We start from the raw sequence: 127769 nt of genomic DNA on the forward strand, positions 1-127769 counted from the left end.
CGACCCATATCTCCGGCCGCGGGCTCACCCGTGCCCCTTTTTGTTCACAAGCCCGGCGCCTGCGCCTCTTACCGGTCCCCGTTCCTGTTCCCGTGCTTCCCTGTATCCTAGGACATCCGCAAGTCGGCTTTAGATTTCAAGGGCCAGCACATCTTTAATTGTCGCTAGCCATTTCCCAGAATTCCCTGTAAACCTGATTCTCCCTGCACACCCTGCCGGATCTTCATGCCTTGTGCTTTAGAGGAAGCTTTGCCTCATGCCCAGTGCTGTTATTGTGATTTCCCGTTGTGACCCCGGTTCCGTTCCTGCCTACGCTCCTCTGCTGCTTGCCTTGACCTAATACTACGTACCCGACTCTGATCAAATGCTGCCCGTCCTGACCTCCTGCTTGTCCCTGACTACGTTTCTGCTCAAAGCCTCTGTACCTCGCCTTGGCAGCCACCGTGGACAAAGTTGCACGCCGCAGCAAGTCCAACCTGCTTTGCTGCAGGCTCTGGTGAAAACTAGGAACCACTTAGATTCCGGTCCCAGGTGTCGGCTTACGTCATCGTCCACAGTAGTCCAGTGGTTCCACTACCCCTGGAACCTGACAGTAAGATCAAGCCATGGATCCCGCCAAGGTTCCGCTACCTGAACTGGCTGACCACCGTCATGGTCCAGCAGTCCTGGAAGACTGCCTTGCAAGGTGAACAGCTTGGAACAGTCAATGCCATGTTGCAGCAATTGATGGCTCCTCCTGCTATTCCAGTTAGCCTGCCTGTCGCTGAACCAAGGCTAAGACTGTCCATGCCATCCAAGTGTGATGGGGACCCCAAGTTGTGCAGGGGCTTTATCACCCAGTGCCCCCTGCACATTGAACTTATGCTGACACAGTTTGTCACGGAACAGTCTAAGGTGGCCTTCATCATCAGTCTTCTCTCGGGAAAGCTACTCACCTCTGGGACAGAAAAAAACAGGTCACAACTACGATCATCTCCTTCTTTACCGAGTTCCGGTCTGTCTTTGAGGAACCAGCACGGGCATCTTCTGCTGAAAGTCAAGAGGACTTGTTTGTCAGTGATTTTGCTGTGCAGTTCCATACTCTGGCCTCTGAACTGTCCTGAAATGAAGCATCGTTGATCGCAACTTTCAAAAAAGGGCTCAAATTGACGTACGGTTTGCTGAACGTACTGTAGAGCAGCATCTGGAACAACTGCAAGTCAGGACTCGGCGTTTGCTCCGCCTGGCTCCTGTCTTCCAAAGACCGTGCCTGCCACCTTCCGTGTCTACTCCAGATGAAGCGATGCAGGTGGATAGAGGCCGTCTGACCACCCAGAAGCATTCCAGACGAAGACAGGAGAACCTCTGTCTTTATTGTGCCAGTCCGGAGCACTTTCTTGGGACTTGCCCTATCCGTCCTCTGCGTCCAGGAAAAGCCCGCTCCTAGGTTTCTTGGGAGAAGCGCCCTTAGGTGAGAGCAAAGCTTCTCCACGTCTGAACATTCCTGTTCTACTCAGCTCTGGCCCAGGTAGCCAGTTCCAGATTTCTGCCTTCTTGGACTCAGGTTCTGCTGGAAGTTTTGTGGATGCTGCTCTGGTCTCCCAGCATCATTTCCCTATGGTCCGTTTCGAGAAGCAATTGGTCATCTCCTCTGTCAGTGGCCAAATCCTCTCCGATCCTGCACCGCACTGAGCCTTTGTACCTGCAAGTCGGAGCACTACACAAAGAGAGACTGTCTTTCTATGTGCTACCTCAGTCCACATCTTCTCTCCTGTTGGGTCTTCCATGGCTGCAGCTCAACGCACCGGTGCTTAACTGGAAGATGGGTGAGATTTTTCGTTGGGGACCAGATTGCCAGTCTGGCTGTATGGTGGTTCCTCATCCAGTTCATGTCATGGTCTCTTCTGTGGTCTCAAAGCCTCTAGAGGGTCTTCCTACTTCCTATCAAGACTTTGTGGATGTCTTATCCAAGAGGCAAGCAGAGACTTTGCCTCCGCACCATCCCTACAACTGCCCTCTTGACCTGCTGCTGGGCAATTCTACTCCATGGGGTCAGGTCTGGGCCCGAAACCGCAGCAATGTCAGCCTACATCCAAGAGAACCTGCAGAGGGGGTTCATACGTAAATCTTCTTCTTTGTGACCAAAAAGGATGGGTCACTTTGTTCATGTATAGACTATCGCGGTCTTAACAAGGTTACCATTAAGAACCACTATCCACTGCCGCTGATCACTGAACTGTTCAACTGCCTATGTGGAGCAAAGGTCTTCTCCAAATTGGACCTTCGTGGGGTCTACAACCTCATCCGATTCTGCGAAGGTGACGAGTGGAAGACTGCCTTTAATACTCCCAATGGACACTTCGAGTACCTGGTTATGCCGTTCGGACTCTGTAATGAACCAGCCATCTTTCAGGAATTCATTAATGACATCTTACGAGACCTGCTACGTATATACCTGTATCGTGGTCTTGACAATTTCTTGACAATATCCTGGTTTCTCTACGGACCTAGAATACTATCGGTCCCATCTACACCAAGTACTCAGTCATCTAAGAGCCTTTACACCAAACTTGAGAAGTGCCACTTCCATCAGAAGAGTCTTCCCTTCCTCCGCAACATTATCTCTGACAGGGGTCTACAGATGGATCCTGCCAAGTTGTCTGCAGTTCTTCAATGGCCACGCCCAGTAGGACTCACCCAGTGCAATACAGAGGTTCCTGGGCTTTGCAAATTACTACCGGCAGTTTATCCCGCACTTGCTTGTGTCTCCCATGGTGGCGCTCACCAAGAAGTGCACCAATCCCCGACTCTGGCCTCTGGCGGCTTGTTACAGAGAAGCCTTTACACCTGGAAGTTGATCCAGAAAGGGCCTACAGGCCAAACTCTTACTTGCGGCTTTTTCTCAAAGATTATCTCCTCTGCAGAGACAAATTTCTCCATAGGGGGCCAAGAACTGTTGGCAATTAAACTTGCCTTAGAAGAGTGGCATTTTCTCCTGGGTGGAGCTCATTTTCCGGTCTACATATACACAGATCATAAGAATCTCCTCTATCTCCAGAAAGCTCAGCGACTCAATCTACGACAAGCTCACTGGTCACTCTTCTTTTTCCATTTCAATTTCCTTATCCACTTCCATCCGGCTGAAAAGAACATCAAGGCTGGCGCTCTCTCTTGTGCCTCGGATGTCACTGGGGATGAACCGGCTCCTAGGCATGTCATCCCTCCTGGTTTTGGCCGCTCCAGTGGACCTTCGGCAGATACCTCCAGACAAGACAAGATCTACGTCCGACCTGCTCTATGGAAGAGGATTCTGACTTGGGGACATTGCTCACCTGTTGCTGGGCACCTTGGGGTGCAGCGCTCTGTCGTCCTCATTTTCCATTTCTATTGGTTGCCAGATCTGATCAAGGATCATAGTATCATAGTATGTAAGGCCGGAAAAAGACACAAGTCCATCAAGTCCAATCTCTAAGAATTAAATAAATGTTTTATCCCCGTAACCCGTGATATTTTTTCTCTCCAGAAAGGCATCCAGGCCCCTCTTGAACATGTACATAGAGTCCGCCATAACAACCTCCTGCGGCAGAGAGTTCCATAGTCTCACTGCTCTTACAGTAAAGAACCTTTGTCTATGTTGGTGGTAGAATCGCCTCTCCTCTAGGCGTAGAGGATGCCCCCTTGTCCTGGTCACAGGCCTAGGTATAAAAAGATCTTTGGAGAGATCCTTGCACTGTCCGTTCAGGTATTTGTACATTGTAATGAGGTCTCCTCTTAGTCGTCTGAATAATCCAAAATTTTGTAATCTGTCATTGTATACTAGTCCCCCCATTTCCCTAATAATCTTGGTTGCTCTCCTCTACACCCGTTCCAGTTCTACTATGTCCTTTTTATACACTGGTGCCCAAAACTGTACACAAGATTCCATGTGTGGTCTCACCAGGGATTTGTATAAGGGCAAAACAATGTCTTTATCACGAGAATCAAATCCTCTCTTGATACATCCTATGATTTTATTTGCTTTAGCAGCTCTAGTTTTACCAAGTAATTGACTGTTTAGAACACAATTATACTTTTTGTTTCCATGGCCCAAGTGCATAACTTTACATTTATCTACATAAAACCTCATCAACCATTTCTATGCCCACTCCTCAAGCTTCCACAAATCTCCCTGTAATGCTAAACTATCAACCTCAGTATTTATTACTTTACACAGCTTAGTATCATCTGCAAATATTGAAACTTGACTGTGTAAACCCACTACAATGTAATTCATAAAAATATTAAAAAGTGGCCCCAATATTGACCCCTGTGGCACTCCACTGCTAACGTCAACCCAATCTGAGAATGGGCCATTAATGACGACCCGCTGTTTTCTATCACTAAGCCAATTACTTACCCAAATACATAGATTTTCCCCCAGTCCCAGCAGTCTCATTTTATGTACCAAACTTTTATGCGGCACTGTGTCAAATGCCTTTGAAAAGTACAGATATACAACATCCACTGCGTCCCCTAGATTCAGTCTGGAACTTAGGCTACATTCACATTGACGTTTGGGGGACGTATATACGGCCGATATACGTCCCCCATAGACGGCAATGGGCACACGGCACCCTACGGGAGCGGTACGGTGCAGCACACATGCGGCACCGTACCGCTCCGTACCCCGGAAAAAGATAGGACATGTCCTATCTTTGTCCGTAGTACAGCGCTGTGCACCATTACTTCCTATGGAGAGGGGCGGGGGTGAGCTGCGCTCATCTCTTCCTCCTCTCCCCGTGCACTGCCGCTGCCCGCTACGGTACGGTACGGGCGGGCAACGGCAGTGTGAATGTAGCCTTACTTCTTTTTCGCATAAGCCAATCAAATTAGTCTGGACCAATCTCTCATAAACCCTTGCTGATACTGGGTTATAAGGTTATGTACAGTGAGATACTCCAGGATAGCATCTCTAACAAACCCCTCAAATATTTTCCCCACCACAGGAGTCAGACTCACAGGTCTGTAGTTTCCAGGATCGCTTTTTGATCCTTTTTTGTACATTGGTACCACATTTGCTATGCGCCAGGCCTGTGGAACATGAAGGATGCATGGGACTTTGTGGGCTCCTGTGCTTCTTGTGCCCGAAGCCTGAAACATGCTGGTCTTCTTCAGCCATTGCCAATACCCAGCTGCCCATGGACTTACGTGGCTATGGATTTCATAATAGACCTTCCGCTTTCCTCTGGCAATACTGTCATCTGGGTGGTAACTGACCGGTTTTCCAAAATGTCCCATTTTGTTCCTTTGCCAGGCCTGCCATCTGCTCCACGTCTTGCCAGCCTATTCTTCCACTACCCCTGGAGCCAGGGCCGGCTCCAGGAATCAGTGGGCCCTTGGGCGACAGAGCCTAAGTGGGCCCCTTAGCAGTAAACTCATGTGGCGGCATTAAAAACACACAATTTAATAAATAAATAGTCCGCTGGTCCAAGAATTAACCTTTTAGCGCTCTACACCGTACATGTACACATTGTAACGAATCCTATGTAAAATGCCATATACTGCAATACAGTAGTATTGCAGTATGTGGTGGGAGTGATCAGGCCATCTAGGGTTAATTTATCTACAGCTGATATATAACCGTAAGTAAACAGTAAAAATCCTAGAAACAGGCATCACTGCGTCTCAAAATGTCTGATCAAAATATAAAAACAGTTATTCCTGACAGTGAACCCCATAATGGAAGATAGCGCCTAATTATCCAAAATGGCACCTTTACACCATTTTACATCACATAAAAATTTTTACAAAAAGTGGCACAGTCCTCAAAATGGTAGCAATGAAAATGACGGCGTGAGGTCATCAAGTCGCCGGACGGCGTCCTGCACAGTGAGCAGAGCCGCTCTGCCTGTCAGTGCCGCTGTGATCACCTTGCAGCGCCGCTCCCCGTCACCTGTGCCAGCACGTCGGCTCTCAATTACATCGGCAACACAAGGATGCCGATGTAATTGAGTTTTGTGATCGGGCCAGCGTGTGCCGTGGGCCCCACTCGGAGCTCCGGGGCCCAGGCACCTGCCCGGGTACGCCGGATGCTGACGCCGGCCATGCCTGGAACCCAACAAGCCAGACTGTGAAATATACATCTATTTATATTACGGGATTGCACCAGAGGACTTTCCTCATGCTTCTGTGCTCTTAGCCAAAAGAAGGGGCTGAGGAACAGCTAAAGTTGGAGATCTCACAGCACATCAGTGTGAGGAGTCATACTCAGTCCAAGAATTCTGGCTTGATTTTCTCCAGTCCTGCTGCTACTAACAACATATACAAAGTAATGGCTATAAAGATTTCCACGTAACAATAAAATAACATGTAATAACATCAAGCCAAAAATTACCTTTAATCTAAGTAAGTCTAAACTTCTTAACTTTCTAAAAATAATATTTTGTCTGTTGCTGACACTAGGAGGAAATCACAGTTGATCATAATAATGGTTTATTGCATGTTTATATTCCCCATTAAATCATGATTCTGGAGCCTGTTTTTTTATTCTTGTATATCTGTTTATATTCCTTTTAATAATATATGAATACATTGACAACTACAGGTTGCTTTGTCAAGTAGGTGTGTTCTTACACTGTCAGCCCTGGGTATTGTCAGAGAAATGCACCAAAATGGTAACCTAAAAGTGGGAGGAACTGGTAAGGTTGGGGCACAGATAGAATTAAAGAGATTGTACCAAGTTTAATTGTTATTCCCTATCCATGATACAATGGAAGCGTCTCTAATTCCCGGGCATAGCACATTCACTGTCTATGAGAAATATGCAAATTAGTTTTGTGTAGTGCTGAATATAGGCACTACCATAGTATACAATGGAGTGGCAGGTTGGCATGCTCGACCTGCCACCCCATCAACTAGTGAAAATAAGATCCCGTTCTCCTGGTTGTGGGGGTTACAGCAGGCAGACCCCCACTGATTGTAATCCACTCTCCTGTGACTAGAGGATAATAATCACACCCTAAATAATCCCAATAACTTTCGGACCAAGTACAGCTCTGCCGCAGACATTTATGCCCACAGTGGATTATTTCCCCGTGTATCTGGGGCTCTTAGAAATGTCCACAATTACAGTCAAAAATTTGTAAAGAAAAATGTCCCTCAGGGTCTATTATGACCTCAAAATGACCTTCATTAAAATATCCCTTTATTAACACCTTCCCGCACCCTGACGTAACTCTACATCATAGGACATGGATAGTTACCGCACCTTGACGTTTAGTTACGTCATGATGATCGCCGGGCTCAGAACATGAACACTTGCCCTCATCACAGGATCCCGGCAGTACGCGGTAACATCTGGGAACGCAATCTGTTATAGACGACCTATAGACGCCGTGGTCATAGAGCCCGATGCCAATCATTGCCATGGCAACCCTGAGGCCCGATAAGAACCCCAGGGCTACCTTCAGTAGCAGCCTGTTAGGCCTGAATGCAAGCTGGCTATGTAATACAATGCATTACATTAGTATCACAGTATATTACAATGAACAAGTGATCAAATGATCACTTGTTCATGTCCCACCCTGGGACAAAATAAAACAGCAAAAAAAAGTTTTAAAAAAATCATTATTAAAATAGAATAAAAGTCTCTTGAAGTCCCATCTCATATAAAAATCAAATACACAACATGACATACTGGGTATTACCACGTCTGTAACTACCCGTACAATAAAATAAAATTGTCACTGAACCCGTATGGTGAACGCTGTTAAAAAAAACGCAAAAAAACACACAGAAATTATGAATTTTTCACATCTGACCTCATAAAAACAGCATAAAAAGTGATCAAAAAGTAACATTTCCCCTGACATGATACAAAGAAAAGGTACAGCTTGTCTCGCAAAAATAAGCTCTAAAACAGCTCTGTAAACCAAAAAATATAAATGGTGATTTTCTCACAAAATGGAGTATCACCGTAATCACCGTCTACTCACCGTGATGACCCATAGAATAAAGATAACACATTATTTTTTATAGTACAGTGAACAACCAGGAAAAGAAATGCTAAAAACCATAAACAAGAATTAATGATTTTTTTAACTACCACCAAGAAAGAGTTAATAAAATCTGATTATTAGCTATTGAACCCTGTAAAAGCCTATAAAATGTGACAGTGCAGATCTGCTCTGAATGGCGCTCCTTCTGTTCTATGCCCGGCCATGTGCCCATACAGCAGTTTACCACCACATATGGGGCATCCTTATACTCGTCAGAAATTAGGGAAACTTTGTGAAATTTTTTTATCATTTAATACTTTGTGACGGTTTAATTTTTGGCCAAAATTAATGTATTGTCTAAAAAAAAATTGCTTGTAAATTACACCTCTATTTTGTTTTAACCGCTGTGAAACATCTAAAGGGTTAACACTCTTCTTAAAGTTAATGTTTCACACATTGAAGGGTGTAGTTTCAAAAATGGCATAATTAATGGGGTTTTGCTGCTATTAAGGCCTCTCAAAGTCACTTAAAACTAAGCAGGTGCCTCTAAATAAGGGTTTTGGCGATTTTCATAAAAATGAGAAAAAAAGCCCCCACAATTCTGAACCTCCTAACAACCTAGAAAAGAGAGAAGATGCATAAACCCTATGCCGATTTAAAGCAGACATTCAGGAAATGTTATTTATAAAGTTACTTGGGTGCTATGACTATCTGAATTTTCATTTTTTTCATAACACAAAAGATATCATCAACATTTTTCTATTACAGGCAGTCCCCGGGTTACATACAAGATAGGTTCTACAGGTTTGTTCTTAAGTTGAATTTGTATGTAAGTCGGAACTGTATATTTTATAATTGTAACCACAGCCAAAATGTCTTTGGTCTCTGTGACAATTGGATTTTAAAAATGTTGGATTGTTATAAGAATCAGGATTAACAATAAAGCTTCATTACAGACACATTTAGTAACTGTTAGAGCTGATCATTGTAGCCTGGGGCTAATGTACAGGAAATTACCAACATCCAGAGGTCCGTTTGTAACTAGGGGTCGTCTGTAAGTTGAGTGTTCTTAAGTAGGGAACTGCCTGTACTTTGAAGTACAATGTGTGACGATAAAACAATCTCAAAATCACCTGGATATGTTACAGCGTTACAAAGGTATAACCTCCTATAATGACACAGGGCAAATAAAGCCCTAAAGTGGCTTAGACCTGAAGGGGTTAAAGTGTTTTCAGAGATTGTGCTTAAGTTGTTGTAAATGTTGTAAATGTCTTATTTTTAAATAACTACAACAACACAAAGAAGGTTTCTAATAAATGTCTCTCATTAGTGGTTTTATAAGGTCCCCAATAATTTACCAGTTATTTTAGGGGGGCTATACATGGACTTGATATGTCTGGTCAGCAGTCTTGAAGATCACACCAGTAACCAGTGAGAGGTGATGGCAGTGAAATGCTTTACTGCAATCACTCACTGACTGCACCACCTGTTGCTAGGCGACACATAAAGAGGCAGTTTCACCTCAAATGATGAAACAATTCATTTAAAAGCAGTTTATTTTATTTTTGTGCTGAAGTCTCCCTTTCACTACCATCATCCCCTAGGAGGTGGTCCATAAAGTCAGCCAAAAAAGTAATTTACCTAGCTGAAAATCCAATCAGGTGGCAAAGTGGGCACATCCTGTCATTTTACTGTTTACACATGTAGATTTTCCATATATTTCCTGCAAATAAAAAAACTTTGCAATTTTGCATCTCTGGGATTGGGATTTGTTTTCAGTCAGACTTGGGTCCCTGCCACAGCAAGCACTTGCCCCGCTGGACCCTAATGAATTTGTACAGGCAGCAGCGTCCATTCCCCAGCGTCCGCGGCCTATTCCATGGGGCGGCCAGCGAAATACTGAGAACATGTTCTCACTTCTAGTAACCCCTTCCAGGGTAAACAGCGGAGCCTCAGAGGGCTGCTCTGTACATACACAGAGTCTGTTCCATGGACTTGGGATATTTCTTGAAATCTAATTTGGTGCACAGCTGAACACTGTGGTTTCTATGAAATAAAAATATATTTAAATATAAAATAAACATGCGTGATATTGGCAAGCGTCCCCCCCCTGAGAAGGCGTCAGAACCTCTCTGTCCCACTGGATCACCTTACAGAATGGGGGGGACAGAGAGGATCTCTACAATGGAGCCACTGAAGCCGAGGAGGAGTTTGATGGCGACGGATACTGGGATTGCTGTGGTTGTGGTGGAGATGGCTCCCTATACAAACACAAGCTCAGGCCAATGTATGGTCACAGTAATGAAGGCTTGCAGCCCAGACACATACATTCACGAATGACGCTTGTCCGCCCCACTGACGTATAACCTATTATCCTCCCCGTACCAATGTTATGTGAAGGGAATTGATAGCCAGTTTATATAACGCTTACATTCATTTTTTAATAAACCTTCAGTAAATCATAAAATCAAGTCATAACTTATCCCGCTCCGCCAACTATTACACTGCATTTCCAAACAGAGGCACCTCTATCATTTTACAAACCAAAACTTGCTGCCTCGTATACATGGGGTGTACAGGGCAAAGGATCCAAACCCCATTAACCCCTTAAAGCCAAGATGAAATTCCCGTTAAAGAGAATCTGTCCTCTCTCCTGAAATGAGCTGGCATTTCCTAAGGAGTAATAATTCTATAAAGAAAATTCTTAGACATTTTCCCCAGTTACTCCTCCTGGAAGTGTCTCAGGACAGTGAACATAACCTACTGACAAGGGGTATTGTTTTACCTGGTTAGAAATTCACTAATACATTCCAGGAGGAAAAACTGAGAAATGTCACAATAACCATATATTTAATGGAGGTGTCAAGAATATGGGGGAAAAAATGTAGCTTTTGATATAATGTGTTGTTTATTAGTTGCATAATATTTGGTTGCTAGGCAGTAGTGGATTGAAATATAGGCGATTTGGGCATTAGCCCGGGGCCCAATCCTTTTATGGGGGCCCATGGCCACCCAAACCACTCACCCAATTATATACTTTACCAATGAAATCCTGGTACATCTGTTCCTGTTCTCAATACACATGTACACAAGAGTCATTTCAGGACCTTTGAAGGTCCTCCAAAAGTCCTGAAACCACAGATTGAAAGCAGGCGGAAGGGACACATCCTACATCCTCCAGGAAGCTTGGTTCTAGTATCATATGCAGAAAGTGAATTCCAGCATTGTAGGGGCTATAATACTCATACAGCCCGGGGCCCATGGGAATCTTAATCTGCCACTGCTACTAGGTCTCCTGGACCCGAAGACCCAGTACTATGACCAGCAGTCATTGACCATTAACCCTTTCAAATGTGGTGATCTAATGAAATGACCACAGTAGAAGGTCTACTTCTACTTTTGGGTAAAGGGAAAAGTAAAGGAACACCTTCCCTAAGTAGAAATGAGAGGAATTGTTCCTGTCCACTAGGAAGTGGGCACATTGCGCCAAGAATCATAATCCATGTAGTATGCTACACACATGAAAAGCACGACCATATTAAGAATACAAAAAACATGTGTCAAGTAGCAAAAGAAAATAATCTTTATTAAACAATAAATGAATACAAAGAGAAAACACTGATCGGACAAAAACATGTATAAAATCATTTAAAATGTAGGGAAATACAAACCAAATTGTACCCCCAACAGAAAAGCATTTACCATTTACATTTACTAAGGGCGCAAATCGCGTATTCCGACGGGTTACACGAATATTACCGATTTGCGCTGATTTTCCCTGAATTGCCCCGGGATTTTGGCACACGCGATTGGATTGTAGCGCATCAGCGCCAGCATGCACGCAACGGAAATCGGGGGCGTGGCCGTAAGAAAACCTGACGGATTTGGAAAAACCTCCGTATTTTTTTTAAAAAGTGTCGCTTGACACCCGCTTACCTGCACCCAGGGTAGGACGGTGAACTTCAGTGTACTGATTTTATACATGTTTTTGTCCAATCAGTGTTTTCTCTTTGTATTCAAGCTTGGTGTCTAACACCGAAACGTCGCCTCTTGTTCCAATAAAGATCACCAACGCTTTATTTGAATTTTGCAGTGCTGCCTACTTTTTCCATTTTGTATATTCATGGGATAAGATATAATAAATTCCTATGAATATTATATTTTGAGTGGCCATAGTGTGGTCAGTTATGATGTTAAGAGTATGCATTATTAAAGAGCACAGTGCTGTTATCCAGGTGACATTACATTGTAAGTGACTATGGTAATTTTAGTTGCAGAGTAATGATTAAAATTCACTTAAAACATTTTGGGGAACATTCTGTGGGTTGGGAGAAGTCATCATGAAGTTCTGAGCCCAATGGAGCAGATCATCACCTGTCTGATTTAATCAGGAAGTTCCAGCACAGTATGAGAAGGGATGTGTTCCTGAACACTGTAACACCCTGTAAATCTGCCGCACTGAGGGGCTCTGGTGACACACCTAGGAGCCCTTTCATGATGCGTGGATCTATAAGTAAGGTAGGGTTTATAACGTTTGATTTTGATTGTAGATTTCCTTTAAAGAACAGAGCAGCCTGAGGTTTTTGTGAACACCAGATCCTGGTGGATTTCTGGATCTATTTATTAATAGTCAAGAGTCGATGATAAATCATCACCAATTCGGGAGCTTGGTGGATATGTCATCACACTATATACTTGGGGCTCGTACAGCTGTGGCTGGTAAGTGGTGACACTAATCCCATTAGTGTGTGTGCACCGCAGAACTGACTGTATACAAAGTGCTGAAAAAAAGACAACTCAACAGAATTACAGCTGGATGTCACAAACAAACAAAGGATTGGGAATACAACTGCTCTTCTGTGGAAATCTCAGCTAAACTACATGTCATAGAGTGAAAGTTTTCAGGGTTTGGCAGCAAATCCTATGCAGTTCTTCCACCTAGTGACCAAATGCTGAACTACATGATTGTCCCTTAGTGGAGTAGCTGAAACTGCAACCATTTTAACTGTTCTATAGAATATATAAAAACATCTAAGAGATAAAAAGGTTGAGGATGATATTTATTTTATAGGTTTGGCTCCAATATATAATGATTCCAGTCTGTGCCATGAGATTCTAGAGGTAGAGGTAAGCATTCTGTGTCAGATAAGTTACCAGGAATAGAAAAAGAAAAAGTGGGGCTTCTCAAAGCTTCTCAACCAATTGGGAATGTATATATTGTGCTCATGGGTAGTTTAGAGCAGTGATGGCAAACCTTTTAGAGACTGAGTGCCCAAACTACAACCAAAACCCATTTATTTACCCTGATGTGTCAATGTGCCATTTTAAGCAGTAACTTATTGCTACCTGTTCTTCCACTTCTTTAATTGTATCGGCTCCCTGATGCCACCAATACAGTAGAAAGAAGGTGGGCAAATTCAGACTATCATTGTAGCTTCTCTACAGGGTCTCTCTGTTTAGGAAGAATGGTGGGTCCAGCAGGAGGACCTCCAAAGATAATGCACTTCTTTTTAACACCTCACTTTTCAAGCAGTTCCAAACAGTCAATGAAGTGTCGCTGTAAAATCGTGCAGCATGTCATACGTTGCCTAGGACTGCAGGAAGATTTAATGGATTTGGTCCTGTTTGGTGAACTCTGTCCTAGGCTGATGGCCTGAGTGCCCACAGAAAGGGCTCTGAGTGCCACCTATGGCACCAGTGCCATAGGTTCGTCATCATTGGTTTAGAGTATCAAAAACTGTGTATAATAGGAAGGGTCCAGAGCACCAATATTCAAACCCTATTACTGTTGCATGAACGGATTACCAGGGTTATAGTAGGCAGTATAGTATTTATCATCTCCCCTATATTTATGTAAGTACAATATAAAACACAATGCTTAATTATAAATTGCTAAATTAAAAACTACATGGATTTGATGTATTTTTTAACTTAGCATTCTGTTTTATATTGTACTTTCATAAATATAGGGGAGATAATAAAGACTATACTGTCTACTATAACCCAGTTCATGCAACAGTAATAGGGTTTGAATATTGGTGCTCTGGACACTTCCTATTATTCTGTGTCAGATAATGCTCCTGCAGCTCTATTTCATCTCCAGACACCAGTTGCCTATTCAGTAGGAGATTAGAATAGGAGATGTTGAATATCTGAATATCTGAGTCCAAATTATTTAAGTAATCCCCTATCCTCAGGGTAGGGGATGGCAAGTTGATCGGTGAGGGTCTGACTTCTGGGAACACCATCTCTCCAGAGAATGGACATCTGCTTCTCCATTCACTGTCCATGGGAGCGAGCATAGATAGCAAACGCGGTGCCACCTATCTCTGCCAAGTACCATACAATTAAAAAAAGAAGCTCCGAGGGGCAGTAGCACGGGACACTTGGAAGAACCAGAGCAGGTGAGTACAGCTTTATTTTTTAAAAAGCCCTCTCCCGCCCCCAGACATTTATAACAGTTATAACAGTTTATTACATGTACATCTGATGGTAGGTTTCTAGTAAGCTTCTAAGCTTTAAACATATCTTTCCCCTAGTCCTATAATACTTCCTAACTTTATCTACACTTTATCTAACTAATATGCAAATTTTTGGCAGAGACTACAGGGGAGTGAAGTAGAGTCTCCGGGTTGTGGGAGCAAAGACTGTTTTCCAGCCTAGTAGTCCATGATGTCCTACCTTCTGCTGCGTCCTTTGTGCACTCTTTCACGCTTCCACGATAAGTGCATAGTAAAGGAGTGCGCTGAAGACGCAGGAGGAGTTGGGACATACAGTTGGTTGGCTGTACATATCACTAGATCAATGGCGTCCTCTATACTGGAACATTGGAGATTTATCATCAAGTTTCTGAGGTAAAACTGTTCTAGTTTCCCAAGGAAACCAATCAGAGTTCAGCCTTAATTTTATAGACAGCTGCGGGAAAATCAAAGTTGAGCGCTGATTGGTTGCCATGAGCTACTAGAAAAGTTCTGCTCTAAGACACTTATGATAATTCTCCATTGGGTACATCCAATCGGATCAGGAACGGCATCTTGTATTGTAGTCAGTAGTCTTGTAGTCATTGGTTTCAGAACATATTGTTTTTATCCCGAAAGAAAATAAAAGCCCCCTCTCTCATTCAATAATAACCTTGTTTAATAAAAGTGAACAAAAGAAGACGACTCTTGGATCATGGCGGTCGCTGCGTCCACATCAGGCGGGATGTATGTTTTGCTCAGGAATAAACACTTCACGCTGTTTACTTAAGATCCAATCTGTGCACTAAACACACAAACACAGCCCGGCCGAGCGGAGCGGGCACATCACAATGAACTAATTGCTTTTTATGGAGTAGCGGTTACTCACACCAGATGTTGTGTCTGTATTAAGATATTACAGGGATGACATCCAGTTCTGATGAGATGAGTCGTCCGGTTCCAGAATCTGAATGGTCGAAAGTTTATTCAAACATGATATGTTATTAGCTAAACACTGCTGGTCTAAACTATGGAAGACGTCATAGATAAAGAAGAATGGTAATACCTGAGCAGATGTCCTTGTAGGTGAAGTGTCCTGCATAAGTTTTCTTTTGTTGAGTAAACCTGTAGCAAGAATGATAATTTATATGCAAATTACAATTTTTGGTGCACCATAGGCATGGCCACAAATTCTGGTACACTGCAACAGGCATGGGCATGGTTAATCAGCTGTAAGTAGTAGGTGTTGGTTAGGTGAGGTTATTCTCAAGTGGTTACTGATTATAGATTATACATTTTGGGGGTTGTTTATCTTTAGGCAGGCTCCTTACAATAGTTCTATGGTGGGTTATTTATCACTGATTTTGCTGGGATTTTTGGCGGAAAAAAAGTCTCAAAAAAAGTCACATTGAGGTTTTTTGGGAGTTTTCACTGCTAAAAAGTCTCACGTGGATATTTACACCTCTTCATTAATCTGGAGTAAACATAGAACTACCGTGAGTGCATCAACATGCAAAGCCAGATTCATAACTTACAGCTTTTGCAAAAAGTCACATAAACATTTTATGCATTTTTTGAACTTTCTGGGGGAGCTCCAAAAACAGAACTGTCCCAAGGAGCTGGTCTAATGATAAATAACCCCCTTTGTGTCCATCTTTTTCCCTCCTCCTATACTATTGCTTGTAGAATATACAATATGAGAATAAAGATGGGATGCAAAATAGGTTCAGGCCTCAAGCTGTCTGTATTAAAACATGGATGTGACATGAAGCTTTATTGTGTTGTCCCAGTTTTTGGGTGATGAGTAAGGTCCTATTCAGGGTCGGTCTGGCCCGCCGGGGGGGGCGGTGAATCCCCCGGTGGGCCCCCGACTCCTGTTACTATGGCAGGGGCCTCCGTTCGGATCTATGGGAGGCCCCTGCCAGTGGCTACAATACCGTAGTACTCGATGTGGCCAGAAACGAGTACTATCACTGAATGCAGTGCAGCCGATGCTTTCCGGCACACACTGCACTCAGACCCTAGGTACGCCGCGCATCTCTCCTAGCGACAGCAGCATTAGAAGTTGGACACAGCAGGTGAGTAAAAAGATTTTTTTTTGGTCTAAAATATGGAGGAGAGGGGGGGCCTTAATAAAATCTGGAGATTGGGGGGGCCTTAATAAAATCTGGAGGAGAGGGGGGGCCTTAATAAAATCTGGAGATTGGGGGGGCCTTAATAAAATATGGAGGAGAGGGGGGCCTTAATAAAATATGGAGGAGAGGGGTGGCCTTAATAAAAAATGGACGAGAGGGGGCCTTAATAAAATATGGAGTTTGGGGGGCCTTAATAAAATATGGAGGAGAGGGGGGGCCTTAATAAAATATGGAGGACAGGGGGGGCCTTAATAAAATATGGAGGAGGGACGGGGGCCTTAATAAAATATGGACGAGTGGGGGCCTTAATAAAATATGGGGGGGGGATGGAAGTGTGCATGGGGGGCCTTAATAAAATATGGATGAGGGGGGGCCTTAAAAAAATATGGATGAGGGGGGCCTTAAAAAAATATGGAGAGGGGAGCCTTAATGAAATATGGACAAGGGGGTGGCCTTAAAAAAATATGGAGAGGGGGGCCTTAATGAAATATGGACGAGGGGTGGCATAAATAAAATATAGAGGGGGGGCTTAATAAAATATGGAGGTGGAAGGCAGTGTGAATGGGGGGGTCTTAATAAAATATGGAGGGGGGATGACAGTGTGCATAGGGGGGCCTTAATATAATATAAAGAGGGGATGGCAGTGTGCATGGGGGGCCTTAATATAATATAAGAGGAGGATGGCAGTGTGCATGGGGGGGGGCCTTAATATAAGGGGGGATGGCAGTGTGCATGGGGGGGGGGGGCAGTGTGCATGGGGGGCCTTAATATAATATAAGGGGGGATGGCAGTGTGCATGGGGGGCCTTAATATAATATAAGGGGGGGGTGGCAGTGTGCATGGGGGGCCTAAATAAAATATGGAGGGTGGATGGCAGTTTGCATGGGGGGCCTTAATAAAATATAAGAGAGGGATGGCAGTGTGGATGGGGGGGCCTTAATATAATATGGAAGGGGTGGCAGTGTTCATGGGGGGCCTTAATATAATATAAGGGGGGGAGGGCAGTGTGCATGGGGGGCCTTAATATAATATTAGGGGGGAGGGCAGTGTGCATGGGGGGCCTTAATAAAATAGGGAGGGGGGAATGACAGTGTGTATGACTTTGTTTTATCCAGGTGACATTATACTGTAAGTAACTGTGGTATTTTTAGGGGCGCAGTGAGGGGGATCTGCTTCCCAGAGCTGAACACATCTGCCAGAAAATTCTGCAACCAGATTTTACGACGATTCTGGATGTGAAGGAGAAGACATGACACCAGTAAGGTACTAGATCCTACTTCTTCCTGTGTCAGATCAGTATTGTAGTCACTGACTAACCTTCTAGTGTGAGACAGCTCTCAGAGTATGCATTGTTATATCTATAGGGTCAGAGAGCCAGGTATAACTTGTCTATGTGGTGCGGGGACACCAGAGTGGGGTTATTGTCATCAGTTCTTATAAAGGTTTTCAGCATTAACTTATTGGAAGGTTGATGACAGTGCAAACACTTACATCCCTAACCACAGCCCAGCCACCAGCAGAAGCCCGGGACACCAGGGGTAACTCTTATACTATCCCTAACCACAGCCCAGCCACCAGCAGAAAGCCCGGGACACCAGGGGTAACTCTTATACTATCCCTAACCACAGCCCAGCCACCAGCAGAAATCCCGGGAAACCAGGGGTAACTCTTATTCTATCCTAAACATTAATGCCCTGTGATAACGTCACCCCTGCAGTTTCTGTACACAAACCAAGAGCCGAGCACTAGCAGAGAGGGAGGGAGAAAGGGCTTAGTATATCCTTTGTTTCACTGCCCCCGCTAGTACTTAGAAATTCCCTTATCCCAGAATATTTCTATGTAGTAGTAGGTGGGCCCCCAAAATAAATTTCACTGGTGGGCCCCAGGTACCCCAGTCTGACCCTGGTCCTATTGCTGGGAGAACAGGGCAGTTTGTTCTCATTAATGGGTGGAGTGGCAGGTTGAGCATGTGTCCTGTCCCTCTATTGAATACAATGTGATTGCAGAGAAAAGCGCTTTGCTATCACCAGCACTTGCATGCATCACCCATCCATTCTCCAGATCGCTGGGGGTCCCATTCCCTCAGGGGTTCTAGCCAATGCTGGAGTAGGCATGTGACTGTCACCATATTGTGTGGCGTCCTTATTAATCACTCTGCCCCGTATGTTCTAATAATTTTTGTATATATCTTTAATAAATAAGAATAAAAGACAACTTTTCTGCATCATTCCATGTGTTCTATTTTGCATAGGGGCTAAGTTTTGGATGGACACATACCTAGAGTAACTAACAGGGTTTACCAAAAGTCGGTCAGTCCCCGGTCACGGCCACCATGATTGTGGTCAATGATTCGGGACAGACAGACCCTATTCGTCACATCTTCAGCTATTTTAATTGAGGACAGTTGGGCGTATTTTAGCGTTACATCCTGTGACTCTCAGATTGCTGTTGAGAGCTGATATGGAGTGATTCATGTCGACGAGACTCGCCGAGCACCGTATTCTGGGCACTGGGAAGTCTTAAAGGGATTGATTTATGTGGTGAAAATAGTTTTACTTGCTTGATGGTCGTTCTGGCCCCTGATGGATGGAATGGGATTTAAATGATCACATATTCTCATCAAATGCACTTATTCGCTTCATCCGCAATGTCTCCAGGGAACGTTCCGAGCACTGAATGAGTATTTTTCTGGGTTAACCTGGATTCCATTACAATAGGATTAGGAAATGATTCACCAATAGATAGAACATTTTTCCTGCCTGTAATTTATGTATGTTTGGATGAGAACAGGATCATATGTTAAATTGAGTCATTCATTGGTACATCACAAACTACCTAGATGTCACGCAAGCAATTTGTTACCAGGAGGCTGAAGTCCTTCACAAATTTGTGAAGTTTAAAAATGATCTGTGACCGCAAAGACTCTACCCTCCCCTCCTGCAACCCAAAAATGCTCATCAGTTTTGAAACAATTTTTTATTTGAGTAAAACTGCCATATTGAAATTTACACAAATCAGTTCCCCTTTAGATCATAGACATAACTTTAAAGCGTACCTCATCTTTCAACAAACTTTCAATAAATCAGAAGACAATATAAGTGACACAGCTCTTATCCGGCAATTTGAATCCTGGGGGTGCACAGAAATAATACTCTTTACCCAGAAGCTCAATGTATCCAAAAATTGCACAGAGTAGACCACGCTCAATTCAAAAACCATTGTTTCAAAAACCAAGTTTTATTGCAGAAAGAAACTTTGCCTGACTAAGTTCACATCTGAGCTACGCAGGTTCCATTTGACCTGAAATTATTAATTGCAAAAAATTCTGCTATATGTAACAGAAGGCCCATTGAAATCTATAGGGGACCTTCAGGTAACCTTATTTCCATCATGCACTCCTAAAACAGAGATAGTGGCACATTTACTAAGGGCTTTGCACCGCACTTTTGTCGGACACTGCACATTCTTCTAGACTAAAACAGCTTGCACAGGTATTTAAGAAGTGTCGGTGCTGCTATTCTGTCTGACATGATCCTTTTGAGCTGGCCTCCATGCAACATAAATTAGGGGGCGTGCTGCTGTTTGTTCCGACTGAGTCGGACTGAGCGCTGTATTTAACTTGCAAATTGTGTCGCACGTCGTAAAAAAGATGGTGAACTCTGTCGGACCTGAACAAGGAAGCGACATATTCATGATTTCTGGAGCACGCACCCAGCATTATACACGGAAATAGTGCATTTTCTGACTTTCTATGTAAATGTGCCCCAATGTGTAATGGAAAACTGTGGTGCGTGTTTGAACTGGGACTAATACAGCCAAAATATTTTAATATGGAATATAACTCTGAAAATGGAATAAGAGCATAATAGCTCCCTCCTGTCTACTTTTTTTTTTAGGGAAAAACACTATTTCTAGACATTATACATCTATAAATTTACAGGTGTCCCACAGCTGAAGGACAGAGACCTAGCTGCTGTAGCTCATTCTCCCCTCGCTCTTGCATAAAACTTCTATGTAATCTGGTACCCCAGTGCTTCTGTCTTGTTACTATCAAGATGGAATTCTGCAGAAATTTCAGAGTGGAAAGCAGCTTAGGAAGAAAGGATGGTGGATGATAAGTGCCAAAGTAAGTGGAGAAAGAAGCATTTTCCTCCAATAAGATATATCATAAAGTTTATGGTTTTTTACTTGTTCTCTATACAGAGAACAATTAAGCAGTCCGAAGCTGAATTCACAGTTGTGCTTGTCATGATGGAAGACAGTGAATATTAGGTGGACAGGAACCTCCAGCAATGTAGAGATACAGAACATAATTTCTCTTATGTATGGTAACCTCCAATAAGGCAATTCTAAACCCTTCCAGATGTGACCAGCCGTAATCTCCATAGAGTTTGGATGTTCTCCACCCCCTTGTCTCATTTTCCTCCCATAAAACCAAGAACATACAGCCCTGTTTGCTATACTGTGGGTATGACTGACACATGGATATTAGACTATAATCAACACTATGGGATCAGTGCACATCTCCTTACTATAACTATACCCATAAACATAATGTTGGATACTGAGAGATTAAACAGCTCCTTAACTTTATACGTGATCAGGTTTTATAGCATACAGCTCATATACCTGCAGACATCCAGCAAGCTGCCCCCAATACAGAACACACACGGCATCCAGATGCTTCATGACAATTGTTTGAGCCGTGTGAGCCTCAGGGTAAACTTGAGTCTGCCAAAAGAACTTGAAAAAACGGGGAAAAAAAACTTTATCACAAGATTACAAGACCATGTTTTCATTCATTCAACAAACCCAGATGTCTGAAAGCTCTTAAAGTTATTTAGATCATGAACTTGTTCTTCTTGAACGATGTTACCGTTTATGAAACCGAGAGAATAGTATTGTGTGTTCTAAATATTCCTACTATATCCATTGAAAAAAACTCAACTGGAGACCAACAATCTTGTGGTATAGTATATAGAGGATCAGTCAGCTCTCCGGTGTGGCATAGTATATAGAGCTAGCGTCGAGAACCTATGGATCACGTGCCAGATGTGGCTCTTTTGATGACTGCTTCTAGCTAGGAGACAAATCTTTAATAAAAAAAAAGACGAGTGACTGCTCATCTAGCTCATTGACTGGAGCCAAGCAAAAGTGGCAGTGACTGTCCCTCACAAAAGGGAGCAGAATCATTATGCGTCTACCAGAGACAAAGTCACCAGCAGGTATAGGGAGTTGCCGCGCTGTCAGTCGGCGTTCTCCTCACCCTTGCCTAGCAGCAACTGAGCTCCACTCTAGCTGTCAGGAGAGCCGGTGGTGCCTTGTATCCCGAGTGACAACTTCCTGTTGTGTGGATCAAAAGCGGTGGCGCCATTTTAAACCCCACTGGCAGGAATCAGCAGCCGCATGAATCAGAGAGCGCCTGAATACAGGTAACGCTCTCACTTCACACCACCTAAATTTCCAGTACAATTAGGGAGACAATTAGTTATTTTAGCACACAGCTAAAATAACACAGCAGTGGCTTCAGAACAACTCTGTGACCATTCCTGACTGGCCCAGTCAGAGCCCCGACCTACACCCAGTTGGGTATCTCTGGAGAGACTTGAAAATGGCTTCCACCAACGTTCACCATCCAACCTGAGGGAACTGGAGAGAATCTGCAAGGAAGAGGCAGAGGATCCCCAAATCCAGGGGTGAAAAACTTGTTGCATCATCCCTTAAGATGGTGCTGGGCAATAATGGTGGCCACAAAAAATATTGACATTCTGGACACAATTTGGTCATGTTCGCTTAGGGGTGTACTCAGTTTTTTATCAGTGGTTTAGGCATTATTTTGAAGAGAACGAAATTTACATTGTTAAGCAAGGTATATACATTGACTATGTGTGGGGCTTATGCTTCGTCACACAGGTCACCAAAACAGTAATGTCCAATAAGGGAAGGTTTATTTAAAACAAAGTCACTAATGAAAATAAACAGCTTTCTTCAGTAGGGTGCAAAATGAAGGCATAACATAAAGTTGACTTTTTCTTCAGGCAAAAGGCTTTATCATAAGACAGGTTATCCTCAACATACAGTCTGTAAAGTTACAGCAGAGTCCTCCAGCATCTCTGACCCAGTCCAGCAGGAGAAAGACACCAGACCAACACTTCAGGCTTGGAGTCAGACACTCTCAGCTCTGCTAAACCTCCTTGCTAATAAATGCAAGGCAACACCTGGCATGGATACATGGGAGTAGTCATCCCACCCAGCTCTCAGACTACTCCAGTAAAAGCCGGCCCGGATCAGCTGCAGCAAGCAGCTATACTACTTTTAAATAAGGATCAGAAACCTAAGGTTCCTGACAAAGATTAGCGACTTATTTCACTGAGGCCAAACACCTCGGTGACACATATTGGCCCTCAACCACGATACCCTGTGCCTTCTCACACTATGTTACATGGTATCAAAGTGTTGTATCTTCATTCTCCCATGAAAATATATAATAAAACATTAACATTGGGGGGGGCACTCAATTTAGTGAGATACTGTTTATTTGTTCAAATTCTCCTTAGACTGACAATAGGGTCAAATAGGGGCACCTGCAGGACACTGCACAGATCTCTGGAGAGGTTCTCCAAGCTTTCTGAATTATTCTTAAAGCCTCCGAATCCTTAGAAAATGAAAAATTTCAATTGAACAATTTTGGAGAAAGCCTTGTATAAATGGTACGCCTGCAGCGCTGCTCCGTCTGCTGCATAAAAGATGAGTCTTCATTTCATGTGCATACAGAGAAATCCTTACAAACTTAACTTAGGAAGTCTTCATACAGGGTCTATCTAGGAGGAACCCGGATAACGGTTAAATAGTTACATTTGCAAGTATTTGAGAATACAATCTTTTTCAGTCATTACTATAATATTTGCAATATCCTGTATAAAACTGGGACATGTGTACATCTTTGGCTGTACCCTTGTTAACTGGCAGTTGTACAAGCCATCCCCTGACTCAGAGGACTCTGAAAAGGTAAAAGACGACATGAAGGGTTCTAGAAACATGACGGTAACATGCTGGTGGATATGGTTTCCTAGAGAGCAACAGACTAGAAACTACTATGGTGCTACCATACAGGCCTAGGCTGGCAAACGGGAGCAGGTGAATCCTCAAAATCAAAGCAAGAACCAGATCAGCAGGCTACCTAAAAGGTAAGGTTGTGATTAATATAGTGACTAGTCTGCCATCTTTCATCATGTAAAAAGGCATGGAGCCTTTTATAATATGGGCATTGGAATAATTAGTACAAACCAGCTCCTTCTCATAAAGGAGCTTAGCAGCAAAACCAATGAGTTTCCAACAAGAAAATACAATGATTTCACCAAAGCTTTCATCGCGTAGAGGAGCATGGAATGAGTAGCAAAAACCAACAGTGAAATGAAGTGTATAGTCTGTGCATTGACAAGGGTTAACAGCTTCCCTGCTGTGAAGATAGTGCCCATAAAGTAGAAGCTGGGGGAATGAATGAAGAGTTTATAATAATGCCTGAAGTGAAGAGAGAAGAATAAGGAGCTAGAACAATGGTCTGGCTGGAGGGCCTGATGGGGAACACGGGAGTCCTTATACCTCACTGTTCTTTGCAGAAGACTTCTACACTCACATAGCTACATACACAAGGATATCCTTACTAGCTACACAGAAAGCAATACATGACCACCCCCTACCACCAGAGTGATTAGAGAGCATCAGCCCCTCCTCTCCAGCAGTTAGAATATTTGTCACAGAAATAATTAGCACAGACAAAGGAAACAACAAGAGGGACTGGCTAAACTGAGGAGGATAGTAGAGAAACAGAAACAGCTTGATATAGGTAATAAAAGTAACAGGCAAAACTGTCCTACATGAGGAGAGCTATCAATTAGTGAAACAAATTATCAGTGAGATGTTTTTAACAGTATTCTGTAAGATCCCACATAACAATAATGGTGTGGGGGAGGCAGAGAGAAGGGCTAGGCAGCAGACTACAAGTGAGGCCCAATTTACATGACTGTTTCATGGCCCTCATGGAATCTATGGCATCCGGTCAAAATGTGGTGAGCACACTGTGTCTCACCGCTGAGTGACTAAGCGGGCGGCTTTCTATGGAGATGAGAGGATACTCCTGTACCCTGCTGCGCATGCTCACTCAAGCTATCGCACAGGCGAGCGCACTTTAGTGTGGTAGGGACCTGAGGGGAATGTGTGTCTTTGCAGTTTCAGGAATTTACAAATGGGAGTTGGGTAATATTTGTAAGTGTCCAGTGGGCCCCTAGATGCTTCAGCCCTTCGCTGCTATCATCGTACAGTCAATATAGACACAATAACGAATGCTACAGTTGGATCTTGTTCTGGACACCAAACATATTGCAGAACCTTTATGTAACCTGTTTCTCAAGCATTTGAAACTATCAACATGATCTGAAGTGTCTTCTACCTACTTAGGAATACTGATGCGACCCACAACATGACAGCCCCAACATGCAGTTCTTTGTTGTTTACCGTTGCAGCGTGACTGTATGGGTCCTTTATGCTATGAATGGGTTAAACAGTGGGGATCATCCATGGTGTTTTTCTTTGTATCCTTAAATCCCCTTTGTCTCCCTAAATAGATCTCGCTGTCCTTTGAACTTATTTATGGTATTTCCTTCATTAAACAGCTAACGTTTTCAATCTGCTTTCCCCTCAGAGTCGTCTTTGCAGTTTATGTCAGCGGACAGAACATCTTTTTCTGTTATCTTTAGATTACAAAGACCTTTCATGCTTTTGAATGTGTGTATCAAAGAGAGTCGGCTGCTTCATCTTTAAGACGGGAATTATCTGGGGCTGGAAGGAATCTCAAGAGCAAGTGACTTCACATGTCACAACCTTCATGTGACTCATTAACATGTGCAACGATTACATGTGAATACGCCCCAATTAATGAGCGCGTGAGCATGTAGCAAGAGCTGGATTCGTTACAGAGGGTCGTTCATAGACTAAACCAAATTTCATGAGTCCTTGTAGATCACTTATCACTCATTAAAGGGAATGTTTCAGAACAAATTGACCTGATTAGCCATGACCAGTATGTTGTCAGGTTATTCATGGCCCAGCAGGATGGCATCATCAAGAAATTCAACTTTGAAGTGAGATGTAAAATATTTTGAGAATTCTGGGAGATGGAAAATTTAGCTCTGAAGTCAAGCTCTCTGTGATTGACAGGCTTCAGGAGAGCAGGTTAAGATGTCCCTGGATGTAAGTCTGTCAATTACAGCGAAGAGGGTGTTCTGAAAAGAGGAAAGCTAGATTTCAGAGATAAACTCTCCATCTCCAATTTACATCTTACTTCATAGTTAATTTTCTTCATAATTGGAGAATGCAGGTCCGTAAAAGAAACAGGATTTAGAAAGTGTCACGCTGATTCACAACAAACTGAAAGTGGTTTATTAGGTTAATCTCTGCTGACAGGTTCCCTTTAAAGGAGTTTTCCCTAACTTATGCCATCAGTTCCTCATCAGGAAGGGTTCTACAACACGGACCCCTAAACCAGGGCCCTCTTCACTAAATAAATAGAAATAAATCATTATATAGCGCAGGATTTTCTGCTGCGTTTTACAGATCATGGGGTACATATACAAATAAAATAAGACATCACAAAGCCACAGCATGGTCAGATGGAATAGGCCCTGCTCTTAGAACTACCCAATAGCACCAGAGTTTAAGGACCTGCACAGAAACAGTCACATGACCTAATATGTGCAGGACCTGAAGCCAAAGAAAAAGGAGAATGGGAGGTGATGTATCACAAGTGTACAAGGTCCTGTAACCTTTAAATTAGTCCGGCGTGGGAAATCTACCACTGGTTTATTGCAGGAATTCTGATAGTAGACTACTTGTACTCATGTCTGATCTGTTATCTTGATGGTGGATTTGTTAGAGCATCCTGAAATGGTGTGATTATCAATAAAAAAGAGGCTTGAAAAATATGCAATTTAGCTGGAGTGGTTCTGGCTACGTCACGTCATCTATGTAAACCCGCCAGGGTGATGTCACCAGAGGGGATGCATAAATTAGAAGATGAGAAGACCAAGATAGTCACATGTCCTTTAATGGTGCCGAGTATCTCTCAGCAGGGTCAATACAGCTATCAGTTTATTAGGAGCTACAGGGTTGGTTAAAAATTTACTTTAATCTTTATGTAAATACAGTGGGAGAAGGGATTATCCACAGTATTAGAATTATTCCTAGAGCAATATTAAATAGGAATTATCTGTGCAGCCACAGCAGAGAATAACATCAGGGGTCCAGCATCCTATAAAACTCTGGTGTTGCTGCATAACTTACAGCTACAGCCATCATGTCTTAGGAGGGAGCGCACATTATATATTCTCTTCTTCTAGGGTAGATGTTTGCGTGGGTTTCCTCTGGGTCCTCCAGTTTCCTCCTACACTCCAAATCAGGGACTGATTTGGTATGCTCTGTGCAGCGCGCAGAATCTGTGTGCGCTATAGAAATAAAGGAATTATTATTAGATACTTCCTCCTGTGCTGAGGAGGGAGCACAGAGAAATTAGCATCATCTTCATTCTCTGATATGGAGGTAGATGAACCACAGGGATAGGGCAGTGAACCGATTTTTGGACCCATGTAATGGAAAGCCCACATTCAGCTATGGTCAGCATAGATCATTTACAATAATGTTATCATAGTTACACTGTTAATGATAAATCTTGAAGAATTTCCATAAATGCTATAAGGCTATGCCCTTACTCACTGGTCAGTGGTCAGTCAGGAACCTTTACTATATAGAAATAAGGGGCTATATTGTCAATGTAGCACTCTAGTCCCTTCCAAAGAGCCCGCAGGAGAGCTCTAGAGATGTCATTGGGGCTGCATTGCTGTTTCCAGTATAGATTTGCATATATAAAAGTTCTAGTAGTTCAATATTCATTGCCAGATATAAACTACTATATACTGGAGTGCTGCAGGTATATGATGGAGTAGAGGATAAAGCTGTGTCCCTTTAGCTTCTGGCGCCCTCTGCTGGTATATATGATGTGATACATCACATTCACTGAACCATTTCCTCTCCATTCAGCTACTTACATAGTTATTGCACTTTGCTGATTTTATAGGGTCATCCTGTATGATTGCTGTACAAAGTACCTCCAGCCAATTACATAACACAGACCCACTTACGGAGAAACAAATAAATCGCCCATTGTTTAAATAGACGCTGGTCCTTCAGAGCTGATTTGTGACCCAAATAGGGGACAGTCCTAGCTCTGAATGCAGGTTTAATAAAATATTGGGGAGCGGCCTTGGTATCTATAAAGCTGCAAAGGCCATCAGCATAGCTCAGACTATAACCTGTCCATGAAGGCTACATAATAGGAAACCAGTACAATGCTGCCACCAGGTGGTGGAAGTAGGATATTACTAGTGACCACAGAAGTGATACAAAAATATTCTTACAAATTCTGCCTCTGTAAGAGGATGCCTATATAATTACTATAACCCACTGATTTTTTTTTTTTTCTTTTTTAGGGAAGATTTATTGATGTGGTGTAAGAGTCGTCAAGTGAAACAACCAAGAGAGTGAGCTACCTTGACCGGCAGAGGCAAGAAAGAGTATGGGTTCAATTTTATTAAATTTTACTTTACAAGACTTCCAATTGTCTTCTGGGTTACCATTTGGAGGGGTTTCTCACATTTCTACCCCCTAGTGATGTTAACAAATTTTAACCTCTTACTTTATAATGTTACTTAGTTTTATTGCTGTTTTAGCTCCTATCAGCCTCTATGGTGCTCAGTGAAAAATACCAGGCTGTGGGTGGGACCTCTCTAAGCAGACACATGATCCATCTAGTTCTGTGGGGCGACACCGTAGTTACATTCTCAGGGTACAGGCATATATACACTATCATCTAGCGGCCCCTCCTCCCTCCATAGAGAATAGCGGCACACGGCCGCACACACGCCGAAAGATAGAGCATGCTCTATCTTTTTGCGGTGTGCGGGCCAGATCGGTGCCACACGTGTGGCACCATATCTGCGCCGTGCCGCTATTGCTGTCTATGGGGACGTACATGCGGCCGTATGTACGTCCCCCGCAGACGGCCATGTGAATGTGCCCTTACACCTGTAGCTTTGCTACATCTCACAGATAAGTGATTTGGGGGAAGGGGGAGGCAGGCACATATCTGTTCGTAGTTTGCAGCCTCTCTGCTCACAATGTCCTGGGAGGATGTGTCTGTGTCTCAGTGAGCAGCAGTGTGAGCTCTGTGCTGACTGCAGGGGATGTGGCTACAGGCTTGGAGCAGAGAGACACAGAAATCTCAGCTCCATGCTGTCACATACAAATCCAAGATGGCAGCCACCTAACCCCATGTCAGAAGTTATAGAGTCATGTCTAGGGGCAACTGAAATTGTGTACACCAGGACTGATAGAGACAGGTTGGAATTATATCTGTGAAATGCTGTAATTTTGTTAATAACAGTGAATTAGAGAATGTGTTATTTTGTTATCCTGAGTACTTACAAGCTTATTCCCACAAACTTGTCTTTGTGGGAATGAGTTTAGCGCAGTTCATGTTATTTTTAAGCGATACATCCTTGGCTGCCTGGGACTACAGGAGGACTAAAGAGGTGCAGGCAGGACTGTTATCATTGGAGCTCCTGCACTGGGCCACACAATTATTCCTGTTCAGGGGACCCTGCAAGGAAGCAGAATTTCTCCTCTTTTCTATTGTATTGCTCTCCACAGGACGCCAATATGATTTAAAGTCGTGACAAAACAGGTAGCGACAAGTTACTGCTTTTTTTTTCTAAACTAAATAAAATTTGGGTGCTCCAGGCTACCCCTCATTTAATGTTACGAACTCTGGGTGTATGGTCTCAGCTGCCAAAACTGTACACATTACTCCACGGGAGGTAGAGATCTATAAAAAATGGAAGAACTAGGCTCAGACCTTGTGCACACAGGCTCTTTCTGAAGCACCAAGATCTCATCTACCTTGGAGGCAGCCACCTGACTCTGGCTGTTACAGGTTAAATATCAACTAACATTTTCAAAAGTCTTATTGCATGGCCAGATACCCCATATACTCCAGTATAACAATTGGATATAAAAGCTCTGATTGTCATAAGAAATATTAATTGCAGACACCTTTGATTACTCTTACAGCTGATAATTGTAGCCTAAGGCGAAAGTACAGTAAATTACCAACATCCAAAGGTCCGTTTGTAACTAGGGGTCGTCTGTAAGTCAGATGTTCTTAAGTAGGGGACCACCGGTATACAGTACTTTGTAATTATGGCATGTATCTTCCCATACTATGTGCATCACCTCATTGACCAAGTCTTTAACTTATGGAGAGTGATGTGTTACCGTATATGGAGTTATTACAGTTCCGATCAGATTACTCCAACCTAATCACAACAGATACATAACCCACTACTTACTCATACTGTGCGGTACTAGTAACCCAAGACCCAAAACACAGATCCTGCAGGTGGATGTGCAATCTGCCATCACTGTGTTCCTGAACCAGAGGGGCTTGTAAGGTTTTACATTATATTTCAGTGTTAGGAAGAATATTTGATTAACCAGTGTTCATTCAAATAAGATCAGATCTCTCACTCATCACATCCAATAAGCAAGTAATCACTTACCTCAGGACAGTACTTGGCTCTTCTGCAGTGATCAGTCTATCCCATGGAGGATTATGGTCATTCGGGTCCCCGTCCCTTTAAATCATACTCCAAATGACTTGATGTTCTAACCAGTAGACGTGATTTTATTACACCATCACATTGCGAAGAAAACTGGGAATATGGTGTGTGACATGCCTAGTAGATGGGCCTACAATCGGGTAGACAATACATCCATGTGGGACAGAACCTTTTGCTGTAAAGATAATGGTCAGCATGCTCCACATCGGTCCATATAGTCTTGGGGCTCCGTAGTATGGATGTTTGCAGGTTGGTTCACACTGTAAAAATCAATTACTTAAATGGGAGGGCCTAAATTACATATTTTTCTGGTATATGAGACAGGAGATAACTATTCAGTTATTGCCATGTATGTAGCCATTGCTGTTACACGTGACATGTCGGGGGAGTAATCCATCAGTTCTTGTGCAGACCCAGATTGCAAGCTTATAATTCGTATAACATAAACGTGGTCCTTTACAGGTGGGGTCACCCTGATGGTGGTCATAGGGTGGTCCGTCATGTTTCCATCTGTTAAGGGCTGATCGACATAGATCACTCTTCTAGCATAATGACATAATGCTAAATGCTAAGCAGCTTCATCCACGTCTTCACTATACACATATATAAGGTCTTGCATTAGCATCCCCACCTGCCATCACTACAGTGTTACCCATTGTTACGGATGTGTAAGGACCACACATCCAGGGTGAATGGTGTAGATAAAAACACGAATAACCAGGTTTAGAGGAGCTAGCATTGGATTTCGTCTCCAAGTTTACAACATATCCCATCTATGTTGTAGATGGGTTTCAAACTTGGCCCCTAAGTATTTGCTGGATACTGTAGGTATCAGTAATGTGTTAGCCACTAGTGTGACAGGTGCCAGGGGTCAAACCTGAGGACAGATCTGAAATGGGCTCCACTCATCTTCGAGGACAGGTTAAGAACCAATTGGTCCGACTCTTACACAAAGCTAAGTTATTATACAGCTGTGATAGTGCCTCCATATACCATGTCCCCTCTATATTGGTGGCTAGATTGCTATGGTATGGCGGCACACACTGTAGCGTTGTACAGCCTCTATGATGCATTACTAGAACTAGGTGTATCATACACTATTACATGGAGTCTTGTAGTGAATAAGAGCCGCAGAGCAGATATGTGAAGGTATTTTATGTTTAATACATCTGAAAAGTATGCATATACAAAGAAATGAAACATGGAACAAAGCATTGGTTCAATACTAATGAGTCTACAAGTTATTAAGTTTGGGAAGATGGAATATATTCCCTACATATTAAAAAAAAACTGGACCAAAAAAAAAATAATAATAATAAACGGGTGTCTGGTAAAATTCATATTAACACTGGTGTCTACTGGTTTATATTATTTAGATGGGAATCCTACCCTGAGGACTTGTGGGTAATATTATGCATGCAAAAATGTACATTAAATCGGCAGAATCCTGACTGGTCCCATGAGTAGAAGGAAAAATAATAAGTAATAGGACGCCATCTTCCCTGAAAAGAGTAGGGATGATGGGGTTTAGTCAAGGCAAAAAATGGGAAGGGGGGTGGAGTTCTACCTGCTTTTGGGAATAAAGTGGTCATCTGTAAATTTCAATTTAAAAGTAGTAATATACAAGACCCCCTTGGCCTTAAAGTGAAACTCCGGGCAAACATATTACATTGCACTATACCGGATGCAGCCTGTAGGGGCACTATAAGACTGTCATGCTCCGCCCCTCAGGTCAGCTCTTCCTAGACTATTCCTTTAACTGGTCGTCATGTCAATAGGAGGAAGGGTCTAGCATGGCGCACATGGGCAATGTCCCCTACACATCACACACAATTTATTACCACAATTTTTTTTTAGAATTAGTCTGTTACGTATGAAGCATGCCTTGCTCTTAATATAAGACATTAGAAACCGTAATTACATAATAAAATAAAAAAACCACAAAAAAGAAAAATAACCACAAAAAGCAATGATCAGCGGTTGCTTTTGTTTTTTGCTCTCCTGTATACACACACAACTCTGGAAATAATCTTCTAGGAAATTCTTGTTGCTGGGGGTGATGAACGTGGGGCCTTTGTCATCATCGCAAAAGAAGTGGGGGGGGGGGACTATTAAAAAGTTTATATTCAATATTTAGTTTGATTTACATTTTTTTTTTCTTTTTTTAAGTTTTTATTTTATTTTTAGTTTGACTCCGACACCAGCTTTGGAGAAGGATGAGGGGGGAGGAGGAGACCGCTGAAGGGTGTTCATAGCAGCACACACTTGCGTTTCTTCTTAGGCTCCGGGGGCTCCAGTGCGGCCAATATCGCTTCATCAAATACATTCTTTAGGCCTTTCTGGAAAGGGTTAAAGAGAGAAATGGGCGGTCTCATTTAAGGATTTTTTTTTTGCAACAGAAAATATTAAACAAAAAAAAAACAAGGCAAAACTTAATCCACCTACGATATGGCACATCATACATGGTCTTGGTAGCACCAACCTACAAGCAGAACAGAAGGCATCTCTCTCATGGGATTTCAGCTCAATACATGGAATTTTCGGACAAGCAGTCAATAACAAAAGTTCAGAAAGGAAGTGGCAAGCAGAATGGGCAACCTGTGAGGACGGGGGGCAGTCACATGGCACACGGCTCTTCCCGTTCTTTGTTCATCTTTCAGAGTTTCTCTTCGACCAAGTCCTTGATACATTTCCATAGCAGGTAATCATTTACAGAGATGTACACATGGCAGCCAGGGAGGGGAATACGTAGAGAGCAACCAACACAGAGTGCCATTTATACAAAGGGTTAAAAAAAAAAATCATAATACAGAAGAATTGTAGAAACCTTCACCCAAAAGAGTCCTTACAGATTTCTGCACCAAACTAGTTGGATGAATTTTACCTACTGAAGGGGTCCTCCAGGCTATTTTACAATCTTTAGAATCTGATAGGAACAGGAAGCAGAACAGGAAGCTCCATTCTCTGTGCAGTGGCCAGATTTGGTTACTGCAGATCACATGCCCTTTGCTTTAAATGACGATGAGCTGCAATGAATAGTCTTGGCCGCTACACAGAAGATTGAGCTTTCTATTCCAAGATAAAGCTTGCTCCATCTTTGCCGGTACATTGGACCGTGCTGCATTTCTCCCTATGAAGAGGGGAGGGGTAAGCAGCGCTCCCACCTCCCCCTCTCCAGTCAAACATATGCTATGCCCAGGCCCCAACATAGCATGCAGTGTGCATGGAGCCTAATATTGATTACCTGCTGTAAAAATTGGTTATTTTTGCTGGGAAAACCCCTTCCTAGGCAGGGGGCCAGAAGAGCAGAGTGACGGGTGTCACAAGATTTCAGCCTTATAAACAAAAAAATAACATGGTGCCCATTATAACTTCACCCTCACACACGTCACCGTCCTGCCCCAATAGCATCTTCTGGCCTCCTGAACACCCCATGAAATGGATACTTTGTGGATAAAATTGCTCCAACTGCTTGGCCATGTACAAAATATACAATACAGGCGGTCCCCTACTTAAGGACACCCGACTTACAGACAACCCATAGTTACAGACGGACCCCTCTGCCCACTGTGACCTCTGGTGAAGCTCTCTGGATGCTTTAAAATAGTCCCAGATTGCAATAATCAGCTTAAAATTGTCTGCAATGAAGCTTTATTGATAATTCTTGGTCCTATTACAGCAAAAAAATTTGAAACTCCAATTGTCACTGGGGCAAAAAAAAAAAAATTGTCGGGAACTACAATGATAAAATATACAGTTTCGACTTACATACAAATTCAACTTAAGAACAAACCTACAGTCCCTATCTTGTATGTAACCCGGGGACTGCCTGTATATAAAAAAACCCTTGCACCTCAAAATACCCCAATGTGTTCCAGAAACGTGCAGTACACAAAGTTTTGTCCATCATCATCTTTAATAGTGCAGTATCAAAAAAAGGAACTAGTTCCATGTTTTCATCATATCACAAAGCGACAATTCATTACAATGCTCCGGCTGATGAGATGAACACTGGCTTCCACCCAGATCATGAATGAATAGGTTATAACATTCACATAGTAAAGCGCAGATTCCCATCTAGATATACACTAGCACACAAGCTGCAGTATTTGTTACAGACTAGAAACTCAGAGCTGCATTCACAGTTCTGCTGATTGCTACTGATCATAAAGGGAACCTGTCATCACATATACAGCTAGTAACAGATTCTTATAGAGCCCTATTAACTAACCGACAGCCTTCACATCCCATAAAATCAACTTCATCTTTTATTACATGGAACTAGAGGGGGTGTATCCTTCTCAGCCGGCCCCCATGTCTTATGCCCCCTTACTTTTCAGCAGTTCATGTCATGTGACCAGGGGGATGTCATAAAAGGTTCTGTGCCCTTTAAATTTGCTAAATGTGCCCCATGGACACGGAGATTGCTGTGATTTCCAGTTGGATACATACAGTAGGGGTACGGTTTGCTAATGTTTAGAGGCTAAAGGACCAGAGATGATGTCACCCTGGTCATATGACATGAATGTAACACAAAGCAGAGCTGTCAGAGTAAAGGGGTGTGGTTCACTGGCAGCCCAGGAGAGAGAAGAGTCAATGTCAGAAGATATTAGTCAGAAAAGCTAATTTGCATATCAGAAAAAGGGCTGTAATTAAGATATAGTGCCTAACAGGAAGCAAGCCTTGCTAGTCAGGGTGGTAAAATCTTGACAGGTTAACAGGCATCATATACCATGCATGGCATAAGAAAATACCCCTGGAATACAGACACTGAACCAGCAGGGCCTCAGCAAGTGAGTGCACACAGAAACCTGCAGAATTATGAATTCAGCTCTGAAAAGCAGGAGGTGGCTCTTAGGTTACATCTAGATGACCAACAGTTTACATATGTGATGACCTCCACACCCCCTCTGACTCTTGCAAGTCATTTAGATGCTCATCTCACAATATATAGTTCATTACACCAGCGGAGTTTAATTATACATAGCACCCACACAATAGTACGGCAGCAAACTTATGAATGTCCAAATTAACACCCAAACTGAACATCCACTATTGAAGGGGCACTGCAACCAAGTGATCACAAGAACAGAGCAATAATGAATGTGCACTAAGGCTCCGTTTACATAGGGGACCACTATGGGTCACACAGTGATCAGACACATACCCTTTACCCCCTTAAATAACATGTCTACATACAAGCACCTGAGCTCCCCCTAGTGGTGTCTGCTGTCAGCATGTTGCCTTATCAAGTGCAGGTACCAATTTAAGCCACCCTTAAAGATGGCCCTCAGGGCAATTTGGGACACTAAATCGCCCAAAGGTCCTTAAGGACCTTGTAGTCCCTCTGTGGCTGCTATATAATAAAAAAAACCTATATACTATCTAGACTTATACATTATACCAGTGCTGTACCCATGGTGCATGCGCAGTGAAGCCAGGGTGTAATCCGCCAGCTTCACTGTGCAGGGAGTTCCACAACTAGGTAAGTATATAGGTGTCCTATTTCAATAAGGGGGACAGAGGGAGTAGTTAAAGGGCTAAATAGAACACTAAACCACCAGTTTATAAGGACCTGTGGGCAATTTAGAGTCCCAAATCACCCTGACAGGTGTCCTTTGAGTCACACACCCACTACTGCTTCACTGGACAAAAAGCAGATTTATATGCTTAAATACGAGATTCATAATAAATCACTGTAGAATACTTTCATTTAAGATATAATAATATACTTTTTTCTTTGTTAATACTTAGGCAACCCAAGAAACAGTTAAGAGAGTCCAATTTTTGCCTTGTGAGCAAAAAAGCAGGAAACTAATGCAGGTAACATAGGGGGGGTTCGGTAAGGAGAGACGCACAGGTTTTGCCAACATCTTGGTTTTATTAGAGTTTTTGCTTGTCATTTTTGTCGTTCTTATTAAATTCGATTGGCTACAGCAGATGAACATAGTAAGCAGCATTGAGAGAGAGAGGAGGGGGGAGGAAACTGTTATAAGAGTTTAGAATATACAGCACTTCCTTTTTGGCTGAGTTTCCGGAGGCTCGAGGGCAGCTAGGATAGCCTCATCAAACACATTCTTCAGACCTCTCTACAAGACAGAGGGAAGGAAAGAAAAGAGCAGCCAGGTTAGAGGATTAGGAAGAAATTAGCAGAAGATATTAAAGAAAAATAAAAAGGAAAAAAAAAATAGCTGATTTCACAGCAGTAAAATCCTAATTTTTTCAGAAAATAAAAGATCAAACGTCATGCTATTGTTAGTATGATTAGAGTAGAAGGCATCCGCCCCTGACTGATGGAAACTATGGAAGAAAGATCTAGTACACTTACAAGCTACAAATAACATCACACCACAAACTCATCTGTCTATGGGGCTTTAAAAGACAAGGAAATTTATAAGAAGTCTTAGAGTCTAGAACTGTTCTAGTTGCTGGTGGCAACCAATCAGAGCTCAGCTTTCATTTATAAAATGAAAGCTAAGCTCTGGTTGGTTTCCTCAGTGTTACCTCAGAAATGTATGACATATCTCCCCAAATCTACCATTTGTTTTATGCATTGTGAACCAAATATACCTTGAGAATTCTGTAGCTACACTGATGCAGGATAATATCTTGTTTGATCCCTGAACCAAGGTTCAAAACGCAATTATAAAATTGAGGACTTTGGGAAAGTTGGGTGCAGACTGGACACTTCAGGCAGCTCTTTTATGTTTATGTAGAGCCGCCAAGACAGCACTAATCAACCTGAGCTGGAAGACTCATACACAGCAGCTGGGGATGGTCCAGCAATTGATTACTTCTACCAGTCAGTGACAACACATCATTCTCTGAAGCATAATTAGGGTGAGGAGAGCACTGGGGCAGCCACAGGAGTGCCACAGCCTAACTATAATATATAATAGTAAACAACAAACCAGTGAGTTCAGGGATTAAACAAGATACGTTTCTGCATCAGTGCAGCTACAGCATTCTTAAGGTATGTTTGGTTCATAATACATTAAAATAGGTAGATTTCCTTTAAGGTTTATAAAATAGTAATTTCAGGGAAAGGGAATGGGTCAAAGGTATCATCAGTCATCAGGGCCCAGACCCATTAGGTATGTGTGTCTCTATTATTAAAAAGTTGTCCATTTACCTTCTTTTAGCTGGACCAATGCTCCGCCCCCGTGCACAACTAACTAGGCCAAGTTTCCATGCGTTTTCAATGGGGAAGAGGCAGTAATGAACGTCATTACATCTCTAGAGAACAAACTCCAGCAAATGAAATTCAATATGCCTAATCCTTCAAATACATAGGACAGCCAGCTGTACCGCGAAATTTGTGGTGTTCAGGCAAATTTTCTCTACTGTGTGAGAGGCATTAAAGAGGATATTTACAGACCTTCCCATACAATAAGCTTCAAGCTCATCTCTACATGTATGAGTGTTATTGGCAGCTCTGTTATGGACACCACATCTAGTGCAGATCAGAGCAAACATCAAAAATGCTAAACTATAAAAAAAAAAAATGACAAAGACACATTGGCAGAAAAGTGTTTATGGGATAAAAAAAAAAGCAAGATTAAATAAACTGGAAGATGAGAAAGTAAATCTCACACGATAATGTGTAAGCAACAGGCGGAAGTGACCTGACAGAAGAAAAAACAAAAAGATGGCCGCAGGGTGCAGGGGTTCTCTCAACACAAAAGCCAGAAAATAAGAAATTAAAGAAATAAGAAAAGGCGTGAAATGTCATTCATAAGGTACTAACTGGACTCTCCTAAATTCATTTTCAAGTGGGTGCCTTTGGCTTACAAGAAATGATGCAGTTGAATGATGCCAATGTCATTTTCCTATTCTCTAACAGATTTCTAAAACAGATCCCATTTCTCAATCAAATATTTGTATTTTACATTAAAAGTCCCACAATAAAATAATAAAACTTAAAATTACTATACATGGCGTATATACAGTGACAAAATATATTGGAGGAGAGCCAAGGGCATCATCTGGTACAAGTCGTCATAATAGCATTACTGTATGATAAACTTATATACACTGTAGTGCCACAAGGTATAAAGAATTAAGGACAGTTTCAGGTGAACGCAGGGTCTGTGAATCCCAGACCATGCAGTGCCACGTGGTTTCATAGTCAACCATAGTGAAGGGGACAAAGCATAGTGATACAGTCCCAAAATATTTTGTTACAGCGTGCAAGCAGGGACTCGTTGCATCATGTCATTATGATGTAAGGAGTCCCATCTTCTGCGTCTTCAGTCCATGAAAAGGGACACTGCATGGTAAGTGATTCAGTCTAGTGCTGGGACATATATATGTAATACAGTGGGGTTTTTGGCAGTACAGAGGGCTGTATTCATGACTAGTTTAATCAACCAAGAAGCTATTTCTTAACTACTTCTCAAAAAGCCGGCTTTCCTGCAAAACCCCGCTATAACCCTGAAGTGACTCAACCACTTCTGTTTTCAATGGTGCTGGAGCGGCAAACATTGATAACGGGAAGTATGAAACAATGCGAGTCTCCACATCATTGACTTATAAAGGGTGTAAGGGTAACCCCCATGTACTTTATACTAGGAATGCTGTGGTCCTCTAGCGGTCAGAATTATCCAACTAAAGCACTCGAATTCCACTATCTGAAAAGGTGAAATCGATATAAAGTGTTAAAGAACTTACCAGGGTGCAAGACACATTCCACCGACCTGCAGTAACTTTAAACGAGCAGCAAAGTGAATGCAACTACTATCCACAGGATTTCCACTGCAAGTTTAGAATCTGCAACACGTCGATTACTGCTGCAGATTCTAACTAGGGTTCAATCTTTGCTATTCAAAGGATGAACAATCCATGAGGAATAAAAGCCAGTATAAGAAGTCAATGAGCTGCATTACCAAATATAAGAGATGTGCTGTTATATTGCTCCGATATATAAAGGAGCTGAAATTCAGAAACTGATGCACCAACAATGTATACTCACAAGAGTTTTTTTTTACGATATAAAGGCTGTCTGCCCAATCTTGGAGCAAGAGAAGAGGTAGGGAGTTGGCAACAGAAGGCAATAAAGCCAAGAAGCCCATGTTACATGTGAGGCCTCCTTACCTGTGTCAGTGCAGAACACTCCACGTATTTCACTGCCTTCAAGTCTCGGGCCAGCTTCTCGGCTGTCTCTGGAGTGATTGGCTTCTGTTTGTTTTTTGCAAGTTTCTCAATTGTGGAGGGGTCATCCCTTAAGTCAATCTGTGTCCCGACAAGCAAGAATGGAGTCTTGGGACAATGATGAGTGATTTCAGGTACCCACTAAAAAAAATATAAGGGTCAGGAAAAAGTGTCATAAGGAAGTGATCAGCAAACATTTATGACACTGTAAAGAAAATAACCCTAATTCAGAATACAGCAGGAATACTCTACTACAGACAACTCCCTTAAATAGTATTTAGAAAGTCTTGACCACATTGAAATTTACATAATAGTTGAATGGTCAATATATTCTATTAAGATTTATCCAATGGGCAAAGTGACATAAAAACTGCACATTACCTTTTCTTTCACATTTTCAAATGAAGATGGAGAAACCACGGAGAAGCAGACGAGGAAGACATCAGTCTGTGGATAGCTAAGTGGTCGTAATCTATCGTAATCTTCCTGTCCTGTAAGCAGAGTTTGGCATTCATTATTCACAGTAATTCCATATACTGTACACTGCCAGGGGTATGGGAATACATGTACAGGGGGTCTGCGGGGGATCACCTCTATTTGTATGTCTCAGAATACCAGTCATATGTCTCTCTAAAAATACATACCTGTCATACATCAAGGGGAGGAACTTTACTAAACTAATCAGTGCATTCTTCTACAGATTTAGAGGAGGAAGGGCAAATGAATGACAAAGTGGTGACCTTTTATGTTAAAGGGGTTGTCCAAGGGTATTAAAAAAAAAAACTCTTGGGTTGCCAGGATGGGGTGGGTTAAAAAGAAAAAAAAACATGTACTTGCCTCCTGTCGTCCAGTGCTGCGTGTAGACAAACAGGGGCACGGAAGCCACGCTGCATTCAGCTACACGCACAAGTCCCTATTCTCGTTGTATCATGCAGGACGCGTTTTTTTTATACCCTCAGACAACCCCTTTGTATGGAATACACTGAGAATGTGTCCACACTGCAGTAAGAACAGAGGCCACAATACACCTGAAGAAGCCAATTGGCCTCTGTGAGGCTAAAGGGCTACTGATATTAAATCAGTAATATATAATCATACTTTGGTCTTATACAGGCATGACAGGGTTACCTGCTGTGTCAAATAGTCCTAGAGTGTAGGGTTCTCCACCGATCATAACTGTGACAGCGTAGTTGTCGAATACCTAGAAAAGGAGGACAGTGTTGTAGTCAGATAATGCTGCGCTACCATCCATTACAGAGGAATGTTCTATAAACAGGCTGCACTGAATAGGACATGCATTTCCATATATTAATAAAGATAGCAATCTAACCATGGAAGAATTCAGGTGCTACAGATCATACAACAGGTGAGAACTAGGGCCAAATCCATAAAAGGAGGGCAGGGCTGAAGAAATAGAAAAATAAAAGCTACTTACCCCGCTCCATGCCCCCTATCCTTACAACACAGCCTCTCATCCATCAATAGACCCTACTACCTGATCCGGAAACTTCCAACGGTTCCATGGCTGCTAATTTAGCCCCCGCCTCGCCCCTAAAGCTTTCACTCAATGAGATATCCAAGACCTTATTTTTTTCTCTTTTAAACTGGACCCTCTCAAATTATAGTTTTAACTATTTCCTGGTCTTTAGTGACAAAACAATCCATCAATCAGCTTAGGCCATGTTCACACCTGCGTTTGGCAGACTACATTCACCTTTAATTAAATAGAAGTCAGCGGGGTTTTTTTGTCAGCCGTTAATAAGAGAAACATAATGGAAGATAATTTTTTTTTTTTGTTTTAGTTTGTGTTACATTCTTCTAAATGTAACGGAAAGCCCCAAAGTGTGAACTAGGCCTTACTGTGACTGAGATATTAACCATTTTGATTACCAAGGCTGCAAACATAACCCGACTTACCGTAGGTACATATTCTGAAGGAAACTTGTTTGTTGTGTATGAAATTAAGAGACATGTTTTACCAACGGCACCATCCCCGACGACCACACATTTAATAGTCTGCATGGCTGCAATCTCGTGATGTCAGTCTCCACACTGCTGGTTTACTGCAGACCTGGAAGAGAGAAAACTTCATAATATAGAGCCCTTCCAGAGCAAAGCTTACATACAGTACAGATACCAGGCCTGCAGGGTCAGAGGTAGTGACCATTTTGACAGTCACAGTCGTGATAAAATGGTCCGACTCGGATTTCACAAATTTATAATAAATTAAACATTTCCTTTTGAATGTCCGTCTTACTCCTGATCTAAGAGTTTAGGCCAGGGGTGAACAACATATATTGGTCTGAGGGCCATATGGTTATACTAAAATTTAAGAGGCCTCATCAGTAACCAGTTCCCTAGATGCACCAACAACTACAGTACAACACAAAATGCCACCCCAGAAATGATAAACACCACAGTATAGCAACATAATACTGCATTCAAAGCAGACAATAGACAGACCGCATAGTACACCATAATACTGGAGTCCCCCCCAGCAGACACAATAAATCCTCCCCTTTCCTGGCTCCCTGCACCACACTGTTCTCCCCTCCATGTGCTCTGCTCCAAGTCTTGTGCCTGCATCTTGTATGTGGTGACATTAGGACATAGAGCAGAGCTGTGACAGGAGCAGGAAAGGTACCGTACAGCTGACAAGTACTTACCACTCCTGGGTCTCCTCTGGGTCCTGATTCCAGCACATACAACCAGGAGTCAGGGCACAGAGTGGAGCGGCAGGACCCGGGAGCTTTGAGGGCTTTTCAGCTGCATTCACTGCTACCCGAACGCCTGCAGCAATGACCCAGCCATTATCTATTGTCAGCAGCATGCGGGGTGCAACTCAAGGCACTTGTGACAGGGCTGTGGAGTTGAAGTTAGGAAAATTGATGTGTGGCTTACCGGCTCACCCAGCTCTGACAGATACAATGAATGGAGACGCATAACATCCCTTAGTTACACTGCACTTATAACACCTTACAACTATCCAGAGACAACTATGAAGCAGACCATGAAAATATGTGCAGCAGCGCCTATCACCTACCTGCACAAATATTTGCACTCTCTATACTGCCAATAAATCTGTGTGTACAATGTATTGTCATAGTCCCAAGCAAAGATCGCATTAACGCCTCACCACGCGTCATAGACGCGTGATGAGGCGCCATTACCCCCCAAAATAATTGCCATGCGTAAAGATACGCTTGGCAATTATTCCGTGTAGCGCGCAGGCAGAACGGCCCGGCGCGCACTGTATAGGAGGGGAATGGCAGTAGAGTGATTGCATCGTGCGCGGGACCGCTCAGCAGGATGCAGCGATCTCTGGGATCTGTGAGCGCCGGACCCAGGGGAGACATGTGAGCCGCTGCTACTCGTCCTGCTCCAATTCTCTCTGCCTGCAGCAGTGGCCAGCAGTTATGTGATCCCGGGTGAGTGTGAGCCGCGGTACACTGCACTCTATGTGTATGTGAGTGAGTGCTGTGTTGTGCCAGTGCAGGGCCCACTTAAGGCGGGGGAGGTGTGTGACAGGGATATAATAATGATACAGAGAGCGGTTACTCTCTGCATCCTCAGTGTGTGTTACAGCCGTGCACTGCACTCCCGTACGGGCCATGGCCGAGCCTCCCACTGTGAGCACTCAGTGCCTCCAGCCACCAGCGCTGCTCAGATCGGCCTCAGCATTATCAGCGTTCAGGTAGAAACAGACAGGAAGCAAAGCCCACTCCTGTTTGATGTATGGTGACCCTGTGACCTCGCTGAGGAGGACAGCATGGTAGGAGTCAAGCCCTGTGTGTGCAATTAACCCTTTCAGTCTTGACTCTGACAGAGTTGGTTGTGTTTTTTTTATGCCCACTTTCTGCCCCCTGCAATGTTACCTGTGTGCCACCTGTTCCACCACTCCCTTCCTCTTGACCTCCTATCTCTTTGCCATGTACAACCACCTAACTATATTTGCCAGGTCACCTTGCCTCCAAATTATGTCCTTGCTGCCATTCTATCAATGCTTCTCACATTAACCCTGACGGTGTATTCACACAAGGCACATTTATTAAAGTGTCTGCGACAGTTTTCTGTCTGACTTTGCACTGAAAAGAAGGTGCAAACTGCTTGTACATGTATTTATGAAGTGTCTGCGACAGTATTGTGTCACGGCTACTGTGTCCGCTGTACCACAAAATCCTGCACAAAACAGGGTGTTCTGGTGCAGAGTCGGACTGTGCTCCATATTTTTTACTGCGTCTTGACCGAATTATGTCAAAGGTGCATAAAAAAAAGTTGTTGACACTCCCCGAGCAGTGCAGGGGGCGTCAGATTCATGAAGAACGCGCCCCAGTTTTGATGAATCTGCCGCACTTGTGATGAAACTGCACATAGTACAGGCTTCTCTACTTTTGATAAATGTGGCCCACAGTGTTTGGACGTATGGGTAAGATTGCATGTGTTTTTCATGTTACCATGTGTTTGGATGCTTTCAAATCGTATTCTTTCATTGTTAGAAATGTATGCAAATGTGAAAGTGTTAACACAGCTGTTTACGTGTCCAGCAATGAAGAAAAAGGCTTTCAAAGCAGCCAAACACATGATAACATGTAAAACACATAGTGGGGTTAGGAGAGGGGGCAAAAGTGGGGACATAGGACACGTTATCTGCCACAAAATTTGGGAGCTATAGCAAAGGGGCCCACTGAGGTTCTGTTGCCCAGGGGCCTACTCAAACCTAGAGCCGGCCCTGTGCCGTTGTGTGTGTGCGCTGTGTTGTGTGTGCGCTGTGTTGTGTGTGCGCTGTGTTGTGTGTGCGCTGTGTTGTGTGTGCGCTGTGTTGTGTGTGCGCTGTGTTGTGTGTGCGCTGTGTTGTGTGTGCGCTGTGTTGTGTGTGCGCTGTGTTGTGTGTGCGCTGTGTTGTGTGTGCGCTGTGTTGTGAGTGTGCGCGCGCGCTGTGTTGTGCCAGTGTGTGTGTGCAGTGAGCAGACAGATGATTCTTTTTGTATAAATAGCATCTATTAACATTATAAACACCTATGAGATGTGTATATGTATTACCAAAATTTTCATACTCCTCATCGGCTAAAAATACTCCTCAAAAATGGTAAGAGGAGTATTATTACCCTTCAGTAAAAATGTTAGTGCGACCTCTGGTCCCAAGTGTATTATCTCAGAACACAATGCAACCATTCCCACAATGAGGAAGTGGTGCAGAAGAATGGGGCCCACGGAATAAGGACATGATAGGCCACATCACAGCGCAGACGTAGCATAGCGCGGACAGTCCATGTGCAGGCCCAAACATACGTCACACTACACTTATAGTACTATGTCAGTTCTGGTGATCATCATGGTGTGAAAAATGTTCCCCTAAGCAGTCAGGATGGCGGACATGACTGTGCGGCGTATGAAGTTATAGATCACCACAAGTTCTGGGAAAGGAACACAGAAATAGGTTTGCCTCTAATGCCACCTTTTAGACGCTAGCTCCCTATATATCACATCTTCCAAGTAGCCTCATGACATGGGATTGAGCCAAACCCATCTGCAGACTGCAGAGCTATGACATGGTTTATGTATCCATTGCAGAGGTGGCCTATAGATAGAAATATTCCCCTCCTGATCGCCCATCATCTAGCTGTATCAGTTCCCCAAGTAGTACTAAACCCACTCATAAGAAATCAACAACTATCACAATTCAACATAAAATACTAAATATTAGATTTTTTTTTTACTACTGACAAACTATTTTATGTGTCCTTCTCCCTATTATTATCAGCGAGTGGAATAGTACAAGGAAGGCCTCCTCCCAGCAGGTGATGGCCGCCTCCGCCCGTGAACTTTGTGCTTATGTGAGATCAAGGCTTCAGGTGTGACTTTCATTTTACAAGATCACTGACAAAAATAAAAGGAGAAGGGGATAAACGTCCCGGGAGGTTGAAAGCCTTCACGGAGATCAATAAGGAAATGGGTTTATACAAAAGATAAAAGACACAACATGATGATAGTGGAAGGTGGATGATAGATGCAGTAGTGAAGAGAAACATTTACCAAACAAAGTAGTAAGAAAAACGACAAAAAGCCAAAGTTTCAAAGTAAGAAGGTGACACATGATGTACGGAGGAAACCTAAAGTGACGTCCTGAGATAACTAATACCCATGGGACATTAAAAGGGTCCAGCAAGTGGGATAGTAAAGCCCTATCCACAGTGAATGTGCCAGAGACCTCTGCAACTTCCAATGCGTCCACAGTATTGAATGGAGCAGTAAGACACATGCTTGACCGCCAAAATCAGACATCAGTCCTTGTCAACAGTGGTGGTCCCAGCCGTCACACCCCACCCACTAAAGACATTGCTGATCTCTCTGGTGGATAGTGGATTATATAGTGCATAATAAGCCTCGGTACAACTCCTTTAATGTGTGTGACTCATGCCACTTTCAATGTGATCTTCAGAGGGGAAGCTGCTCATACCCCCTCATCCATATTTGTACTGATTTCTGGTATAGGTTTGTCCCAACACATAGGACTGGTGTTCCGCTCTTATTATAACGAAGCAGCCCAAGCCAAATATCTGCCACCCCCTCTAGACCCAAATTCCTTGGTGCATTTGAATCACCCTTCATGTCCCAATATTCCCTGAACTATAGACCATGTTATTCAGCACCTATTTGCCTCCCACAACACAACCAGCTCCATTTATATTACACAGGAATCTGCTGCTCTTACTACATGACAACATTTATGATGTACGGCTCTGTTCACAAATGTTCTTCCTCTTCCTTTGGCACTTATCCTCCATCCTTTACTGCTTCTTCCCCCCTGAATGCCACCTTGCTAGCAACAAGGACAGAAAGTCACTGAGGTGACAGATAACACAGGAAGTCTACGGAGAGGGGAGGGGGAGCAGCGAGTCACAGCAGCTACAAGAGATGAGAACGGCAAAGACCACAAGTCACAAAATAAGCAAATGGTCATTGTGTCTATCAATTCATTAGGATGAGCTGCAATAAGAGCTACAAGATCTAGGACAAGAATGGCACTAATGCTTGCAAACAAATGCAATTGTTGTTGCAGTTTAAAAGCCTTTTCCAACATTTAGCACCTATTTCAGCAGCTGAACCTACACTACATTCACCTACATGGGCCTACCACACATCATTGTTCTGGAATACTCCCAAGATGGGGCAGCTGAGCAATTCCAATATTCACCATCCAAAAAAAAATCTTAGATTTAATAACCTTTCATATTATTAAGTAGTTGCACAAGACGCTACCTCCACCCCTTCTACTATTGAATCACCCTGACGCTACACAGCATGATGCACTGACCTAGGTACCTATTACTTTGCACTGACCAGTAATGCAGATCATTTTTTAATGTCCCTTCTCTTGCTATCCTAACTATTTATCTGTGATCTTAGTCTGCTCAGGCATTTATATACATACCTGTTATAGGTTGTGTGTAGCATCTTATCTTGCATTGGATATTTATCTTGCTCATTTTCTACTTTAATGATTCAGATACCTCATATTTTTGTGGAGGTGTGCTGTACAACCAGTGGTGCACTGTATGTACTTAGTACATTTGTAACTGACAAAGTTAAGAACACAGCATCGTCTGAACATTCAGGAAAAGGAGAAAGCAGAGGCCTGACCCTTCATTTTACAACAAGGAATCACAGGGAAGACGAATCAATATCCCTCCACACACTGAACCATAGGACATAGCGACAGCTATAGTAACCTGCGACCCCTTTCTGCTACTCCTCCTCTGCTTTGCTGATCAATGAAGCGGGGGTGCAGTAAGACTGCTTCATTGATCATGGGGGGTCCTGCTCATAACATGAATAGGGACATACAGAATAAATGAATAAGGAATTTGTGGGATTCCACCTTCTTACAGAAAACAGAACCCGTCTCCCTTATAGAGGAAATCCCATAATGTCAGTGGAGTTTCCCATTCTCATATAATAGTGGGATATTTCTACACAAGACTGAATAGGTGATGTTGATCCTCCTTATGATTTAAGAAGCCCACCATGATGCCTCTATAGAAGAAATGGGTTAAATGGCTTGACACATAAGAAAATATAGACTATTTCTTACCTAGGCAGGTACATCACTTGTTGAATGTCACTTCAGTCCTGAACAGAGGAATCTATTAAATGTCCCAGACTGGGACTACCCTGACTGATAATACAGAGGCAAATCCCTCATATTATGGAGGGGAGAAGAGGAAAACAGCAGCAGATTGCACGTCCCCGCAGCCCTGCTCTTACATGTGCACCCCCTGCAGGCTTGTCACATCACAGGTCGTCAGCAGATGAGGCGCTGGGCAATGTGCCTTCACTTGTAGCGATTACCTAAGAGCAGTGACATGGGAGACGCTCATAAGTGACTCACACAGCGCTGAACCCTAAATGTCTCACTGCTATGACCTAGTCTCCAAGAGACATAGATGTCTATGGGGCAGAGTTCAGATCACCCGAGCTGTGGCCGGGGCACATATAACAAATCGTCACCTTCTAAAAATACCCTAAAATGAAGAAAGTGAGGAACACCAGACTGCACTACACCATATAGCGGAGGGAAACAATCTGAGCAATCAGATCCATCAGAAGGAAAGATTAAAGGGGTTACACACCAAAGTTACCATAATGTACCTCTAGGATTCTCCACCTGACAAACACTGGACTGTCCCTTTACTGATGGACCCTCTCCACTAGACCTGAGGTATGAAATTCTGGCACTCTGATAAAGGGGAAGATGAGAGTAGCCATTAAGGTTTCCGGTGTCAACTTCCTCCTTGAACTGCATCAGCATTTCCTCTTTCACAGCTAGGAGTCCTAGGTCATAGGGAAAATCCCATGTCATACTAAAAGACCAGAGCATCAGTACAAAACTCCCTGAAAGCAATAGCGAGCTGCACCAATTCCCTGACTCCTACGAAGGTATCCACTCTGGGATGCTCCTGCCTTACACAGCCTTGTACGTTCTGCAGCAGCTGTGGCCAGCACTACACATAGCTCTATCCTACCTACATGAATGGGTCAGAGCAGCAGTACCAAGCACAGCCGCTAAAGCTGACTGGACTGCGGTTCCACTGGTTGTGACCCAACAATCCCATTGCCAGGATTGGCCAAGTCTCCGGAAATCTCAAAGCCCAGAAAGGTTAAAACAAACTGCACAAATACCCCCTTGTATAGAACAAGCACTTAGATGGCAATAAATGAAATATATATATAACACTTTATAGTAAAAAGTATGTGAACGCTCCTTTATTAGTCAGCCAGCCATTCTGGCCACACCCAATGCTAGCAGGTACAATGGAGTATAGGGCCATGCATCCACCATAGGCAAATATACTGGGAGGATAGGCAGAGGAGCTCGCAGTAGAAGGAATAACATTTATAGTAGTAGTAGTATGGATACATACTATCCATACTATGTATGTAGTAGTAGTAGTAGTAGTAGTAGTATGGATACATACTATCCCAATGGTTACAATTGCAGGGGACAATCCTCAGAACCACAGCTTTATCCTATAGCTCATGTGCATGGATTTTCCAGGCGTTGGTAGTATGCCACGCTGTGATGTACCACACAGTGTGGCACCGCAGCTTAGATCACCTTCCCGGAAACCCAGCCTTGTTTTCCTGAAAAGATCCATCAGAACCCCACAACTACGAACCATTGCACCCACTGGGCACCAGAGATGGCCAAAGCTTCAGTTGCAACCTCCAGGCACCTGTGTACAGGATGGGATCTAAAAACTAAAAACTGTAAAAAATATTATTTTACATAGCTGTTTTACATTGTTCCCTCCAAAACCTAAATCTCCTTTTCTGAGAATCGTTCTCTAGGAGTTACTACAGTTCAAGTAGATAAGTACTTGTAAAAAGATAGATGAAAGGCGACTCTGAACTGCAGGTTTTGGCAGGGTGTCAAGTGCAGCTCAACGCAATCGATTTTTTGTGTGCACTAAATTAGACTGAGCTTAAGGCCTCATTCACACAGCCGAGCAGCACCGCATGCTCACCGCACCGTGATCGGGTGCAATAGACCTCTTTTGGTGCCATCCTCTGGCTGCAAATTGTGCGGCCACATCACTGGCCTAGATACAATTGTGTGAATAGTGTCTAGTGGATGAAAAACATAGCTGCTTTCTTCCAAAAATGGTGCCACACGATAGATAGGAAAAAGTTCAAGTCCGCACAGTACAGTGACTCCTGAGAAAAGGTGTCCAACACCGAAACGTCGCTACCCGTTTCAATAAAAAAAACACTCACGTTTGATTTGAACCTTGGAGTGCTGCCTGCCTTTTCCATTCATAGATAGATAGATAGACCAAGGAAAAAAAGGCAGCACACCGGATTGTAGTGAAAAAATACCTTTTTTTCCTTTGTCTTTATAATTGAAGGACCTGATGCCCGGCCCTCTTAGGCGTGCACCCGCTTTTTATTTTTGTTACCTATTCTGTTTTGATAGTGCTGCTTGGATCTTTTCTTACTGTAGATATATAGATATATTAAAAAAAAAAAAAAGCAGCCATGATTTTAAACCCTTGGAAATCCCTTTGACTCAAAAAATCTTTCTGGTGACTAACAGGGAATACTCTGCAAGGTTATAAGGCGACTTTAACAAATCAGAAACTAGTCCATTTCAGTTTGTGAATTTCCAGCATAAGCCTTAATGCACATAGTTTATGTCCATGTAATATCGTATATTTTCCACAGATCTGTGTGTGACTGTCCAAGACCAAAAACTCAGAGCAGTCCAATTCCTGCCCGTGGTTGCGGCTTGAACAGTTTTTATTGTGATGTCATGTGAGTGAAGTCATACACCGATGACACAAGGACCACAGATTATTTATAGGAGCGTTGTATACGCAGATATTCAGATTTCTGAGAATCTGAACAGATAAAGAAATCAAGTGTCTGAACAGGGCAAGTTCTTTCCATCTGAGTTCCATAAAACACAGCTTTAAGAGAAGGATCTCTGCATCTCCAGAAATCAGCTGCGATTAGTGAGGAAACCCAATAGTACGCGAGTAATCCCCTGCAGCGCCACAAGTGGGGACATGAAGTATTACACAATACCCATTCACATCACTGGTTGGATGATCATTGATACAACAGAGACAAGAATCCTGAACAGAGGGATCCAGAATTATTTTAGAGCATATCAAAACGGATTTTCTAAACTCCATTCATAGTTTTCTACCCAACTGTACAGGGAGTCTGACTAACCACAGAACTGGTGGTATGAGCGGACGCACAGCTCCTAGAAAGGGATAAGTCAGGCACTCACCTCCCGATACGCAGGCGACTTCACACCTTCATGACAAGAAGTTATGTGGACACAGTGTGACAGCCCATACAGGTTAATGATAACTTCACACGGACTGGAAGGTGGAATTACACAAGATAAATAAATGATGACTCACTTTCCAGAGTTCACCTCATGGGTTGATCCATCCAGTAGCCGGGGACAAGGAAGTAACTGAAAGTAGTGACAGGGACCGGTGACACGCTGATAGGAACCAGTCCCATCACTACGGGCACCAATGTGCAGGTCAGCAAGAAGAACAAAGTAATACAAGTGTCCTCGTGTATTGAATTTTTGGCTACTGCTTTTAGTCAGGCCTTGTGTTGGGACTAATTCTTCAGAATATTTAGAGCATCGCTACATTTATCCATAATAGGTTCCTTGATATATTTGGTTTCCATTCATTAATAGATAAAAAGAGGCCCCAACTTCACCAATTTAATACCAACAGCCTATTCTTAAAGGTGGTCAACGTTCATTCAGATTAGAGCCATTCTTTCCAACCGGTTGCCTTAAAAGGGGTTTTCCCACAAAGACAAGTAAGGCCCTCTCCACCGGATAGGGCCTAACTTACTGATCAGTGAATCTTAAAGGGAACCTGTCACCAGCAGACCCATTTTTAGCACTCCCCCAGTCCCCACAGAGCATAGTACATACACTGCCAAAGTGTTTTTGTATTAAAAAATTGGTTTTACAGAAAAAGAGATATGTTATATTGTACCTTTCATTAGCATCTGCTGTGTGACTAGGTAGTTGCCTTTTGGGAGGGGCTGGAAAGGAACAGTTCCCCCCCACCCTTGGGGAACATGTGACCTTTTCAAATATATGAATAACTCCCCCACTCTGGATTGGCTGTAGAGGAGCAGGGGGCGTCGCTAAGCCCAGTGATGGGTGTTTTCATATATTTGAAAAGGTCACATGGAGTAGCTGTTCCCCAAGGGTGGGGGGAACTGCTCCTTACCAGACCCTTCCATTTGGCAACTGCCTAGTCACACAGCAGATGCTAATGGAAGGTACAATATAATATATCTTTTTTTCTGTAAAACCAATTTTTAATACAAAAACACTTTGGCAGTGTATGTACTATGCTCTGTGGGGACTGGGGGAGTGCTAAAAATGGGTCTCCTGGTGACAGGTTCCCTTTAAAGTGAAATTATCAGTGAACTTAAAATTCTTAGTTTTGCCATGTTCTGACAGCAATAACTTTTTCACTATGTTGTACGGGGCGGAGTAAGGTGTCATTTCTTGTAGGACAAGCTAGCATTTTCATTGATACCATATTGGGGACTGTACGGCCTTTTGATAATTTAAATTAAATTTGCATGTGCTGCAAAATGGCAAAAAAGTAGCGATTAAGTTTTTATATTTTTATTTTTGATAGTTTGGACATATTGGAACACATCAATAGCTAACATTTTTATGGTTTTACTTATTTCTTTTTATAGGTGTTCTAGGGAAAGGATTTGAATTTTTAGATTTTTTTAAACTTTTTTTTTTTTTATTATTTTAGACCTCCTAGGGTAATTTAACCCTAGAGTCCTAAATTAGGTCAGGTTCCAGGATTATCAAATTACAGATTAGAGCAGAGGCCTCATTGTAGGTTTACTTTAATGGATACCGTAAAAGGAACATGTCAGCAGAAATTTACCTAATAAACCCCTACAAGGATGTTAGGTCAGAGTCAGATAACAATATAATAGCTGTATAAAGTCAAGTAGGCAGCGTGTTTATTAATGAAGTCCAGCTCTCTGGACCGCAGGACACCGCCTACACTGAATTTTCTGGTCATGTATCCAGGGACATCATAACCAGCTCTCTAGAAGTCTGAGCTTGACTTCAGTGCTGAGCTCCCAGCCTCCTTGACTGTATACATACAATTGACACATCACATTCAGAGTTGATTTTCTGGATGATGCCACCACCCTGGGCCATGAAAGAAACATTATTGGAAGGTGTAAGATTCAAGACATATTGATAGTGATTTATTAGCTCAGGTTCCTTTAAAGAGACCATTCACATGATACACAGCGTCTATTCCCATTAGTTTACCGACTAAAAATCCAAGGCAAAAGATGCTGTGTGGACTGTTCCTAACTCCAGCTGCGCACAAGCGGGTTTGGTCCAAGAAAAATTCTCAGAGCACAGGCGGGATTTCCCAGAACAACCCTTGAATCACTGGACTGAACTCAACATGTCTGTTCAGTCCGGGAAATGCTGCTCTGATGGGTGGAGTACAAGTTCTGACTGAGGATTTGGTAATAGATGTAATAATTGTATAATATATTTATATATAAATTAAATATCTGTCATCTATTTAGTGAATATTCATTATTCCAGCATAGCCACACCATCCATAGTCGGGTAACCACATTGAATCTGATGGGTTTACATCTGCTAGGAGCCGCTCCAAGAGCCTCAGGAAATGCCTTTACACAACAGACCATAGGAACTGCTTATCTACCACTAAGTCACAAGACTATTTCACAATTCAACAGCATGGAAAAGCTTAATGAGCCGGTGATCTCAGATGTAAGCAAATTCCAGTCCAAAGGGTTCATGACGTCATGATTTCTGTCGCTACATACAAGAGAGGAAGCGTACAGTATACAGAAGTATGCAGGAGACGGAAGTACAAGCCTATCCACACACACACATCAAAGTTTTGGGCACCAGTCCATAAAAAGGAGGCCCTGGGGCTGGAGAGGGTACAACAAAGAGCCACAAAAATGATGAGGGGTAAGGAGGGTCTCAGCTATGAGGAAGGATTAAAACAACTAGATTTATTTAGTCTATAAAAGAGGCAGCGAAGAGGAGACATGATTAATTTATATAAATATATGAATGATGAATGTTTCATACAAAAAATATAGTGAAATGTTTTTTCAGGTTAAATCAAATCAAAAGACAAGGGGGCACTGTCTCTGTCTGGAGAAAACAAAGTTTAATCACCAGAAGTGACAGGGATTCTTTAATATGAGAACTGTCCATTTGTGGAATAGCCTGCCTCAGGCGCTGCTCACAGTAGGGACAGCAGAGAGCTTCAACTGTTATGTTATATAGAATAGTTTCCCCTAAATCCCTTCTTCATCCAATCCCTTCCATTTCTAGATTGCACTTCATGGACATGTGTCTTTTTTTCAACCGAATAAACTTTGTAACTATGAAATAACAGGGCTAAATACCTAACCTGCCAAGTTATTATATTACAGTCCCCACTTTTAGGGACTGTAGCTACATTGTGTTACATGGGAAAGAATGTTTCGAACCTGCTTACAGTCACCAAGTCTTCTAAAACTCACAACTGGTTACATGACTTTGCCATTAGCAAGAAGCCACACAATTTTGTAAAGCTATAAATGTGAGAAAGACATCACTGGAAGGTCTGCTAGATCCTGAGGGATACATCCTCCGCATATAACAGCTCAGGGAGAAAGTTTCTCCTAAACCATTCAGCACACACTCAAAGATAACAAGATAGATATTAGACAGGATAAGGACACATCCTGAAAGAGTAACAATGTCCATCAGTCGGTAATCCCTACCCAAATTATATTAGAGAATACAACATCTTATACAATGAAACACACAGAAGAGAGACCAGCTACAATGTATCTCTATGTTCCTGTTCCTTTGCAGATCCTATAGTTGTGTAAGGGACCTTGGGGGAGGCCATCAAGACTCATACATGTAACAATCCACCGCGTCTGACAGAATGGCTTCTACGTAGCATGAAAATCATTAGCATGTGCAACTTTCTTAAAGGAACACCATCAGCTTTTACCCTACTAAACTACCAGCTCCCTTAGGTAGTATATGATGTTTACGTTTTAGAATTCCCTGTAAACTTTTAAAAAATCTCCTCCAAAGTAATGTGAAAATACGCGGTCATGTACAGCCAGAGACAAGTCACTTTTAAAATCTCGCCATTTTACTCCAAAGTTACATGAAAATGAGAAGAGAAGAGGCAATTTTTTTCAAGCTGGAGGGGGAGCGTCACTTCAGTTGTCTCCATCTTCCTATTCTCGGCTCTATAGTAGCTATAGACATGCTCTTCGTATCATATTAAGGAAAAGAAACTCTTCTTGTAGATCACATCAGGTGAGCTACAGAACCGGAGAACCAGTAAAAAAAGATAGGAATTAGCTCTTTATCTAAAGCTCACATTTTTGCCAAAGTCTAACTTCATGTATCTCCAGTTCTCTAGATCACAGAAACACAAGCCTGAAGTGATCTCATCTTTAATATGATATTCAAAGCATTTTTTAGGCAATGTAGAAAACATGCATATCTGAAGGGATGCTCACCGCATCCAGCCTCCAAAAGTGACTCGTCTCTGCTCATTTTCATGTAATTATGGAGTAAAATGGTGAGATTTTACATAAAAGGGAATTCTAAAAAAGGACACCCATCCCAGGAAAACCACACTCACACATTTCTGTGGGATACCCTAAAAAGAATAGTGCTAATACGGCCGACAAAAAAAAAAAAATGCAAAAAGAAATTTTAATTACCAGTTAATAATATTTATAATAATAACTTTATGTAGCGCACACAGATTATACAGTGCTGCACAGAGCTTGCCAAATCAGTCACAACAAGCCCAAAAAACTTGAGTCAACTCTTGACTTCTGTTGGGTTAACGCACTCAATAGAAGTTACTTCCGTAGCGCACATCCCAAATGAAATGTAAGGCAACAACGTGTTTTCTGCTACAATTAAAACATTTTTTTAATCAAGAAAAAAACACTAAGAAATGGCAAAATGCAGAGTAATACCTGTAATGTCCTTTGCAATGCTAAACAGTGCAAGCCGATGCTCCATCCAAGACGCCAACACACTCATTATAAAAGGTGAAGACCTCTACAGCACTGGTATCAAACTACTGCAGTACTACAACTCCAAGCATGCACTGCTGGTAAGAGCTAGATACTGGAGACCAATGATACAGCAGTGACCTGATCTAATAGCTCATTCATTCTCTGCATTTCTACCCCATCAGCTACAAGTCAGAGACACAGAAGAAGAACAAAGTGTATTGTGAGTCTCTTGAGCAGCAGTCCCCATACACGGAGCATCAGGATATACAATAATTAGCGGTAAGAGAATAACAGGAAAGGGGTGGTCATCCTCCCCCCGGCAGATCCGTACACTGTACTACAACACACAGGGTGATCATACAGTGAATGGGACACACATAAGGCTATTTACTGCAACATTCATCACATAGTACACTGCTAAACCTTTCCCTGGAGGTCAAATGGATCAATATACGGCCCACCATTCCCAAATGACACATCAGGGCGGAAACTAGTTCTCACACCACAACTCTATACAGTCATTTCTAAGGGAAGAGATACAAGAATAGAAGTCAGGGCTCTGCACCTCTCCTGACCACAGGGCGTGTGCAATGTCCACGGATATGGGTTGAAGCTACAATAGCAAACACACTCAATGGACCAGAAGCACAAGTCTTGGAAGACCGAAAATATTTCTCAAACTCTAATAACCAAAATGGACAATACGAGACAATGGCAAGAGCCACAGATGACAGTAGCTACTGGTTAGACCTCACCAGGAGCAAGTTTTACTTGTACTGAGCCAGACAAGACGGCAAAACATTTCAGAATCCCTCCGAATGTTTTCATTCATAGATTGTCATCTTGTCCATGACCGCTTTACCAGTATATTCTCACATGGCTATGCACACAGGGTACATTCACGGGTCAGAGGGCCGCTATTCCCCATTTTCATCAAGCATTGGCTTATAACTCTCCTTACTAGGCCCCAGCAATGACATGACAACACAACATGTGGCCTCTGCATCCCATTACTGACCCCCCTTGATGAGCTCCATGGTGTCAACATGGCACCACTACAGCAGTCACAAACTGATGCCCATTAAAAAGATACTGGATGAAGTATAGAGAAGCATCAGCTAGTAGCAGGCGATCGGTAAAGCAAGTATCATCAAGGAAATAATGGGGCTGAAAAATTAGCTTCTCCCTAGGTCTACAACAAACCCCATTGCCTCACACCTACAGATAAGATACATTGTAGGCTTCAAGTCCCTTTGCTCATGTCTTATAGACTAGAACAGCAATGGACTGGCCGCTACATTCATCAACAGATCAGCAAGTTATCAACGATCCCATGGAAAGGGGGAAACTTGTAGTGACCAGACAACCACTACGAGCCACTTTCACCGCATTGCAATAGCCGGTGCTCGGGAAGCTGAGACGTGCCCTGCTACAAGGGAGAGGGACAGAACCAGCACATTACACAGAATAACTTATTCATAAGGCTGTAAACTAAAACCTTGTGTGCTCAAGTCAAGGAAAATTCCCAATAAATCACTCCTTATATCTCACATTCAAACAGCAGTAACTAAATAAGAAGTGACTTTCTCCTTATCTTACGGCTGCTAAGACCTGCCTACTACTTTTGAAGGACGTCAGTGGATGTGAGAATAAGAAGAGGAGGAGGGGGATGGCGGGAAAAGGAAGATGGAAAAGTCACACGCCATCAATACTGGACCAAGTGTCACCAGGGGTAGCGATGTCAAGACTACTGAGAGGTACCCAATCAGGAGAGCTCTGCCATCAACTGCGAAAACTACAATTCCCAGCATGCCCTGATTGTATTAGAGATTTGAGTATAATCCCATCTGCACGTCAATTCACAATACAGACACAACTCAGTAATATGACCTATAAGCAAAGTGGACTGACTACCTCTTTGAAGGGTATTTCTATGTAGTTAAAGGGGCTGGCCTATCTAGACATGGGATGCATACACATAAAATAACCACCAAGAACGGAGCCAAATACTACCAATACCGTCCTGCTACAACCTCCACCAATAAGACAGTGAATAGGCTTAGAAAACCTGCAGCCATAGACCGATGGCTTCTTTCTGAAATTTGCTGCTTTTGTTTTATTCCAACAACCCTCATTGAACAAGTTGTACAATATTAGAAAAACGTGACCACTTTCGTCTAACGACAGCGCCACAGCTGTGGTAGTGCAGCTCCTCTCCAATACAGATGGAGGTGAGCTGTAATACAATACACAACCTGCAGAAATGGCTACATATACACCGCCACCATGTCTTTCAGGTCACTGACCATTCTCAGGGTTAAATGGGCAACCACTGTAGAAGGTTTTACCATGATATAGCTCTACATGGTCACCCAACTTTTCCAAGGCCTTGAACAACTTGTGATGTACAATAAGCATAGGCAGAATATATAAACAGAACACCCCTAAATGTTTCCCATAAATTGAAAGTGATTCAAGGACATATGGAATATTTTTATAGGTGACTTAATATTGTAAAATTAAAGAAAAAGACCAAGGACACCGATGATGTAGACGGGTATTGGTTTAAACATTTAAGTCAGATAAATGCATCTTTGGAGATAAAATACAAGGCTATTAATTTACTCTGGTGATACAATGATCCTGATCTCATCAGACAGAGCACAAGCCAAACTACACAGAGCAACTTCAGTCTTTTAGGAATCCTGGGCCCAAAATACTTCTCATTTGGTAATTAACAGCAAATATGGATGACAAGCCGAGAACATCTTGGTAGCATTCAGAGTAGGCATGCACAGGATGGCAGTGCCCTGCACCATCAGCATCGGAGCAGATGCCTGGCATCCAGCAGACGATCTATAAATGATGCAGAAATGTAATGTCTGGATGCAGGGTGACATATAGCAGGCAGCTGCCCCTCCTTCCTTCCTCCCTCCATCCCCCCACCACCAGCAGCAGCAGCCTCCTCCCTGCTGCATTTCCGCCCTGCTCCCCATCCCCCTATAGTCTCCATCATCCTCTGCCGGATCTATCAGTGATCACATCATTGCTGATCATTAATACGGCACCAATAATAACAACAGAACCTGCACCCCAGAATCAGTATACACAGAGCCTCGGACCCCAACATCTACACCATAAAATATTTCACACCTCTATTAAGGACTAATCAGCCAAAACACCCCAAAATTGCACATTCGGAGAGACATTCACCCAAAATAGAAAGGGGACCCCCTTATTATTGCAATCTAATATCCACAATACCTGGAGATTCTGTTATTTATGAAAAAAGAAGTCCCACAAATCCATGACAGATATAAGACACCTCCATTAACTCAAATCCGCCCTCTAAATGTGACTACCAGACCCTGTACCCCCAGATTCTCCTCTCAGTCAGAGGATTTCATGCATATCAGCCACTCAATAGCATAAGATAGAAAATATAGGCTGTGAGGATGTGGGATATCCTCTGTAATTTCACGACAGGCCGGAAGTGAAGGATCTACACAGCTGGATATCGTGGCACCCCAATATCAGGATGCCGTCACCCCCAAAACATGAGCAGACACACCCCATGCATCCAGCTCCCTGCCCCCACCCGTAGGAGAGGCCGCAGCGCTGCAGCAGGAGATGTCACTCCATTACTAGCGAGCACCATCACATCCACACCGCCCAACACAAGAATTCCGGGTCACAACACACCCGAGCCGCGCGCCACCCCGACACCCGGAGCCCAGCGCGCGGCCTAGGCACATAGAGAGCCCGATGGCGGGGGCAGCCTCGGGGAACGATGTTTCACCCGCTGCGGACGTAGCCGGGAGGTCCCGGGTCACTGACACCCATCGCAGGAAGCCTCCTAAGCGGCGCCCGATTATCACCCGCCGGGCACCTTGGCCTCACACGCCCCTGGCCACACCGACACCCTGTATCCGCCTCTCCCCCACAATCACCACAGCTATCCCCCCGACTTCACCGTCCGGGTAACAGCACCCACTTACCTCACTCTCTCCCCGTCTCACCACCGGGCGTTGGCAACTCTACACAGGGTTTCCTGGGCTGATGGGCAGGGGCAAGCCGAACGTAATACGTCACCGCGCTCGAAAGGGCTGAGATTGCTGTATATTCAATGGAGAAACGGCCTGGGCGCCATCTTTACTATGGGAACATAATGACCGGATACACGACGGAAGGATCGTTATGCTATTGCGCTTTTACTACTTTTAGTTTATAATCTTTATTTACGTGTAAGTCTCGTATCTGTCGAACTGCTTTGGAATAAATCGTATGTTATTAGCTAAGAATAGAGAGAGACCCTTGTGCCCATGTCAAAGATGGCCGCCGGCGTGCGTCATTTCCGGTCAGCTGTGTGCAGCTTCCTCTTTGGTAACTTTCGGGCTGGCGTTTGAAATCTAGACTGCAGTGGGTCAACGCATAACGAGAGCAATGTGTGCTGCTCCCTGAGAGTATCCTGAGGAGGCGCCATCGTTATCACAGGTAGTGGTCTGTGGCATGGCTATGGACTACAGCTCCCAGCAGGCCTGGTAGTGTCTCATTCCATTTTCTTGTTTCAGGATCTTGTGTTTCTCTGATCTGGGGACCTTGTTGCCATCATGGCAGAGAGAAGTAACAGCAGCTGGGTCAGGAACATGGCCTCTTTTAGCGCCAATCCTAAATCCTTCATACTAAACGCAACCGCGGAAGGTTTTCTGGACGATCTATTAAAAGACCTCAATAGTGAAAGTCTAAGTGAGCAAACTAAGGTAAGACAAGGGGCTTGATGTAGTGCTCCACAACTATACATCTCTATATACCACAGCTATACATGTCTGTCTGCAGGATCTACCCCAGCAGTAATTCCTCAGCCATTACCCAAATATCTGATATCAGATCTGCTACGCCACAATTGCAAAGGGTGAATTCTTCAGTAAATGACATGCTGTGGATCGTAGATTATAAAAAGCTATATCCGGTGCAGTAATTTTCAGCAGTATGTGTAGGTATTTGGTCACCGTAAATCCCATACATTACTCTGAAACTGTATAAGAAAACCTGTGTGTAATATCCTATGCAAGTGGTTACAGGATGAAGATATTGATGGCCTTTTTGTAGGCAATCAATATTGTATTGGTGTGAATCTAATCAACTTGACACAATCAACTTATATTCGCAGTCAGGGCTGTGCACTGTCTCTGTACACCATGTAGGGGCAGTGCCAGGCTCAGCTCTGTCCACTTGAATGAGCCCCACTGGTCACTACACTGTGTACAACTTTTGACTCCATATGTTGGGGTCAGTGGGGTGGATAGGTCCTCAAAATGTTGGTACTTGGGTCAGTTGATTGCAAACAGTCCGATTTTGGAGCAGCACAGCGAGTATGATGGATCAAGTCCAAAAGTGGGTGCACACCTCCATCAAACCTGATCCACTGGTTTGTATGATCAACACTCCAAAAATACGAGGCAGCACTCCGGTAGAATAAAAAGTGGTCTTTATTCACCCATGGCAATATAAGGTACAACGTTTCAGCCATGCTTGAAAATAGCTCTCTAGATGAGCTGAAAGGATGCACCTTATATTGCCATGGGTGAATAAAGACCACAATTACCAGAGTGCTGCCTCATGGTATTTTTGGACTGGGACAGGTTATTAATATTGGACAAGGATATGTACCACAACGCCAAAAGGTTAGCTATTAGATGAGTGCATGGAGCATAGCATTGTGGCTCAGGGGCGTAACTACGCATCAGGGGAGCAACTACAGTGATAGCAGCTGCGGTGGGGCCCGCAGTGTTAGGGAACCCAAAGGATAGTTCTGTGTAAATGTATAAATGTGTGAGTATACAAATATGTATATATTCTGAGAGGGTAGGTGGACCCCATTAAGATCTCTATGGGGCCCTGCCATTCCTAGTTATGTCCTTGTCCATCATAATCCACCAAGTAAAGTACTGTACATTGTAAAGTGGATGTGAATGCATCTCAGACCCATTTAGTGAAATAGGACTACAACAACATGTGATTAGGAAAGCAGCATGTATTGAAGTGCAGCTTCTTCAATTATCTGATAATGGGGGTGCCTGTTAATGGTTCCCTCCCCCCCCCCCCCAACAAAAAAGCCATTTGTACCAGGTCTTCATGTTATCCGCTATTCACAGGATGACAACAATAAGGGATATCCGTGTTATCAATGAGATTCCAACTGCTGAGACCCACAGTGATCGTGAGATCGAGCCTCCAGTGATCTGGAGCTGGCGTCCTATTCTCACTAATGGGTGGTGCAAGTCAAAGCATGTGTCCTGCCACTCCATTCGGTAGTATGGGAAGTGCTCTACTATCTCCAGCATTTCCATTCACTGTTTATTAGGGTGCTGGAGATAGGTGACCGCTGTGCTCTGCAATTTCTGACACTCCCATACTACTGAATGGAGCAGCAGGGCGCATGCTTGACTTGCGCTCCAACAATTGATGAGAATCTCTGGATTTCTGGGTGCCATTCTTGTGATGGGTTATCAGTAGAGATGAGCGAGCACTAAAATGCTCGGGTGCTCGTTATTCGAGACGAACTTTTGCTGATGCTCGAGTGCTCGTCTCGAATAACGAGCCCCATTGAAGTCAATGGGAGACTCGAGCATTTTTCAAAGGGACCATGGTTCGGGAATAAAATGTGTTATTTAATTGAAAAAGAATGTCTTCTGATAACTTAGCAGATGTATGCAAACATATGCAATCTATTCTTCACTGTTCCGCGCGTATATTATCTCCCGACAAGTTAGCAGATGTGAAGAACAGTGAAGAATAGAATAAAAACAGTGAACACAGTGAACAAAGGATCATTTAAGTGAAAAACAGTGAAGAACACAGTGAAGAATAGATTGCAGATGTTCTGCACATCTGCTTACTTGTCGGGAGATAGACTCCTCTTCTTCCACTGAAGTCTCCGTGCTGCCCCGATGTGTCTCCGTGCGCTGCTCCCCGATGTGTCTCCGTGCGCTGCTCCCCGATGTGTCTCCGTGCGCTGCTCCCCGATGTGTCTCCGTGCGCTGCTCCCCGATGTGTCTCCGTGCGCTGCTCCCCGATGTGTCTCCGTGCGCTGCTCCCCGATGTGTCTCCGTGCGCTGCTCCCCGATGTGTCTCCGTGCGCTGCTCCCCGATGTGTCTCCGTGCGCTGCTCCCCGATGTGTCTCCGTGCGCTGCTCCCCGATGTGTCTCCGTGCGCTGCTCCCCGATGTGTCTCCGTGCGCTGCTCCCCGATGTGTCTCTGTGCGCTGCTCCCCGATGTGTCTCTGTGCGCTGCTCCCCGATGTGTCTCTGTGCGCTGCTCCCCGATGTGTCTCTGTGCGCTGCTCCCCGATGTGTCTCTGTGCGCTGCTCCCCGATGTGTCTCCGTGCGCTGCTCCCCGATGTGTCTCCGTGCGCTGCTCCCCGATGTGTCTCCGTGCGCTGCTCCCCGATGTGTCTCCGTGCGCTGCTCCCCGATGTGTCTCCGTGGGCTGCTCCCCGGTGTCTCCGTGCGCTGCTCCCCGATGTGTCTCCGTGTGCTGCTCCCCGATTCTTTAATGTCCCAATAGTTGCTCTGCCAAACACAATCCCTATCTAGATAAAGGCTGCCAGGATGATCAGATAATTGACTTAGGTCCAGCTTTTTACAGCCCTGGCACATTACATTGGGAATAGCCATCTCTGTAATCCGAAATGTTTGTTAGTGACCTTCTATTACAGATAAGAGTAGGGGTCCTGAGTGTTTCATCTTTCATCTATGCCATCCATTAGACAACCCCCTACCATATATACACATACAGTCCACATACTCAGTGTTATGTCATTTCACTTGGTTATTGGTTCCAAAGACATTAAAGATGTGTCTCCGTGCGCTGCTCCCTGATGTGTCTCCGTGCGCTGCTCCCCGATGTGTCTCCGTGCGCTGCTCCCCGATGTGTCTCCGTGCGCTGCTCCCCGATGTGTCTCCGTGCGCTGCTCCCCGATGTGTCTCCGTGCGCTGCTCCCCGATGTGTCTCCGTGCGCTGCTCCCCGATGTGTCTCCGTGCGCTGCTCCCCGATGTGTCTCCGTGCGCTGCTCCCCGATGTGTCTCCGTGCGCTGCTCCCCGATGTGTCTCCGTGCGCTGCTCCCCGATGTGTCTCCGTGCGCTGCTCCCCGATGTGTCTCCGTGCGCTGCTCCCCGATGTGTCTCCGTGCGCTGCTCCCCGATGTGTCTCCGTGCGCTGCTCCCCGATGTGTCTCCGTGCGCTGCTCCCCGGCGTCTCCGTGCGCTGCTCCCCGGCGTCTCCGTGCGCTGCTCCCCGGCGTCTCCGTGCGCTGCTCCCCGGCGTCTCCGTGCGCTGCTCCCCGGCGTCTCCGTGCGCTGCTCCCCGGCGTCTCCGTGCGCTGCTCCCCGGCGTCTCCGTGCGCTGCTCCCCGGCGTCTCCGTGCGCTGCTCCCCGGCGTCTCCGTGCGCTGCTCCCCGGCGTCTCCGTGCGCTGCTCCCCGGCGTCTCCGTGCGCTGCTCCCCGGCGTCTCCGTGCGCTGCTCCCCGGCGTCTCCGTGCGCTGCTCCCCGGCGTCTCCGTGCGCTGCTCCCCGGCGTCTCCGTGCGCTGCTCCCCGGCGTCTCCGTGCGCTGCTCCCCGGCGTCTCCGTGCGCTGCTCCCCGGCGTCTCCGTGCGCTGCTCCCCGGCGTCTCCGTGCGCTGCTCCCCGGCGTCTCCGTGCGCTGCTCCCCGGCGTCTCCGTGCGCTGCTCCCCGGCGTCTCCGTGCGCTGCTCCCCGGCGTCTCCGTGCGCTGCTCCCCGGCGTCTCCGTGCGCTGCTCCCCGGCGTCTCCGTGCGCTGCTCCCCGGCGTCTCCGTGCGCTGCTCCCCGGCGTCTCCGTGCGCTGCTCCCCGGCGTCTCCGTGCGCTGCTCCCCGGCGTCTCCGTGCGCTGCTCCCCGGCGTCTCCGTGCGCTGCTCCCCGGCGTCTCCGTGCGCTGCTCCCCGGCGTCTCCGTGCGCTGCTCCCCGGCGTCTCCGTGCGCTGCTCCCCGGCGTCTCCGTGCGCTGCTCCCCGGCGTCTCCGTGCGCTGCTCCCCGGCGTCTCCGTGCGCTGCTCCCCGGCGTCTCCGTGCGCTGCTCCCCGGCGTCTCCGTGCGCTGCTCCCCGGCGTCTCCGTGCGCTGCTCCCCGGCGTCTCCGTGCGCTGCTCCCCGGCGTCTCCGTGCGCTGCTCCCCGGCGTCTCCGTGCGCTGCTCCCCGGCGTCTCCGTGCGCTGCTCCCCGGCGTCTCCGTGCGCTGCTCCCCGGCGTCTCCGTGCGCTGCTCCCCGGCGTCTCCGTGCGCTGCTCCCCGGCGTCTCCGTGCGCTGCTCCCCGGCGTCTCCGTGCGCTGCTCCCCGGCGTCTCCGTGCGCTGCTCCCCGGCGTCTCCGTGCGCTGCTCCCCGGCGTCTCCGTGCGCTGCTCCCCGGCGTCTCCGTGCGCTGCTCCCCGGCGTCTCCGTGCGCTGCTCCCCGGCGTCTCCGTGCGCTGCTCCCCGGCGTCTCCGTGCGCTGCTCCCCGGCGTCTCCGTGCGCTGCTCCCCGGCGTCTCCGTGCGCTGCTCCCCGGCGTCTCCGTGCGCTGCACCCCGATGTGTCTCCGTGCGCTGCACCCCGATGTGTCTCCGTGCGCTGCACCCCGATGTGTCTCCGTGCGCTGCACCCCGATGTGTCTCCGTGCGCTGCTCCCCGATGTGTCTCCGTGCGCTGCTCCCCGATGTGTCTCCGTGCGCTGCTCCCCGATGTGTCTCCGTGCGCTGCTCCCCGGTGTCTCCGTGCGCTGCTCCCCGATGTGTCTCCGTGCGCTGCTCCCCGATGTGTCTCCGTGCGCTGCTCCCCGATGTGTCTCCGTGCGCTGCTCCCCGATGTGTCTCCGTGCGCTGCTCCCCGATGTGTCTCCGTGCGCTGCTCCCCGATGTGTCTCCGTGCGCTGCTCCCCGATGTGTCTCCGTGCGCTGCTCCCCGATGTGTCTCCGTGCGCTGCTCCCCGATGTGTCTCCGTGCGCTGCTCCCCGATGTGTCTCCGTGCGCTGCTCCCCGATGTGTCTCCGTGCGCTGCTCCCCGATGTGTCTCCGTGCGCTGCTCCCCGATGTGTCTCCGTGCGCTGCTCCCCGATGTGTCTCCGTGCGCTGCTCCCCGGTGTGTCTCCGTGCGCTGCTCCCCGGTGTGTCTCCGTGCGCTGCTCCCCGGTGTCTCTGTGCTGCTCCCTGGTGTCTCTGTGCTGCTCACCATGTTCTTCAATGTGTTCTTCACATACTATTTTGTTCGCACCTTTTCGCGCGTATCTTCCGACAGGTAAGCAGATGTGCCGAACATCTGTAATCTATTCTTCACTGTGTTTTTCACTGTGTTTTTCACTTAAATGATCCTGTGTTCACTGTTTTTATTCTATTCTTCATTGTTCTTCACTGTGTTTTTTAAATTAAATGCTCGATCTCGAGCAGGGGAAATACTCGTCCGAGCAACGAGCCGTCTCGAGTACCTTAATACTCGAACGAGCATCAAGCTCGGACGAGTATACTCGCTCATCTCTAGTTATCAGCAGTCAGACCCTTGCAGATCAGGTTGTTATCCTCTGTCCTGCCGATAGTTGATAATCTCTTTAATGTAATTAGTGGGTTATAACCATCTCGTCCCTATCCTGGGTGTCACACATAATGTTAAGAGGGCTTTGGCAATCTAAAAATCAATGAGTGCTGGGATATCTTTAGATCCTAATAAAGCTACACTCCAGGCAAAGTGTCAGAAATTGGAGCTGCCTTGAAATTTAACTTGTATGTGGGATCATTGCTGCTCTACAAGGGATATTCTCACCTGTGCATTCACTACTAATGGTAGATTTGTAGGGGTCACAGGACCCTGCCAGTCACAAAATCAGAGAAGCACAGTCCATCATCCCCCTCCCGAATTATAATGGCTACTGTTAAAAGGGAGCACACAGTTTTGCATTCACGCTCATTAAAAACAGCACCTAATAGCTGTGAACTGGCTGATGGGCAAGGTTGATGAGTATTTTAGGATACTGTACAGCCACCAGGCAGGCAGGGAAGCAGCGCTGCCGTAGTCCTGTTCTGTATAATGTGCTGAACCAGTGGCCAATGCAGCTGATAAGTGAAATTGCCCAGTCAGATATTAATCTATTCTATGGTATGAAGACCAAATTAGGTTGGCTCAAGATTAAAAAAAAAAAAACGTATCGCATATCCACAGGTTGGATGATCTATCTAATCAGTAGGTGTCAGGACGCTGAGACCCCCACCTATTGCAGGGTGGTACCCAAGGTGCCTATGTGTGTCACACTGCCACTGCATTGTCTCTATGGGCTGCTGCTAATTGCTGCAGAGTGCTATACAGGCGGTCCCCCTACTTAAGAACACCCGACTTGCAGACAACCCCTAGTTACAAACGGACCTCTGGATGTTGGTAATTTATTGTACTTTAGTCCCAGGATATAATAATCAGCTGTAACAGTTTAACAGTTAAATGTGACTGTAGTTAAAGAGAACCTGTCATGCAAAATAACCCCCTAATCTAAATATATTTTCATAAACTGCCATTAGAAAGCATTGCCTTTATCCCTTCATTGTCCCTCTATACGCCTGTAAACTTAAAGGACACCTGTCATCAGGATTCTGTCACTATTTCTGTCACTACCACCTTCCCCCCTCCTCCCCCTGCTCATGTCTGTGTGTAATGTATAGTAAAGCATTGCTGGTGTGTGTGCTGTCTCTGCTGACATGCTGCATCCTCCTAATACACAGAGACACAGACATCAGCTACACAAGTACCTGACATGTTCTGCTATAACATGGCTGCCTGGAGCTATTGTATCTCTCCTATACATTCACACAGGCTGCAGGAGGCGTGGCCACCAGCAAGCACATGGAGCAGCCATCACATCATTATACAGCCTCACACCATTATACAGGCTGTCAGTCAAGTACTGGGGGTGTGGCTGTACCTCCCACTCATGAATAAGCTGGACAACTTGAATACGCTAATGACTCATTGGACAATTCACAGGTCATTTGCATACAGCTTTAGGACCTCATTGCTTAGGTTTCCAGGCATGTAGAGGGACAATGAAGGGATAGAGGCAATGCTCTCTTATGGCAGTTTATGAAAATATATTTAGTTTAGGGGGGTTATTTTGCCTGACGGGTTCTCTTTAAGCAATGAGGTCCTAAAGCTGTATGCAAATGACCTGTGAAATGTCCAATGAGTCATTAGCATATTCAAGCAGTCCAGCTTATTCAAGAGTGGGAGGCACAGCCACACCCCCAGTGTATGACTGACAGCCTGTATAATGGTGTGAGGCTGTATAATGATGTGCTTCCTGGTGCTGGCGCCCCCTGCGGCCTGTGTGTGTATATATGAGAGATACAACAGCTCCAGGCAGCCATGTTATAGCAGAACATGTCAGGTACTTGTGTAGCTGATGTCTGTGTATCACACATGTGTATGGGAGGAGAGAGCATGTCAGCAGATACAGCACACACACACTAGCCATGCTTTACTATACATTACACACAGACATGAGCAGGGGGAGGAGAGGGGAGGGGTAACAGGGGTGACATCACTGCCTCTGACCATGTGATCAGCCTCATTTACATAATAAAGAAATGATGATTTTACAATGATTAATGTATGAATTGATGAGATAAAGGTTGAGATGGGATCCTTGTGAGATCCTCCAATAGGTACTAGTGACAGAGACCTGATGACAGGTGTCCTTTAAGCTTTATTGTTAATCCTGGTTTTTATGACAACCCAAAATTTATAAAATCCAATTGTCACAGAGACCAAAAAAATTTGGTTGGGGTTACAATGATAAAATATACAGTTCCGATTTACATACAAATTCAACTTAAGAACAAACCTGCAGACCCTATCTTGCCTGTACTGACTTTCTCTTGAATTGGCAACCATGGCTTCATTCACACAGGAGGCTGGAGGACACCCACTCATTTAGACCCCTACCAATTACGCACATATATAGCCTAGTGGATGTTTTTAATCTGTGTGGCTAGCACAGTGACCTAACTTCTTAAACATGTCTCTAATACATTCACTGTTCATGTTTCAGGTTACAATGCTGAATCTCTTCATAGAATATCCAACGCTTCTGTGCCCAGACAAGACATCAGGCGAAGTTTCCACTGAGATCCTGATGAATATTTTACAGCAGATGTCACCATCACTGAAGAGTATAACCTTAAGATGCCACCTCCTTTTGGCAATCGAGACTATTTTGATCACCACTGATAACTTCAATTGGAGTTGTAAAAGCGCACAAGACTTTGCCTCCCTGCTAATGCACATTATATCGGACGTCAATGACATGAAGCAGGGGGCAGGGAACAGGCCTCTACGTGTCATGGCTTGTGAATGCCTGCGAGAATTAGAAAATTGCTACCCTGGACTCCTTTCTCAGAGACTGGAACAGTTATACACCCTGCAGCAGCAGGAGCGCAGCGGTGCACATCAGTCATACTTGGTATTATACAGCATTGCCTTGAAGAATGCCATACAGCTCCTGGCGCAGAAAGACGGGCCATCTCATGGCGCCTTCAAGCAAATGCTCATGAGCAATGACAGCTTCCTATGGAATGCCACAAAAGACATGAAGGAATTACGACCGGCATCAGGAGAGCAACTCTTCCTTCTCCCCACCAACAACGAGACCAAAGAATTGAAATCCATCCTGGCTCTTTTATTAGAGGACTCCTATCTTCTTACATCTGTCTCCCAAAACGCCCTGTTCTGGCAAATCATACAGGTAGTGGCTATGGTTCGGACCATATCCCCCGTCCTTTTTAAATCCCAGCTCATACGCTTATTTGGTACGAAGGATGTCTCCTGTTTCCATAGTATATTGCAGATGAAAGCGGTATTTACAGACAGTCTGTTCACCGCAGAGGATGAGAATTTCCTCCTTCAGAGGCTGGTGGGCATGACACTGCACCCACTACTCACTACACCAGTCAAGTTATTCTATTTAGATTGCCTATTGCATTTTCCAGAGAACAGACCCCTTAATTCAAACCCTGGCGAGAACCTGCCCGTTCTGCTCACAGTCCAGATGACGTCATGCCTGTTCCCCAACATCTTCAATGATTGCCGCACCATGCTCTGCAGGCAGAACTTGTTAAGCATGGTTTACCTCGAAAATGAAGGGTTTCATGCGGAGAGGGGCATAGGTTACCTATTTCAACATCTCATGTCTCTGTATAGCATGGTGGGCAAAAACACCAGCAGGGAAATTACTGCCACATTTTTCCGTGCAGCCTACCTGTTTGTGCGATACTTCCATTTTTGTGAGAAGCACATGGAAAATCTTACCCAAAACCTCTTAGACCTTTATAAGAACAATAGTTCTTTAGCCCCTTATTTTATTAACTTGATCAATGAGATCCAAATCCTGCTGGAATTTCAGGCTTGGCCCAGCTTTTTGTGCAGGGCCATACAACGGCAGATAGTGGCTCTTCCTGTGGATCAGTTGACCTTGAAGAACCTTCCATGGCATCTTAAGGTTCTTTCAAGAGTTGCTCAAGAGAATATGGTTCCACAGACGTGTGCAGTCATGTTCCTGAGGAGAGTGGTGGCTCACCCTGATCTATGTACTAGGGGAGACTGGGGCCTGGGTAATGCTCTGTTGTCTGTGTGTAAGCACATCCTCCAGCATGAACATCTCGATAAGGTGTTCATGCCATTGGCAGATCTCTTACAATATCTGATGCATCATTTTGCAGACATTGACATTCAAGAGCGATCACGCTTATATTACATTCTCCTCACCAATGTCTCCAGTGACAAGCTCGGCAAAATTCTCAACATGTCTCCTACTGGTGACCAAAGCAAAACAAGATCCTTGTCTTCAATTATGACAGAAAGTGAGAACTTCTCCACATTATTGACCATTCACAATACAGAGAGGATGGTTCTCCAATTGTGTCCTGTACTTGATCATACAAAGATTTTACCAACTTATCCCGAGGCATCTACCGAGCAGAATAAAGAGTCTGAATACTCTCTAGAAGAACATTACCAATATCTTGCAGATCATCGAACGTCCTTGCTTGCTTTAAAGTATCACGTGGCTTTTAAAGGAGACGTTGGAGAAAAGTACCAGAAATTGTTCTGTATTGTTCTCCAGTTTGATCTGATTGATGGATTATATGAACCAATAGATAATATCAATGTTTCATGCCTCTATATGGGTCGGAAGCCTCCTGTAGTCATGGTCAATTTGGTCCCAAAGGAGCCATACCCATCATACTTAGGCATAAATGCCACATTCAGCACTCAGGATGGATTAACTTATCATACAAGACTCGATCCAGTGCCTGTAACGTTCCCAGAACTATTTGTCCCATTCCCTTTGCCTGCGTCTTGCCCTCTGGATAAGCGGTGCCTATTTGACAAGCTTTGGCACGGCCTAAAGACTGATGACCTGAAAGACAATGAGGAAAGCATATTCTGCTACAAGATGTCCGAGTCTTCTCTTCATGACGTTGTACAATCCAATTTCTCCAGGTTTGTTGTGTCCTATCATGGCCATGAATACAAGATTGGTATAGTTCTGCCCCCTAGGTTCCACATATTGTTATGTACCCAAGTTCAGGATGACACTGCACAGTTTCATATCAGAACTGATAACTGGAAACTACTGCCATACATGAACGCTCACCTCCTGGACGTGTCCGCTAAGACGTGATCGGAAGACATCGCTTTTTTGGAAAATTTATGTATACTAAAAAGTTTTTTGAGGATCATGATATTGATGGCCTATCCTTAGGAGAGATGGAGGGTCTAATATCTTGGTCAATGCACCAAGGTTAAGCAATGGAGAGGCTAGTGGGGATGTCAACACTCAGAACCGCATAGAGGATGGGTTAACAATATCCTTATCCTGGAAAAGTACTATAATAAGGGTAACTACTGCATCCTAGTCAGAGCTGGGTTTCTATTATAGATTTTCTAAGGACAGAGTTTTTATTTCATGTATTTAAAAAAAAAAAAAAAAGTGTAATCACTGTTTTATAAACATCCGGATGCAAGTATCATGAAAGTTTCTGCTTGTAGATATTCAACTACTTTGTAAATAAGTTATAAATATATTGAGGGTCATGTGGTCGTGCCCTATGGTGCTGAATAACAAAAAAAAGGAGGTAAGCGCCACATCTTAAATCATGTCTTAACTAGAATGAAAATATAACTCAGTGACTGGGTGCCATGTAGGAGATGTTGCCTACATTGTATAAACTTCAACTCTACTGGAAGTTCAGCAGGACTGTGAAAAATGTATTTATATTCTGGGATTGTAGCTAGACTCGCAGCACCGCTACCATCATCTTCTTTGCTTAAGAGCAGTAGCAGTCTTCTGGTTAGATTTTACAGCTGAGGGTAGGGCTGGGAGCAGAGATCTTAGAACACAGCAGTATGAGGACACTCGCATTGCTCTAAGTTCAGCTACATTCCTGGAATATAAATGCATTTTTCACAGTCGTGCTGGTATTAACAACACACACAGTTAAGGTTACACAGATCCCCACAACTAATACCTATCACTGACTGCAGCATTGTATGGTCAACACTTCTAGTACATTCCCTTTTAAAGATTCAGTTTGACCCCAAAAGCGAATCTTTTACCCGGTAAGGGCACGGTCACAAGGTGCGTTTTAGTTGCATTTTCAAACGCATTACATCAGCTGAGATGAGGTGATTTGCCTAATTACATTACACGGTGTAAATGCAATGTTAATGCATGTGTTAACAAAACATTAACAAAATGTTAACACGTGCGTTAACACTGCATTTACACTGCGTTTTGTAAATGCAAATGTTAACAGTAATGTAATTAGGCAAATCACCTCACCTCAGCTGTTGTAATGTGTTTGAAAACGCACTGTGTGACCGCTCCCTAAGAATTAAAAGGATCAGGCATAATGAAATGAACCTATCCCTCCCCTGACATCTTCTAAGGGAGGGTACCCCTACACACATTAGATGGTTAGCCAATCTATTATAGGGGAGGGTAGAATATGTGATAAGAAAGCAGGAAAAAAATAGTAGAAACCGTCAGCACCAGCTTGGTACTATTTATTCCGCTTTCTCACTCTTACTTGGAACTGGACCAAGCTATTTCCTGGACGAACACATCACTCTATATCCCAAGGACACCACCCATGGGTGAACACTGGAGCTCTGACAACTGGGACCACAGAGATCATAAAAACCAAAGCTCACATTAGTGGATCATAATGAATGGAGCATTGGGACTCCATTCACTATTCATATGGAGTAATTGGAGGTACTTGAAGGTCATTGTTTTCATGATCTTTTGGGGTCTTGATGATAAGACCTGTAGCCCTATATTCTGGAAGACCCCTGATGTTTATACTGCTGGCCTATCCTCAAAACAAGTCATATGATTGGTGGGGCCAACATCCACACAGCCCCAGCTGGTGTAACACAAAGCCTATTAGCAAGTGTGCTCTGTGTAGTTACTATGATTGGCAAGTGCATAGCTATCAGATGAGGATTATATTTTGTTTGTACCACCTGCTGGGAGGATCCGGTGATCCTATGTAGTGCTGTCATTGTATAGAAGGCATGGTGCGTTATAGAATGACACCCCCGCTAGAGAGTTCAAGAAGACCTAAAATTCTTGAATGGTCACATGACCAAAAAGAAGAAACCAATCCTATGGACTTTCAAACAGAAAGCAATAGTTAAATTGGGAAATATTTACTGAATTTATATTGCATAAATAGGTTTTTTTAAAAAAAATAGTGCCCTTTTAAAAAGGACTTTGCGACCCTTAATATGCTTTGCGCCACTGTTGGTATTTCATCTCCAACTCCCACCATTCCCTAGTGATAAATGTCATTATTTATAGATCTGTATATCCAATGTAAATTCAAAAAATTATTTTATTGTAAGTCATTACATGTGTGGGGTATGTGGGACCCCATCGGGCCCCTCGTTTTTTGTGATCTGTGAGGGTCTCTGCACCGAGACCTTCACTGATCAGCAAGTTAGGCCCTATCCCATGGATAGGGCCTAACTTTTGTTTGTGGGAAAACCCCTTTAAACCCCTACGGATCTACCTATTAATGGTGGATTTGGTGGTAGGAGGATCTAAGGTATGTAAGGATAGCCCTTTTTTAGGGCTAATCCTTTACTTCCCTCTAGCTTTTCTAATCGTTAATCAGGGTAATATGCAAATTTTCTAAAGAGGCTACTGGGGCGTGCAGTAGCCGGAGCTGAGACTACACGGGGTGGCTACTCCACGCCCCAGTACCATCTTTGATCCTCTTACCCAGATATCTTGAGATACCCAGATACAATGAGGTAATGCGCATGCGCAGAACTCCGGCTTCGCGGAACAGTGTGTGCAGCTCCTTTGTAGCTGTGTGCTGAAGATGTCTGGATAGGAGGATCAAAGTGCCTACTGGGGGCGTGGAGTATCTGTGTAGCCTCAGCTCCAGCTACTCCACACCCTAGCAAATTTGCATATTACCCTGATTAACGATTAGCAAAGATAGAGGGGAGTAAAAGATTAGCCCTAAAAAGGGCTATCCTTACATACGTTAGATGCACCTACAACCGGATCTACCTTAATAGGTAGATCCGTAGTGGTAGGTTTCCTTTAAGCTGGAAGCAAACAACAGTGGTCGCTCCATTCAGTGTCCTGTTTCATGGACAGACAACGGAGTCTCTGCTTCCCCACATAACAGCAGTGAACTGTAATCAAGTTAATAAATACATTGCAGTTATTTATCAGGGAAGAAGGGACTCGGAATGATACACGGTGTCCAGTTGTCCTTTACACTGTGGTTAGTCTGTCCAGCCATATGTTTTAGCCCTTAGAATAGTTTCAGTACCCAATATTAGGATGGTCCTTGGCTAGACAGAGATCCAAAACTACAATCCTGACGACTGGAAGGCAACACCCCCCTATAGGAGAATAACACTAAATACAAAAGGCACACTAACAGCTGTTGTTCATCTGGAAGAGGTTGCAATTTTTATGGGATGTGCATAGTGGGACTGGCCTACTGTAGATGTTATATGATGTAATATGCACTAAATTAGACAACAGATGAAAGACTGGAAACTGCCATACAAATAGGGATTTGTCGAGTCCTGCCACATAATTTACAGTAAACTTACACATGGTCCTTCTTGACGATGGAAGTAGTAGCAGTAGTTTTTACTACTACTAGGAATAAAAATTTGGTAGCTACAATTTTTTGTAAAACATTACACCTTTATTTATGCTCAGACACAGTGATATCACATTGCCTCTGTTACATTTTATGACTGCTCAAACATCAGAACCCATAGAGGGTGGGGGCTACATTATATTTAGGAAATTGTGGAAACAAAATTTATGGACCCTTCTGAAAATCTGATGAGCATGGAAGATAAAATGTCCAAATCATTTACAAATATGCCATCATTTATCAAAATTAGGGGGTGATAGGTGGGTACAGCACACCCTCTCCATTATTGGAAGGGCCATGCATGTAGTCTAAGTAGAGATGAGCGGACCTGAACAACCAATCGCAGCCATAGCTAGAGGTGTCAAATTGCTGTGTTTGCACTGCCACCAAATCGGGAATATGTGTGGGACCCACAGAGCCCCGAACCCAAACTTAAATTTCAGGTCCACTCATCTCTATCCGTAATGTTTACATTGTGGTGTTACTCTAGTCTGGATGATTACTACTCCCATCCTGGCACAGTCATTGATATTAAATGGGCATATAAGATTACAAACTATAACCTTAACCCAAACAATATTCTAAAATTTTCACGAAGTAACATTCTGTAAAAATAAAACCATATCTGCTTGTATTGGCCAGGTAAAAGTCTCTAAGCCCTGTGAACATGGCCATATGTTACAGCATTTAAAGTCACAGTGGTCGTGATAAAACGCAGAGCAGGACACTAGAGGTCTGTGCTGGTACGGAAGGACCACATGGAAGAGATAAGGCCTGGGTTGGTCCACACAGCGTCGATGTACAGAGTCTTAAAAACATATATGTCAATTCATCAACCCCCTGAAGTTGGGCTCTGCACTTGAAGGAAGAGCAATCTGCTCATTCAGCAATTTATCAATAATGTTTATTTCTGCATCTCGCTTCTCGATGTTCTCAAAAGGAGTCCAGGACATGTCATGTTGTAGCTTGTATGCAGCGAGGAATTCATGAGGACAGCTGGCACCCCAGTCCTTAAGGAGTAAAAAAATAGAAGTTACTGAATGTGAACATCCTTTGCCAATCTACAGAAGGATTATAGTTTGTTACAGGGAGTCTACCAGCAGTGTCAGGTATTGGAGATCTGTGTAACCATACCCTTGTGTGAGCCGTTATGAGCAGCAGGATTGTGAAAAACATATATATTCCAAGATTGTAGCTGGCTTGGAGCGCTGTGGTGCACTGCTGTATAAGATCTACTCACTGTTCTGCTGCACAGCCCCTCCCCAATACCTGACTAAGATTAGAAGCAGGCTTTTAGTAAGATTTTTAAAATATGCCAAAAACATTGATTAAAACATTTTAATTTTTGTTGTTGATTTCTTTTAAAATGGCTGAAATAAAAGTAGCCAAATAACTCAAAAATCATGACATGAAGAGTAATTATCAAGCATTCATTACCTTTGGGGAGAGAATAGAGAAATATCTCTGGCCACTTTCTCGTCTATAGAGGTAATAAGTATTCCCCGGTTTCTTCACCACATTACAAGCTGCATGGTGCAGGTCAGCATCCCTCTTGGCTTCTTCTAATACCTGCAAAAACATAACGTCAATGTTACCAGAACTTTTAACCAAGTAAAGACTAGATTTCAAAGCATACTTATATAATAGTCTTCTTACTGCATATGATTAGGTTTGTGCCTAAAACACCCCCCACACCAACAAACACTATAGAGGATAGTGGTCTAGTCTTTGGGGTCAATAGTTTCATTTTATGGGAAAATACTGAACATTTGAGTCCAATATGAGGCAGTCTTATTGGCAGAGGATGACTGGAGGTGTGTCAGGACATCCACTAGTGTAATGCTATTAGTTACTATAGAACCCATTTTATAAAGTGTCTTGTTCACACTTACCTTCCTCGCCTGTTCCTGCAGCATTCTGATCTGCTCCGCTATAACCGTTAACCTGTTACAGGCATTGGCCCTGATGAAATCATCTGCCTGTAGGAAAGAAAGAAAAAACATATTTTAAGGTGACAATGTATTTATTCAATATATTATACAGTCACTTTGGATTTCATTATTATTTTGTGTATCCACATTGAAATATACATGTTATGTAACAGGATAGTGAGGATAAGTCATGGGACAGTGAAGAGTATTGTTGTATGGAGATTTGATTAATACAAAAATGATTAGTTGGACATGCCCCTATAACTTTTTAAAGGATTCCTCCATAGAGCCCTAGTAACGATCTGACACCCTTCTTTTAGCTAAAAACTGTTCTCCTTAGATTCCCATATATTCAACTTTATAATTTTACCTGGTAAAATATGTCTATAGTGAGTTAAGGTGGTCACAGCCTCCTCAGGCTGAATCCAGCATCAGTAATGTGACCAGGGTGACATCACCCCAGGTCCTCCTCATATTAGCAAACTGTACACGAAGAATATATCTCATGCAATCACAGTAGCCTATACAGAGAGGAGTAGAAGTACATGCAATCATGCTGTTATTGCTTAGGTGGTCAGATATGTGCATGGGGTACAGTTTGCTAATGTTAAGATACAAAAAATTTATAACTCTGATTTTTATCGGAATCTGAGGGAAACTATTTTTAGCTAAAAGAAGATTGTCAGATAGTTACTCTATGCGGTGACAGGTTGCCTTTTATAAAATTACACTGCATACTTTTCAGCAGTTAGCTACATAATGATTATTAGTGACCCATGTGGCAGCCTGGCACATAAATAGATTAGTCTGCAGGCTCAATAATAACTGACCAGCTGTGCCCATGTACAATAACATCAGAACAATCCAGTAGTAAATCATTGATCACATTACAGCACTTGGTTTTATTATTGCAACTTCCTCCAGGCCAACATTGCTACAAGACCTTGTACAAGATTTCAATGAAATAGTATATGTTTACCATGTGATAGTTGCAAATTTTGGCGCAAAACCACCCCAGCTCTTACTAGGAATAGGAAATAGCTTACAGCGGTTTCATATTTTATCTGGTGGTGACTTTTGTTACAAAAAAAAGACAATAAGATACATCTGACCAGCTGAAAAGCCAAATTAAAAAAAACGTGTCCAAATGATTGAAAATTGTCCCAATAGCAGTCCTGGCACAGCAATTTCAATACTGTCTGCAACTTTTATCCTTTTTATTGTAGAACAACAATCTCCACAAAAAGCATATTGTGATTACGTACGGAATCATTGTTCTTATCCCTTTCCCAGATCCTCATTACACAGAATGGATTAGGAGATATATTTATTTATTTATTACACAAGGTTCAGGGTATTTGTGCATCATCTTTTTTCAATTATGTAAGGACTCCTGTCCCCAGCACCGTGCTCAGCAAGTAGGATCTGAACTGCACACGGATCCATTTCCACAGACCAAGGAAGTTGGTGTGCAGGGGGCCTAAGCCAGTGTGAAAACAATTACTTTGGCCATCTATAGGCATACTGCTGGTCATTGCATAACATTGCTGCCCAAAATACTGACCTTCTGCACCTGTTGAGCAAGTTCCACAAGGTTAGAGGGATCTCCTATGCGATTAGTTTGGTAGGTGCTAACAAGCTGGACTCCCGAGGGTCTTGAGCTGTGTTCAACAAGATTTACTGAGGAAAACAATTGTTTACATCCAATCAAATAATTAGTTAATACCAGACATAAGCACATAATATACATGATCATTACACAAAAATAAAAGACTGCTATGTGGAGGATACTGTATATCAGAGCGTAGCTACAGGGAGGAAAGGGGGAACCAAACCCTATTGCTACAATGACCAAGTATCCACAGAACAAACTCAATCTTTACCGAGAATATACTGCTGTCTAATATCCAGAAACCTAGAATCTGAAGGCAATGACAATATGAGGCAGTGGAATACGTGTGTGAATGAGATTTAATGTGGATTAGGGAATCTACTTTATTCATCTTTGATGGTCCTAAGTGATAACACATCTAGGCACTCACAGGTTATACAACACCCAGTACTGAGTTAGATTACAATACCCAAATATTCAGATCCAACATAAATTACAATTCTTATCCAAAATGAATATCCTACACAAGATCACCCCTCAGTCGCCATGCCATGTACATGGGGGCTCCCCACAGCCACCAACCAGTCATCCAGGTTATACAACTATTCTGTAGAGATACAGAGATTTCTCAGCAGCTGCATACAGGGGTCTCCCCACAAAAATAATCAGCCATGTAAAGAAGATATCCCAGTAGCCATACACAGGGGGCTTCTGCAGCCCCTGGCCAGGTTGTTTAACTATTCTAAGGAGAGTTAGATAACATTTTGCCAACATATGGATCACACATACATTACAATTCTTATCTGAAACACATATCCCATCCCATGAGATTTCTCAGCAGACATGTAGAGGAGGTCTCCCCGCAGCCACCCCACCCCCCCCCCCCCCTCCGGCTAGCCACGTACAGGAGGTCTCCCCGCAGCCACCCCACCCCCCCCCTCCGGCTAGCCACGTACAGGAGGTCTCCCCGCAGCCACCCCCCCCCCCCTCCGGCTAGCCACGTACAGGAGGTCTCCCCGCAGCCACCCCACCCCCCCCCTCCGGCTAGCCACGTACAGGAGGTCTCCCCGCAGCCACCCCCCCCCCCTCCGGCTAGCCACGTACAGGAGGTCTCCCCGCAGCCACCCCACCCCCCCCCTCCGGCTAGCCACGTACAGGAGGTCTCCCCGCAGCCACCCCCCCCCCCCTCCGGCTAGCCACGTACAGGAGGTCTCCCCGCAGCCACCCCACCCCCCCCCCTCCGGCTAGCCACGTACAGGAGGTCTCCCCGCAGCCACCCCCCCCCCCTCCGGCTAGCCACGTACAGGAGGTCTCCCCGCAGCCACCCCACCCCCCCCCTCCGGCTAGCCACGTACAGGAGGTCTCCCCGCAGCCACCCCACCCCCCCCCTCCGGCTAGCCACGTACAGGAGGTCTCCCCGCAGCCACCCCACCCCCCCCCCTCCGGCTAGCCACGTACAGGAGGTCTCCCCGCAGCCACCCCACCCCCCCCCCTCCGGCTAGCCACGTACAGGAGGTCTCCCCGCAGCCACCCCACCCCCCCCCCTCCGGCTAGCCACGTACAGGAGGTCTCCCCGCAGCCACCCCACCCCCCCCTCCGGCTAGCCACGTACAGGAGGTCTCCCCGCAGCCACCCCACCCCCCCTCCGGCTAGCCACGTACAGGAGGTCTCCCCGCAGCCACCCCACCCCCCCCTCCGGCTAGCCACGTACAGGAGGTCTCCCCGCAGCCACCCCCCCCCCTCCGGCTAGCCACGTACAGGAGGTCTCCCCGCAGCCACCCCACCCCCCCCTCCGGCTAGCCACGTACAGGAGGTCTCCCCGCAGCCACCCCACCCCCCCCTCCGGCTAGCCACGTACAGGAGGTCTCCCCGCAGCCACCCCACCCCCCCCTCCGGCTAGCCACGTACAGGAGGTCTCCCCGCAGCCACCCCACCCCCCCCTCCGGCTAGCCACGTACAGGAGGTCTCCCCGCAGCCACCCCACCCCCCCCTCCGGCTAGCCACGTACAGGAGGTCTCCCCGCAGCCACCCCCCCCCCTCCGGCTAGCCACGTACAGGAGGTCTCCCCGCAGCCACCCCACCCCCCCCTCCGGCTAGCCACGTACAGGAGGTCTCCCCACAGCCACCCCACCCCCCCTCCGGCTAGCCACGTACAGGAGGTCTCCCCACAGCCACCCCACCTCCGGCTAGCCACGTACAGGAGGTCTCCCCACAGCCACCCCACCTCCGGCTAGCCACGTACAGGAGGTCTCCCCACAGCCACCCCACCCCCCCTCCGGCTAGCCACGTACAGGAGGTCTCCCCACAGCCACCCCACCTCCGGCTAGCCACGTACAGGAGGTCTCCCCACAGCCACCCCACCTCCGGCTAGCCACGTACAGGAGGTCTCCCCACAGCCACCCCACCCCCCCTCCGGCTAGCCACGTACAGGAGGTCTCCCCACAGCCACCCCACCCCCCCTCCGGCTAGCCACGTACAGGAGGTCTCCCCACAGCCACCCCACCCCCCCTCCGGCTAGCCAGGTACAGGAGGTCTCCCCACAGCCACCCCACCCCCCCTCCGGCTAGCCAGGTACAGGAGGTTTCCCCACAGCCACCCCACCCCCCCTCCGGCTAGCCACGTACAGGAGGTCTCCCCACAGCCACCCCACCCCCCCTCCGGCTAGCCACGTACAGGAGGTCTCCCCACAGCCACCCCACCCCTCCTCTGGGTAGCCACGTACAGGAGGTCTCCCCACAAAACCCCCCAACCCCCCACCCCTGCTAGCAAAGTACAGGAGGTCTCCCCACAGCCACCCCACCCCCCCCTCCGGGTAGCCACGTACAGGAGGTCTCCCCACAGCCACCCCACCCCCCCACCCCTCCGGGTAGCCACGTACAGGAGGTCTCCCCACAGCCACGTACAGGAGGTCTCCCCACAGCCACGTACAGGAGGTCTCCCCACAAAACCCCCCACCCCTGCTAGCAAAGTACAGGAGGTCTCCCCACCGCCACCTCTCTCCCTCCAGCTAGCCACATACAGGAGATCTCTCCACAGGCATATTTGTTTTTACACACAAATATTGTCCACACACTTCTATGTACAATTCACTTACACAACACAAGAGAACAAGCTCCAAAAGTCATACACTCTGTTCAGCAGCTATGTGTCTAGCTATTGCAAACGCTACCATTACATAACAATAATAGAGCAGTGATTTATTACAGACTTGTGACCTCCATAAGGAATGACTTTATTATATTGGGCAAAGAAATATGAAAACACTGAGCGGGTGAGAAGGTAAAGCAGAAGCTTATCCATATGTATAGTTACCTGTGGTGACGTGCTTGCCCTGTTCACTCTCCATGGTCCCGTGCCGCTGCTGCTCCGCAATGCTTTCTGCTCACTAAGGCACGAGCATGTTACAAAACAGCTGAACTACAGATCAGAGTCCCTGAAGCTCCGGCGGCCATCTTGGAGTAGGGCAATGGTGATTGATATCAACTAAATTTTACAAGAATTAATATTTAGCACGGAGCTATAATTTTTATTTAGCTCTAAATATGTAAATATATCAGAATTCTTTTTATATACAGCAAAACAATCCCGCTCGTCCATAGCTATTGCCAGTACTGAAAATGGATTTCCTGAAGTGCCGTAAGGCGGCCGATGCGTGGTCACGTGACGCGTTACATGCTCGCGTGTATGTGAAGAGGGGCGGAGTCAGTAAGTAACGAATCCCCAGGCTGGGAAAATAACTACAGTGTATGCAGATAGCGGGGTGAGAGGATAATGCAGACCCGTAGCAACCAATCAGAGTATAGCTCTCACATTTCTAAGAGGGCTTGAAAAATGAAAGCCTTGCTGTGATTGCTTGTCAAGATATCATATATATTGTAGATAGGATGGACACAACAGACTGCTATACAAATGGAGATTTGTCTATAATGATCCATTTACTGGACTGCACTGTCCTGGTGCTGCTTTTTTGGGGGTCAATATATGTTACACTGTTTTGGATTTCCTGATATGACTCCAAACTCGCTGAAGATTTCTGGTAGGAGGATCAAGGAGGTTACTGGGGCGTGGAGAAGCTGCACAGTGTAGCCTAAGCTCCGGCTACCCCACGCCCCAGTAGCCCCTTTGGTAAATTAGCATATTATCTCAATTAAAGATTAAAAAAAGGGGGACTAAAGGATCAGCCCTTAAAAGCGCTATCCTTACATACCCACATTAGAGTCACCTACCACCGAATCTACCTTAATAGCTAGATCCATGGTGGTAGGTTTTCTTTAAAGACGGTCTTGTTGCACCAACCGTAGGTAAAGTCTCCCAACCTAGGGGCATTCTGGTCAGCCCTAAAGATACAGTAATAGTCATGGTTGGGGTGTCCCTGAGCATAGAGTCAGTCAGAAGAGACCAGCTAGGAGGAAGAATAAGTACTTTTGCAATAGAAAGCGTGGAACCATGCTGGCTTCCTTTCTAGCTTCACAGACGGGCTCAAGAATTCATATCGTAGTCATTACCACCACATAGTCTCCAGGCTTCAAGTCCACCATGTCCCAGATGGCCGTCTGGGTGGTAAGAACCATGCGCCAACCGTCTTTTTGAAGCCGCCGCCGGCTTATCACACTTGCTAACTGCATGAAATTTTAACTTTCTCTTAAAGGGGACCTACCACCACAATTCTACCTATAAAGGTGGATGAATGGGACGTGAGGATAGCTTTTTTTTGGGCTAGTCCTCACGTCCCGGCTATCCTTTGGTAAACTGTAATAAATCTGTATGTAAATTTTTTCAAGCGGTTACTGGGGCGTGGAGTAGCCGGACATGAGGCTACACCGTGCGGCTACTCCACGCCCCAGTAGCCTCGTTCTTCCGCCTACCATGTAATCTTTGGCGCGCAGCTACGAGGCCTCATCCGTGTACCCGGTGTTCTGCGCATGAAATGTGAGAATTTTCTTTTGTGGGAAAATCCTTTTAAATGAACAGCGCATTTCCCGGCTAGGCTGTCCCAGCCTATCAGCACACACCACCCATCATATACTACAGCATGACCTCTCTACGCCTGAGCAAGGTTGTTAGTTAGGTCTAAACTTGCTGTATGGTGTTTGTATCTGCTTGTCTTCCCCCAGGTGTGTGACCCCCAGCTTGTATCCTGAACCTGTGCTGCCTGCCATGACCTTCTGGTTGTCTACGTTTCTGCTTCTACACAACCTGCCTCGACTGACTATTGACTATCCGTACTGGTACCACATACCGGTGTCTCTGTGCCCACTGGGCCAGCTGCTATCCACACTGGGACCACCACAAGAGGTAGCAGCCTTGCGAAGTCCAGATCACTGTATAGGGGTAAAAAGGTGAATACCAGAGAGGTCCAGGGATAATGCCCTTAGTGTGTGGCCCAAAGTCAAACCAGTTGGATAGCACAGTGGGTTCACAACCTGCTGCTGTTGCAGATTTGTAAAGCACTATGAAATATGATGTAGGTATATAAATAAATATATTATTATTATTATTATTATTATTATTATTATTATTATTATTGGGCATCTCCTGATTTGTATATTACATATATATGTATTCTAATTGTGTCTGTTGCTTGTAGACTTTATATTTTTAAAATACATAGCTATTTAATCATTACGGTAGCCTGTCTAAACTGGATGGATCTCAGAAGACTTTCAGATATACTGCTTACTACAGGATAAAGAAGCAAAAAAGGCAGAAAGAAGCCTCTTTCCCTAATAAAGCATTTTACAAAGTTATATAATCACCTGTACTATTTATTTCTGAAATAGGTGAGAAAAAGAGCTTTAAAGTTTCAATTACTCTAATAGTCAGACTATCCTGTTGTGTTGTGCTGCTGAAAGTGTCATGCGGTAGTAGGGGATCCATTTCAAGTTTTTCTACACAATCTTGTACAGTATCATATCCTATGATTAAATATGTATTAGTGCATATAGTCATGTACACATTCTGGGCCAGGGCTGACTCAGCATTGTTGAGTAGAGTTATGTGGGAAGACAGGACAAAGCATGCCGGAGAAGCTGTTGTATGACAGGGTTATTGCACATTTTATAGCAGTGTAGTATCTGGCGGGAGCTTTCAGCTGTAATTATACTGGGTGAATAGAGTTATTCATGAACTAACAGCAATTACTGCGATGCATGGAGATTAGGAGGCACTGCTCTTCATTAACACAAAATTCTGCACCCTTGTATTAGGGCACGGGCACAGTGTGATATCTGCAATGTCATTGACCACATGGAGTTTTAGTTTCAATAATGTTGCACTTAAATGTAGTTCTTGACTGTCAGGATCAGGGGTAGTGGACCCTTTGTACCACCACAAGCGATTATGTAAGCCAACTCCTGGGAGTGGAGTCTAAGTGGCACCAGAGCGGGTTTGACTTGCTGCGGTGGGATACCACCAGGTCACTCCACTGGCACAACTTTGCTTGCGGGGGCAGCCTAGGCGAAGTACAAAGTCGTTGAGCAGAATCATGGTTGGGGACAGGCAGGAGGTCAAGGCACAGCAGAAGGTCAGGGCTGACAGCAGAGAAGTGAGTCAGGAACAGCACCAGGGTCAGAACAGGAATTCACCAAACAATCGCAGGACATGAGGGAACAAGCTTTTTCTATGGCAAATCGGCCTCAGATGCGGTTCAGCATGACTTACTTCGGAAAGGAGACGTGGAAGTAGTTTCCAATGCGCATGGCGGGAGGAAGATGGATCTTCAACCGGACGTACCTAGAATACACCCACACTTTGTCCCCTGGGAAGAAGACTGGAGGAGGCCTGCGTTTCTTGTCAGCCTGGGTCTTGGTGCAGACTGATGCCTTAAGTAGAGATGGATGTGTTTGTTCTCTAATGGATTTGAGATCTTGAACCAATTCTTCTACCACAAGAACATCAGAAGACACTAACATAGGGAGAGGTTGATGTTGTCCATAAACAATAAAAAAGGGAGTGGAGCCAAGAGATTCAGAGTCCAAGGAATTGTAGGAGAATTCCTGCCCATGGCAACAGAATGGACCTGTCGTCTTGTCGGGCAGAGACAAAATGGCGGAGATAGCAGCCCAGAGACTGTGCATGATATGCAGAGGAGAAGTACAGTTTCACTCGAAGTTGGCTGCATAGAGAACGCTAGAACAGGGAAACAAACTGAACCCCTTAGTCGACACAATATGTAGAGGTAGACCATGAAGCTGGAAGATGTGGAGGAAGAACAAGCTGGCAAGATGAAGAGAAGACGGCAGACCAGGCAGAGGTATGAAGTGGAACAACTTAGAAAACCGGTCCATAACCACCTAGATGACGGTGTTACCAGAAGATGGCGTAAGTCCATGGCTATGTGAGTCCGCGGCAACTGGGTATAGGCAATGGCAGAAGCAGACCTGAAGGTTTGAGGTATGAAGACTTGTTACGGGCACAGGAAGTGCAGGAACTCACAAAATCTTGTACATCCTTGACCAGATCTGGCGCCAGTAGAAACGAGTTATGAGAGGGACAGATCTCTGCACCCCAGGCTGCCCAGCCACACAAAAGCAATATCCCCAAGTTAGTATCCTCTTCCGAAGAGCAGGTCGGACATCGGTCTTGCCAGGAGGAAGCTTTCCAGAAGGAGCGGCAACAACCAGCCGTTCAGGAGGAACAATATGTCTAGGAGCTGGTTCTTCCCCAATGACAGTCACGAAAGTGGGCATTGGCCTTAACACTTCTCTGCCGAACAGAAATGAATCAAGAAATTGAAGCTGGAGAAGAAGAGGGACTAACAAGCCTGTCGTAGGTTGAGATGCTGGGATGTGGGTCTTCCACTCATCGCCTTCGGGGATGCGGATGAGGTTATATGCCCCACTTAGCTCTAATTTGGTGAAGGCATTGGCTCCACATAGGCGATCAAAGAGCTCCGTGATCAGAGGTAGTGGGAAGCGGTTCTTCAAGGTAATTTTGTATAGGCCGAGATGGTCTATGCACGGATGGAGTGAACCATCCTTCTTGGCCACGAAGAAGAACCCAGCACCGGCAGGGGAAGATGACTTGCATATGAACCCCTTCTGCCGGTTCTCCTTTACATAGGCTGACATAGCCGCGGTTTCAAGCACAGACAGTGGGTAAACCCGACCTCGTGGAGGAAATGTGCCCAGCAAAAGCTCTATAAGACACTTGAAGGGATGATGGGGTGGCAGAGTCTTAGCTTGCTTCTCTGAGAAGATGTCAGCAAAGTGTTAGGGTTGGGTAACACAGAAGACAGGGGATAGTGTGCCCTGAGCTTGCCCCAACCTCTGTCCCTTCCTATAGCCCCCCCACGCTAAACCGTGGGGCGACTACTTGAAGGCTCGAAATACACTAGAAAGTGTGGGAAGGGAAACACAAACAGACTGACAAACATAAAACACAAAAGAGTGGTAAACTAGCCGGAGTCACAACGAGAGGGTACGTCAAGAACAAAGTCAGTAAGCAAAGAGTCAATGTCAAAAACTAGCCGAGGTCACAACGATACAGATACAGAGCGAATCAACCTAATGCAGAGAGCCAGTGATGAAGGGATTTCAAACACTGGCACAGGTGACTAGTGAGGCTGCAATGTATGCAGCCAGAACCCCACCTCCAGAACCTGATAGGAGCTCGACAACTTCTGGGAATTAACCCCTCATGGTGCAGAATAACCAGGCACCATGCAGAGGTACCACAAGTCCCAGCAGTTCCGAACACAACTCCTAGACAGCGCGAGATCTTAGCAGCCGTTGCCCGGGACGAGAGGTGGAGTTTGTGCGGATACGCGCCGGAGGTCGGAGAACGCTGCTGGCACCAGCAGAAGAACCAGAAGTCCCAGCATTCTCCCTAGCAAACCTGACACAAAGTCCATATAAGAAGCAGGGAGACCCACGATGCGCTTCAAGGACACACCAGAGAAGGTACGGAGGCCACAGGATGAAGTACCACTAGACGGCGTGGCTAGCATCCAGGTCCCCAACAAAGAACTTTCCCAGTCTGTTGAGCACAGGTGAGTGGCACTGCAACCACGGAAGGCCCAGAAGAACAGAAGACGTAGACCGGGGTAGCACATAAAATGAAAGTCTCTCTTTGTGCAACGCCCCTACTTACAGACATAAAGGCTTGGTGCAGTACCGGACCGGGTCCTAGAGAATCTGTCCACTGACAGATGAGATGACCAGCGGCTTCTCGAGATGGACCACAGGAAGATGATGTTGGGAGACCAGGGCAGCATCCATGAAGTTTCCTGCAGAGCCGGTATCCAGGAAAGCAGAAGCCTGGAACTGGCTACCTGTCCCAGAGCTGAGCAGAATGGGGATATTCAGATGTGGAGAAGCTTTGCTCTCACCTAGGGATGCTTCTCCCAAGAATCCCAGGTGTGTGTGTTTCCCGGATGCTGAGGACATACTGGACAAGTCTTAAGAAAGTGCTCCGGGCTGGCACAATACAGACAGTGGTTCTCCAGTCTTTGTCTGGAACACTCTTGGGGGGGTCAACCGAGCTTTATCCACCTGCATGGGTTCCTTAGCAGCAGACACAGAGGATGGAAGAGGTGGTCTTTGGAAGAATAGAGGAAAAGTGGTAGTCGTCGGATCCTGGCTTGCGTTTCTTCAACTTGCTGCTCCACCAGGTGCTCAGAGAAGCAGATGTCAATCCGAGTAGCCAGGGAGATCAGGCTGCTCGGGGAAGATGCATGCGGACAAGGCGTCTTTAATATGTCCAGAGAGGGCTTTTTGAAGTTAGTGATTCAGGCTGCTTTATTCCAGGCTAGCTCAGAAGTGCGGAACTGTACGTGTGGAACTGTACCATGTGATCACCAACAGACGAGTCCCCTTTCCGCAAGTTCAGTAGGGCGGTCTCAGCCAATGAGGCCCAGGCTGGTTCTTCAAAGACGGACCGAAATTCTGCAAGGAATGTGGTGATGTTAGCTTTGACCGGGTCGCTCCTGTCCCAGAGGGGGGTAACCCATGCCAGGGTTTTTCCAGGGAGTAGGCTGACCACGAATGCCACCTTAGATCTCCTGTGGCGAACTGTGTAGGCATCAGCTCCATGTGCCCTGTGTGATGAAGTCCCTGCACAACTTGGGATCCATGCCCTCCACTTGGAGGACATGGATAATCACAGTCTGGGATCTGCAGAAGATGATGAGGCCGCTGTAGTGAGAGGTGCCGCAGGAACTGGAAGCTGCTGCTGCTGGGTGGTCAGTAACTGGTGGCCAGCTGGTTAAGTTGCTGACCCTACATGGCAATCTGCTAGGATTGCTGGGCCAGGATGGTGGTAAAATCGGCCACTTCTGGTAGCGGTATCTGTTATACAGGGATGCCTCCTGTATCTACAATAATGTTCCCAGTAGTCACAGTGTTGCCCCTAGAAGCCAGAAGTCACAGTTATGCCCCCAGTAGCCACAATAAAGCACCCAGTAGTCAGTATTCACAGTGATATCCCCTGTAGCCATTAGTCACAGGGATGCTCCATTAGCCACAATAATGCCCCCAGTAGCCAGTAGTCACAGTGTTGCCCCCATTAGCCACAATAATGCCTCCAATGGATCACTTGCCAAACAGCCTCAATATGGTTCGGACGTTGTTTTGGTACCTAGAAACTTCACTCCGGATGACAGGAATTCTATTCCAAAAATAACATTCAGCGTTTTGTGTCTTGTCTGGACACTTTGTCACAAGCACTGTAGCTACTTTGGGCGCAACACTGGTAGGGGCAACACTGTAACTACTGGGAGCAAGGAATGGCTAGTGGGGGCAGTACTGTGGCAACTGGTTGCAAGCAATGGCTAGTGAGGGCAGCATAACTGTGATTTCTAGGGGAACAGCAGTACACTATTAAAATAAGAAGAAGGTAGAGGAGATGATGATAAAATGAGAACCCTTTCTTTTTGGTGTTTCTAAATCTTTAGAGCTAAATTCTTGTGGGAAGAAGTTGAGGTATCCTCCAGATAGAGTTCCTCCGTCCATAGACGTCATGTGTGAGATGCCAGATTTACACAATGGAGGTTATTTATCTTTAGACCAACTACTTGGGACAGTTCTATGTCTATGTTTTGGCCCTTTAATAAATGTTCTTATGGTCTATTTTCTGTCTGGGTTTTTTTTTAAGTCTCAAAATGCATATAAAGTCTCAGCACATAGACCAGCAGGGGAGTGGAGTGGAGTGTAGTTCTATGTTTAGGTTAGATGAGGTGTATATAGTCCTGTGAGACTTTTTAGCAGTGAAAAGTCTCACAAACCCTCAATGTGACTACTTACAGACTGTTTTGCGCCAAAAAAGCCCAGGAAAACCAATGATAAATAAGCTCCTATGTGTGTGTGTGTATATATATATATATATATATATATGCGCCTGAGGATCTTATCTTGGTATGAGCCATTGCCAAGCTGGTCATACTGAAGGATGTTGAAGGCAGCAGTTTGTCTCCACGACATCTCCAGACTCTGCCACATGGGCTCAGTGTGAACCTGCTTTCATCTGTGAAGAGCACCGGGCCACAGTGGCGAATTTGCCAATCCTGATGTTCTCTGGCAAATGCCAACTAGAGGTTTTTCCACTTTAATTTTGACTTCCATTGGTTAATAAATTTGATTTCCATTGATGATTTTTTTTGTAAATTTGTTGTCAGCACATTCAACTTTGTACAGAACAAGGTATTCAATGAGAATATTTTATTCACTACGGCTGATTTGACCTGGCATAGTTTTGCGTCAGAACCAGCTAACAAAAGTTCACTGATTGCTCAAAATAGCGCACACACGGAGCGGGAATGCCCCTCAATCCCTCCTACGCCCCCTCCATGCCCACGTGGTGTGGAGGTGGCAAAGTCACAATTCCAATCGCAAATTCTTGTACTTTATTAACTGATTCTACGACAGAAAACTGGTGTAGAAGCAGTGATAAATCTCCCCCACAGAATGTAGACAACCACACATTTATGGTGCATCCACACGTTCAGTTTTTCAGATGCAGTTTTTGAAGCCAAAAATAGGTGTGAATGATAATGGGTGAAGACATGATTAAATGGTGCTGCTACTCCTACTATTTATGCTCCACTCCTGGTTTGGACATCAAAAACTACATCTAAAAAACTGAACGTGTGTCCACACCCCAAAAGTGCCTTGCGGAAGTTTTCAGCCACTTCTCTTTTCTGTCTTTTGCCACATTTCAGGCTTTAAACATAAAGACATAACATTGTAATTTTTGGTGAAGAATCAACAACAAGTGGGAAACAATTGTGAGGTGGAATGAAATTTATTGGATATTTTAAACTTTTGTAAAAAATAATAAAATATTATTCATTTCCCTTAAGTTTATACTTGGTAGCGCCTCTTTTTGCTGCAATTACAGCAGCACGTCACTTGGGGTATCGGGTCTCTATCAGTTTTGCACATCGAGACATTGAAATTCTTGCCCATTCGTCCTTGGAAAACAGCTGGAGATCCGTGAGGTTGGATGACGCGTTTGTGATCAGCAGTTTTCAGCTCTTTCCACCGTTTCTTGATTGGATTTAGGATTGGACTTTGTTTTGGCCATTCTAACACCTGGATACGTTTTTTTGTAACCCATTTATTATTTTTTGGACAGAAAAAAGTTATGGAGGCTGCAGGAGTTTCATCTGTTTGAAAAAAGCAGCTTGGATAACAGATACCTGCCTGGCTGAACGGATGATAGAACATTTACATTGATGTCAATAGGATTTTTAATTGATACGTTAAACTTCCATTCTTTATTATTTTTAACGGAGGTAGGGAACGCTTGAATGAAGGACATCGTGACGGAAACATCCTATAGTCTCTGGGGTCATATTAGGTGAAATTCACACTACAGAGGTTTAACGTATCAGTACAAAATCCCATTTCATCAATATGAATTATATGTCATCCGTTATGGTCAGTTTTGTCTTAGATCCGTTATCCATGCATTTTTTTCAAACTGAGGAAAAGTACTGCTGCTTCCATATTTTTTTTCGTTCAAAAAACGCATGGATCTAAACGGAACATAACGGATGACATAAAATTGACATTGATGTCAATGAGATTTTTAAGTGATAAGTTAAACCTCTGTCAAACCTTTATTCTTGGATGTAGAGAAGTAAGGATAGTGACGTGAGCCTAACACATGTGCCATATTCACAGCTGTGAGACTATACAGACGCTGCTGCAGGGAGACCCCGCTCAGGACATAGCTACGTGGTACAATCTCCGAGGCAGCGGCTGTGATTTAGGAAATTATTGGGCGGGTCTACGAGGAGTGGGCGTGTTCAGACTCTGAGATTGACAGGCAGATCACACTGAAGTTCTGCGTGAATGGGCGTGATGAATTTGATGGGCGGGACGATACCTACAGTATGGGCGGTACCAGCTCCCCTCAGAAGAATGTGCAGTGGGTGTGTGGCCCCTGTGTGGGCGTGGCTGGGGAGGGGCTGCCTCTGGCTGTGCTGTGCTCCCAATAGTTACTCCCAGGCAGTCATGGCGCCCTCCTTGCTCCTCTCTGGGGGTCTCTTCCTATTACTGGGTGCTGGGCTGCTGGCTGCCAGCCTGGAGCCTTATGACCTCCTGTATAACAATGGCGTGCAGGCGTATTACCGGGAGGACTGGCCGTCCGTCATCCTCTCCATGGAGAAAGCGCTGCGCAACCGGGAGCTCCTGCGCCGCAATCGCATCGCTTGTCGCATGCAGTGCGCCGGTGTCAGCGACTTCTCCTCGCAGCCGCCGGGATCGGGACCGGTGCAGGACCTGAGCTTCTTCCAGGAGGTCCTGCACAGGGCGGACTGTGTGAAGAAGTGCGAGGAGGAGAAGATGGGGGCTGCTGCAAGCTACTTCGTGTACAGCGAGGAGCTGGAGCTGGAGTTCAGGAAGAGGAGCCCCTATAACTACCTGCAGGTCGCCTACTTCAAGGTATCACAACCCCCATCAGGATTTACATTAGGTAGAGTAGTGTATGAGGGGCATGCCCCGACTTCTACTGCTTGTGATGCACTGTAATCTTCTCCCTAAAATATAGTGCCACTACAGGTACCAGCATGCTCAATCCTCTACTACTCATGATGGGCTGTAATCTTCTCCCTAAAATATAGTGCCACTACAAGTACCAGCATGCCCGATCAACTACTCCTCATGATGGGCTGTTATCTCTGCCCCATAGTATAGTGCTACTACATGTACCAGCATGCCCAATCATCTACTGCTCACGATGGGCTGTAATCTCTGCCCCATAATATAGTGCCACTACAAGTACCAGCATGCCCGGTCATCTACTGGTCATGATGGGCTGTAATCTCTGCCCCATAATATAGTGCCGCTATATGTACCAGCATAACCAATCCTCTACTGCTCATGATGGGCTGTTTTCTCTGCTCCATAATATAGTGCCACTACAAGTAACAGCATGCCCGAACATCTACTACTCATGATGGACTGTAATCTCTGCCCCATAATATAGTGCAACTACATGGATCAGCATACCCGATCATCTACTACTCATGATGGGCTGTCATCTCTGCCCCATAATATAGTGCTACTACATGGACCAGCATACCCGATCATCTACTGCTCATGATGGGCTGTAATCTCTGCCCCATAATATAGTGCCACTACATGGACCAGCATACCCGATAATCTACTGCTCATGATGGGCTGTAATCTCTGCCCCATAATATAGTGCCACTACATGTACCAGCATAACCAATGGTCTACTGATCATGATGGGCTGTTATCTCTGCCCCATAATATAGTGCCACTACAAGTATCGGCATGCCCGATCCTCTACTTCTCATAATGGGCTGTAATCTCTGCCCCATAATATAGAGCTACTACAAGTACCAGCATGCCCAATCATCTACTGCTCATGATGGGCTGTAATCTCTGCCCCATAATATAGTGCCACTTCATGTACCAGCATAACCAATGGTCTACTGATCATGATGGGCTGTTATCTCTGCCCCATAATATAGTGCCACTAAGAGTACCAGCATGCCCGATCCTCTACTTCTCATAAGGTGCTGTAATCTCTACTCCATAGTATAGTGCCACTACATGTACCAGCATGTTTCCTCTCCTTATCAGCACTAGCATGTCTGATCATTTATTCACATAAAGGACTGTATTCTCTGCTCCCTGATATATTACCACTGCCTCTACCAGCATGTCTGATCATCTACTTCATCTGTTATCTCTGCTCCCTATCTGTATGTGCACTACAAGTACCAGGATACCTGATCATCTATTCTCATCAGCCAGGATATGTAATAGCCCAGTACCATCTATTAAATATTAGCCAGGATATATAATGCCCATTCATAGTTTCATCTCAGCACGCCTTCCATTGAACTGATACCACAGCCTTATATTCATCATGGTTGCAGTACTACACATCCCAGCATGACCTGCAGCAGCCCCTGGCTCTGTACACAGGAGAACTACTCCATGCACAGGGGTTAAAGTCTTGCATATGTGGAAGTCTTTTTACTGCCAGTGCTGATGCCACCCATCCTGGTGCCAGGCAATGGGCTGCAGTGCCACCCTGAGTCATTACATGCACACACCGCGGGCACCATCACATGGGGAATAGCTGTGGCTGGGAGACATGGCACTGACTCCAGAATTGGAGAAGTTTCCACTGCATCTTGAGACATTTCCCTCCCCCATTCAAAGCACTGCCACGTATTGAGGTGGGGAAAGCTTCCATCCCCTGCCGTCTGTGCAGCCCACACTTCCAGGAGGAATGTCAGGAGCGTGTTCCCTGCAGCCTCCACAGCAGTGTGGACCCTCATCACCCATTATCCCTACACCCAGGGGCTACATGTCCTGTGTACTGGTTTATATCACTATAGAGGGTGTGCATCATATACAGCTGCCAGGTATACAATGTATCTGTCATGTGCACTGTATACAATGTATACTAATAGTAGCTGGATACAGTCACTGCTCTCTTTTATCACCCATTTCCTACTGGGAACAGCTTGATTCCAATTTACTTTAATGGGATTTCTGACAGGAAGTCCAAAAAATATTCCCTGCCCCCATGATGGCTACTTCACGTCACATCACCAGTTCTGAGAAGCTCCAGAAACATTTCTACACACGTGTGGCTGATGTCAGCCGCTCAGCGATCGGGATAATCATATTTCTCTAGGGATGACACAGGTTGTCCTGGTCTTGATTAATTTATTTATTTTTAAAGGACATGCACCATCAGTACTGAAGGAAGAAGTGTTCCTCAGGAGTTCTTTCATTATAACTCTATGGGGGAGATTTATCATTAAGTTTCTGAGGTAAAACTGTTCTAGTTGCCCATGGAAACCAATCACAGTTCAGCTTTAATTTGATAAACATCTGTGGGAAAGTGAAATCTGAGCTCTGATTGGTTGCCATGGGGAACTAGAACAGTTCTGCTCTAAGAGGCTTATGATAAATCTTCCCCTATATGGGAGGTATAAAATTTATACCAATTACCCTGGGGTGCTCAGGCTATGTCACCCAAGAGCCTCATATTTTAATTTATGTACTCCCCCTGTAGTGCCAGTGGTCCCGCCCGTCACCTGTCTATGCCCGGTGTGGGGGTGGGGATTGCTAACGCTACGGGGGGAGTACATAAACCAAAATACAAGGCCCCCTGAGGTGCTTGGAGATGCTCAGGAACTTCTTATCAGGACACATCTACTATCAGTAATTTACTTTTCTCAGTCATTTTAGAAGTAATGGAACCACATGGCCGAGAGTTTCATACATCTGGGCAGTGAAAATATATGTGCAATGTTTGATGATCCAGTTTGATTGAGTCCCATGCAAGCTGGTATATGCAATGCTGGTCTCTGGTTCCCCACACAAGCGTTTACATCTAAATGCATCTGCTTTTGAAAGTTACTCCTCCCCGATGCGGAATGGTTATGTTTTTATGCCACTTTGGGTGGGGGGACAAAAACTCAACTTTTGCACTGCATAGTTTTTATCCTGAATACAGCAGAAAAATAGTGATATGCTGCGGATCATAAATTAAATTGTTTTAATGCAATATATATATGGGATTCGCTACCGTTATGGGGGCTGGCCGGCCGGGCAGCCGACATGCACAATATGGGACATTTCCTGTGTGCTGACGTTTTGCGGCTCGGCTTTCTATGGAGAGGGGAAGGATGAGCAGGACTCGCCCATCTACCCTCCTGCTCCCACCCCGGGCGAGAACACTTTCATGTGGATCCAAACTTACACTGGGAAATCTGCACTAAAAATGTAAACATCTGCATACAGATACTTAAAGAGAACCCGTCATGCAGAATAACCCCCCTAAACTAAATATATTTTCATAAACTGCCATTAGAGAGCATTGCCTCTATCCCTTCATTGTCCCTCTACATGCCTGTAAACCTAAGCAATGAGATCCTAAAGCTGTATGCAAATGACCTGTGAAATTAGCATTAGCATATTCAAGCTGTCCACTCTATTCATGAGTGGGAGGCACAGCCACACCCCCAGTGCATGACTGACAGCCTGTGTAATGATGTGAGGCTGTATAATGATGTGCTTCCTGGTGCTGTTGGCCACGCCCCCTGCAGCCTGTGTGTGCATGTGTGTGTGTGTGTGTATAGGAGAGATACAGCAGCTCCAGGCTGCAGCCATGTTACAGCAGAACATGTCAGAGTCATGTGTAGCTGATGTCTGTGTCTCTGACCTGTATATTAGGAGGATGCAGCATGTCAGCAGATGCAGCGCACACACTAGCCATGCTTTACTATACATTACACACAGACATGAGCAGGGGGAGGAGAGGGGAGGGGTAACAGGAGTGACATCGCTGCCTCTGACCATGTGACCAGCCTCATTTACATGATAGAAAATAGATGATTTTACAATGAATAATGTATGAAATAACTAGATAAAGGCTGTGATGGATCCTTGTGAGCTGCTCCAACAGGTAGAGGTGACAGGACTAGTGACAGAGACCTGATGACAGGTGTCCTTTAAAGCGGTTGTCCACTTTAAGCACATTACCACAATTAATTGATATTGTTTGTGTACTAAAAAGTTTTAAAATCTTCCAATATATTTTCTGTATCAATTCTTCACGCTTGCTGTCATGCAATAAGAAGCTTGATTGTATACTTCCTGTAGATAAACACTGGTCCATAGTCATGTGATGTCACACAGGTGAATGAGCCGTGCACATGTGTAACATCACATGACCACGGACCAATGTCCATCTGCAGGAAGTAAACAATGAAGCTTCCTGTGGCATGACAGCAGGAAGACAGCAAGCAGAGATGTAGAAAACCGTGAAGAAGCTATACAGAAAGTATATTGGAAAATGTTATCATTTCTCATTACACAAACAAAATCAATTATTTGTTGTAGTGTTCTCATCCTGTTTCGGACCGCCCGCTGACTTTAGTTTTCTACAGCTCCGTGGGAGCAGGACCCGGTCTCTGGGTGTCAGAGACACCCGGAGACCTTAGGTAGAAGGGAGATGCAGTTTATTGCCGCTCCTATCTTCCTTGCTCCCCACAGCATTGCGCTGAAGAAGCACAATGCACGGAGAAGCAGAGCCGGGCTGTCACGAGACTGCCGGGTATAATTAGACCCAGTACAGGCGGTCCCCTACTTAAGGACACCCGACTTACAGACAACCCATAGTTACAGACAGACCCCTCTGCCCACTGTGACCTCTGGTGAAGCTCTCTGAATGCTTTACTATAGTCCCAGAGTGCAATGATCAGCTGTAAGGTGTCTGTAATGAAGCTTTATTGATAATCCTTGGTCCAATTACAGCAAAAAATTTTGAAACTCCAATTGTCACTGAGGCAAAAAAAAAAATTGTTGAGAATTTCAATTATAAAATATACAATTTCGACTTACATACAAATTCTACTTAAGAACAAACCTCCAGACCCTATCTTGTACGTAACCCGGGGACTGCCTGTACAGCTCTGATCAACACCACCAGTAACAGGTGGTGGTTTTCCTCTTATAGATGCCCCAATTACTGGGAAAAACTTAAAAAACTACAGGGGAAAAAGAATAAAGTAAAATTTAAAAAAAAAAATGAAAGTGTCCCCCCGTGGTCTTTTATGACCTCATGGGGGACATATAAAGTAGAAACACACATACACAAAAAATATTAATAAATATTCATAGAAATACTTTGGCATAATAAAATAAAAAAAAATCCCCCGCTACACTACAAAAAACACTTGCGTCATTTCCCCGAGACTATACATATCGGGGCTTATTTACTAAGGGTCCACGTATGCACTTTTGTTAGATTTTCCGACGTTTTGCACAGCTGTGACGTATTTAACTGGGGATTGTGTCACACATGATTTTAGCGCAGCTGCGACGGCTTTCATGCGATTATCGGGCGCACGACCTTAGTGAATCTCGGCACAGTGCGGTATAGTTGGAAAATGCACTTTCGGTGAACTCCTCCGGGTAAGTACCGTATATACTCATGTATAAGCCGAGTTTTTCAGCACAAAAAATGTGCTGAAAAACGTCCCCTCGGCTTATACACGAGTCTATTACAAACAAAAAAATTACCCACTTAAAAAAATAAACTTAAATACTCACCCTCCGATGTCGGGGCGGCTTACCAATGTCAGCGCGTCCCGTCTTCTTTCTTCTCCGCGGCTCCTCTTCTCTCTTCTTTCTTCTGTCATAGACGCGGCCATGTTTTCTTCAAGGCCGCGCATACTATGACGTCGGCAGCGGCCGCGTCATAGTATGCGCATGCTAGAAGAAAACATGACCGCGTCCATGCCGGAAGAGAGAAGAGGAGCCGCGGAGAAGAAAGAAGACGGGACACGCTGACATCGGGGACATCGGTAAGCCACGCCGACATTGGGGAGCCGCGCTGACATCGGAGGGTGAGTATTTAAGTTTATTTTTTTAAGGGCATACGTATACTACTAGGGGCTTGCTGTATACTACTAGGGGCTTGCTGTATACTACATGGGGCTGCTGTATACTACATGGGGGCTGCTGTATACTACATGGGGGCTGCTGTATACTACTAGTGGCTGCTGTATACTACTAGTGGCTGCTGTATACTACTAGGGGCTTGCTGTATACTACATGGGGGCTTGCTGTATACTACATGGGGGCTTGCTGTATACTACATGGGGGCTGCTGTATACTACATGGGGGCTGCTGTATACTACTAGGGGCTGCTGTATACTACATGTGTGCTGGCAGGCTGTATTCCTCTGGGGGCTGGCAGGCTGTATTCCTCTGGGGGCTGGCAGGCTGTATACTTCTGGGGGCTGGCAGGCTGTATACTTCTGGGGGCTGGCAGGCTGTATAATACTAGGGTCTGGCAGGCTGTATACTATTGGCGGCTGTGCTGTATACTATTGGCGGCTGTGCTGTATACTACTGGGGGCTGGCAGGCTGTATAATACTAGGGGCTGGCAGGCTGTATACTACTGGGGGGGGTTTGACAAATGCATTTCCCACCCTCGGCTTATACTCGAGTCAGTAGTTTTTCCCAGTTTTTGGTGGTAAAATTAGGGGTCTCGGCTTATACTCGAGTATATACGGTAAATGTGCCCCATTATATATCAAAACGACCGAAACAAAATAGGGAATTCATTAATAATCTTAATTTTAATTTGAAAATTTAAAAAAAAAAGTACTATAAATTACAAAAAATACTTTTTTCCACTTTTAACCCCAAATAATAATTATGCATGAAAAAAAATGTTTAAACTTTTATTACGTTTTAACGAGCTCTATGTGTCCCAAAAAAAACACCACTAATTTTTTTAAGGTAGCAGGCAAAAAAAAAATTATGGCCCTTAAACCGCCGCTTACGAAAATTCCCTAAAATGCCCAGTCACTAGAGCCTTTTGAGGGTGCCTCCACACGTTCAGTTTTTCAGATGCAGTTTTTGAAGCCAAAAACAGATGATAATGGGTTGAGACAAATAATTAAAAGGTTCTGCTTCTCTTCCTACTTTAACTCCATTCCAGGTTTCGGCATCACTAATGGTGGTGGCACACGTGGTGTTTTGAACCCATTTTTAGGCCGTTTTAAGCAGTCTTAAAAAACACATGCGTTTTTGACAGTTTTGTCCGTTTTTCAATTATCTTAATTAAGATAATTGGGAAAAACGGTCAAGAACAGATGCATTTTCAAAAACACATGCGTTTTAATGGACTTCTTAAAAACGGCCTAAAAACGCCTAGGGGTTTAAGTGTTTTAAACTTAAGGGTTTTAAACTTGCAATGAAATCTGCATGTGTAATAGGGAGAATTTTTAGCAGATTTGAAACTACAAAAATTAGAATTTTTGGTAAAAAATAATATTGTCAGGTTGGAACGCGTCATGCAAAATAACCCCCTAAACTAAATATATTTTCATAAACTGCCATTAGAGAGCATTGCCTCTATCCCTTCATTGTCCCTCTACATGCCTGTAAACCTAAGCAATGAGGTCCTAAAGCTGTATGCAAATGACCTGTGAAATGTCCAATGTAGCATTAGCATATTCAAGCTGTCCACTCTATTCATGAGTGGGAGGCACAGCCACACCCCCAGTGCATGACTGACAGCCTGTATTATGAGGCTGTATAATGATGTGCTTCCTGGTGCTGGTGGCCACGCCCCCTGCAGCCTGTGTGTGTTTAGGAGAGATACAGCAGCTCCAGGCAGCCATGTTACAGCAGAACATGTCAGGTTCATGTGTAGCTGATGTCTGTGTCTCTCACCTGTATATTAGGAGGATGCAGCATGTCAGCAGGTACAACACACACACTAGCCATGCTTTACTATACATTACACACAGACATGAGCAGGGGGAGGAGAGGGGAGGGGAGGGGGAACAGGGGTGACATCACTGCCCCTGACCATGTGACCAGCTTCCTTTACATGATAAAGAATAGATGATTTTACAATGATTACTGTATGAAATAACTAGATAAAGGCTGGGATGGGATCCTTGTGATCTGCTCCAACAGGTAGTAGTGACAGGACTAGTGACACAGACCTGATGACAGGTGTCCTTTAAAAATGTACACCACATGTCTCTTTCCCTGTGGAATGTGCATAGATGTGACCCAACTACAGTAATGTATTTTCCACATTGCAAATCTCGACTGAAAAATTCCAGAATTTTTGTCCCATGTGGACATGCCATTAACGCAAACAAAAATGTGTGCGTTACTTATATTCTCACCTTGTTTTTTGCAGACATTCAGCATATACACCAGGATAGCTTCAGGGGTATACATTAATAATAATAACAATTATTTATATAGCACCATCATATTCTGCAGCACATTACAAATCATGGGAAATGGATACAGATAAAATAGGACAATATGGAGTAAAAAGAGCCATATGGAAATAATAGGAGTGAGAGTCCTGCACGCAAGAGCTTACAGTTTGTGAGAGTGACATAAGGCATCCATAGATATATACTGGCAGATTGGGCATTCTTTGATGTGGAAAACACAGTATGGAAAGACGCAGCTGGCTATGTTTTTTCATTCTGCTCCCTCCGACTGAGTGATGTATAAGCTGAGGCCCCTAATTTTACCACAAAAACCTGGTAAAACCTATATTTTTTTTTACTCGAGTATAAGCCGTGTTTGGGTTTTCAGCACATTTTTTATATATGGTATATGATCAGCAGAGGCCATAATAGCTAATAGGGGAAGGATTGCTTCCATCCCTGGCCTCTGCTGAGTGTACATTCGGGAAGACACCAGTGACGTCCATATGAGGACAGTTATGTCACTTTGGAGAAACCCTGAGCTGCTGCCAATGTTCACAACTACCGCTTTCCGGTGGGAAAAGGCGAACCGGAGGACATACTCTATACCAGTGTGTGAGCAATGAGATACTCTGTTGCCCTTTATTGTAAGGACACATCGGGAATCTTTACAATGGAAGTTTAAAAAGTCAAATGTCACTTTCTAGCAATTATATGTTGTGGCCATAAGCTGTGTCATCATGTAGCGCTAGCCTTCTAATGTACTACGTAGACATTACACACATAACTAAAGTGAATTGGCCATCTGGGAAATCTGGGGGGTGAGTGACAGCCCCTGGTAAACATTACTGTGTGCTGAGCTTTTCTTCACCATTTGTTCACACTTCCATGTCACTTACATCATTGCAGGGTTGTCTGGCATTCACCTAGAGTAATGGCCTCCGACCCCTGCCTCCCAGCTGTTGTAATATCCAATATTAGTCTATCTATTTACAGTATAAGGGCACTCTCTATAATGTTTATTGATATTGTTCTTTCTCTTTCAGATCCACAAATTAGATAAAGCCGTAGCAGCTGCACATACATTTTACACGGGGAACCCCGATCATATGGAGATGCGGCAGAACTTGGAGTATTACAAGATGATGGCTGGTGTGTCCCAATCCGACTTCAAAGATCTGGAAGCCAAACCCCACATGGTGAGTATAGGAGCGTGTACATCCGTACATGTCAGGAATGTAGGGGTAGGATTACTGATATTTGCACCTCAGTAAGCACCTCTGTTTGGTTAGTCACTCTGTACCCCCACCACCTAGAACATGAAAACACTTTGTTTCCGTGTGACTTACTACATTATACATCTGATCTGTGAAGACTCTATACCTTCTCCTGTAGCGGCCGGGCTGACTGCTCCACCAGTTATGAGGCACATAACAGGACATGGATGACACCTGAGTGGCATCCATCTTTTGCACATTTCCATATGGGAAGGCCTGAGCCAAAAACAAAGGCAGGAATAGGACCTGCTCTGGGTTTTCTACAGCCTCCACAGAGATCCGTGAATAACATTTGTGTGCATGGAGACTAAAAATTTTCTTTTTTTTTTCCTTTTGTTCTTTCACTTCAACTTTCGTAACTTTATTTTCCATTGTCGTAGCATAACGAGTTCTATTTTTTAATTTTACAATTTAAAGGGGACCTGTCACCCGGCACCCTTTTTAAGACTCCCCCATGTCCCTACAAACAATAAATACCTGGCAAGTTCCGCCAGGTAACGTCAGGGACCAGGTGGGACTGGAAGTATAACGAGGAAGTGGATAAATTATAAGACAATCCGCTCTGAGGTGCTGTGGTAACCAGACCAGGTGGGACTGGAAGTATAACGAGGAAGTGGATAAATTATAAGACAATCCGCTCTGAGGTGCTGTGGTAACCAGACCAGGTGGGACTGGAAGTATAACGAGGAAGTGGATAAATTATAAGACAATCCGCTCTGAGGTGCTGTGGTAACCAGACCAGGTGGGACTGGAAGTATAACGAGGAAGTGGATAAATTATAAGACAATCCGCTCTGAGGTGCTGTGGTAACCAGACCAGGTGGGACTGGAAGTATAACGAGGAAGTGGATAAATTATAAGACAATCCGCTCTGAGGTGCTGTGGTAACCAGACCAGGTGGGACTGGAAGTATAACGAGGAAGTGGATAAATTATAAGACAATCCGCTCTGAGGTGCTGTGGTATACTGCCGAAATTTCTGCATATAGAGTTATAATAAAAGAAGTCCTGAGTACAATAGTTCCTCAGGAGCTGTTTTTTAGGACATGTCCGTAAAACTGATGGTAGATCTCCTATAACCTACCTATTCTTTGTGTTACTATATCCTAGAACGTCTGTATTGTGGAAAAATAAACGTATATTGAAAATATGCAAATGAGCCATGGCTGCGCTGCAGAGCGCCTCTGAGGAGCAGCTCATTTATTCCCACAGTCCACAGTCAGGCTTTTCTATAACCATAGACAGACGTTGTAGTCAGACTTTTCCACAGTCAGGTTCCTCCAAGCACAAGCAGTAAATCGCCAAGTATAGCGAGTATAGCAAGTATAGCAAAGCGAGTTTATTCCCAGAAAGTTTTGGCCCTGAAATGCGACACTTTGGAATAAACGTCAGCTGTTTCCTTCAGTATGGCAGCTCCTGTTGTGTCTGATTTGTACAACCACCTGGTTCTATAATAAACTGCAGCACAAGCGGGAGAAGTGACAACCATATGCAGACTCTGTCCTTGGAGGGATTGTAGAATCCGGGAAGGAAAATGTAGCAGGCCTGACAAGGCTGGGCTGAATTCTCTACCTGTAGCAGCATTCGGAACCATAAAATGTTCACTGGGCCACATTTATCAAAACAAGTGTAAACTTTACAATGTGCAGTTTGTCTGTGGAGTGTGCAGGGGGCGCCAGATTCATGAAGACCATGCACCAGTTTTGATGAATCTGGCCCGCCCTGCACTGCTCTGGAAGTGGAAGTAGTAACACATCCCTTTAGGTGCACATTTCTTCCGCCTTGCAGCCACAACCCAAAACTGTGCAGGTTCTTTATAAATACATGTGTAAGCAGTTTGGACATACTTTTCAGAGCAAAGTCAGAAAACTGGCGCAAACACTTAATAAATGTGGGGCACTGTGTTTCTGTATGGGTATAATTACTTAAAGTGTAACTGTAAAGCAATTAAGATTTTACCAAATTATTATATGTGATTTACCCCTTTAAAAACCAACAGTACGATGCCCATATTGTTCTACTCGCCCTTTTCTTTCCAAAGTTATGGCATTTTCTGTTCTGAAAGTGACAAAAATCTTTCTTATCAGAGGTGAAGTGGGCAGATGTCTGTCAGTCTATGCCCTCAGGCTGAGGCCAGTTAGCTTGCCCACAGATCCCATGATGCCTTGTGTTCTCACCCAAAGTAATTAAGCATTAAATCCATTTAGTTTCCCACAAATAAATCCACTGAACACTGCACAGTGCACATACAGGATGTATATGGTGAATAGCCTGGCAGCTTCCATCACATAGAGGATGGAATAAGTAATAAGTAGTAGAGATCATAAGTAAACCAGTTACATGCAGTGTGTAGTTATATGAAGTGTCTGTGCTGTGTGAGCACTAAGGGATAATTGCTTCTCTGCACAGTTCACAAAATGCGAACTGCAAGGTAGGGGAAGGGCTGCAGCACGAGGCGAAGAGAGGAAAAAGAATAAAGGAACTGATGGGGAACAGGGGAGATCTTGTACCTCACTATTCTGTGCACTAGACATCTGTATTCACAGTCCTGAACACATTCAGATATGCTACATGCACAGAGAGCATTGTCACATGACCTCCTCCTCTGTGAGCAGGGAGCAGCAGCCCCTCCCTTCCCAGACTAGGGATTCACAGTGCTTGTCATCACGGGCGGAGGAAGGAGCTACTGCAGCATCTGAGGTGTATAGCAAAGAAACTGCTGCATGTAGGTAACAAAGATAATAAGTAAAGTTGTTTTACATCCCAAGTGCTATTGATTTGTGGAAAAAAGACTTTACAGTTACTCTTTAACCGTACTTACATATTCCTGATGTATCCTGCGGCTGTTGTGCTTGCTTGCATACAATTCTATGCCAGGCCTTGCATGGTGTAGGATTGCGCTATTACCGGCGAACATTGTGCAGGTGTGGGACAGGAATGACCCGCTTCTACCCACTCTGCTGGTGGCCACGTCCCCTTCACACCCTTCAACGCCTGGCATTTGGCAAGGAATTGTGATTATTTCAGGGCTTATACTCCACAAAACTGCCGTACAAGCCCTAATTATTTTTATAATATTTCAGTATGGTTCTTCACTGGATGAAATATGCAATCTACAAATTACACAAAAAAAATACAGAATGCATTCAAAAACCAAAAGCAAGAAAGCAATCCAAAAATTGTATGTTCAGTATAAAAGATGCTATCGTTTTAAACTGCCATCAAAATCAAGTATGATAATTCAAGGACACTTACTCATAGATCCAGGCATTGTGACTGTGTCTTATATTTGTTTTGAATGGCCCTCTGCCTTCTAAAATCAACTTTCAAAATAATACTAATGAGCTCCTGGGGGTGTGCTACAGTCTGTTCCAGTGTGCAAGGAGCACTGTGTGCTGAAACCTCCTCAGCTGCTGTGAGATTACATCAGACATGGGGGGGGGGATTGCTTAGGGAGAGACAGTGTAACAGCCTGTTTTGCTTCAGCATGGAGGGGCTCTGATAACACCCCCAGGAGCCCCTCAGGCTCATTAGTATCATTTTTTAAAGTTGATTTTAGAAGAAAGGAGGCCATGGATAACAAATATAACAAGATTACTGAAGCCACAGGGTCTGGATCTTTGCATAAGTGCCTCTAGTTTATCATGCTTCATTTTTGATGGTCGATTTCCTTTTTCGCTATCCACAGAATAACCAGCTGATTGGCCAGGGTCTAACTGTTGGAACCCATACACATCACCAGAGGCTGGAGCAGTGGAACATTTAGGAAGTGGTCAAAGATAGTTGAACTCTGTGCTCAGCTATTTTTGTCATTCCCATACAACTAAATGGAGCACTAGGGCACACCTGGATGGTCCTGCTGCTCCACTGCTCCATTAAAGAGAACAGGACTCCCATTATCTGGCTTTCTAGGGGTCCTGTTCTTGTTATTGGTGGGGTTCCCAGCAGCCGCACCCTCATAATCTGCTAGTTTACCCCTGTAGATAGGATATAACTTAAAGGGGATGTCCCTTTCAGCAAATAATTGAAAAGGAAAAGATATCCAATTTTGCAATATACTTTCTGTATCAATTCCTTATGGTTTTTCTAAATCTCTGCTTGCTGTGCTATTATAGAAAGCTTCTTTGTTTACTTCCAGTGGATAGAAATCTGTCCATGTGATGTGATGGAGGTGCAGATGTGCGAGCCGTTATTATCACAGAGAGTAATAGGAGATGTGTGATAATAACAGCTTGTGCACCTGAACCTCCATCACATCACATGGACAGATTTCTATCCACTGGAGTAAACAGAGAAGCTTTCTATAGATTGACAGCAAACAGAGATCTAGAAAAACATGAGGAATTGATACAGAAAGTATATTGCAAAACATGAAGCCGGTTATGGCCTTAGATAAACATGGCAGTTTCCCCTGAATAAATCACTTGTCAAAGGCATTGAAAAGGATAAGTAGCAATACTGTACACCACTTGTGAACAAATGTGGTGCTGTTTCTAATATTCTAATCTTGTACAGCCCCTTCACACAATATGTCTTGTAACAATCTTCTGTTTTTTTCTCTTCAGCAAGAATATCGTCTTGGAGTGAGTTATTACACAGATGAGGAGTTTGGAAGTTCCATTCCTTACTTCGAAAAGGCCTTGGAGGAATATTTCATTGCAGATGGTGAATGCCGCAGCCTTTGTGAAGGACCGTATGATTACGATGGCTATAACTATCTAGATTACACTGCAGATTTGTTCCAGAGTATTACAGGTGAATGAGTTATAACGAAGACTTCTGGGGCCCAAATGTCAACTTAAATGTCATTGTTGCTGTGAGATGTAAGGTTTGCCACATTCATTCATCATCTAGCTAGTCCAGAAACTGATATGGATGTAAGACTTGGACCTTATTCTCACAGCCGTGTGCTTTCACAATGGTGTCACGCTTGCCCACACGGGAAAGAGAAGGGGGGGGGGGGGCGAGTGCTCAATTGAAGGCCAGGCCGCAAATCAGGAAAAATAGGACATGCCCTATAAACAGTTTGGTTACGGTGCGGTGAGGTAACTTGTGCTTACTGATCCGTGACCAAGTGCTATAGACTTGTATTGTGGCGATTTGTGCAGCCAGATCATGCCCACAATTACTGCCATGTGAATAGGGCCTTATTAAAAGGGATAGTAAGTGTTTACATGTTTAATCCTCATTGACCACAACCCATCCATATGTAGGCAAAAGAGCATTGAGGTCGGAGAGTTGTTAAAACTGTTGTGGAATACTCCAGTGCAGAGCCCGACTCCCCATCGTATTCTGCACCAACATGCTTGATGATGTGGAGTTGGACTTTAGATCAGCTATTAGACGGTCTATTTGGCGGTACAATTTTGTGGCGCACGGCTGAATTTTTCTGGCTAGGCCCTGCTCCTTTTTCCCAAGGCCGCACCCCTATTCAGATGAGTCGAAAAACTGTTTTAAAATAGTCTAAACCATATCAAATGTGGCCAAAATCTTCACCGGCACGCGGTACTAAATTATAAAATGTGATTTTGGGATAATATTGCCTCTTACCATAATGCCTTGTGTTTTCCAGACCATTATATGCAAGTGATGAACTGCAGGCAAAGCTGTGTGTCAGAACTGGCCACACAACCAGGCAAAGAGAAGCCCATAGAAGATTTCCTGGCATCACATCTCAATTACCTCCAATTTGCCTATTATAACAGTAAGTAGCATTACAGTTGTTATGTTTCCCATCATTTGCTTGGGATTTTTTGTGGAAAGTTACATTATCTTACATTATCTTAAAGGAAATTTACCATCCAAATCTGGCATGATAAACCAGAGACACTGACTCATAGATCTAGGCACCGTGACTGTGGTAATCTTCTTATATTTGGTATCCATGGCCTCCTTCCTTCTAAAATCGACTTTTAAAATTATGGTAAGCCTGAAGGGCTCTGGGGAGGGTGTTACCAGAGACCCTGCTTCACAGGCTGTTACACTGTCTACCCTCTCCCTGTTTTCTGTAATCTCACACAGTTGGAGGGGGGAAGTTTACTTTAGAAGGAAGGAGGCCGTGCATAAGTAATATTAAAATGTTTCCACAGTTGTGGTCCCTGGTTTATCATGATGGATTTTGATGATAGATTTCCACTGATTTCCAGTGATTTTTCCACTGATGATAGAATACCACTGACAATTTTTTATTATTATTTTTCATTTCTTACCAAATTCTAAATTTAACTTGGTCATAATGTTTGATTCAAAATTTCCTTAGCATTTTTGTGATGTAGAGTCTGTATAACTATTTCACAAAACTGCTTGTCATATTGCCTTTGCCATAAATGTGACAGAACAGTGTTCCTGGTTTTGTTGTTTCCCTCTTCCGTCACACAAATGGTTTTTTTTAAAGGAAACTTACCATTTAGAATGGTCGGGGTAAGCTGTAAGTACCGAGCACCAGCTCAGGGTGCGCTGGGGCCGGTACTTACTTTCGTTAGTGTTATAAACCGCTGTATCGCGGTTTTAACACTTTTTAAACTTTAGAGCAGAAGAGGCTTCGGCGCTGCGCTCGACCGTGCGCGCGCAACATCTCCGCTGTTTCCTATGTACGATCGTGCGCACGCAGCGCCGAAGCCTCTTCTGCTCTAAAGTTTAAAAAGTGTTAAAATCGCGATACCGCGGTTTATAACACTAACGAAAGTAAGTACCGGCACCAGCTCATCCTGAGCTGGTGCTCGGTACATACAGCTTACCCCTACCATTCTAAATGGTAGGTTTCCTTTAACATGTGCCATCTGTTGTATTAACAGCTTGCCCACATTCCCATGTATTTTTTAATCAGATAACTTTTATTTTTGCCTTGATTGTGTAAATGTCCAGTATATAAAGACCATATAAAGCAAGATATTGAACAGTATATACTGATACAAATACAGAATTATATCCCACCCCATCTTCCAAAAGCAAGAAAGGCGTCGTATGTATCCTATTTAGTAAAAACAATTGCAATCTCTTCTATGCAACATTCGATAGATTACTAGGAGAGCCCGCTACCTCTGCCCACTCCTCTTCCGACATTTATTCTTTAATTCCGTATCCATTCTTTTAAATAATTTCCTTTATTAGTGACAAGGAACAGATCAAAGTTGAGAACGCAGTTTCTCATTAGTTAACTACAATTCCAGCATGTAAAAGATCTGTGTGCAATACAATTCCGTTATCCATTTATGTTTTATAACCTGTTGTAAATATTTAATATTGCATTTTTGTCCTTTTCCTACTATATGTTATCTTTGGTACTTTTTGTAGGTTTGAGGTACAAATCATTCTTGCTTTTTGAGCTATTGTAAGTGGCTTGTGTGGCACATGTATTATGGGGATAGACAAATATCGGGCAAGTTTGAAACTAGAAACTGGTTTCTCTTTCTGTTAAGGATTGCAAACCCTCTACATTGACATCTCTACTTTTTTCAGCTGAGAACTATACAAAAGCAATAGAGTGTACCAAAACCTACCTGCTCTTCCATCCCAATGATGAGGTTATGAACCAAAATTTAGCCTATTATACTGCTGTCCTGGGGGAGGAAAGTGCAGTTTTGATTCAGCCCAGAGAGGTGAGTGAAGAGGAAACTGGAGATACATTATTAAACCTTATGACCATTCATTATTGCTCTGTTATTGTATAGATCTATATGTTGTATTCTGTATTTCTCAATATATGTTTATTGACCCATTAACCCTATGATGATAACATGCGGCAGACTTTTCATCCGATGGGTAATCTAAGCATTTAATGAAAAAAAAAAAAAAAATGTCCCTTTAAATTGTCCCTTAGGGATAGTCCATACTAGCTCTGACTTTAATGGTATTATTGTATCAATTTTTTGTTATGATTGTAACAATGCTATAAAGGGTATGTGGTCTCCCTTTTCTAGAATGTCCAGACTTACATTAAGAGAAGTCTTCTGGAGAAGGAGCTGCTTTATTTTGCTTATGACGTCTTTGGCATTCCCTTTGTGGATCCTGTAAGTAGATATACAATGGGGCAGATGTATTATCGTATATGCGGCAAAAAAGTTACGGGAACTCATTTTTTTTGGCGCAAAAGTGTTGCAGATTTTTTATCATGCGTTTGCGCTAGAAAAAAACGGATGTTTCCAACTATCTCGACTCGTCTGTCTTTTTTTTAAGCAAGTGGGCGTGGTCTATATTTTCCACATCATCTGCTACATTTATGATGAGTTTGTCGGCTTTTTTAGGCAAAATTTTTGGCACACAACAGACCAGGAAAAAATGGTCTAAAAGAAAAGCAGGCACAGCCCATATAAGATTTTGGCGCACATATCATATGTGTCAGCATTTTTATAGCGCCTGACTGATTAGTTCCGTCTACGCATTAATTACTTACAGTTGTGTGCTACTTTAATACATCGGGCTATGCTTTCTGTCGTCGGATCTCAGATGCCGACTGTCGAGGTTGCGACAGAATTAATAAATCCCCCCCCCCCCCCCCCACTATGGAATTGGTTCTTCACCAAATTTCATCACATGCACAACATTTGACATGCCGCATTAAAGGGATGAATTGTAGATTGATACTGAGATAAGATCAATCTTTTATCCTATAGCCACACATGGTGAATAATGGCATCACTTAGTACTAGCCTAAGGCTTCTTTCATGCCATAGAAAATAATAAAACCTACTGTATACAAGTTGTTGTTGTAAGGTAAAGGCCCCTGAAGGATGAATTCAGGTGGATTGTTTTGCATCTATCATTTTTATATCACCAAGAATATTCTGTAATACAGTAATGTGCTTTTCCTAGGATACATGGACGCCAGAAAGTGTTGTACCTAAAAGACTGAGAGAAAAGCAAAAGTAAGATTGGATACTTGATAACTAGACATATATATGATTTCCTTATATGGTTCCAGCATACTGCTGGTAATGCAAGAGAATATCAAAAAAACATAATATTTTGTTATATATTCCCCTTCTAGGGTGGAACGAGAAACTGCTGCTAGGATATCTGAGGAGATTGGTAACTTGATGAAGGAGATTGAGAATCTGGTGGAAGAGAAGACTAAGGAGTCGTTTGATTTATCAAGAAATGTAAAAGAAGGTAAGATGCCACCATAGTATTCCTAGTTATAAAAAAAACTGAATGGGAATATCATGAGATGAACAAGAACAGTAAATCTAGTACAGGATAGTAACTTTCATAACTTTGTACTCTTTATCGGTATCTTCAATGATGTGGGGTCGCTCTCCATAGGTGGTCCAGTTTTATTTGATGAAGTCAGTGTAGTGATGAACTCAAAGACCCTCAATGGATCACAAAGGGTGGTGACTGACGGGGTCATCTCTGAAGACGAATGTCGGGAACTTTTACGACTTACTAATGTAAGTGTCACTATAAAGCACAATACCAAGACTGAGCATGAATTATATGAAGAAAAAAATATCTACAACTTGTTTTGTCATAGGCCGCAGCCACAGGAGGTGATGGATATAGGGGCACAACTTCCCCTCATACTCCGAATGAGAAGTTTTATGGAGTGACAGTATATAAAGCACTGAAGGTAAATTATATAATATCATGCCCCCTGTTGGAAGCCACAATATGACTTTTGTCAATCTTGATTTGTTTTTATAACATTTTGTGAATGTTTTTTTAGCTGGGGCAAGAAGGAAAAGTGCCCCTGAGGAGTGCTCACCTCTACTACAATGTAACAGAGAAAGTGAGGCGCCTGGTAGAGTCCTATTTCCGTCTGGATTCCACCTTGTACTTTTCTTATTCTCACCTGGTCTGCCGCACTGCCATCGAAGGTGAGGTTTCACTTTAGATTAGGTCAGTGATGTAGCGTTCTGATTGTTTAGTATCCATTATACCAGACTAGAGGATATTCTGGGGCTATATCCAGCAGCCATTGATCTTGTCACTAGTTTGATGCTGGTCCATTGGAACTTAAAGTGGCATTCAGGTGATGGGGGACTACGGTCTGAAGGGTGGGATCTGACTGCTGGGGTGCCCAATCATCTGGAGAACAAGCGTCCCATGTGCCCTTTTTAAATGAAGGGAGAGGTCAATTTAGTAGAAGTGACTGAGCCATAGCTCCATCCTAAAGCCTTGCTATGAAGGGTAGTTTTCCCCTGTGGTGTAATGGTAGTATGCTATAACCTAATGATCACATAACAATATCACTATCTACTATATACTGATTTATTACATTGTATTTATAGAAAAACAAACCGAGAGGAAAGATTTGAGCCACCCTGTACATGTGGATAACTGTATTCTGAATGCTGAAGCGCTGGTGTGTATAAAGGAACACCCCGCATATACCTTCCGCGATTACAGGTAATTCTTCATCCAGTTCTATTCATATCCTGCAGCTTGTATTGAGCCTTCATAATTATGTACAGAGATTGTCATTTACATTATTCCTTACTCTTAATGTGCACAATTTTATTTCCCTCTCTTATGCAGTAGTAACAATTTACTTACCAGTATGTTATTGGAGCGGCATATCAGGGGAAAATCCACCAAACATGGAGACAACAGACTATCTCCATGCTGGGTTACGTCTGTCTCCTCCCATGGGTGTCTAGGTTTTTCGGCCTGTCGCTGCATGTCTTTGGAGAGATAATATAAGGCAGAGCTGAACTATTAATTGTATTTTAGAGACAGTGTAAAAGAAGAGATTTTCCTAGGGCTAAATTGACATGTAGAGACAAATTCTAGCTGATATATGACCTGCCCAGTAACAGAAGCAATCATGTTGAGCTTCTAACAAGGAAACCATGTGACCATATAGGTAAAAAATGTATGACCATAGGCTGTTCTAGCCCACCACGTCTCTTCACTGAGCTGAAATATAAGATGCAGTGAGCACAGAAAACCTACCATCATGAATCTACCTAATAGTCCTATACTTTTTATTTTAAAATCTTGAATGGACAATATCTTGATAAAAAGTTTATCTTGTATGTATGCAAATTGCATAAAAAGGCTGCCGGGTGTGGAGTAGCCGCACTGTGAAGCAGAACTGCTATAAATCTGTTTTGACTTTTGGGGTCAATAGCTGGTAAACTCTTTCCTAGGCATAAAACCAGACACTTTTTTTTGGTTGTTAAATGTGAAATGATATACACTAGTAACTCTGGGGCAGAAAATATTCGGTTTTCCTGGTTCTTCAGTCACCCAGGTTATATACAAATGCATAGTCCCTGCTCTCTCCTCCCCTTTTCTCAACTTAGTTCTTAGGGGGTGACAAGGACAAGAGGACATGGTGGCTGGACAACTTTTGAAAAAAAAATGTTAACCATTTTTTTTGTTCTTTCAGTGCCATATTATATTTAAATGGGGACTTTGAAGGAGGACATTTTTATTTCACAGAACTGGATGCAAAAACAGTCACAGTAAGTATTACTGCATATATGCAGTTCTTCCACCAGTGGTGCACCAAAGAAACTTTTGTCACTTAATATGACTGACAGGCCAAACCTGTTCATACTGAATATTGAAATGTTTTAAAGGAAATCTAGATTGGTAAACCAGGGACATTTACTCATAGACCCAGGCACTGTGACTGTGGTAATCTTCGTATATTTGTTATCCATGGTCTCCTTCCTTCTAAAATCAACTTTTATCTGCAGAACCCCTCAGTGCTGCAGATTCACATTCTGTTACAATGAGCAGAACTTGTCTCACCCAACCCCTTGCTACCTGTGTAATCTAACAGCAGCAGGAAATGCAGGGGGAGGGAAGACCTGCTCTGCTCATTGTAAGAGCCTGTGAAACTGCAGCCCTGAGGGGCTCTGGAAAGTCCCACCAGTCTCATTAGAATAGTTATAATAGTTGATTTTAGAAGGAAGGAGGCAATGAATAGCAAATATAAGAAGATTACCACAGTCTGTGCCTTAATCTATGAGTAAGTGTCCCAGGTTAATCATGTTGAATTTTCATGGTAGATTTCCTTAAAAGGAAACATCTTTTTTAGATTATACATCACACTACTTTCCCCTCTTTCTGTAGGCCGAGGTAAAGCCACAGTGTGGCCGGATGGTCGGGTTCTCATCGGGGGCCGAAAATCCTCATGGTGTGAAAGCTGTCACTAAAGGCCAGAGATGTGCAGTGGCATTGTGGTTTACCCTGGATCCCAGGCATAATGAGAGAGTAAGTAACACTAGTGTGAAGAACCTAAGATAACATGTGCAACATCCTCCAACGGGGCCTAGCATTTTCTTTGTAGCCTGGAGGCAGCCGGAGCCTAGAATACCGCCGGAGTGGCTGGCTAGTGCGGCCTTGGGCATGCTGTGGTCACTGTGCTTAGTATGGTGACCGGAGGGCTGTCCTGGCAGGTGTCCAGCAGGTGGTGTGTGCAAGAAATATGGGAGGAGAGACTAATGCAACAGTTTCTCCGTGGAGCAACCCCTGAGGTGTCTGTAGGATTAATCCCTGGGTAATGGATGGGGAAGCCCGTGGTGGTAAGCAGCCATATCCAGGGATTATACAGAGGCAACGTTGTGCAAATCAACTTACAGTTCTTTATTGAACAGCAGGCAACGGCCTAAATGGGCAACAGCAGCTTCTTAAGCTGGAAGAGTCATGGAGAGCCGGTCCACAGGAAAGTTACACGCAGCCTGATAGTAGATGCAGGCTGGGCTGTTGCAGGTGGAGCTGAGTCTGGATGGTGGAGCTGCAGTTCTGGGCTTTAGTGTCTGGACCTGGGTGCTAGGCAGTAAACCTAAGGCACTTGAATTTCCTGAGATGAGGATGCTGAATGTGGCAGACAGACCTTGAGGTCTGGTGCTGTTTGCAGATTAAGGGTTAAAGGGGTTTTCCCATGAAGGCAAGTTAGGCCCTATCCACTGGATAGGGCCTAACTTGCTGCGGCGCTCGGCCATCTCCGTCAGCTCCATAGAGATTAATGGAGCAGAATGGTCATGCGCAGCCGTTTGCTCCATTAGTCTGAGGAGTGGCGAGGGGTCAGTCGAACGCCTCGTTCTCGCAATCTGCGGGGGTCTCTGCACTGAGACACCCACTGATCAGCAAGTTAGGCCCTATCCCGTGGATAGGCCTAACTTAAAGGGAAAACCCCTTTAACCTTTAAGAAATGAGATTTAACACTGACCATGTTTTCCGCCCAGCAGGGGTTTATATACTCCCCTGGTCAGGTCGTAGCACCTCTCCAATCACCTTCCAGCTTCCATAAAAGAAACATCATTGGATAATTACATATCACAATTTAACTGTTGCCTTGCCAGACAGTAGCTACAGCTGCAATTACACAACATCCTAATTCTAGAAACTTCCTAGAGCAGTGATGGCAAACTTTTTAGAGGTCATGTGCCCAAAATGTGACCCAAAACCCACTAACTTTTCCCAAAGTGTCAACATAGCTGCCTGAGTGCCCTAATACCGTTCAAAGACGGTAGGGCCCCCTGAACAGGAAGAATCGTGAGAGCCTGGAGCAAGTTCTCTATTAGCTCTAAACCAACCCTAACCACATCTTCTCACTATTCCTACAGTCCCAGGCAGCCCAAGATGGGTCTCTCTAAAATAACACAGACTGTCTGAGACTATAGTTTGCCATGTCTGGCAAACTCTGTGCCTGGGAAACAGCCCGAGTGCCCACTGGGAGGTCTCCGAGTGCCACCCCTGGCACCCGTGCCATAGGTTCGCCACCACTGTCCTAGAGGGTTCATGACTCCCCCTAACAGCTCCTAACCTAGAGAGGGCGCTATTTGCAACTACCAGCCTGCCTATGCACACCTTTAGGCAAGATGGCCTCAAGATGACCGCCTCAGAGCCACTTCCTTTACACTGAAGGGCTGCCCACCAAGCTCATTTTTTACTGACTCTTTAAAAGGAATTTGTCTCCAAAACATGACAAATGTAGGGGGTATTTATCTTGTACTGGCATATTATATTTTGCACCACCCTCCACGCCAAGTGTAGACAGAGATTCCTGGGCTGTGATAGGTCCCACCCTGCACAGCTGTACTAGCTGTAGACTGCGCCAATTCCTGCCATACGTTAAAGGGCAATTAAACGCCAGACAGGGCCTTGCATAGAATTGTCTGCTCTCGCGATCAGGTGCTGATCAGGACTAAGATATTGGATCTGCTTGGTATAACAAGGGCAACCTGCAGGGTGAGGTTGTCATAAAGAGGTAGCACACAATAAATCCCTCTGCACATTGGCTTAACGCAGCACATCTACCCCAGCTTTTCCAGCGCTGCCCCTAGGACATCACATCATCTGACTCACTGGACTTCTTGCCTCACAGCTGTTCAAGTGAAGGGTAAGATTTCCAGAGAGTTGGACAACGTTTCCTACTAGGGGCAGAGTCAGAAGAAGAGACAGAAGGCGGGATAGAACTGCTGCGGGGTGCGTGAAGCCAGAGACAGTCAGACGCTGCCCCCCAAAGAACTTCTTGCCTCATTTACATACATTATATTTCCTACATATAAAATAAAGTTTTAGAACAAAGGAGCCCGCTGATCACCAGTGTAAAGGTATGGCTGCAATGTCAATATTCGCCTCTACAAAGCAGTAGTGGAACTTTCTAGAGGTGAAATTAAGTGGTTGATTTACTTCAATATTAAAGGAAATATACCTTCACAATCATGCATGATAAACCAGGAGCACTTACTGACAGATCCAGGCATCGCGACTGTGGTAATGGTGCCTGGTTTTTATGAGTAAGTGCTCCTTTGTCATGCTTGATTTTGATGGTAGATTTCCTTTAATGGTAAATAAAAGGACATCTACCACCAGGATGAAGGATTGTAAACCAAGCACACTGACATGCTGGTTTGTGACCCCTCTTGCTGTTGTTTAAGAATTTAAAGACTTAAAATATTATGCAAATGAACCCGAGCGGCTTCGGCTCTATTAAAACCTGCGGAGCCCGGAGCCCCTCAGGCTCATTAGTATAATTTTAAAATCCCTTTTTTGTTAAAACCAGAGAATAAGAATCTAAAGGAAGAGCAGATCCTACCAGAGGAGACAGACACCTGTATGTCAGGGTGCTTGGTTTACAATCATTGATCCTGGTGGTAAATGTCCTTTAAAGAGGGCCTGTCGGGTCCTATGTGACCGTGTAGGGGGCGATTTGGGAAACTAAACCACAGGTTTATAAGGACCCAGGGGTGGTTTAGCGTCCCACATCACCTTGACAGATTCCTTTTAAGCTGGCAATCAACAGGACCATGCAGACTGGGACTGTGCAGTAGTCCTCTACTTTGGCTATTGGAGGTCTTCGGCTATTGGACGTAACCGCTGTGTGAGTGTCAAGCGTCAGTGACTCCTCCCACACACAACCTTTGACCTCTGTGGCCAGCTCCATGCTGCTGCCGGCTGAAGCTCTAGTAAGCTGTGATCAGATGGCATCGTTAGCTCATAAAAAACTGCAGAATGACCTTTTCAAGAAGTTCAGTTTCCCAGCATCAGTCTGTGGGATACATTTACAGTAAGCCTGCCGCAGTAGTTGAGGCATCAGAGTGCGTGCATGGGTTCGCCACCACTGCACTAGGGAGTCTAAAATAAAGTTTTCCATAAAAAAAAAGTTAAAAAAAAAAAAACCTGAAAAAATTCAAATAACCCTCCTTTCCTTAGAACTGAAATAAATTGTAAGAAACTTTAAAATTAACGCACACGTTAGGTATCATTGCGTCTCAAAATGCCCGATCTATGAAACTATTAAACCGGTTATTGGCGACGCTGAACCCCATAATATAAAATAGCGCCCAAATGTCCAAAACGCTACTTTTACACCATTTTACATCACATAAAAAATGTAATAAAAAGTGATCAAAATGTCGAACAGTCCTCAAATGTCAGCTCATTTTGGAAAAAAATGACACCTCATATAGCTCCATACACCATAGTGTATGGGCCTCGGCTTATACTCTGGTTGTCTTATACTCAAGTATATACGGGGTAAATTGTGTCCTATCTCTGTTATTCCCCCTAGTAATCTGTTATCTTGCCCTGATCTAGAGTAAGGAATACTAGAGGAAACTTTTCAGGAGAGGTCCTGTAGATCAGAATTAGCGCCCTTGTACATGATATTTAGGTGATATTCAGATTTTTTTATATTTTTTTTCTCTAGGAACGAATTCAAGCAGATGACTTGATAAAGATGTTGTTCAGTCCAGAAGAAACAAATATATTCCCAGGCAATGGATCAGAGAGGAAAGTAGATACACAAGCTTCAGAAGGTGATAAGACGGAGTTAAGTGCTGACACCCCACCAAAACCCGCCACCGGCCCAGAAGCTGACGCCCCTAAAGAAGGCATGCTTGGCCCTCCTATAGACTCCCTGAAAAGCAAAACAGAATTATAACACTAATCCGGACCTCATCCTGCGGACTGCTGCCTTACACAATCTGTGAATCAGGGACACACATTTCCACAGATCGTCTGTGCGACTGGAACCAGCAAACATCAAAGCGTCAGATTAGGAATTTCCATGATGTTTTCTCTTATTTTATTTTTTAAAAGTTTTTGTTTGGTTTTTTTTATGATGTATTTTTTCAGGAAATACAGAACCCGCCCACTTACCGCAATGAACTTGAACATTTCTGGAATAATAATTTGAGGAGAAGCTTTTTTTTTTTGTTTTGTTGCGTTTTTATGCCCATTGCATTTTTTTTTAAGTTGTTAGGGAAAAAAAGGTGCTGATTATTATTACATACGGCCGTGCAATAATCATCAAGGGAAGACTTTTTCTAATACTTGGCTGATGCTCTTGGAGAAGAAGGACTTGGCTGTATTCATTGACTTGGGTGTGGACGCCCTACATACATCTAATTATTCACTTTTTTTTTCTGGTTCTACTAGGAACCAAGCAACAAAATAAAAAAAAAACCTTTTGTCATTGACCCCCTTGAAGGTTGCAGCTTACATATGCTATGACTTATAGATTTCCTGTGACTTTCTACATGCAAGAGGTGGTTAGTTTGTATACTTCTGGTAGAATTTTGTACTTTCCAGTCTCCTGTCAAAGGTGTTTTTCCATCTTAGACATATATGGAATATCCATAGAATCACATCCAATCACAATCACATCCTTTTATAGCATATGCCATAAATAAAGTATAAATATGGGATCTACTTCTGGGATCCTCGTATGTATAGAGCACGGGGACCAGAGATCCCATCCAATGGCTGTTGTAAGGAAAAAGGTAGTTTTCTGAACTCCTATACAAACCACACCTACATTCACAGTAGAATAATTCTATGGATATGTCAGATCATTCTGTATAATAGATATTGTATGTTGTTTTTATCTACTGAACGGATGACTTTTCAGGGAGAAGGATTTACAACATTGTATTGTAGTTATCTGTTGAAGGGATTCCAGGTCACTGCTTATTGTTAAAGGGGTTGGGCACTTATCGGAAACTTTAACAGGGTAAGTAAAATACCCTAATAGTGTTGTCCATATTGTACTTACCCCGATAACGTTTCCAGTTCGCCACCAGTAGCTGCCGGTCATGTGACCCCCGGGCAGCAGAACTCGGGACCTCCTGTGACGCTTCATGTCCTGCTTACTTCTGGCAGATGGAGGGGGCCATGCAGTCATTATTGTCTGCATGCAGCCTTGTCATAACCACTCCCAACCACTGATATTCAGTAAGTTTAATAAAGGTCACCCTAATAGGGCTCTGTTGAAGGGAATCTACCTCTATAATACATTGAAACTAAGCTAAACATACTCACCTAACGTCCTCTTCAACTTGATCCCGGACCTGGTTTCATGCGTGACACATCTGGATCGTCTGAAAAAAAGATTTGTGAAAAGCATTCCGGAGCTCCAGGACACGATGGCTGCTATTTATTCACACCTCCTACATGACATCACCTCCCTGGCCAACATGGGGGGGGGGGGCGGTGACGAGATGTGTGAATAATTAGCAGTCCAGAGCGTCAAACATTGCATACTGGCGCTCCGGAATGCTTTTTATAAATCTTTTTTGTCAAGCTCCAAGAAGAACACCACCGGGAACAAGGTAAAGAGGACGTTGGGTGAGTTTGTTTAGATTAATTTTAGTGTATTATAGTGGTAGATTTCTTTTAAAGTTTCCTATGATTAGCCAACCCTTATTAGTGTGTGAAATATAATCAGAAGGTAATTATTCCACAAACCAATCACAGTCGTCTTAAGACTATCCATAGTCATTGGTAATATTACTGTTGTCTTTCTCATGATCGGTACATTATCTGGTATGTCTCCAGTTTTGTGGACTTTATAATGTCTAATATTTGTAATACAGTATAGAACCGAAATCTGATAGAAATACAGCATTGCATTGACTTTTATTAAGAAGCCAGGAATTATAATTGATGGCCTATCCAGAGGAAGCAGTTGGCGCCATGTTCTGTGTACTGGCCAAAAACTGCAAGTACAACCCCAGCCCCCTTAGAAGTGAATGAGTGGGGCACTGTGCATACAGCTTCCATCCAGAACACATATGTTTATACATCTAACTGATGGCCTATCCCGTGTATAGTTCCTGTCCACCCCTTGTAATGTCTTTTTCTCTAGTTCTTGGTGTTTTGTTAATACACTCCCAAACCACATTGGAGAGGAGTCCAAGTTAAGATGTGTTTTGGTTGTATCTCACCTTCAGGTAGTGCTAATCACATGCCAAATTATATTATCATTTTTGGACAAAATGGTTTAAAGTAGGCCAAAAAAAATTACTGTAACTTAAAGGAAACCTATAACCAACTTTTTCCCCACTAAACTACCAGCCCCCTCAGGTAGGGTATGAAATATCCTTTCTAGATTTCCTTATCTTATGTAAAAACAGACCCATTTACCTACAAAACATTACCTCCAAATTAATATGTAAATAAGCTGAAAAGATGCAGATGTAGGCGGAGCGTCATTTAAGATGCAGTTATCTTGGGCTCTATAACACCATGCATTGAGGGTCATTTTAAAGATACAAATCTGAGACATAGTTGAGAAAGTGAGCTGCAGATAAATGTCTCATACAAACTATGTATTCATTACATTTATTTCTTATTCTGTAGTACACAAAACCACAATACTGATCTGTTTTACAAGATAAGATTCCCATCTTTAAAATGATACAATGCAAGGTTCTAGGTGCTATAGAGCCCAGATATATCTTTTTATAGGCAAATTAGCAGTTAACATTTATTTCATTACCTTTTAAGATGGGTTTAATGTATCATCAAGAATGGGTTACTGATATATTTGGCCTATTTCATTTTCTAAATTAAGATAGTGTTGATAAATCTGCCCTGACAACCTTGCAATGTGTCAGATTTCTTTTTTTTTTATACTAGCCCAGTGTGCATGTGGATGCCCAGTCTGATTCTGTTCCGAATGTCCTTGCTGTTATTTAAGTGCCTTAATTCATATGACCGCACCCAATAAATAATTGTTTTCTAAATCGTGCTGCTTTTCATTATATTTGTACATGGCGTGTCATGGGATGTTTTTAAGTAAACTTGTGTGATCTGGGGATAACTGGATTCAGCGGAAACACATTTTTCTTGTCATGTAACTAGTGTCCATGAGGGGGCAGAAGACCTCCAGTGATTGTGCTGAAAGCTGACGTCCCAGTGTTCATTGCTTTGTGCACGCAGGGAGGGTGTAAAATGACAAAAGGGTGTTCTTAGTATAGATATGGCTGCAAAATGTCTGCATCTACAGCCTTTGTTGTAAGAATAAGGGGAAACCACTTGGATTTCCAGTACACTTGTGCCTAAAAATATGGGATACGGTATATACTTGTCTTAAATAGCTGTTTACAGATGTATACGTGATAATGTCACATGGCTACAATACTGTGTGGCGGTCTGTGTTGCTGTGGTTCTGTCTGCTAGGACATGCAGGTCAGAGCCAAGACCGCTTAGCTTGAAAGCAGGAGCACTGATGGGATTCTAGGGCGACTATTCAACATGTATCGCTGCACACAACTAGGGTCATTCAGTAGATTATACTATTAAGCTTAATGGCTCCCCACATAGTATAATGTCTTTCTTTGTGGCCAACCTACCTATGGACCCATATAATACTTCATTTTATACCACCTTTCTGTGGCCCCACGCACTTATATTGCCATCGCTTTCTGTACTCCTACACCCCTACCCTTATTGTGGCCTCCTGTCCTCCATTCTCCTCATTCTGTGGCCTCCTGTCCTCCATCCCCCTCATACTGTGGCCTCCTGTCCTCCATTTTCCTCATTCTGTGACCTCCTGTCCTATATCCTCCTCATACTGTGGCCTCCTGTCCTCCATCCTCCTCATACTGTGGCCTCCTGTCCTCCATCCTCCTCATAGTGTGACCTCCTGTCCTATATCCTCCTCATACTGTGGCCTCCTGTCCTCCATCCTCCTCATAGTGTGGCCTCCTGTCCTCCATCCTTCTCATACTGTGGCCTCCTGTCCTCCATCCTCCTCATACTGTGGCCTCCTGCCCTCCATCCTCCTCATACTGTGGCCTCCTGCCCTCCATCCTCCTCATACTGTGGCCTCCTGCCCTCCATCCTCCTCATACTGTGACCTCCTGCCCTCCATCCTCCTCATACTGTGGCCTCCTGTCCTCCATCCTCCTCATACTGTGGCCTCCTGTCCTCCATCCTCCTCATACTGTGGCCTCTTGCCCTCCATCCTCCTCATACTGTGGCCTCCTGCCCTCCATCCTCCTCATTCTGTGGCCTCCTGCCCTCTATCCTCCTCATACTGTGGCCTCCTGTCCTCCATCCTCCTCATAGTGTGGCCTCCTGTCCTCCATCCTCCTCATACTGTGGCCTCCTGTCCTCCATCCTCCTCATACTGTGGCCTCCTGTCCTCCATCCTCCTCATAGTGTGGCCTCCTGTCCTTCATCCTCCTCATACTGTGGCCTCCTGTCCTCCATCCTCCTCATACTGTGGCCTCCTGCCCTCCATCCTCCTCATACTGCGGCCTCCTGCCCTCCATCCTCCTCATACTGTGGCCTCCTGCCCTCCATCCTCCTCATACTGTGGCATCCTGCCCTCCATGCTCCTCATACTGTGTCCTCCTGTCCTCCATCCTCCTCATACTGTGGCCTCCTGTCCTCCATCCTCCTCATACTGTGGCCTCCTGCCCTCCATCCTCCTCATACTGTGGCCTCCTGCCCTCCATCCTCCTCATTCTGTGGCCTCCTGTCCTCCATCCTCCTCATAGTGTGGCCTCCTGTCCTCCATCCTCTTCATAGTGTGGCCTCCTGTCCTCCATCCTCCTCATACTGTGGCCTCCTATCCTCCATCCTCCTCATACTGTGGCCTCCTGTCCTCCATCCTCCTCATACTGTGGCCTCCTGCCCTCCATCCTCCTCATACTGTGGCCTCCTGCCCTCCATCCTCCTCATACTGTGGCCTCCTGCCCTCCATCCTCCTCATACTGTGGCCTCCTGCCCTCCATCCTCCTCATACTGTGGCCTCCTGCCCTCCATCCTCCTCATACTGTGGCCTCCTGCCCTCCATCCTCCTCATACTGTGGCCTCCTGCCCTCCATCCTCCTCATACTGTGGCCTCCTGTCCTCCATCCTCCTCATACTGTGGCCTCCTGTCCTCCATCCTCCTCATAGTGTGGCCTCCTGTCCTCCATCCTCCTCATACTGTGGCCTCCTGTCCTCCATCCTCCTCATACTGTGGCCTCCTGTCCTCCATCCTCCTCATAGTGTGGCCTCCTGTCCTTCATCCTCCTCATAGTGTGGCCTCCTGTCCTCCATCCTCCTCATACTGTGGCCTCCTGTCCTCCATCCTCCTCATACTGTGGCCTCCTGTCCTCCATTTTCCTCATTCTGTGACCTCCTGTCCTATATCCTCCTCATACTGTGGCCTCCTGTCCTCCATCCTCCTCATAGTGTGACCTCCTGTCCTATATCCTCCTCATACTGTGGCCTCCTGTCCTCCATCCTCCTCATACTGTGGCCTCCTGTCCTCCATCCTCCTCATACTGTGGCCTCCTGCCCTCCATCCTCCTCATACTGTGGCCTCCTGCCCTCCATCCTCCTCATACTGTGGCCTCCTGTCCTCCATCCTCCTCATACTGTGGCCTCCTGTCCTCCATCCTCCTCATACTGTGGCCTCTTGCCCTCCATCCTCCTCATACTGTGGCCTCCTGCCCTCCATCCTCCTCATTCTGTGGCCTCCTGCCCTCTATCCTCCTCATACTGTGGCCTCCTGTCCTCCATCCTCCTCATAGTGTGGCCTCCTGTCCTCCATCCTCCTCATACTGTGGCCTCCTGTCCTCCATCCTCCTCATACTGTGGCCTCCTGTCCTCCATCCTCCTCATAGTGTGGCCTCCTGTCCTTCATCCTCCTCATACTGTGGCCTCCTGTCCTCCATCCTCCTCATACTGTGGCCTACTGCCCTCCATCCTCCTCATACTGCGGCCTCCTGCCCTCCATCCTCCTCATACTGTGGCCTCCTGCCCTCCATCCTCCTCATACTGTGGCATCCTGCCCTCCATGCTCCTCATACTGTGTCCTCCTGTCCTCCATCCTCCTCATACTGTGGCCTCCTGTCCTCCATCCTCCTCATACTGTGGCCTCCTGCCCTCCATCCTCCTCATACTGTGGCCTCCTGCCCTCCATCCTCCTCATTCTGTGGCCTCCTGTCCTCCATCCTCCTCATAGTGTGGCCTCCTGTCCTCCATCCTCCTCATACTGTGGCCTCCTGTCCTCCATCCTCCTCATACTGTGGCCTCCTATCCTCCATCCTCCTCATACTGTGGCCTCCTGTCCTCCATCCTCCTCATACTGTGGCCTCCTGCCCTCCATCCTCCTCATACTGTGGCCTCCTGCCCTCCATCCTCCTCATACTGTGGCCTCCTGCCCTCCATCCTCCTCATACTGTGGCCTCCTGCCCTCCATCCTCCTCATACTGTGGCCTCCTGTCCTCCATCCTCCTCATACTGTGGCCTCCTGCCCTCCATCCTCCTCATACTGTGGCCTCCTGCCCTCCATCCTCCTCATACTGTGGCCTCCTGCCCTCCATCCTCCTCATACTGTGGCCTCCTGTCCTCCATCCTCCTCATACTGTGGCCTCCTGTCCTCCATCCTCCTCATAGTGTGGCCTCCTGTCCTCCATCCTCCTCATCCTGTGGCCTCCTGTCCTCCATCCTCCTCATACTGTGGCCTCCTGTCCTCCATCCTCCTCATAGTGTGGCCTCCTGTCCTCCATCCTCCTCATAGTGTGGCCTCCTGTCCTCCATCCTCCTCATACTGTGGCCTCCTGTCCTCCATCCTCCTCATACTGTGGCCTCCTGCCCTCCATCCTCCTCATACTGTGGCCTCCTGCCCTCCATCCTCCTCATACTGTGTCCTCCTGTCCTCCATCCTCCTCATACTGTGGCCTCCTGTCCTCCATCCTCCTCATACTGTGGCCTCCTGCCCTCCATCCTCCTCATACTGTGGCCTCCTGCCCTCCATCCTCCTCATTCTGTGGCCTCCTGTCCTCCATCCTCCTCATAGTGTGGCCTCCTGTCCTCCATCCTCCTCATACTGTGGCCTCCTATCCTCCATCCTCCTCATACTGTGGCCTCCTGTCCTCCATCCTCCTCATACTGTGGCCTCTAGCCCTCCATCCTCCTCATACTGTGGCCTCCTGCCCTCCATCCTCCTCATACTGTGGCCTCCTGCCCTCCATCCTCCTCATTCTGTGGCCTCCTGCCCTCTATCCTCCTCATACTGTGGCCTCCTGTCCTCCATCCTCCTCATAGTGTGGCCTCCTGTCCTCCATCCTCCTCATAGTGTGGCCTCCTGTCCTCCATCCTCCTCATACTTTGGCCTCCTGCCCTCCATCCTCCTCATGCTGTGGCCTCCTGTCCTCCATCCTCCTCATAGTGTGGCCTCCTGTCCTTCATCCTCCTCATACTGTGGCCTCCTGTCCTCCATCCTCCTCATACTGTGGCCTCATGTCCTCCATCCTCATAGTGTGGCCTCCTGTCCTCCATCCTCCTCATAGTGTGGCCTCCTGTCCTTCATCCTCCTCATACTGTGGCCTCCTGTCCTCCATCCTCCTCATACTGTGGCCTCCTGCCCTCCGTCCTCCTCATACTGTGGCCTCCTGCCCTCCATCCTCCTCATACTGTGGCCTCCTGCCCTCCATCCTCCTCATACTGTGGCCTCCTGCCCTCCATCCTCCTCATACTGTGGCCTCCTGCCCTCCATCCTCCTCATACTGTGGCCTCCTGCTCTCCATCCTGCTCATACTGTGGCCTCCTGCCCTCCATCCTCCTCATACTGTGGCCTCCTGCCCTCCATCCTCCTCATACTGTGGCCTCCTGCCCTCCATCCTCCTCATACTGTGGCCTCCTGCCCTCCATCCTCCTCATACTGCGGCCTCCTGCCCTCCATCCTCCTCATACTGTGGCCTCCTGTCCTCCATCCTCCTCATACTGTGGCCTCCTGTCCTCCATCCTCCTCATAGTGTGGCCTCCTGTCCTCCATCCTCCTCATACTGTGGCCTCCTGCCCTCCATCCTCCTCATACTGTGGCCTCCTGCCCTCCATCCTCCTCATACTGTGGCCTCCTGCCCTCCATCCTCCTCATAATGTGGCCTCCTGTCCTCCATCCTCCTCATACTGTGGCCTCCTGTCCTCCATCCTCCTTATACTGTGGCCTCCTGCCCTCCATCCTCCTCATACTGTGGCCTCCTGCCCTCCATCCTCCTCATTCTGTGACCTCCTGCCCTCTATCCTCCTCATACTGTGGCCTCCTGTCCTCCATCCTCCTCATAGTGTGGCCTCCTGTCCTCCATCCTCCTCATACTGTGGCCTCCTGCCCTCCATCCTCCTCATACTGTGGCCTCCTGCCCTCCATCCTCCTCATTCTGTGGCCTTCTGTCCTCCATCCTCCTCATAGTGTGGCCTCCTGTCCTCCATCCTCCTCATACTGTGGCCTCCTGTCCTCCATCCTCCTCATACTGTGGCCTCCTGTCCTCCATCTGCCTCATACTGTGGCCTCCTGTCCTCCATCCTCCTCATACTGTGGCCTCCTGTCCTCCATCCTCCTCATACTGTGGCCTCCTGCCCTCCATCCTCCTCATACTGTGGCCTCCTGCCCTCCATCCTCCTCATACTGTGGCCTCCTGCCCTCCATCCTCCTCATACTGTGGCCTCCTGCCCTCCATCCTCCTCATACTGTGGCCTCCTGCCCTCCATCCTCCTCATACTGTGGCCTCCTGCCCTCCATCCTCCTCATACTGTGGTCTCCTGCCCTCCATCCTCCTCATACTGTGGCCTCCTGTCCTCCATCCTCCTCATACTGTGGCCTCCTGCCCTCCATCCTCCTCATACTGTGGCCTCCTGCCCTCCATCCTCCTCATACTGTGGCCTCCTGTCCTCCATCCTCCTCATACTGTGGCCTCCTGTCCTCCATCCTCCTCATACTGTGGCCTCCTGTCCTCCATCCTCCTTATACTGTGGCCTCCTGCCCTCCATCCTCCTCATACTGTGGCCTCCTGCCCTCCATCCTCCTCATTCTGTGACCTCCTGCCCTCTATCCTCCTCATACTGTGGCCTCCTGTCCTCCATCCTCCTCATAGTGTGGCCTCCTGTCCTCCATCCTCCTCATACTTTGACCTCCTGTCCTCCATCCTCCTCATACTGTGGCCTCCTGTCCTCCATCCTCCTCATACTGTGGCCTCCTGCCCTCCATCCTCCTCATACTGTGGCCTCCTGCCCTCCATCCTCCTCATTCTATGGCCTCCTGTCCTCCATCCTCCTCATAGTGTGGCCTCTTGTCCTCCATCCTCCTCATAGTGTGGCCTCCTGTCCTCCATCCTCCTCATACTGTGGCCTCCTGCCCTCTATCCTCCTCATACTGTGGCCTCCTGCCCTCTATCCTCCTCATACTGTGGCCTCCTGCCCTCTATCTTGCTCATACTGTGGCCTCCTGCCCTCTATCCTGCTCATACTGTGGCCTCCTGTCCTCCATCCTTCTCATACTGTGGCCTCCTGTCCT

At 45.0% G+C, this 127769-nt stretch overlaps 4 protein-coding genes across 5 annotated transcripts; 2 read left to right on the forward strand and 2 right to left on the reverse strand.

Moving 5' to 3' along the window:
* Positions 1–31419: 31419 nt before the first annotated feature.
* CDC42 (cell division cycle 42) lies at positions 31420–59709 on the reverse strand. Of its 2 annotated transcripts, none has more exons than XM_072156110.1 (6): positions 59555–59709; positions 41343–41496; positions 40554–40626; positions 39807–39916; positions 39369–39566; positions 31420–32614 (listed from the first exon to the last, which is right to left on the reverse strand). In XM_072156110.1, the coding sequence occupies exons 2-6, from the start codon at positions 41445–41447 to the stop codon at positions 32525–32527; spliced, it is 576 nt and encodes a 191-aa protein (XP_072012211.1). In that variant the 5' UTR covers positions 41448–41496; positions 59555–59709; the 3' UTR covers positions 31420–32524. The 2 variants fall into 2 exon arrangements, with proteins under 2 accessions (XP_072012211.1, XP_072012212.1); XM_072156111.1 differs by lacking the exon at positions 31420–32614 and adding an exon at positions 33910–36364.
* On the forward strand, positions 59223–71618 carry AP5B1 (adaptor related protein complex 5 subunit beta 1). Its single transcript, XM_072156109.1, has 3 exons — positions 59223–60050; positions 60128–60316; positions 68642–71618. Exons 2-3 carry the CDS (start codon positions 60167–60169, stop codon positions 71270–71272), a joined length of 2781 nt encoding a protein of 926 aa, XP_072012210.1. The 5' UTR covers positions 59223–60050; positions 60128–60166; the 3' UTR covers positions 71273–71618.
* Positions 71619–75389: 3771 nt separating this feature from the next.
* Positions 75390–81817, reverse strand: C6H1orf50 (chromosome 6 C1orf50 homolog). Its single transcript, XM_072156112.1, has 5 exons — positions 81642–81817; positions 78282–78397; positions 76679–76765; positions 76224–76355; positions 75390–75796 (listed from the first exon to the last, which is right to left on the reverse strand). Exons 1-5 carry the CDS (start codon positions 81673–81675, stop codon positions 75611–75613), a joined length of 555 nt encoding a protein of 184 aa, XP_072012213.1. The 5' UTR covers positions 81676–81817; the 3' UTR covers positions 75390–75610.
* A 9871-nt stretch (positions 81818–91688) lies between these two features.
* P3H1 (prolyl 3-hydroxylase 1) lies at positions 91689–121195 on the forward strand. Its single transcript, XM_072156113.1, has 15 exons — positions 91689–92212; positions 101566–101718; positions 106360–106549; positions 107367–107498; positions 109253–109392; positions 109714–109803; positions 110606–110658; positions 110781–110902; positions 111056–111183; positions 111267–111362; positions 111459–111609; positions 112024–112141; positions 113127–113202; positions 113819–113959; positions 117903–121195. Exons 1-15 carry the CDS (start codon positions 91691–91693, stop codon positions 118134–118136), a joined length of 2346 nt encoding a protein of 781 aa, XP_072012214.1. The 5' UTR covers positions 91689–91690; the 3' UTR covers positions 118137–121195.
* Positions 121196–127769: the final 6574 nt, after the last annotated feature.

The sequence above is a fragment of the Engystomops pustulosus genome, chromosome 6, assembly GCF_040894005.1.
Source record: "Engystomops pustulosus chromosome 6, aEngPut4.maternal, whole genome shotgun sequence".
NCBI lineage: Eukaryota > Metazoa > Chordata > Amphibia > Anura > Leptodactylidae > Engystomops > Engystomops pustulosus.

Bases quoted from the DNA above. Each gene is read 5' to 3' on its own strand.
- CDC42 (XM_072156110.1), bottom strand. From the start codon at position 41,447: ATGCAGACTATTAAATGTGTGGTCGTCGGGGATGGTGCCGTTGGTAAA. The intron at 40,627-41,342 runs GTAAGTCGGGTT...CTCCTTTTCTAG, and splicing joins CTTCAGAATATGTACCTACG to GTATTCGACAACTACGCTGT. The intron at 39,917-40,553 runs GTAACCCTGTCA...CTCTGCTTACAG, and splicing joins AGGACTATTTGACACAGCAG to GACAGGAAGATTACGATAGA.
- P3H1 (XM_072156113.1), top strand. From the start codon at position 91,691: ATGTGCAGTGGGTGTGTGGCCCCTGTGTGGGCGTGGCTGGGGAGGGGC. The intron at 110,659-110,780 runs GTAAGATTGGAT...TTCCCCTTCTAG, and splicing joins AGACTGAGAGAAAAGCAAAA to GGTGGAACGAGAAACTGCTG. The intron at 110,903-111,055 runs GTAAGATGCCAC...CGCTCTCCATAG, and splicing joins ATCAAGAAATGTAAAAGAAG to GTGGTCCAGTTTTATTTGAT.
- AP5B1 (XM_072156109.1), top strand. From the start codon at position 60,167: ATGGCAGAGAGAAGTAACAGCAGCTGGGTCAGGAACATGGCCTCTTTT. The intron at 60,317-68,641 runs GTAAGACAAGGG...TTCATGTTTCAG, and splicing joins GTCTAAGTGAGCAAACTAAG to GTTACAATGCTGAATCTCTT.
- C6H1orf50 (XM_072156112.1), bottom strand. From the start codon at position 81,675: ATGGAGAGTGAACAGGGCAAGCACGTCACCACAG. The intron at 76,766-78,281 runs GTCAGTATTTTG...TCTTTCCTACAG, and splicing joins TTGCTCAACAGGTGCAGAAG to GCAGATGATTTCATCAGGGC. The intron at 76,356-76,678 runs GTAAGTGTGAAC...ATGTTTTTGCAG, and splicing joins TGCAGGAACAGGCGAGGAAG to GTATTAGAAGAAGCCAAGAG.